This window comes from Rosa chinensis, chromosome 4 (genome assembly GCF_002994745.2).
Source record: "Rosa chinensis cultivar Old Blush chromosome 4, RchiOBHm-V2, whole genome shotgun sequence".
Lineage (NCBI taxonomy): Eukaryota > Viridiplantae > Streptophyta > Magnoliopsida > Rosales > Rosaceae > Rosa > Rosa chinensis.
Genome location: NC_037091.1, coordinates 35828341 through 35972519, shown reverse-complemented (window position 1 = coordinate 35972519; position 144179 = coordinate 35828341). Strand labels below are relative to the sequence as shown.

The following is a 144179-nucleotide window of genomic DNA, read 5'->3' as shown; positions in this document are numbered from 1 at the left end:
TACATATGGAGTAATGGTTAATGGTTACAGACTACTAACTGGAAACCTTGAAGCATGACATATTAATTTTACCAACCCCTGGTGAAATACGGTGGTTTCTTTCCCTACAGCACTTGAAAACCTACAAGGGTTAAACATACAAAGATGCTCCATGATTTCTAAGGTCATTGCTTCTGCTTGATATCAACTTCTGATTGCCAAATCCACTCTTTGATTTCCTGATTGATCTCTTACAATGTGCACTACTGTCCGTCTGGAACTGGATCAAATATACCACTACATCTCCACTTCCAAATGTACCAAAGAGCCACAGCAAGCAGTACCAAGGCACCTTGTATGCATGAAACATTTGACTTCAAACTAACCAACAACCAGTCACAAAGAGGGTGGGAGAATGTGGAAAAGAACTCACCACAAGTGGAGTTTTGACCACTCTCGAGGAGAAGCTGCACCCCTTGAAGATGTGATCTAAAGATTCCACAATGCGAGCAGCCAACTCTCTTTTCTAAAACTTTCTCAAATGTTGAGTCAACACAGTATTAGTTCAGAGTACCTCCGCAATTTGCGCGGAGCTGATCTTATATTGTGATGCTGAGTAGAGTAAAGTTTGAGCAAACGCTTAACTTACGCTGAAACTAAACTTTAATAATCTTTGCCGACTTTCAGGAGCAAAAATAAAAGTTCAAAACTAACTGTTTCTGCTCTGCCCCAGTTGTGTAATCCTCGTGCTAAGTACTCTATACTATACCAAAAAATGGATCAGCAATAAGCTGGCTACCTTAGCAGGAGTCTTAATGTTGCCCAATTCTATTCTGATAAACTGAAGTCCACCAATAGCTCCTCCTGCATTTTGTGCTCAATCACTAGTTCTTAGTGTTCCAGCAGGGTCTTAACCAAAGGAAACATTTGCTTGGTCAGATATCCTCACTCCTCTCCTTAAGGTTTTACACATCATTACCATTGCTGCCCTTCGCAGTTCCGAATTTTAAGAGCGATCATGACTAGTAGACCTCTCATAGTGACGGGACTGGTGCCGCTTGTGAGAACGCTCATCCCTATCCCTAGAGCTCCTTTTGTGTGAACGCTCTTCCATGTCCACAGATCTCCTGCTGCGATGGAATTCTTCGGTCTCAACAGAGCTCCTTTTGAATGAACGGCCCTCCTGGTCCATAGATCTTTTACGAAACGACTCTTCCTTGTCGACAGGACTGCTTTTGGGTATGCTTGCTTCCCTATCAGTAGACCTTCTGTGAGTACCTTCTTCTCTATCTCTAGAGCTCCTACTGCGATGGCGTTGAGCTGACTCATCAGAGCTCCTTCTGGATGAATGGTAGTCCCCATCCATAGATCTTTTGTGAAACCTGTCATCGTTATCTGCAGGATTGCTTTTGTGTATGTTCGCTTCCCTATCCATTGACCTTCTGTGAGTACCTTCTTCCCTATCTACTGAGCTTCTTTTTCTTCTAGGTGGGGATGGGTCCTACAAACATATATGAAGAAACAACGAAACGATCATGTGTGATAGAAGTTTCTGGATTAAAGGTCTAGTAATTCGCTCAAGCTAAAGATCTACATTGCTTTGAACAAATGCTATTGTAGGCGGCAGAAGAGGAAACATGTAAAGATAATGAGATTAAAACGTGCATCTGTAAATTATAGGTTACTTAATATTTTGGTTGAGCTCAGGTTATGGAGGTTAAGCAACTTAGCATGCACCTCATTTTCAAGGAGAGGTAGATGGGTAATAAGGTAAACAAGGAATACCTGATAGCGGGACATGTATCGCCCTTCTGGTGGAGGTGGGATTCCAAGTTTCTCCAGGTCATCATATGGGATACGACTGGTTAAAAAGAAACAGATAAGTGCATATAATCCTTCCACACCTAACACTCTAACGCGCACACACACACACCCCCACACACACAGAGAAAATAATCATATATTAGGAAACCTTGCCACAGAAACAGGCTCAAAGCACGAATTGGTAACTTTTAAAGAGACTTCCTCTTGACAACCTCCACAGTTCAATCATGGTAGAAGAGCAATCATTCCCATAAATCATCTTACTTGTTAATATAAGAGCCAGATACAAGGTATAAACTCATAGAAGTTCATTTGTGCAGAAATTTAAGTTACCCTTTATAGATTGCAGTCTTAATAAAGATCAACTTAGTAATCGAATCCTAAGCTAAAGGACAAGATACCTAGCCAGGAAAAACTGGAGAATTCTCTTCAATGTTGTTCACATCTTACAATTTATGCAAAAGGAGATACCCATTGAATGTACTCAATGTAGCTACAAACAACAGCTATGCCAATAAAAGCATTTCTATACAGGACAAAAGTGTACAATATGAAGATTACTGTAAAGAATCCACCTCAATGATATTCAAATGAGATGGGAAAGGTAATATGAATACATGGTAGGTATGAGTATGACTATATGATTTCACAATGATATTCTGTAACTTAGTGATTAGTAATAACAAATCTACCCACAAACAACAACCTTTCCTATAGACTTTTGACCAATCACAACTTTGATATTTCCAGTTGATCTTTGTTCCATGAACTATTGGAATTGAAGTCCTTTTGTGATATTTCTTAAAACAGTTAAATATGAATTAATCTCAGTGGCTATATCCCTAAAACTGTTTTAGTATAATAGCAATGAATAGTGTTGAACTTCTTTTAAACACACACACACACATCAAATTATCAAGGGAAATGGTGCAGAACAATGGCCATGACCTTTCATGCATTTAGACCATTTTACATAAATAAGGGAGTCAGACATCATACATGGGAGCTCGAAATGGTCTTTCTCGTCCTCCAAATCGAAGTTGTCCAGATTCCTTCTTACCACCGAAACCCCCTCCTGAAGAAACAGAAAAATTAACATGAATTTGATCCATGTATATGGTAAATGGTGAGTAAAATGAGAATGTTAATTGACCTAATCGTCTTGGAATCCATCCTGGCATCAACTGCTGTCTGTTGTAATCCACGATAATTTCATAATCATCAACAAGGGAATGGTGAGCTTCCTGCAAACAAACAGATTGCTAATTTGTTAATATTGATCAAATAAATTGCATTGTTTCGTCAGTTTATTCATCAAATGATATACATGGCTCCGATATAAGCAATCCAAAACTCATATTGGAAAATCATGACAGGTGCTGACACAATTAGAGCTTTCAGCAAGGTAGACTACTACCAAATCATTAAAAGGTTACAAGATTCTGTAGTCTTATTCTCCCCTATTTGTTAACTAAACTCCTTTCAAGACCTGACTTTCAGTCAAACTTCCCCAACTTTGTTCCACACTTGACCAAAAAGACCATTCTAGAAAGTGATACCTGCTTTAGCAAGGCACCACCATCAATATTCCAGAAGTTACACACATTTTATCTTTACCTAGAAAATCAAGCAGCTATGAGTTGTCAGTAAAATTATTGTTCAATAGATAACTACAGACTGTTCGTTTAGTTTGATGTGGTGGGAATGATGATCAAGTTGGTATATTCTGTAATGGTTTTATCACAAAACAAGTAAGCACACCCAATTCAATTTAACATTGTTGGAGAAGGACAAGTATATGATAAAAAATACTCCACCAAACATGAAACCGAGTGTCAAAGTAGAATCCCCCAAAACATACACCCATATGAACAGACTCCCCATCCTATCGAGAGTGGTTAAAACAAGTTGGTGACTTGATGTACCTTGTATGCACGCCGCATCTCCCTTTCGGTTTCATACTCAACGAAAGCATAGCCACGCGAGGCACCGGTTACTGAATGAAAGGTTTCAAACAAGTTAATAACATACACCCTCAATCTCTCATTGTCTTAAATCATTCAAAAACGAATGAAATTTCAAAAACCATATCCCTAGTGTGTATTACAAAATGAAGTTCTTCATAAAGGTGCAATGCCCTTCTAACAAAAATAATAATAATTATAGTAAACTAGGTGCAATAAAATGAAAGCAAAGCTTACCAATATGCCTGACCAAACGCAAGTTCTTAACCCGACCATACTTGCTCATAGCCTGAAACCACAAAACTCAAAAGTCATGCCTAGAGCAACAAATTTCAGTGACACAAACTCTAAAGAATTGAAGAATTGGAGAAGGAAGGGACCTGACGAAGAGTGTTTTCGGTGCTGAGGGGAGAGAGGCGGGCGACGAAGAGAGTGAAATAGGGGTCGCCGATGAGCTTGGGATCGCCGGAGGGGTCATCTGCAAAATTGACAACCAGTAACAGATAAGAAAAGAGAAAGGACAAAAAGAGAGGCAGAGAGGTTCGAAAGTTACAGAGGGCGGCGGAGGAGCAAAGCCAGGCGCGATAGACGGCGCTGTCGTGGGGGAGAGTGTCCGTGCCGTCGATGCTTCCGGCTTGGATCGGATGGTAGGTATCCGCGTAGAACACTGCCTCTGTCTTCCTCATTCTCCTCCTCCTTCCTACTCTCCCACCGTTCACTGCGGGTTTTATGTTCCAGATTTATATTTATAGCACGTGTTGTGCACGTGACCGACCCAAATCTAAGGGTTTATGATTTTTCGAGATAATTATCAAAAATTTAAGTGTCATCACAAAATTGTTGATCACCTAGTGAACGTGTGATCGTCGGGTTTGTCTATGGTATATTAATGTACTGATATATTAAATAGATTAATTAGTTTGATTAAAAAATAGACTGACTTCATTCATTGGTAGAATAATTTGGGACGTACTACTTTACCTCTGCATCAAATTAGTCTACCTGTATATATAGAAACTAGTCTACTTCTATATCAAACTAATCTACTTGATGTATCGGTATATTAATGTACCGTAGAATTTCACGTGATCATCACTGTTTCAAAACACATTTGAAATTGGTTTTTGTGTACAAATATTGGTCAATACTGTATACGACCAACATTAAAGTTTTGTTAAATCTCATATAATGAAGTTTTCATCAGAATCAAAATTGTAGATCTTGGTGGTAGTTATAATAGATTGAGCTCAAATCATACCTAGCATGACAAGGATAAGAAGCTAAAATAACAATTTATGAATAATTTTGGTTGGGTCACAAAACTCTGATGTACGCTCACTTACAGGTTCGAGGTGCAATGTCAAGGATAACTTCCATCAAGCACAAGAGTCAGTGAACTTTTACCTCCCTAGCTAGATCATTTCTCCCCGTTATTGTATTAGTAGTTATTTTGAATTGCAATAAGATTGAACATTACATGCATAGTGATCTTAGACAGCGATTACCAGTTACCAGCACGATCTTAATTTTTTCGAAATCCAAGTGAATATGGAGTTCTCCCTTTTAAGCTTGATGAGTGGTCCAACTTCGAAGGACAAAGGTTCACTGATCATAATTGCACTGGTCTAACAAAACACCTCGGTTCCTCAACTTTGTAAACATACACCTCGGTTTCTTGTACTTTTATGCAAAGAAAGAAGTGTTATTTCTGTCTCTTATCTCTAAGTCTTGAGATTTAGGGTTTCTTCTATCTTCCTTGGAGGTAGATTGGTGTCCTGTGTGACGTTGAAGTTGGTGACCGGATGTTCTGGTGCGTTACCAGATTATTCAAAGGTTGGTGCTTGTTGTCTCAATCCTTGTGTGCGATGGAGGAGGTTGTGAAGAATTTTGCGCGGATATTGGCATTGGCTGAGACGAAGGTGGAGGTTATCATGCCTCCAACTACATTGGAGGAGGAGCATAGACGATGGTTCTTGATCGGCATATTACTTATGGCAAAACCTTATATGGTGGGGTCTTTGATTAGCATGATAAGGAGTCTCTGGATTCCGAAGTCAGAAGCGCCCGGATCTACTACGGATCACAGCGTGTCAATTGAGTGGAAGTAATAGGATATTCTTTTCCTTTAAGAAGGAGTCCTATTCGAAGTGGGCAGTGAAGGGTGTCCGTGGTCTTTCGAAAAAGCATTGCTGGCGATGGCTGTCACAAATGATAGGGAGGATCCAAAGCAAGTTTCACTGGACACACTGTTCTTTTAGATCCATGTTAGAGGCTTGCCTCCTCTATACATGGAAGAGAAAATGGTGGATAACATTGGGAAGTGTATCGATCAAGCCATAGGGGTATTTGTTAGGGCGGTGAAAGGCTGTGGAGTCAGCAGCCTATGAGAGTTTTTTTAGGTTTAGAATTGAGGTGAATGTGGTGTCTCTTCTGAAGAAGTGGATCTGGTTCAAGTCTGCGAGGTGGCTGGAGAGCAGAAGATCCGAACTGGAATATGAGCGTCGATCTTCCCCAGTTTTGCTTCTTTTGTGGGTTACTGTCATATATTGAGGCAAAATGTCCAAGACAAGCAGTGCGAGAACTTACATAGCTGGCCTATGATGCTCTTCTAAATGCTCAAAGAAATGAGGAATGGCTTCTGGCTGTTAAAGAGTATAGGGTCAAGTCAACAATATAAAGTTAGTATAAATAGGGAGTTAAGCTTTACTGTATGTAAGCAAGTCATTTTTGTAAAGATTTACTTAGAGAAAAACCATTATCAGTTTTCCTCTGTTCTCTCTCATTGTTCTTCATCTTCTCCATCTTCAATTTAGGATTTGTTCTTAGTTTTCCTTCAGATTTTTACAGAGTTTCTATATTCACCATGAATTTTAACACTGGCAACCTACAGCAACTGTCGCAGCCCGATCTTGGCAGCGAAGGAAGTAGGTTCGGTTCGTTTAACAAAAAGAAGAGTGGGTGGATAATGAAGGACCCGGATCCCCCGACGCCCGGCTTTTATCAGATCGAGGGAGAATCTTGAGAAGGGGCTGAGGGCGGTGAGGGGGTAGCTATAGAAGTGGATCCCGTGGGGGACAGAGAAGAGGGGGAAGAGGTACAGAGGATTAAACGACGGAAATTGGTGCCGGAAGGTGGCTGCACGGCTGAATCTGAATTGGACTTGATCGGAGGGAGTAACTTACTGGAAGTTTCGATTTTGGTTGGGTCGGATTTAGGATCTACGTTGATGGTGCAATTAATGAGTGAGCAGGATCAAGGCAAAACTTCATGGACAAATTTAAATTGGGATTTGGTGGGAGGATCAGATCCTAAAATTCTGTAGTTGATTGCTGCGTCCAGTAATGTGGAGGAGGAGAGTTCGACTTCTAGGATTCGAGAAAAGGCTAGGGTTGACTGGGTGATCCCATTTATGTCAAGTGGGCCAAGGAAAAGAGGTGTCTGGGCCCTCTGATGGAAAAGGTGGAGCTGGGCCTAAGTAATCTATTGGGGATGGTAACTCTGTACTAAGCACCGGGCCGGAGAGAGTAAGCCCATCGAAGGACCTTTCAGCTGGGCTTGAACAGATGAGTAAGGGGGTGTTTGTTTCACCGGACTATCACTCCCGACCTTAATTTCTACAAGAGTCCTGAACTCTTTTAACTTGGGTTATGCTATAGTAAGCCATGAATCTTGTTTGGCATTGTCCAGGACTAAGAAGCAGCAAGAAAGAACACAGAAGCAACTAATGAATCATATGCACAATCATCCATGAATCACAACAAAATTGGGTCTGTCTCAACAATAGAAGCAAGCCATGAATCATATGCACAATCCTCACAATTCACAGAACAATTCTAAATCTCATAAATGAAGCAAAAGCAAGCAAATGAAACACAAATTGCAAAACCCTTTCCCTTACCTGGAATTGAATTGGTTCTATCTCCAACTCTTCAATTCTTGCAGCCAACAACCAAATATCAACTGGGTCTTTCCCACACCTCCCAAAACTCAACGATTCATGGCAAATAAATTTCTGCAAAATCCTCCTTCACTCATCACTTTGGGTTTAATGGGTACCCGTCATCTCTGAATCTCTGGGTTTTGGCTGGCAGAAAACTGAGGGGATTGGAGGGGAGAGTGAAAAATTGAACATGCAGAAGAGATGGAAGGAGACCCTAGCGAACAGTAGCTGAGAAAACCATGAAGCTGAAGTGAAGAGTCGAAGAGCAAGATTTTGGCTTCCACAGTCTGATGGTTTTTGACATCGCTGTGGAAGAAGGTGAAAGCAGGTTTTTGGGGACTCTGGAATCTCATTAATTGAGTCCCAGTTGTTGCCAAACACGGGATGATGTCTGTTGGACTAGATAAGTCAGTCCAGTCCCGTCCAATCCCACGAAACAAACACCACCTAAGGGTGTACTGAAAAGAAGTGGTTCTCTGAGGAAGAAACATGGTGAGGTGGTTAAGGCTTAGTTTGAGATTGCTGTGCTGTGGGAGGAAGCACTTTCGAACTTGCTGTGAGAGGAAGCACTTCCGAACTTGCTGTGAGAAGAAGCAGCTGAGGTGTTTGGTAAACTGTTTTGAAAAGTGCTGTGAGAATGAAAAGCAATTTTTAAGTGTTTGGTAAGTTGCAAGGCAAAAGTGCTTTAGCAGTGTATAATTACCAAAATGGGCATACATAGTAAGATATGCTACTAAAATACATAATTTTGTTTTTTGATTATGTAACCATACCAAATGAAAAAATTTCTCATGTATTATTCTTCTATCCTTGGTTGGACCGAATAAATTAAACCCTTCAATATGTATATTATGTTTTACTATTACAAAAAATAAATATAGAATATTTAGATTAATTTCTCGACCATAGTTCAACGGGAACCATTACACAAAATAAATTAAAGTCACTTGAAATTTGCAACTAAATGGAACTAGTAGATGCATTCATTAGACTTTGTGCAATTGCATTTCTTAACACCTCCATTTCTTGTCTTCCTGGACCACTACTAGAATTATGCCCTCAGACATCGGCCAAAAATCGATGAGAAAAAGAATCCCGACCGATGGTTATTACAAAACCATATGGAACCATCAGCTTCAATTCCTATATACTTTCAATGTAAGATGGTTATTACAAAACCATGAATTAGAATGTACCTTCAATTTTCTATGCAGCATTGCAACTAAACCATTGAGACCTAAAAGAGCTCAATGAATTGTACTCTGAGGTATCAAAATTCATGGTCTATGTAGTTACAGGATTCCCTCATGGTATCGTAAAACATAACTAAAAAAAGCAAACGGACTGGAAATACAGTTTTGCTTATTTATTGATATAGATGTTGAAACAAACTGTAAAGGAACAATGTTACACAGTTTGCTTAGGCTATCATATTCCATCTTTCATGATAGTTTTAAAATTGAAGATGCTAATCTAAATTTTGGATTGCGTTTTACATGTAAAGTGGCTACTGCATTTCATGATCTGGGCAGATTAGTAGTTGACTCTGGCTTTTTCTTCATTTGCTTTGAAGGACGGCTGCATAGAACCATGCATCTTCAGGCACAAATCTGGTTATTTTAGCTCTGCAAAATACCAGCTTGTCCTACAACATTTTCTGTTGTGAAGATCAGGTATTAAGAATCATTGCATTGCAGACTACTTTGAGATGCTAGGAGAAGGAATGAAGAAGGATACATATTTGCTGCTCGACTGGGGAACTCCCTTTCAGACCATACCACTACCAGATGCTGTAAAGTGTCTAAGAAATTGCGGGTATTATGACCTTTAGCAAGTGAATTTGAATCTGGTGCGCATTCAAGAACGGAAAATTGAAGGATCCATCGAATGCAACAAACAGGAAATACTTTCTAGACTAAAAACTTGTCAGTAAACATGGACTTGATAAAGTGGAAGCTGAGTATCAAAAAATTGGAAGAGCAGAAAACTGATCAAGTGAAATCAAACAATAATAAAAACAATGTGTTCTTCCATAAGAATCTCTCACACACAGACACAACTTTGCAGAACCTATCATTTGCAAAGTTGTTTGTGTTTGTTTGTGTGTGTGTGTGTGTGAGAGAGAGAGAGAGAGAGCAATTCACTAACCTCGCTGATATTTGGCATTTGAAAAACCCGGAAGAAATAATAGCCAAAGAACCCAGAAAGCTTCAATATCACCCACTTGTTCAGTTGCAAGCTGATGTAAAAGTTGCTCAGACATTCTTTCCACAGCATATGAACCTTTGATTGCTTGAATAAGATTAAACCAAAATATGGAACCCAGCTCTGATTCCAGAACATCTTAACCTAGTGAGTCCATATTTGGCGATGACAAACACCAGACATTCTAAGAATCCTTGGGATTATTTCACTTAAAAGAACATCTGTGTTTAAAGAGCATTAAAAACTTTCGTCACATAAAAGCATCCTACACGAGTAATCTATAAATCAGTTTAATGCTGAACTAGCAAGAGAACAGAACTGGTTCCTCTTTTGTTAAATGGAAACACGTACTATTGGAAGGAAGAATGATTTCAAAAGGAGAAAGCACATAAATGAGAATCAGTTCTTCTTGCATTAAAACTATATTTCTAGTTGTAGTGCTTAAAATTATGACAGTTTTACCTACAGATCCAAGTCGAGATATACAAGAAAATGTTTCCCCAACAAACAGTAAGGTCCCCTGCATGTCACTTTTACGGAAGGCTCCTTCATCTAACATCTCCATATTCTCTTCTTCTGCTAGAGAAAGAAGCTGAATGGTAACTTGCTTGAAAATCAAACTATAGTACTTTGTCAATAATAAACAATATGAAGATAGTAATAAAAATGTTTGATCTGAATTAAATAGGTATATGACATTTCTACCTCCATTTTTGAAGTCAGATTTCCAGAACATTTAAGTATGTCTATCATCTAGCATACGCTTTGCAGAAGCATACACAAATTCATGAATTCAATTATCAGCAGAAAAGATTAAAGGATGCTGTGACGAAAGTGAAGTTGGGCTCTCAATTGTGCTTTGTAAGGTATAGATGCAACAATCTGTGCCACTCTAGATACAGTTGACTTGAGATTTTCATTTGTATAATCTTCAAACTGGAAAGAGCCGCCAATTCTCTAGCCATCTGGAGCACCCCATAATTTTCAGGCAAGCAAAGTACAGGTAACCTGTGGTAATGGTAAAAATGTCAACGAATTGAAAATCAGCCACCAATGAATTCTGGACGCTACAAAGTAAAAACCAGATGGCAGAGACTATAATAATTGGACCTCAATTCTCAATCCATCCCTTTTCATATTGGAGTGAACAACATTGACATCAAGGTCACCACTTCTACTTTGCTGTAGATAATTGACCAAAATCTGAACAACCTCGGTGGCAAGTCCATTAACAAAGAAAACAACATACACATGTTTTCGTGCTGAAAATGGGAAACAAGCAAGCCAATTGGAAGCGACATCTGCACGCAACAAGAGAGCATAACATATGAGATATATGCAGAAGCTCACCACTTCTGCCAAAACCTCCATTTGAATCGATACAATTCTCTACACACAGTGCAATCTGTTCACAATACATTACCTAAAAATTCGCAATATTCACAGCCAGATACACACAATGTCCTAATCTCTATTCTCTGCTAGGCCAAGTTTATTGGAAACAATTGAAAACTTTTAAGAGTTCTGATATTTCGAAAACCCAAAAATTAGAGGAAAGAGAAGTATCAGTCAACAAAACCCGAGCAAATGATCTGAATGCAGCTCCTCGGTAAAAAGCCTTCCACAACTCACTTCTCTCCTCTCATCAGCTGAAGGAGCTTCAACACTAAGAACCTACACACCACAAAAATCGCAAAAGCATCAACTTTCAAGCTAGCTCCTCCCGAAACTTCCATGAATTAAACGACGCGTCGTACCTTCTCCCTGCACCGCTCGCCGATAGCACCTGCAAATTCCACATTCCACTTCAATCACTACGCAAAAATCAATTCTTTAAATCCAAGCAATCGGTCGTAATCTGAAAAGTCAAAAGTTTCGAGACTTGAAACAAAGATGAGAGTTTGGAAGTGAGGGACGGGGACCTGAGAAGAGAGAAGGATCGAGAGGGAAGAGAAGAAAAGCGATGGAGTGAAGCACGCAAATGGCTTGGTATGCGTGCTTGGACTTGTTTAATTCAGAGATCACTTCTCCGACCTTGTCAAGAACTTCGATTTCTCCTTCGCTTCGTCTTTTGGAGCCATTCTCCATAGCTTCATTGCTTTGCAACAATCTCAGAAGGACTACTCTCTGTTCGGTTTTCGCCGGAGAAGAACGAGTTACGGAGAAGAAAACATCCTAGACTTCTGGGGACTTAAGAAGAAGGTGATCTGAGAGAAAAGGATGGAGAACCAGGCATCGAAGAAGAGGAAGGAGGAGACTTGAATGATAATGATAATGACGGCAAAGAGAGATGAGGAGGACAGAATCGGCAGGAAGTCCAATTTCATTAAACAACAGTGGGAGGGTTCCTTCGTGTTTTCCCAAAGCAGCTTTTAAAAGCTACAAATTGTAGCTTCCCAACTTTGGCTTTACGGAGAAGCAATTCCACCCAAAAGCACCTTTCAAAGATTTTACCAAACACCATGCTCTTGGCCCAAAAGCAGAAGCAGTCCCAAAAGCACTCCAGGAATCAATCCCAAACTAAGCCTAAGACTAGTTATGTGGTTCGCAAGATCGCAATTGGTAATGATTCTCTGAAGAGTTATGAGCGTACTCCCGAACCTCCCTCTGTGATGGGTCCAACTATGACCCATCACGAGCCATGAATATATTGAGTTGGAACTACCAAGGGATTGAGAACCCTTGGACAATTAATGGTCTTAAAGAACAGGAGGCTCTCAATTTTCCCGATGTAATTTTCCTTTGTGAAACAAAATGTAAGGCACCGAAGATGGAGAAAATAAAGTTTCAGATAAGTTATCAAAATATGTTGGAGATGGGAATCGATGGGGTTTTACTGGGATTTATGGTCAACCAAAAGTGGGGCTATGTCATCTCACATGGGAATCAATCAGCAGGCTAGGGCATAACCATAGAGGTCTGTGGATTATTAGGGGAGACATGAATGAGATTTTACTTGCTAACGAGAACGAAGGAGGGCCTCCCAGGTGCCCAAGGCAGATAGAGGGGTTTCGAAAATGTGTGGAGGAGTGTGGACTGTTTGACCTAAATTTTGTAGGTCCATGTTTTACGTGGAAAGGGATACGTGTAGGTGAAGCTATTAAAGTTAGGTCAGATAGATTCCTGGCAAACAAAGATTGGTTCGACTTATTCCAATATCCAGAGTGTTCCTTCTCAATCCTTCAAAATTAGACCATCTCCCTATTCTATTAAAAGTTTGAGTTAATCGACCAAGGAAGAAGAAAAAGAAGAAAAAAAAATTTATGCTTTGAAGATTTCTGGTTGCAAGATGAAGAGTGTTTTGAGGTAGTGAAGCGTGGCTGGGAAGGCTCATTGCGGTGAACCCTTTTCAGGCAGTTTGTAACAAGATTGACCAAACAAGGAAAGCTCTATGGGATTGGAGTAAGCTTAAGTTCGGGAACCTTACGGCGGAGATTGAAAAAACCCAATCTCAGTTGGAGGTGTTTTATGATAGTTCCATATATCCACCTCTTGAGGCAGAGAGAATGATGTTGGAAACAAGGTTGAACAAATTGCTGCATCAAGAACATACCTATTGGCAGTAGAGATCTAGGGTGACGTGGCTGACAGAGGCTGATCCAAACACCAAGTAGTTCCATCAAAGAGCCTGTAATCGAAAAAAAAAAATGCATCAAGGGTTTATTCAATAGTGAAAGAGTTTGATGTGTGGAGGACTCTAAAATAGAAGCAACAGTTTTGGATTATTTCAGGAAGTCGTTTTATACTAATCAACCTAGAAACTTGGAGCTTTTTACTAACTTATTCTCACAGGTTGTTACACAGGACATGAATGATGATCTGATCAGAGAGTTTCATGAGGATGAGGTGCTCGTAGCGCTTAAGCAAATGCACCCTATGAAAGCACCAGGGCCAGATGAATTTTCCTCAAGATTCTATCAACACTTCTGGCTAATGGTGGGAAGAGATGTCACTAATGCGATTAGGTGTTTTATGCATTTAGAAGACCTTATGCGGCAAGTTAATGGCACCTATGTAACTCTAATTCCTAAAGTGAAGGAGCTGTAGCACATGAATCAGTTACGTCCAACTAGCTTGTGTAACGTGATATATAAACTCGGGTTGAAAGTTTTGGCCAACAGATTGAAGGGCCTGCTTCATAATATCATTGCTTCCAATCAGAGTGCATTAATTTGTTCTCGGAAGGCAGATATAGGATAATTCATTGCTTGTATTTGAGATTTCACATTTTCTAAAGAGACGTATTGGGAGTTCTCAGGGTTATGGGGCCTTAAAGCTCGATATGAGCAAGGCATATGATAGGGTGGTATGGAGGTTTCTAGAGACTGTAATGGTGAGTATGGGTTTTCATTCAGTTTGGGTCAAATGGACCATGAGTTTTTCTGAAAGTTTCCTTCACGAAATCGATACAAGTTCGTGGACATGTGGCACACTCAAATCGGTGTTCGTATGAGAAAGTTATGGTCAACGGAAGTTATTTCCATTTTCGAAAATTTTTGAATAAATTGGGAAATTTCCAGAAATAGTTCATACTTTCTGAAAATTTCCTTCTTGGTACTGTTTCCAGAAAATTCCAGAAACCCTTTCTCTCTTAAGCTTCCTATCGACCCGACCTGTACCCGGATTTCCGACCTGGATGGCGTTTCATTTTCAAGGGACCCCAGGCGGTGAAACCAACCCATATCGCTTCCTCTTCTTCGTCCGATCCTCCCCACGGTGCTCTCTAGGGACGATTCTCTCCCACAGCAGCGCATCGAAGCGGCAAAGTCAAGCGACGTCGGACCTGATCGGTTCTCCGATCTCCAGCGACGACTGGGTTTGAAACCAACAGTCTTGTTTAGCTAGTGGAAGCCTCCTTTTTTGATCCTTGGTAGTGGGTTTGATTGATTTTCGGTGTGGAGCTGCAACTGTGAGGGATGATGCTGAGTTTTTTAAGGCAGCTAGGTCCAGATTCTGGCTGCACTTATGCTCAGCATTTCATGGTGAAGTGGAAGCTTGCAGGGCGGGTCTCTTGTTGGCCATTCATCAAGGATGGAAACAGATTGAGCTGGAAATGGATTCATCTCTCTTGGTGGCAGCACTTAACCATCTAGTAGAAGATAGTTCTGAGGTTAGTCCAATTTTAGATGATTGTAAAGATTATATGCAAGCTTTTGATTTTGTTAAGATTCGACACGTGGGCCGTGAAACAAATAGTTTAGCAGATAATAAAATTGCTCACTTTGCTAGTTTAGATCATATTATTGATCTTACTTAGGATGAGGCTCTTGGCTTCTTGCAGAATGTCCTTTTCAAAGATATTTGTAATGCTACAAAGCACGCTCGAGGTACATGTATTACGTGTCACCCTCGATGCGGCAAAGTGGCAAACAATAATAAATAACAATATAGGTGTGGGACTAAGCCTCTCAGCATGACCTTGTTCCAAACCCCATTATTCAAAAAAAAAAATAAGTAAATAAAAAAGAAGAATCTGTTTAAGGATATCTTTATTTGTGTTTAATCCAAACTCTAGGTTACTTGACCTAGTGGTAATAGGGTTCAATTAGAAGAATCTAGAGATTCTCTTTCCTTGTATGATTCTATCTCTATGCATTGTAACCCTCTATATAAAGAGGCCCCTATTATCAATGAGAATACACAGCGATTATCTCTCAATTTCTGATTCCCTATAACACGTTATCAGCACGAATCCCTAACCCTGAAGCCCTAAATTCGTAGCCTTCAAATCCCAGAAACCACCACCACCCACCTTGAAGGTTTCGACCCCAGGAGTCCAGACTCGGCGGAACCACCCCAAGAACCGGCCGGAAAAATACCGAACCGACCCTCAGAAGGACCATAAACCCCTCTGCCCGGTTTAAGGCTTTTCCTCCGCCTCTGACATCCGTACTCCATCACCTTCAGCGCCTCAAACCCAGATTGCCGAAACCGGAAAAATAACCACCGGAACCGGCCTAGAAACATTCGAACCGGCCACCAGAAAAGACTGCAACCGAACCGGCAGAAAAGGAAAAAAAAAAAAAAAGAGGCAGAAGCAGAGCCCAGCCCAAGCAACAGAGCAGCCTAAGCCCAGAAGCAAAGGACCAGCCCACGGCCCAGAAGGAAGGAACCGGCGCGAAGCCCAACCAGTCAGCCCTGCCACGTCAGCACCGATCTGCCACGTCAGCATCGCACTGCCACGTTAGCTCCGATCTGCCACATCAGCACCTCCGGTCAACGGTCAGTCAACGCCGGTAAACCATTTTCCGGCCATTTTTCCGGCGACATTTTTCTGGCCAACTTTCCGGTGACTTTTCGGGCCAACTTTTCCGGTCAAGATTTCCGGCAACTTTTCAAGGTAAACTTTTCTAAAAGTTCCCGTTTTTGAAGTTTTTCAATTTCTTCTTCTTTTCTCGGGGACTTCCATCATCCCTTCTCCTACCCCCCTTTCTTCTTCATAAGGGAGACCAAAGGCCAAACTATGGGGGTTTGTGCTCACTCCAAGCTTGGAGCTTGTAGAGTCCTCCAAACTTAGAGTTTGTTGAGAAGAAAACGATCGACCACATACATCGTTGTTTCGATTTAATCCAAAATCCCTCTTGGAATCAGATTTTCTTGGAAGCGACTACGCTCAGAAAATCCCTAATTTCTTGGAAGCGACTACGCTCAGAAATTTAATAGTTTTTCGTGGTAGCCTTTTTCGCTCCTAAACTAACCCTAATCTTGTGTTGTTTTTCAGGATGAGTAACCTGAACAAGTTGAACTTCGTTCCACTAAAGACAACTGGCGCAGGATACCATAGGTGGGTCCGAGATGTGCGCCAACATCTTAAGGCTGATGGACTTCTGGGAGCCATCCAAGAGCCTGGTCAGAACGTGCTCTCCATTGAGTAAGCTACTGCTTTCGAAGCAAAACAAGCTAAAGCCATAATTCTCATGACAAGGCACATGAATGACGCGCTCCAAAATGAATACCTCATAAGGAAGACCCAAGAAAGCTATGGGTAGAACTTGAGCAGCGATTTGGCAACGTTCGTGACTCCCTGCTTCCTGATTTAGAAGTGCGATGGCATCGCCTCCACTTTTGTGATTTCAAGTCTGTGCTTGATTATAACTCGGAAGCCCTTCGTATCAGTCGCTGATGGAGTTTTGTGGCCAAGCCATAACTGATACGATGTTGATCGAGAAGCCTCTCTCTACCTTCCCCGTCTCTGCACTGATGATTTCAAAGAATTTCGGATTGTTGTAAATGCAGGACGTATCACAAGGTTTCATGAGCTCATTGGCGCCATGAACGTAGCTGAAAAGCACGACAATATTCTTATGAAGAACTATAATGCTAGACCCGTGGGAACTAAGTCTATTCCGGAGTCTAACTATAGTCGCGCCCCCAATGGAGGACGCAAGGAGCGAAACCCTAAGAGTAGGGACAATTCTGGACATTCTGGTCCATATGTTCGGCCTAAAGAGGAAGGAAATAGCCAAGAGAGGCGTACACGGAACCCTAGAGGTCAACGTGTGAAGAGAGAGAGAGGAGGAGCCTCCGACCATGGTGGTAATGCCACCAAGAGCATTGGTCATCCAAATCGCGCCCCAATGGCGCCTCGATCAAGGGAGCCTGACCATAATGATGTTTGTTTTCGATGTGGATCAACTGAACATTGGGCCAAAGCATGTACAGCACCCAGAATGTTGCAAACACATACAAGACGTATCATGAAGCAAGGAAAGCAAATTACATGGAACAAGAAGATCAAGATGGCGATCTCAATCTAAGGGTGGAAGACTATAAGGATCAAGCCCCAGAAACTGGCGATTTTGATTAAGTCTTTTCATTTTTCCAAGAGATGTAGGCGATTGCCATATTACTTTTGTAGTAGATGCCAATGATATTAGTCCTTCTTCAAAGTAGGCGAACTCAATGTAAGTGTGATGTCTAGGAAGGTTTTGAGATAAATGGTACTTAAGCGAGCTTTGCTCCACCGACATCTCTCTACTCACCTGGTCACATTTACATTGGAAATACCGAAAGGAGTTAGACGACTACCACTGTTTTGCATTAACTAGTTTATTGGATTAGATTTTCTTTGATCAAAGAAACAATGATGTACTTCATTGGCTTATGAATAAAATTTCGAGTTCTTTTCATTATGACTAAATTTTGATTCTGAGCATATTACTTTGTGACTATGATGGGTGGGCCATCAATATTAATTCAAGGACATGGAATAGCCCAAATTCCACTTGCCAAATGGCACCTTAATTACTGTTACAGAAACTCTCTACGCTCTTAGGGCAAATTGCCCTATGAATAGCCAATGGATTCCATGCGAAAACGCATGTAGAGAACGAAGATGAGTTCCTTTGCAAATACCTCTAACGATTGGGAACCAAGGCGCATCTTAGAGAAGTTTATGTGTCTCTCTAGTGGACTCTATGTCACTATTCGAGCTATTAAATCCAATAAAGTTATGAGAGAAGATCTCTTGGATTTAGACACATATTGGTTTTGTCACGACAGGATAGATCATCCTAGTCATGATATGATGATCCGTCTACAAAGATTTCACACGGACATCTTTTCTCTCGAGCGAAATGAAGCATGAATCAAAAGTTGATTCCTAGACTAAGTGTGACCGACGATGTTGCCTAGGGCACCGCCTCCGTCCACCATCAGCCTAGGGCTGGCGTAGTTCCTATCCATGATGCCATGGATGGCGTCCATCATGGTGATGGCGCCCTAGGTGATGCTGCAATCACCAACTTGCTTCAAATAGCGTTTTAGACGCTCAGGCCTGATAGGAGCATAATTATGCGATATTAATAATGTTAATCTCTATACTTTCTTTGTTAGTTTAGTATATTTTCTAGTTATTTACGTTGTTTACTTGTTTTATAGGTATTTTGAGCAAAGAAGGAGAAAAGAAGTAAAAGAGGGATTGAAAGGCAAAATCGGCAAATCTGCCTGTGCAGATCAGTGAACTTCGACAGATCACTGAGACCAGCTCACAATGAACCAGATGTTTATCTTTATATTGATGGAAAGCTTCGGATGTCTAGTTTCCAGATCTTTTTACAGCTTGTCAATATCATTTTTCTAGAAGAAGTTATGGCCGATTTAGTACAAGAAGGTCAGGCTGCGCGTGAATCTGAGGTTGGACGGGAATTTATGTTTCGAAGCCCAAATCACACTAAGAAGCCCAAGGACGATTTTGTGCTTCATATTCCGACTTATGATGGACAATTGGCATGATGTGAATGGTTGGAATAAGTCATCAAGTTCAAGAGCCAATAGGAAAACTCCACTTAAGCACATGGACCCTAATTCTTTTAGGTTTTGGATTTCCTACACAATAGAAAGATGAAGGCAACCTCTAAGGATATAAAAGGAGATCAATCTGCAGCAGCTCTTGTCTTCTCTCTTCTCCTCTCTCTTGCTCCCCTTCTTTGTTTTGTTTTCTTCTATGTTGAACTAACTATTTAGTTAGGGGTTGTTGAAGCCCCAAATCATGATTGTAAACTTATTATGACTTTCAATTAGTTTTGTTTATCTATTGGATGAGAATCTAATTTCTATCTTCACATTGATGATTCCTTTGCATGTTTTCTTTGGTGCGCAACTTAGATTGCATGTTTAGGATTCTATTGCTAAGAATGATCATTGCCTGTGCCTTGTTTTGAGAGTTCCGTTGAGAGTTCTAGAGTAGTAAATCGTCTATAAGGTGAGTGATTAGGTTCCTAGGTTAATTGAGACGCGTCGTACTCAAGATGCCTTGTGATGTCTCGTTTTTCTATTGCATAATGATTTCTTTGTGTTAAATCTAGAGTTGCGTCAACCTAGGTTGCATTTTAGAAAATAGGTTAGGTGTAGAGCGTCTCTCACCTAGCATACAAGTAAGGAAGAACAATAGGTTAATTCAGGCGTTGGGTTAACTTGAGCATCTTCATCCATAAATAAATGAAATTAGGTTGAACATGATTCGTTTACTTGATTGATTGGTGGTGGATGCAATTCCTCTAACTTGTTTTATCTTTGATTTTCAAAACCCTGAATCAAGTCTTTTTATTTTCGGAGTCGTTCAGTGTTTCGTTTTTATTTAATTAGTTCGTCAACCAAAACACCTTCAAAAATTATCAAACTTTGTCAGTAGTTAGTTTATCATGTCTAGAGTCTGTCTGTAAATTTTCGTGACATTTAGAATAGTTTAGAGTCGTCTGCCAGTCAGATCTTTATAACTGGACAGTTTAGGTTTATTTTGTTTTGAGTCTTTAGATTAGTGATTAGACCACAATCTCTTGCGGGAACGATCCCTACTTACCTATACTATTTTCGACATTCTTGTAGGGTTAAATTATAGACATTTTTGTGCATCTATTTAGGTGTATAGAAATAGCCTATCAAGGCCCAACCAAAATCCCCATTGGTTGCTTCTAAAGCCTCTCGCTCGTTTTACAAAGCCCGTTCCTTAGGAAAATTAGGACTGAGACCGTCCTATGCAAAGGATATGACAATACTCATTATGTTCTTACATAGAATCCATGGGGATTCTGTGTATTGATTCAACCAACTTGCGGACGCTTAAATATTTCATGATGTTGGTTAACACGCAAACACGCTGGTCACGTGTTGTGCCATTGTCCACCTATAAATGCTGCTTATGCTACACTCCTAGCACATATCATATGACAACGGCTCACTCCCCAGATCATCCTATTTAGTCAATTGGATATGACTATGCTCGAGAGTTTACATCGAAGACTTTCGATGGTTATTGCAATGGGACTGATGTTGGACATCATATTCCCTCGTACACACCCAAATGGTCTCGTGGAAACGACTACGATGGTAGTCCGAACATTGGTAATGCGCACCAATCTCCTTATATCCACTTGGGGTAATGCAATATCGCATGCAGCTATGCTACTTCGTCTACGACCCACCGCCACTCAATGTACCTCTGCGTTACAGCTAGTGACTGGGTATAGGTATCGTACTTACGCATATTTAAGTGAGCCATTTATGTGCTCATTGCGCCGCCACATCGCTCTGTGATGGGTCCTTCCAAGCGAATGGGTAACTACGTTGGATTTGAGACTCCGACAATCGTCTGCCACTTAATGCCCTTGCAAGGCGATCTCATTACCACTAGATTTGAGGGTTGTCACTTTGATGAGACAGTCTTCCCATCGTTAGGGGGAGATAAGAACACATATGTTCAGCAGGAACGACAGGGATTGTCGTGGACTGTCCCCACTATGTCTCATCTCGATCCCTGTTAAAGTGACGAGATCACATGAATATGCTGCAAACAAGCCTGCAAGGAAGGACGTCCCTACGAGAGGACGTAACGCCACCCTACATGGAGGTAGGCATGGCACCAACGCCAAAGAGAGTGGCACTCTGGCGTTACAGGCCATGGCCCCAACTAGGATGCGTGGGAGGCCCGTGAGTTCGAAGGATACTTTGGCACATTTCAATCCTTTGATCATCAAGACTCAAAATCCGTCTTATGAGAATCTTCCGGGTTATGGTTATCGTTGGGGGACGCCTCAACGTCAAAACCTATTCCTGAGAATATAGAGCTCTATGAAACTAACACTAGTGTACATAAGATGTGGGATAGAAACTCCATCATAATTGATGATGTAGTCACGCACTTCGTTGCACATGAGTTTGTTGAGTCAGATGATATCGAACCACACTCCGTTGATGAATGAATGCCAACGTAGAGAGATTTGGCCTAAATAGAAAGATGCGATCTAGGTTAAGATGGATTCTCTAACGAAGAGGAAGGTTTTCGAGCTAGTGATGCCAACATCTCCTAACATAAAACCTATTGACTAATGGGTCTTCGTTAGAAAGCGTGATGAGAAAAAGAGATGGGAATCTCGCCTTATGGCGCAAGGCTTCTCACAAAACGCCCTGGAATCGACTACGATGAGACATATTCTCTCGTAATGGATGTCATTGCACTCTACTACCTTGTCAGTTTGGTAGTTTCTGAATAACTGAACATGCAGCTTACAAATGTGGTCACTACGTATCTCTATGAGGATCTAGATACGGAGTATACATGAAGGTTCATGGTGAACTTCATCTACCCAAGTCAAGTGGCTCTAGACCACGAAGCACGTTTACAATAAGATTGAAACACTCACTAAAGTGACTACTTGATTGGGAAGGGATATGCCCACGCGTTTTCATAACAAGTTTCAGATTTTATCGCGGTTCATGTTGGACATGATCTTTATTAGAAGCCCTTAAAGAGTTAAGAGAAACCGCTGAACACCTGAAATCCTAGTTTGAGATGAAGGATTTTGGGAGAACACGATTATGTCTCTGTTTGGAACTTGAGCATCGTGTTGATAGATGCTTAGGCATTTTGACAAGGTCAAACCTTCAAGCACCCTCATGATCGTTCGTAGTCTTGATCTTGAAAAGGATCCTCTTCATTTGAAGGATGATAATGAAGATGTTTTAGAGGCAGGAGTGCCTTACTTGAGTACAATAGGCGCATTATTGTACTTAGCTAAATGCACAAGACCGGACATCTCGTTTACAATGAACTTGTTAGCTAGATATAGCTCTGCGCCAACGCAACGCCATTGGATTGGTGTAAAAGATATCTTTCAGTACTTGAGATGTACGATTGATATGGGCTTGTTCTATCCCTACAGAGAGATGATGGATTCGGATCCATCACACACCAGAAATCCCGCCAACGCTGGCCTGCGTTCTCTATCCCCATTCCAAAATGATATAAGTGTTTTGGAAGGTTTTGCTGATGCTGTGTACCTCTCTAACCCACATAACGGTCACTCCCAAACTGGTTAAGTGTTCACCATGGGAAAAGACCATGATATCTTGGAGGTCTACAGAACAGACCGTCGCTATATCTTCGAACCATGCAGAGATTATTGCTCTTCACGAAGTGGTTCATGAATGTTTATGGATTGGATCCATAATCATGCATGTTCGAATAATTGTGGTTTGAAGTCTACCACAAGATGAGTCTACGAGCATTTAGGATAATGCTGTTCGTTTTGAACAAATGAAGCTAGGCTACATCAAAAGCGACAACACCAAGCATAATCAGCAACAACAGACTTTCCTCAAGATCGAAGTGAATTAGGTTCAATCTGAGGAAAATATGGCAGACTTGTTTACTAAGTCATGGCCCAAATCCACGTTCGAGAAACATGTGGTAAGAATTGGCTTGCGGAAATTATCTGAACCCCCATGATCGTAGTCATCAGGGAGAGACACAGACATCAGGGGGAGATGTCTATATGTTCACCTCGAAACGTGAAGGGTGTGTTGTGCTCTTTTTCCCCTTCGACCGAGGTTATTTTTGTCCCATTGGGTTTTTGTTACTCGACAAGGTTTTTAACAAGGCAACGAGAGAAGCACCGCGTTTGGACAACACAAGGGGGAGTGTTTAAGGATATCTATATTTGTGTTTAATCCAAACTCTAGGTTACTTGATCTAGTGATAATAGGGTTCAATTAGAAGAATCTAGAGATTCTCTTTCCTTGTATGATTCTATCTCTATGCATTGTAATCCTCTATATAAAGAGGCCCATATTATCAATGAGAATACACAGGGATTATCTCTTAATTTCTGATTCCCTATAACAGAATCTTAGTTTTCTACTATATAAAGGATTTAGTTTCCTACTCTATATAGGATATCTTACAAAGATTCTATATATAGTTTCCTACTATATATATAGAATCTTGATGGCCCTACTGTAGTAGTCACAGAGAAATGTGTGGACAACATCTCCAAGAATAGTTGCCTATGGAGGAGAATTGTGTGTGTACTCGCACTGTCCGCAAGACAATAAAGTTCTCCAGAGTCCATTCATAAAATAAAAGTTCAGAATTTAAATGGAGTCAATCGATGTGAAAAGAACTCTAAAATTTTATTCATAAACCAGCAGTTATATTAAAGTTTCTAACCACAAAGAAATCTAATCCAAACTAGCTATAATGCAAACAATGATAACCACTGTTCCGTCACCACATAACAAGAATAGGAAGCCAGTGATTCCCCCAAGCCAGTTTGGTGCCTGTTGTACTCCCCCACCGTAAATATTTAGTTATAAGTTGGTAGCTTTTCACTTGCAATTCGTGCTGCATATCAGTTTGATGTTTATATGCTCATATTTGTCTAAAGAAAGGGAAAAAAAAAAGTGATCGATTGTTTGCGCTTCTTCATCATGGACGGGTCATGTGTCGTTTAATACTTTTTTCGGGGCTTGAATTGTTGGTGTATCATGACTCTCACCAACGTCTTTCATTCTATAGATATTGAAAATACAGCATTGCTATATCATCTTGTAGGATTGTTACATAATCTAGTATATGGAATTTTTCCTCGAAGTAGGATGAGCTAGGGATATAACTCAATACCAAACAGAGACATTGACTTTAAAATATACTAACAAAAATCAGTGGTAATGACATTGAGATCATGCTAATCGATGAGCTGAGCTTTTGGAAAAGAAATTACAAGCTAGCATTAATGGTTTTAGGGATAACACAACACAATCACAAGTCTTTACAGATACATACATGAGCGTGCAATATATATATATAATCACTTGGTTCCATGAACAAATTGAGGCAAAATACAAGCTATGAATCATTAGATAATGGAAAGAAGACAATCCTTCTCCAATAACAAAGCAGCTCTAATATTGACAAACCAATTTAAGTTACAAATCAACTACAACAATGCATATATGAATCTCATGACCACACTTATTGAAAGTAATTATTTTTAACAAGCACTTTGTTTCAATCACTCAACCAAACTTGATTTGACCCAACATGCACACCTGTACATATAAATTACATTCACTCTCAAGGAAATCTGATCGAGCTTCTTCATTTATTTTAAACTCCAGTGGTGATCAGTCACCTCAATCTAAGGCTTAGGGTTTAGAGGTGATGCTTAAGCAATAGAGATGACAGATGACACCGTTTGAATGAAAGTGAGTACAAGGAGAATACCAGCTGCAACGACAGATAGGGTTGTCCAAGGTGTGTTGAAATAATTTTGTCTCAAATTTGCCATCGTTTTGTTCCACCTCGAGCTGCAGTGGTCGTTCAGGTTTTGACAAACGGTAGAATAATAAAAGTAATCAGCGTCTACCATAAGCCCACTTCCAAGGCTGTTAATCAAACGAGAAACGTTTTTGCTGTCACCTATATTATTTTCAACAATACCATAGTGAACAAGTAACTCCACATCCATTGCAGTATTCACTAAACAATCGAGGATGGCAACATAATGACACACGTACTGTACGTCCGAAGGAAATTCGCATTGTTCAAAGGCAGTGATATTTCTTATAGTAACCTCTGTTTGATACAACAAGGTTAATTTTGGAACTTCCAAAATCCCATCAGTGAATTGTATGGCCAGTAAGCCTCTGCCGGCTCCCACTTTAAAACTAATTCCTGCTTGTTGTAGCTCTGTCACGGTAGATGAAGTTCCAAAAGTACCTAGATGCTGTCCATCTTGTGATTTCAACACTATTGGTAGTATTAATAACGTTCTCAAAAGATCAAGAAGATGCTTTACTTCTACTTGATGAGAACGTATTTTCTCCTCATTTTCTTCCTTCGTTCCTTCTATAGGCATTACGAAACAGTCATTAAAGAAGTTGTGAGAAAGAAAAACCATTGAAGTCCTCTTACAGTTCTCAATGAGCTCCAAGTAGAGGCTAAGCTCCTCGAGAATGAAGAATGGCAATTGATTTTCAAGCAACAAAAGGTCAGGCCATATATCACAAATCAAGATTGGTTTACCAAATACGCAGTCATTTTCATCTATCAAATCCTTGTGATAGCACCTTAGTAAGACTTCAATGATGAATGCGGCATCCACTAAAATGATTCTCGCCAGGTCATCACTTCCAAACTTAATTGTCTCCATGTAACAACTGCGCAATCTTTCTTCTTGGGCCTTTATTTTTAGTATATAATTGTTCAAGCTTAACCTGCTCCGACCTAAAAAATCTTGGAGGTACCTCTTTTTGTGTTCTTCCATGGGCAATAAGTCTTCTTTGCCGTGATGGAGTGGGCCAATAGAGACTAACTTGGGTGTGTAAGCCTCTTCACGTGCATGTCGTAGTCGTTGAGGAGCTCTGTAGATGCAACGCAAAGGAGACACACGAGACACCTGATATAGCTCCTGTCCCCTGGAATCTTCTAATGAAGAGTTCTGGTTTTCTATGTCATTCGGAGTAGCTTGATTGTTTCCTTGAGTTCTTCTTCTTTGTCCAAACATCGTAGTTGTACCTATGCGCACAAAAAAAAGAAGATCAAACAAACAAAGATCTTAAAATTCTATCTTAAATTGAATGAAAAGTATGAATTGTTTTTTTTTTTTATATAATTTTTTTTTATAAAGAATGTGGGTGTCAATCCATTAATACAACCATATAGATAACATCACAAAGAATTAGCTCACCCAAAACCTGGGCTCTGACCGGACCAGGAGATCTTTCAGCAGATGCAGCTTGCGAGTTCAATTGTGTGCGTTACCAGATACGGTGGCCAAATGTGTGTTTGTTTATGTAAATAACAAATTGATCAAGCAAACAACCAAACAACTTGTAAGTGAAAACAAAGTAAGGTATAGCTTCTTTATGTGAGTGAAAACAAAGAAAGGTATAGTGAAACTATGAGTCGAAGTCCAAACACGTGGTGGGAGTTATTAGATTTTTAATTTTTTTTTTATTATATAATAACTGTGGATATACAATAACTACTCGTTTATGAATTAAACTAAGGATCTATCGCAAATAAATAAAAAATTAATGTCACTAGACAAAATGATATTGGACTTCATTTGAGAATTAAATGTCCTCTTTTATCTCAGATTTATTAGCATGTCATCAAGAAAAATTAATGATACTAGAGCAAATGAGGTTGAGCTTCATTTGAAAATTAAATGTCCTTTTTTCTTTTTTTGTCATATTACATTCTTACATGTTTTTTTTATCCCAGATTTATTAGCATTTCTCAAATAATAATTTTCCTTTATTATATTAGAGGGGAATCTAACCCGATTCCCAAGCTTTCTCACCACTCCTGGACTAATCCAAAAACATTAAATAATATCTATTTCAAATTTAAAAAAAAAAAAAAAGTTATGTTTAAGGAAAACTAAAATTGGGAGAGAATTGAGTCGTGCTTTTATTGATAATAGGGGCCTCTTTATATAGAGGATTACAAGGCATATAATCAGAGTTGTACAAGGAAAAATAATGGTACAATTAATCGGATATCTATGAAGATATCCGAGAACATCACTAATTCAAAACCTTATTACAACTAGGTCAAGTAACCTAGAGCTTGGGCCAGACACGTATTCTGGATTTACTTGAACACTCCCCCTTGTGCCGCCCAAACGTGGTGCTCATCTCGTTGCCTCATTAAAAACCTTGTCGAGTAACAAAAACCCTGTGGGACAAAAATAACCTCGGTCTAATGGGAAAAAGAGCACAACACACCCTTCATGTTTTGAGACCATACATGTAGACATCTCCCCCTGATGTCTGCATCTCCCCCTGATGACTATAGTCATCGGAGTTCAAATAACTTCCGCAAACGATGCTACCAACATGTTCCTCGAAAGTGGAATTTAGGCAATGACTTAGTGAGCAAGTCTGCCACACTGTCCTCAGATTGAACCTAGTTCACTTTGATCTTGAGGAGAGTCTGTTGTTGCTGATTATCCTTGGTCTTGTCACTTTTGATGTAGCCTTGCTTCATTTGTTTAAAACAAGCAGCATTATCTAATACGCTCGTAGGCTTATCTGTGGTAGACTTCAAACGACAATTATTCGAACATGCGTAACTATGGATCCAATCCATATACATCCACGAACCACTTCGTGAAGAGCAATAATCTCTGCATTGTTCGAAGATATAGTGACTAAGGCCTATTCAGTAGACCTCCAAGATATCACAGTCTTTACCCATGGTGAACACTTAACGAGTTTGGGAATGATTTTTGTATGGGTCAGAGAGATACCTAATATCAGCAAACATTCCAAAACATATGTCATTTTGGGACGGGGATAGTGGACGCAGGCCATTGTTGGCGGCTTTCCTGGTGTGTGAAGGGTCCAAATCCATCATCTCTCTGTAGGGATAGAACAAGCCCATATCAATCGTACATCTCAAGTACCGAAAGATATCTTTTACATCAATCTAATGGCATCGCGTTAGCGTAAAGCTATATCTAGCTAACAAGTTCACAGCATATGAGATGTCCGGTCTTGTGCATTAAGCTAAGTACAATAATGCGCCTATTGTACTCAAGAAAGGCAATTCTGCCTCTAGCACATTTTCGTCATCATCCTTCAGACGAAGAGGATCCTTTTAAGGATCACGACTACATACGATCATGGGGGTGCTTGAAGGTTTGATCTTGTCAAAATGCCTAAGCATCTATCAACATAATGCTCAAGTTCCAAACCAAGAATCGTGCTCCCAAAATCGTTCATCTCAAACTCGGATTTCAAGTGTTCAGCGGTTTCCCTTAACTCTTCAAGGGCTTCCAATGAAGATCATGTCCAACATGAACCGCTATAGAATCCAAAACTTTTTCTGAAAACGCACTGGCATATCCCTTCCTAATCAAGTAGTCACTTTAGTGAGCGTTTCAACCTTATTGTAAACGCGCTCCATGGTCTAGAGCTACTTGACTTGGGTAAATGAAGTTCACCATGAATCTTCATGTGTATTCCGTATCTTGATCCCTATATAGATACGTAGTGACCACATTTGTAAGCTGCATGTTCAGTTATTTGGAAACTACCAAACTGACAGGGTAGTGGAGTGCAATGACATCCATTACGAGAGAATATGTCTCATTGTAGTCGATTCCATGGCGTTTTGTGAGAAGTCTTGCGCCATAAGGCGAGATTGCCATCTCTTTTTCTCATCACGCTTTCTAGCGAAGACCTATTAGTCAATAGGTTTTATGTTAGGAGGTGTTGGCATCACTGGCTCAAAAACCTTCCTCTTCGTTAGAGAATCCATCTTAAACTGGATCACATCTTTTCATTTAGACCAAATTTCTCTACGTTGGCATTCATTCATCAATAGAGTGTGGTTCGATGTCATCGGACTCAACAAACTCATGTGCAACGAAATGCGCAACTACATCATCAATTATGATGGAGTTTCTATCTCACATCTCATGTACACTAGTGTAATTTTCAAAGTGCTCTATATTCTCAGGAATAGGTTCTGATGTTGAGGCATCCCCAAAAGATAACCATAATCTGGAAAATTCTCATGAGACGGATTTTGAGTCTTAATGATCAAAGGATTGGAATGTGCCAAAGTATCGTTCGAACCTATAGGCCTCCCACGCATCCTAGCTGGGGCCATAGCCTATAACGCCAGAGTGCCATTCTCTTTGGCGTTAGCGCCATGCCTACCTCCGTGTAGGGTGGCGCTACATCCTCTCGTAGGGACATCCATCCTTGCAGGCATGTGTGCAGCATATTTGTGTGATCTCATCACTTTAACGAGGATCGAGATGAGACATAGTGGGGACAGACCACAACAATTCCTGTTGTTCATGCTGAACATTCGTGTTCTTATCTCCCCCTATCGACGGGAAGACTGTCTCATCAAATTGACAATCCGCAAGACATGCAGTAAAGAGATCTCCTATCAAGGGCATTAAGTGGCGGACAATTGTTGGAATCTCAAGTCCAACGTAGTTGCCCATTCGTCTGTGAGGACCCATCAAAGTGCGTTGTGACAGCTCAATTGGCACATAAATGGCACACTCAAATATGCCTAAGTACGATACTTGTACCCAGTCACTAGCTGTAACGTAGAGGTAGATTGAGTGGCAATGGGTCGTAGACGAATTACCATAGCTGCATGCGATATTACATCCGGATAAGACTACTAAGGCCTAAACTCCTTTGATTTTATCAATTCCCACTGGATAAGTGCGAAACTAACTACCTAAGAACAAGTTACATTACTGGATAAGTATCAATTCCTTGCTCCTAGATGCATAAAGGTTTGAGTTTAGATAATCAAGTCAGCAAACCAATCCTAGGTCTAGGTGATTTTAACTCACTACCCTCACATACACACCTAGTGTGCTATCATGCTATTAATGTTCAAAGCTACCTACTCTCTAAACATTGTTCATGTAATGACAAATGCAAAGTATTTAAATTAGCTAGATTCAAATACAAGCATTCACTTCTTGAATTAGCATGTGAAGATGATAATAGAAATTGCATCAAATAAGAGTCAAACATCAATTCATTACAAGTTTGGCTAGGGCTTTCAACCCTAGCCCCAATAATAGACTACTCACACATATCTACATAAACTAGCATAAACATAATGGAAAACATTAAGCTATCAAAAGATAGAGTTTAGAAATGACTAGGGATGATCACAAGTGAAGGATGATGAAGTGGTTGATCATGGAAACTTTGTCATGAAGATGATGTAGTGGCTCCTCTTATGCTCTAGCTTCTTCCTTGAAAACCTTCTTCAAGACTTGAGATGATAATGATGCTTGGTATATGTGATATGTTATGAGTATGGATGTAGTTGGGAAATGAAGTGGTGGAGATGGAGGTTTTGTGGAGGAGATGGTAGTGGATTGTGTAGAAAAAAGAGAGAGAAAATGATGTAGTGACTAAGTGTGGGTGATGACCCCTTCCTTGAGAGAATGGGTGCTTAAATAGATGGAGAGAAAGGTGTGAAATGGTGTTGTGAAGCAAAAGGGAGCAGCTCACAACTTGCAAGAAGTATGGAGGTAGAGTAGAAAAGTGGTAATAGATCCCAAAATTAAGGGAGTGATAGTGTAGGTTAGAGTAGGAAATGATGAGTGAGGGATGGTGATTAAGGCTAAAACATGATAGATATTTGAGTGTTGATGATGATGGACTCTTGGGTAATAGAGAGTGTTTGGTTGAATTGGAACCAAAAGGGTTGGAATTTGGTTGAGAAAGAATGATGGTGAACGGATGTAATGGAATAGATGTTATGGTACTCATCCTCCTTGCTCCTCCATGAATGTGGCCGGAAAATATATGGCACCACCTTGAGTGATGGTGCGCCACCTCTTGTGCCACTAAAAGTGGTGGTACATGGAAAATTTGCCGAAATTTCACTCCTCTTGTCAAGATTTTCTACAAAACATGGAATTGGATTGGTCAACATTAAATTGGACTTTAGAACAAGTAATTTTCATGTTTTAGGGCACAAATATGTATATGAAATATGATCCAACAACTACCATCATAGTCGTTTCCGCGAGACCATTTGGGTGTGTTCATGGGAATATGATGTCCAACATCAGTCTCATTGCAATAATCATTGAAAGTCTTCGATGTAAACTATCTAGCATGGTCAAATCCAATTGACTGAATAGGATGATTCAGGGAGTGAGCTCGTTGTCATATGATATGTGCTAGGAGCGTAGCATAAGCAGCATTACAAGTGGATAATGGCACAACACGTGGCCAGCGTGTTTGCGTGTCAACCAACATCATGAGATATTTAAACATTCGCAAGTTGGTTGAATCAGTCCATAGAATCCCCATGGATTCTATGTAAGAACAGAATGAGTATTGTCGCATCCTTTGCATAGGAAGGTCTCAGTCCTAATTTTTCTAAGGAACAGGCTTTGTAAAACGAGCAAGAGGCTTTAGAAGTAACCAATGAGGATTTTGGTTGGGCCTGAGCATCTGAAACACTATTTGAAGAAACTTGGTGATTGCAGCATCACCTGGGGCGCCATCACCATGATAGATGTCATCCATGGCGTCATGGATAGGGACTCTGCGAGCCCTAGGCTGGTGGTGAACAGCGGCGGTCATACTTAGTCCAGGAATCAACCTTATTTGATTCATGCTTCATTTCACTCGACAAATGGATGTCCGTGTGAAGACTTTAGTAGACGGATCATCATATCATGACTAGGATGACCGATCCTATTGTGACAAAGCCAATATGTGTCTAAATCCAAGAGATCTTCTTTCATAACTTTATTGGATTTAATAACTCGAATAGTGACATAGAGTCCACTAGAGAGACACATAAACTTCTCTAAGATGGGTCTTTGTTCGCAATCGTTAGAGGCATTGTAAATGAACTCATTTCCGTTCTCTACATGCGTTTTTGCATGGAATCCGTTGGCTATTCATATGTGAGATTTTCCCTAGGAGCGTAGAGAGTTTCTGTGACAGTAATCAAGGTGCCATTTGGCTGGGGGAACTTGGGCTATTCCATGTCCTTGAATTAATACTGATGACCCAGTCATCGTAGTCACAAAGTAATATGCTCAGAATCAAAATAGAATCATAATGAAAAGAACTCAAAATTTTATTCATAAGCCAACGGAGTTGCATCATTGTCTCTTTAACCAAAGAAAATCTAATCCAAAATGTCAGCTAATGTAAAACAATGGTAGTCGTCTAACTTCTTTCGGTAACTCTAAAATAAATACGACCAGGTGAGTAGAGAGATGTCGATGGAGCAAGGCTCGCTTAAGTATCACTAATCTCAGAACCTTTCTAGACATCACACTTACTTTGGGTGAGCCTCTGGCATCTACTACAAAAATATATGGCAATTGTCTATTGCATCTCTTGGAAAATAAAAAGACATAATCAAAATCGCTAATCTCTGGATCTTGGCCTTTGAAGTTTCAACCCTTAGAGCGAGATCGTCATCTTGATCTTCTTGCTCCATGTAATTTGCTTCCCTTGCTTCACGATACGTCTTGTACGCGTAGCAACATTCTGGGGTGCATTACATGCTTTAGCCTAATATCCGGACGCTCCACACCGAAGACAAGCATCATCATGGTCAGGCTCCCTTGATAGAGGCGCGCTTAGAGCGCGTTGGGGACGGCTATGATCCTTGGTGGCCCCACCACCATAGTCGGAGGCTCTGCCTCTCTCTCTTCACAAGTTGACCTCTACGGTTCCTGCACGCCTATCTTGGTGGTTTTCTTCCTCTTTTGGGCGAAAATATGGACCAGAACATCCAGAATAATCTCTTTCCTTAGGGTTTCGCTCCTAGAGCCCTCCTTTAGGGGCGCAACTATAATTAGACTCCGGAATTGGCTTTTCTCCCACAGGTCTAGAGTTATAGTTTTTCACAAGTATGTTGTTGTTCTTTTTAGCTATGTTTATGGCTCCAATTAGCTCATGAAATCTTGTGATGCATCCGGCATTGACATCAATTCGATAGTTCTTGGCTATCATCAATGCAGAGATGGAGAAGGTAGAAAGAGTTTTCCCAATCAACATCGTATCAGTGATTTTCTGCCCACAGAATTTCATCAAAGACTTGATACGAAGTGCTTCCAAATTGTAGTCAAGTACAGACTTGAAATCACAGAAGCGGAGACTATGCCATCTCACTTCTAAATCAGGAAGCAGGGAGTCACGAACGCTGCCAAAGCGCTGCTCGAGTTCTACCCATAGTTTTCTTGGGTCTTCCTCAATAAGGTACTCATTTTGGAGCGCGTCATTCATGTGCCTTGTCATGAGAATTACGGCTTTACCTTCATTGGCCTCTCTCGTAGCTTTATTCGCTTCAAAAGCGGCAGCTTGTTGAGGAGTAAGCACGTTCTGACTTGGCTCTTAGATCGTACTTAGGATCCCATTAGCCTTAAGATGCTGGAACACATCACAGACCCACTTATGGTATCCTACACCTGTTGTCTCTACTAGTGGAGCGAATCTCAACTTGTTCAGGTTACTCATCCTGAAAAACAACAAAAGATTAGGGTTAGTTTCGAAGCGGAAAGGCTACCACGAAAATAATAGAATTTTTTAGTGCAGTCGGTTCCAAGAAATTAAGAATTTCTGAGCGTAGTCACTTCCAAGAAATTCGATTCCAAGAGAGGTTGGATTAGATCAAAACAATGATGTTTATAGTCGATCGTTTCTTCTCAACAAACTCTAAGTTTAGAGGACTCTACAAGCTCCAAGCTTGGAGTGAGCACAAACCCCCACAGTTCGGCTTAATTAGGTCTCCCCTATGATGAAGAAAGAGAGGTAGAAGAAGGGAGTTTGCAAGTCACCGAGAAAAAGAAGAGAAAATAAATAAAAACTTCAAAAACGAGAACTTTTAGTAAAAATTGCATTGAAATAGGTCGCCGGAAAATTTGGCCGGAAAAAGTCGACTTGAAAAGTGGTCGGAAAAGTCACCGGAAAATGGCTGGAAAGTCGCCGACGGTGACCTATTGCCGGAGCTGACGTGGCACCGGTTTGCTGACGTGGCGTGATGACGCTGACGTGGCAGACTGACGTGGCAGTGGCTTGGGCTGCTGCTGCGGCTTGGGCTTCTGGGCTGTGGCTTGGGCCTGTTGTAGTGGGCTTCTCCTTCCTCCTTTTTTTTTTTTTTTCCTCTTTCTATCGGACTATCAGTCGCCGGTTCAGAAAGTTTTTGGACGGTTTTTGGAATTTTTCTTCGGGTTCCTGGATGCTAGGATCGAAGAGCTGCTACTGGAAAAAATTGGTAAAAATAAGAGGTCCGAAACGTGGTGAACCAACAATTCAAGCAGAGATTAAGAACTCATCTGAAAAGTCAGTTTTTAGGATTGCAAAGCACCTTCAATCCTTTTCCTATCTTTTTCCTTCTTTTTCTCATCCTTGCTCTTCATAGCTATAAACATGCTAAACTAAGTAAATGAACCACTACCTATGGTATTAGCTCAATGGTTAGAGTACCCACTACCTATGTACGAAGTCATAGGTTCGAGTCACCATGGAGGCAGGAGTGAAACCATTTGATCCTCTTTTATAAGAAGAGAAAAAACAAAATCAGTGCAGCATTCTTGGAATATTACACAAACTGAGACAATGAAATAAGAAATTGATGTTTCAAATTCCATAGCATTGTTCTAGAATGTTACTAATTGCTCAGCTGGCAACTACAACTCTTGCTCCTTTCTGTGCAGCACCTGTTTGGCTCCAAAACCAGTGGGCGTGCAAACTGTCTCTTTTGAGCGTGTGCGCAGGCGTGCCAGCACCGTGGGGTGCAGTCATCGGGGGAGTCCCTTGACTTGACTTCTTCTTCAAGCGTTGTGGATGAGGAGAGCACCAACCTCGCCACAAGGTTCTTCTCTAGCCTTCCGAGAAAGGACTTTTTGCCTTACGGATAAGGGCTTTGGATGTGATCTCTTCGCGTCACCGAATCGATACTCAACGTTGTAGGTTGAGCAGAGCAATCACTGGGAAGTTTGGAGAAAGCACGCGTTTTGCTAAAGCGTGACTTTAGCCTCGCTGGGTTGCGAAGGCGTTACCCTTGCTTCGCTGGTAGTGTCGGTAGCAGTAGCACTGACAATCGGCTCTCGGAGAGACTAGGACTGGAAGTACGGTCGCCGGGTTTCAACAAGGTTGAAGGTTTGCTCCGGGGAGGCTTTGTAATCGCTGGGATTGATTGATTCGAGAGAGGTCCTTCGTTTGTCCTTTAAACCTGGTATTTATACACCTAGGGTTTCGACTGTTCCTTGCTATAGAAGGATTATTGATTGAAGTTTCCTATTCAATCTCTACTACTTGATTCCAATAAGCTTTCGTTTTCCTGATGGATCACGGAATGGGCGAAGCTATACCCCAAACCCAAGTAGGCTTATTTTTTAGGCCGCAGGTATCGGCCCGTTGGGCTAAATCCACTAAAGGATCTTGCCAAAAATACTTTTGGGCTCAAACATTGCCCCCAGGCCCCGAAATCTGGCCCGTGAAGATGTAACTGATTGAAGGGGACTAAAACAACGCCCCGATTGCTTGAAACGATATCATTAATGAGGGTCACGTCCTTTCGCTTGCGAAAACGCCTTTCTGTCGTATCGTTTCCCTCACAAAATTTCTTATTTTAAACCCGCTGCCACTTCAGACATGTCACATCAGAAACTCTTTTAGTCTCCTAAACCCAGAAACCCTCTTACTTCCAACATCTTCCTCACAGAAACCCATAAATGGCTCCCCCAAAGTAGATAGTCATTGATCAAGAAGAAGAACTGAACAAACAGGTTGCCCATTCTTGGGGAACCAGCATCGGTGCCCGCATTCGTCTTCACACCACTATCCATAGACCCCTACTCCTCCAGTTCCCAAACCATCATGTCGGACTGGGCCCAACGCCGCGAGACTCTATTCCGGCCGACGCCATCGCTTTCTACGGCCTGCCCGCTCGTCGGCCCATTCCAGTCCTCCGAAGGACTCCTGGGGACTTCAATAGTTGGGGTACCCAGAATCATCGAGCAAAAATAAGGCACTGACCATCCTCTATCAGCGCGACGGAGCTTTCCTGGTATCGCGAAGCACGAACGAGAGATCTGGCTAGCTGGAACGCGGCAGGTATCACTCATACTATCGATCTCTGTTTTCGTCTTCCGCGCGGTGGCAATCGCTCGCTGCCTTTCTCTGTTTTTGAAACACTGCCACAAACACCTTTGATTTTCGATTTGGCCAAATGAGTATCACTTTGCTTGATATCCTCACCATCACTGGCCTACCCAATTATGGCGAGCCTTATCTGCATGGGCAATTCGACTCTGTCACTTTCACTTCGACCATGGCCCAACATGGTCGCAGCGCTCACAGCGGCTTCTATCCACGGTGGCTGTCTTATTATAGCCGGGAGCACAATGCGACTGGCGGAATTGCTTTCTTAGAGTACTGGCTCTGTAAATTCATCTTCTGTACTTCCTCCTGTAAGCCCACTGGTGCTTGGACTCTTCTAGCAACGGCCCTCTACAACGGCCGCAGTGTCGGGCTCGGGCAACCTGTGTTGGGCACCCTCTATCGTACTCTGTACCAGGCCACTATGCATCCTTTCGAGACTAGCATCTCTGTCCCTTTTTGGATCCTTGACTTCTAGATTCAAACTTATTTTCTATATTTTCGTCGCGATGACATCCCGCTGCTTCCATCGGCTGACCAACTCTTGGGTCAATGGTTCAGCCGCGAGGAAAGGTACTCATCTCCCCCCTACTCTGAGTGCTTCACATATCTGTACCTTCTACATGAGATGCCCTACTGTGACTTAGTACTGGGCAGAAGATTCCCAGCTCCGCTCGAAAATAGATTCCTCCCTGGCGCTCCTCGCTACAGCGATCGCGCGAGCTTGGCTTTTCGCCGCTCGATCTCCTGTTCAGATATTAGGATTGTTGCCGAAGAACTTAGTTATGAGCTTTACGCTCCTAACCATTTCGCTCGCCAATTCGGCCTCGTCCAGTTAGTGCCATTCCCGCTGTATGATGCCTGGAATTACAACACCTCTCGGCGTAGATTTGGGCCCCCTTCTGGGCCTTTGCCGGTACAAAGCATGCTTACACTGGTTGCTCTTTCCGATTGGGCTAAGGACATCGACGCCGTGGATGGGACTGAGGAAGGATACGAGGAATGGTGGGCAGAAGTTTCCGTCAATTGCTGGAGCCAGCGGGATGACGAACTCTTCGCGACCATCTTTGGGGAACTGAGACATCCTTATGCTGCTGACATTGAACTACTTGCTCGCTTTCCTGAAGATGCTGCACGATCTTCGCCTCCTCTTGAGCCGGCAACGCAACCAGTGAGAGCCCCGCGCCCAGGCTGGTATCGTAATTCGCGAGCCCACTCAAGAGGTAAGTATCTTGGTTAATATTTTATTCCCTCCTTCACTCTTCCCTTTTACTCAACCTTTGCTGCACCAGGGAAATGTGCCACCTTCTGGCAGTCGCGCAGTTAATGCTTTCCCAGCCTCTGGCCAGTTCGGGAAGCAGAAAACGGTAATAACGGAGCCTGAAGTTGAAGATTCCTCTTCCGACGATGATAACCCGCAAACTGTAAGAACTTTCTTGTTAAAAAAAAAAACAATGCTTTCTTCCCAAGTCAAGTCTAATCCTTTGACCCTGGCATATTGCAGCTATCTTGGCTCGCAAGCGCAGTCGTTCTGACCCTCGAACTGATCCATGGGAGAAAGATGAACCAATCGCTAATCGACTGGTAAGAAACTAAAAGTGCATATTGAAATCTACTTCTCATTTCGTGCAACCATATAATAATCCTCGCTTGCAGGTTTGTCATAGGTCCTCAAAACAAACTGGGGAAGGCCCCTCAGCTGCTGGAGAAGGCACATCTGCTTCACAGGCCCAAGCACCCATTGGTTCCGATAATCCTCCACCTCCTGCCAGCGTTGCGAGCAATATGCAATTGGCCCCGATTCCAGTGCAGGTCATAGATGATAGCTCACCTGAAATGGAAGAGAGAATGCCTCATGAGGATGCGCCTCATGAGGAACCAAACGCCACACCTGTCCTGCCAAAGATAGCGCCTGACCTGATTCCTGGCTAGGCGGTTCAAGAACCCGCAAAGATAGCTATCCTTCGCGAGCCTCCGGCCGCTGAAGTATGTTTCTCTTTAACAAGCATGATGTCCTGATTCTTGTCTTACTCTTTGGGCACTCTAATGATTCCTCCTTAAAACCAGAATCTTGGTCCTGTCGAGGAAATAGTTGTTGCTGCGGAAGTACTTGGCGCCAATCCTGCTGACCCAGCTGGTGAAGATGTGGTTAACCAAGAGCCTGCCCCCTATGCTCCTAAAGCAGGAGAAGGGGTGAACGTCGAACCGGTGTTGGAAGTGGTTCCTGTTGTGGAGCCTCTTGAAGCTCCTGCCGCTGCTGCCCCAAATCCACTGCCTGTGCCTCCTTCCAGACTGGAAAGGCTAGCTCAGGTACTTAAGGTGACTCCTCCTAGAGTTATAGATGAAGCCAGGGACGGACTTCACCTTCTTTTAAGTCCAGATATCTTGCTGCCTGGTGCGTCTGTCAGGGCTTTGGAGTACTTGAGAGTTCTTCGTTGCGAGCGAGCCATCACTGAGAACGAGTTCATTGAGATAGACGAACTGTTACAGAATCTCCCCCGGTGGATTAATGAAAAAGCCGCCGCGATTGCGCAAGCCAGACAAGCCCAGGCCCACTATCGGGGCCTCGCTCAACAAATGGACTCCTCTCGTGACTTTCTAGGAGATAGGGCTACCCTTGTTAGAGACTTGCGGATCACGCAAAATCATCTACGGTCCCAATCCAAGATCTTCAGGCCCAATTGACTGCTGTGACGACCCGGCTTGAGCGTGAGGAACCCTTGCTGGAGCAACCCCTAGCGGCCTCCGAAATATTATTTCAGAACCTGGCTCAAGCTCGCGAGGCTGTCCGACAGGCGGAGCAAGTCGCTGCCGATGCCAGCTTTCGCTTGGATTAACATTTACTTCGTTTAACTCATGCAGGCCAAAAACTTTAGGCCTCTAGTGTTAGGCCCATTTTGTATGAACAATATCATTATTAATAAGTTAAATATTTAGCCCACTTTGCTTGGCCCAAATATTACTTCAAATTTCAAGCAGTTCAGCGTTTTAATTTGCCTTTATTGCTACTAAGACTGTTTGGAAAGATAATCTTTAAATGTGGCAGTTACCTCCTTGAAGACTGCCCCGCTTCCCATGCTTTTTCAACTTCCTTCATTTCCGAGATCACAGCATTCAATTCCATTGATACTCTTATTGATGGCGTTGAAAATACTTCAACTGCCCATCGCATGGTTGAGGCTACTACGATTGAAGCTATAAATACCTGTACTTTGGAGAAGTGATAAACACAAGCAAATATGGCTTCTTTAGAGATAGTTTCGCACTCCTTACTTCTCTTCCTTCAGTTTCTAAAATCTTCTCCTCACGATCTCACCCTTAGCCTCAAATTCCTAGGCTTCATGGCTTAATCTCAGAACCTGGGTAGGCTTCATGGCCTAATCTCAGGTCCAGTCGCATGTCTTTGGTCTCTGGAAGTCCGGATAGGATTCACCGGTTTCAGTTAGACTGAAGAACACGCGGCGCTCCTAACTAGGCGGAACGAGATTCTGAGGGATCCCTCTCCTCAAATTGTCCGCGTGGAGCAGGAGGGAGAAAGGAGGAAGGCCACTTTGAAGCCGACCATTCTTCTTCCGCGGCCTACCTCCGGGGTCTGACTATCAGGCTTCCGTTTTTCCCCTGGAGGTAGATGTGGTTGTGAGTCGCGCTCTCTCTGAAGACCATCTTCATCCCGGAGGATAACCACCTGGAAGGGTTGTGATGGATTATTTCCTTCCCTCTTCCTCCGGTACAGATGATAGCAGTTGCGACTAGATCAGAGGAGGGATGTGGGTGAAGAGAGGAAGAGCACGAGTGGTCATACCACAGCCCCCTTGTCGCCACAAGATCCAGAAACTCTTAGAAGATCTGCAATCCTTATGATTTTTTAAGCCACATTTGGCCTTATAATTGCGCATGTAACTGTTTCGATTTGTACTTTGTATTGCCTTTGGCCGCAAAGCCACTTTATGAATGAATGTTTCTTCGAGCACAATGCCAAAATTGTTATAAAATAAGGCCTCATGTGTAGGCCATCATGTATATTCTTAACACACATTGTCTAGGACGAATAAAAAATTGCAACAAAACAAAAGTTCAAATTGCTATAAAGTTAAAATTGTTATAAAATAAGGCCTCAACTAAGGCCTGGATGTATAGAGTGTTGCCCCCCTAGTGTTCGGAGGTGAAGCAAATACATGAGACTAAAGCCATAGGAAAAGGCCTGAATATAGATAGATGATGTGAGCCGATGAAGACTATGGTTGCCTCCCCCCTGTCTGGGAAGAAGGTTGATCCGGTGGATTCTCTAACTCCTAAACACTAGGGTAATATTTCTTCAGGAACCGCCCGTTGATGGGGTTGCGATGGATGTCGCCATCCAAGTCTTTGAGGTGAAAAGCCCCGCACTCCATGATACGGTGGACAACAAAGGGTCATTCCCATCGTAGAGTCCACTTACCGCGACCGGTCAATTTCTCGCCAAAAGGCAAAACATCTTTCCAAACAAGGTCCCCTCTTTGTAACTACGGCCATGCGTCCTCTTATCATAGGCGCGGGCGATACGCTGTTTTTCCATCACTAAATTATCCAAAGCCGCTAAGCGCTGCTCGCTCAAATCCTCGTGTTCTTGCCACATTGCCTGAACATAATCCTCACCGATCAAGTGATGCTAATCTTGTACGCGTAAGGAGTGAACGTTGATTTCCAAAGGTAAAACTGCATCATGGCCAAACATTAGTGCATAGAGTGTTGTAGCAGTGGCATTCCTCTTGGAGGTGCGGTAAGCCCATAGTGTCTCATACAACGTGTCGTGCCACTGGCGAGGGTTTTCAACCAGCATCTTCTTTAGCAGGGTAATAATAATCTTGTTACTGGCCTCCGCTTGGTTGTTGGACTGAGCATAATACGGAGTGTTGTGGATGAACTGAATGCCTAAGTCATTTACGAGTTGCTCGACAGCACCTCCCATGAATGCTGCCCCCCCCCCCTGTCAGAAACGAGCACTTCAGGGATACCAAACCTGCAGATGATGTTATGAAAAATGAATTGGCGAATGGTGGCACCTGAAGCCTCTTTCAAAGGATCAGCTTCGACCCACTTGGCGAAGAGATCAGTAGCCACAATGATGAACTTATGTTGGAGAGAGGAGTGGGGGTGAATCATCCCAATCAGGTCCAATGCCCAGCCTCGTGCAGGCCAAGACTTAATAATAGGTTACATGGGAATATTAGGGATATGCTGGACTGGACCATGTGCTTGACAGTCTTGGCATCCTTTGGTGAATGTAATACAGTCCTTCAAAATGCTGGGCTAGTAATAACCATGTCTTCTGATGAGCCAACGCATCTTAGGTCCCGCTTGATGGGCTCCGCAGACTCTTGTGTGTGCTTCACTCATTAATCGCTTTGCTTCGTGGCCATAGACACACTGGAAGTCTATGCCATCTTCCCCACGTCATCGCAGCTCATCACCCTTGAGGAATTAATTTAAGGTAAGAAAACGAATCTTCCTGTCTGCGGTAGGATCTGGTCATTTGAGGTAATCGATCAACAGAATGCGCCAATCGACCTCAATAGGCTCTAGGACCGCGACGACCAGATCATCCGACGGGTCAGGCCGCGCAAGTCATGACGGCAGTGTGCGGTGCTCGACTTTCAGAATGCGCTCGCGAACCCCATACTTCAATGTAATGCCTGTAGCCAGTTGAGCGAGTTCATTGGCAGCGAAATTGCGCTTGCGAGGGATGTACTCCAAATCTGCGTCAGCAAATTGGTCCAGAAGCTCAATGGCGCGATTCAAATATGGTACGAGCAACCAGCTTACACATCTGTATTTCTCTTGAAGTTGATTTATCACGAGCAGAGAGTCGCCGCAGATCTGAACGTCTCTCACTCCCAATTCCAGTAAGACTTCTAGGTCAATAATAAGGGCCTCATACTCTGCTTGGTTGTTCGTACACTTAAACTCCAATTGGAAAGAGTAAGAGAAACGATCGCCCGCTGGGTTCTCCAGAACAATCCCTACCCCTGCTAACGTTTCAGTTCTTGAGCCATCAAAAAATAATACCCAGGGCTGCAAGGAAACCATGGCTTGGTACCATATGGTGTATTCTGGAATGCGCGCCAAATCCGGTCGTCTTGTAGTTGCGGTCGCTATCTCTAACTCCTTCACTGTGGGGATATCCAACATGGAGTGATGTGCCAGAAAGTCTGCGATAGCCTGTCCCTTTACTGCTTTCTAGGGAACGTATTGCATGGAAAATTCCGACAGGGCCAGTACCCACTTGCCAATGCGACCTCTCAGAATAGGCCGCGACAACATGTACTTGACCACGTCGGTTTGAGCGATGATGCAAGTAGTAAAGGATAACGTGTAGTGTCGCAACTTGCATGCTGAGAAGTATAATGTAAGACACAGCTTTTCCATAGGAGTATACCTTGTCTCGCAATCTGTCAGTGTCCGATTGAGGTAGAAAATGGCGTGCTCGATGCCTTCGTCATCATCCTGGGCGAGTAGACTGCTAATGGAAGCCTCAGCCGCTGAAATATATAGCTTCAATGGAAACCCAACTCTCGGGGGAACAAGCATTGGCGGGCTCTCTAGGTAGGCCTTGATTCTGTCGAAAGCCTCTTGATGTTTAGGCTCCCATACAAACTCGTTCTGACCCTGCAGCTTCAGCAATGGAGAGAAAGGCTGGATTTTACCTGCAGAGTTATAGATGAAACGTCTCAAAAAGTTAATCTTACCCAGCAAACGCTGCAATTCCTTTTTCGTCCGCGGAGGGGATGCATTGATGACTGCATTCGCCTTGTCCTCAGGGACCTCAATTCCTCTCTGATGGACAATGAATCCCAGAAAATCTCCTGCTTGAACTCTAAAAACGCATTTAGCGGGATTCATCTTGAGCTTGTGTTGCCACATGCGCTCGAATACCTTCCTGAGGTCTGTGCATGGTCTCCTCTCTTCTGAGACTTCACAACTACGTCATCGATGTAAACGTCTAAAATCTTCCCCAGGATGTCATGGAAGATTAGGTTCATGGCTCTCTGATACGTTGCTCCGACATTCTTCAGTCTGAAAGGCATAACCACATATTCAAAAACGCCCGCGAACCCAGGGCACCGAAACGCGGTTTTATGTCTGTCTTCCTCTGCGACCGGAATCTGGTGATACCTTGCGGTGCCGTCCATGAAGGACAACAATTCATGTCCTGCTACGGAGTCTACTAACATATCCGCGACCGGCATGGGGTAGACATCTTTAGGTGTAGTGAGATTAAGGTCTCTGTAGTCTACACAGACCCTCATCTTGCCATTCTTCTTGCGAACATGCACTATATTAGATAGCCACTGATTGTATTTGGCTACCTTGACAATGCCTGATTTATGCATTTTTTCGACTTCCACCTTGACGAAGACTTGGGTTTCTGAATTCATTCTTCACGGCTCTTGTTTCACATGCCTCTTGTCAGGGAGTGTTGGCAGCTGATGGCAAACCAAGTCCGGTGACAGGCCGGGCATGTCTTCATACTTCTCCGCGAAACGGTCTTTGAACTCTAGTAACAAGTCAATGAGCCTTTATTTCTCGCTTGGCTCTAAGTAAGCACTGATAGCCACTTCCATAGGCTCATCTGCTGTTCCAAGATTGACCTTCTCGGTAGGGTCTCTGACTTTAGGAGGTGTATCGTCCAGCGCTGCCGGGGCGAGCTGAATATCCACCTCATCTTCTTGTTCCCGATCAGAGAGCTCTTCATTGACGGCCTCTAAGGTCGCGACTTGATCGTAGGCCTCTTTTTCCACTAAGTACGATGACAGTCTTTCGTACAGCGAGTGGAAGGCATCTATCCCTTCCTCTGGGAGGTCGTAATCCATTAATCGTTTGAGGGTTTGGGCACAGCGTGGCCAGGCCGTTCCAAGCCTTCTTTTGCGAGCGTAAGCCCCCACTGTGCCAGAGGCCGTCACCCCTGTGGGGCGGCCTTTGTCATCGATGCCACTGACCTGCAATGGAGTGATAGGCTCCAAATAGTACCTGGCATCTATATAATTTGCGGAAACTGGGAATGGATGAGGATCCGCTTTGATCACCTCAGCTTTATCTATCTCCCTGTTCCACATAATTAGCTCCTGATGGAGAGTTGACGGCACACAGTAACTCCGGTGGATCCAGTCTCTGCCCAGAATAGCACTGTAGGCCGTATAACAATCTGTCACAAAGAAAGCATAAACTCCCTCGGCAGGGCCAACCTTGATGCGTAGAAAAGTAATCCCAGGGTCTTTGTTACAGTCCTCGCGAAGTTCTTGACCGTGAGGGACGTAGACTGGATTTTCTCTTTCTTGATCCCGAGCAAGTGCATGGTCCTGGCAGTGACGACATTAACAGCAGCTCCGGTATCAACCATGATCTTGCTAACTTTGGTACCGCCAACTTCTGCTGTGATATATAGAGGTCTCATGTGTTGGACCATAGCAGGCGTTGGCCTGGTGAAGCTCATGAAGGATTCTTTGCTGTGAGGACCCTCCGTTTTAAGAAAGATAGCCTCTTCCACAGGTGTCGTGACTGCCGATGTGATCTGCAAAGGCTGTGCATTACTTTCCTCAGCTTCCACGCAGTCCTGAGAGGCAACCGGTAGTGCATACCTCGCGGGGAGCACGTAAACCATGTTGCAAGACGTGTCAGTCATATCTATTTCTTCCATGTCATCTTCCAGGTTGAGTTTGGGTTCGTTGACAGGGGTGTCAGCGTTGAATTGCTTAGCCAAATGATCCACCAACGACTCTTCTGTAAGGCCTTTTACCTCACACTGCTTGTGTTCCTGTATCACGGGAGCCTGCTTGGGGGAGTTTGATTTTGGTTCCCTTGCCATGCTTTCCTCTAGGGGAGCGACTACTATAGTCTGGACCTTTTTTGGTCTCCACTGTAAGGTATCGGTAGTCTTGTCTTTGCCCCCCAATCTCTCAAAGACCGAAGATTTAGCTTCTGGTTCTTCGCGAAACAACCTGCGCCTAACATGTGGTCGCCGAGTCGGCGAGCTCTCCTTTCGAGCTAGCGGAGGTGTTCTCTCCTCAGTGATCCTGCAAAAACCACTAGGCTTAGGTGCCCCTATTAGTGAGCTCGCTTGTTTTTTAAGGCTGCGAGGAGCCATTAACGGCTTAGCAGCTAGTGCCTCCATCTCCTTCTGATACTGCTCAAGTGACTTGACCAATTGCGAAGGCTTGATCAGACCCTGGTCCAGAGCCTCTAGCGCGCGCTTGGCTTCCCCAAACCTGCGCTGCAGTTTCCTCTTCTTGGAAGCGCTTATTTCCACTGCCTTCCCCTTTTCCCTGGTGTACCACTTTCCTTCCTTGATGGTGGCTGCCGGCGCAGAGGGGATGTAGGGCTTGGTCAGCACGTCTTTGAGCTTGTTCGTAGCCTTCTCTTCTTGATTCTGATCAACCGCGGCCGCTCTCAGCTTCTTGAACAAATTGGAGTCCTTTGGGAATGATGGTGACTCCATTTTCTCTTTTTCTCTTGGGCTAGAAGGTTGATAGGTTCGCGATGGCGAGGCCCACTTGATGGGCGGGAAAGAGCCAAAATGAACTGTCTGCTCGACCTCTTCATGTGACACCTGGATGCCACACTCCTCTTTGCATCGTGAGCATAGGACTACGGGTGAGGCTTGACCAACTGGTTTAGCTTTCTTCCTCGTAGGAGTCTCATCCTCGGCGGACTTTCCTTCTCGCCCCTGGGTACTCAAATCCAAAGTTGGTTTCCTCTGGTTCTGCTTGGTCCATTTTACATCGACCATATTGATCCCAGTGTCAGGAAAAGGGTTCAGGTCCACAAGCGCTGCCACCATTACTGGAGCTTCCACCTGCAAACTGTCATTATTAAGCCATACCTGAATCTGGTCTTTGAGCTTCACACAGTCCACGGTGTTGTGATTCCATAAGTTATGGAATTTGCAGTACTTGTTCCCTTTCAGCTAGTCTGGTCGAGGAAAAGGTCCAAAGTCGGTCTTCACCATCTTCGCGGCTATCATCTCATCCAGGCTCTCATGTGCCTTATTGGCATCATACGTATATGTCGCGAATTCAGGTTTGGTGAAGGCCATCGATTTGAGCTTGACAGGTTCCTTGGAAATTTTCAGTTGCTTCAGGGCTGGATTCTTTCTCCCAGTTAGTTCATAAGCAGCGATATCGTTCTGCTCCTCTTCATCGTCATCCTGAACCACTTCTTCACTGTGATAATGGTAGTAAGGGTCATAAGTAGCCGGCTGATAGCTCAGGGCTGCTACGGTGCGATGTTTTCCTGGTACGTATGTCCCTTTAAGCGCATTCTTCCTTGCGTCTGTTTCTCTAAGGAGATGTTCAAAGCTGCCCACTTCTGTGATGAGTTCTCCCATTGACTGGATCATGTTGCCATGTTGCTTCTTTCGCTGACGAGGTTCCAAACCCTTGACCGCCAGCTTGACTAACTCTTTCTCAGGCAGGATGACGTTCAGCTTGGCTTTCTGAATTTGGAAGCGCTGAAGATAAGCCACAGAGGACTCTGTAGGCTGCTGGGCCATCTGAGTGAGAGAAGCCAAGTCCACCTCAGGCTCAATGGCTCCGAAGGTTTCTCGGAAAAGCATCCATCGCGGGCCAATCCGCCACTGTTCCTGGTCAAAGCTTGGAAAACCATCTAAAGGCAGCTCCTGAAAGAGAAGTACCAAAGATCCTACATTTGAGGATATCATCATTCTGGTACTAGCCACATTGCACCCTAAACCTGGCCAAATGGGTAGCCGCATCCTCAGTGTCTTCCCCTGAAAAAGTAGAAAATATGATATTTTTATAACCCTGGGAAAGGGCGCGAGCATGATATGCGGCGGGAAAGGTCCCTCATAGACCCCATTCAGTTGGGCCCTAGGATTAGCCAACCTAATCATCTCCTCTACCTCTTCACGCCTTACATATTCTGGGCCCGGAGGAGGAGGTGGTGTCGCCACAGTCTGGTGAGCAGCCTGCAAGGGCATTGCTTGGTTTGCAATCGATGTCCCCTCTCCTACACTTATAACGCGGGTTGTAGCTGGTTGCTGAAGAGTCACTGCTGGCATAGGCGTCTCTTTGGCCAAGGCTGTTATCTTGATCGGGTTACCCGTCTGGTGAATCCCGTAATAACTTCCTGGCAGTTCTTGGTATATGTTTTCTGCCCCATCGTTATCGTATTGAACGAATGTAGCAGAGTTGGACGAGGTTCCACCAACTTTTGAGGCCTGATGCTTCTGTCTGGTGGTCTGTCCGCATGGCGAGGTGGCATTTTCTTTGCAGCCGCCGATAACCAAAGCTTGCTCTTTATTTTTCAGTGGTGTAGTAGCAACGGTTGCGGAAGGGGTAGCGGTATTGCTGCTAACCTTCTCTCGCTGATTCGGCGGCACGTACTTGCTCGAACCAGACGGCTGGCCAAGCGAGCCAAGGATAGCGTTATGATCCCCTAAAGCTTTGTTCAACACTTCTCTTGCCTGGTTCCATTCGTCTCTCTGCATGGCCATCTCGGTTGCGAGGTTGGCACCATCCTTGCGAAGACCTGCCATGTCTGACGCAGTCTGCTTGGTTTGGTTCGCGATAGCCTCCATGATCTCTTTGTGGCACTAATTCTGCTCACTAGCGATACCCGTGGCATGAGCCTTTACTGCATTCTCTGATTGTGCAATTTGTTACTTAGTGTCCTCTGCATGTTGGGTAATGCGCTGGTCTAGTTCGCGTATGAGCTGGTCTGTTTTCGCAGTTTCCCTTTCAAAATCAGCGGCTATCTTCTTGCGATGATTTTCAATATTCTCCACGATGATCGTGAACCTTACCTCTAAGGTTGCTCCCTCTGGAATAGGCTTCACAATGAAAGCCTCTCTTTCTCCACTCGCCACTGTATTGGAGACAGCGGTAGTGATGACAGGCTCACTGGCCTGAGTAGTAGTGACACTCTAACCCTCAGTAGCGATCGGGTGATTCTCTTCCCGTTCAGTTGACATATCGGGTGACTGGGAATGACGAGAAAATCTTTGAGTCACTTGTTCTTCAGAAAGACCACGACAGTCCGCGCGTGAATGCGGCCTGTAACTAGAGGTTTTATGCTTTGAGCAGTTAGCGTAAACCTTTTGGTAAGGGTTTTCGCTTGACTTCCCAATGCCTACGTTCACGAAGAGACACTATTGAGGTCCCACTGGGTGTGCCAAAATGTTTGGCTCCAAAACGAGTTGGCGTGCAAATTGTCTCTTTTGAGAGTGTGTGCAGGTGTGCCAGCACCGTGGGTTGTAGTCATCGGGGGAGTCTCTTGACCTGACTTCTTTTTCAAGCGTTGTGGATGAGGAGAGCACCAACCTCGCCACAAGGTTCTTCTCTAGCCTTCCGAGAAAGGACTTTTTGCCTTACGGATAAGGGCTTTGGATGTGATCTCTTCGCATCACCGAATCGATACTCAACGTTGTAGGTTGAGCAGAGCAATCACTGGGAAGTTTGGAGAAAGCACGTGTTTTGCTAAAGCGTGACTTTAGCCTCGCTAGGTTGCGGAGCGTTACCCTTGCTTCGCTGGTAGTGTCGGTGGCAGTAACACTGGCAGTCGGCTCTCGGAGAGACTAGAACTGGAAGTACGGTCGCTGGGTTTCAACAAGGTTGAAGGTTTGCTCCGGGGAGGCTTTGTAATCGCTGGGATTGATTGATTCGAGAGAGGTCCTTCGTTTGTCCTTTAAACCTGGTATTTATACACCTAGGACTGTTCCTTGCTATAGAAGGATTATTGATTAAGTTTCCTATTCAATCTCTGCTACTTGATTCCAATAAGGTTTCGTTTTCCTTATGGATCACGGAATGGGCGAAGCTATATCCCAAACCCAAGTAGGCTTATTTTTTGGGCCGCATGTATCGGCCCGCTGGGCTAAATCCACTAAAAGATCTTGCCAAAAATACTTTTGGGCTCAAACAGCACCATAAACAAGTGACTTTCCGGCACCACCGGCTCCCAAGGCCACAAACAACTCTCAAGCCAAGAATTTACCGCCAGGAATTGTGCCATTCAAAAATGTAAAATTAAGAATTGTTAATCTGATATTATATGAAGAGCAAAATATACAAGCATGAAAAGTTCTTCCGCAATGCAACTCCAATGTAGTCAGTGTTGAAAGCAACTAACCTCCCACTAAATTTCCTGACAATATTGTTAAGAGCTCCAATTTTCTGCGAGAAATAAAGAAATAATGCAAATCAAGTAAGCCAATATCTAAACAAGTTCTGCAAGGATAAAATTAAACAAACACCTTGGCAATGGAATCAGTCTCATTCAATATCTATGCAATATCAGATCAAGAATCATAGAGTTTCTCTACTTCCACCAAAACCAACAAGTGAAACCAGACACTGCAACCCCACCGCTGCTTGGCAGTCGTAAATTAAGAATTCAAGTTGATCTTATGTAATTCCAAGGGAGGCACAAGGAGTGAACCATACTACTAAGAAACTGAATAGCACCCCAGATAGCCCGAGCTTTAAATAAATGCTCATAAAATTTTACTAATTCAGAAAACACAGGTGGGATTAGGAGCCACGACACATTTACAAGAGTCTATCCATGCAAAGAAGCCATAGAAAGTGCTTGATGTTAGGTGGAAGAGCTAGTTTCCAAGTGTAGTATCCATCCCCAATCAGGTTTAAGTAAATTCTCATCATCAGCAACTAAATAAGCCACAATAAACTGTACATTTGGAGATCAATTCCAAATGCACTTGTAATTGTGTTCAAAAATAAATAAATAAATGCACTTGTTATCACTTATCACCTGCAGACACAGCATTATCAGTGAAAGTTGCAGAAACATGATCCTCAAGTGTATAAACTTCAACCATGTGTCTGATCAAAAAGCCAAAGTACTACGAGCTCTCACCATCCAATTAATAAAATTTGACCTCCATGGAGAACACCTTTCCAGGGAAGAGGAGGAAACAAACAGGGGAGTTCAATCACAATCTGAATTTGCTTTATAACAATCTCAATATTATTTTCCATTCTCTCTCTTCAACATACAAACAACAAACAAACAAGAAAACTCAAGAATATAAAATACAAGCATTGGGATGGTGCTGACGGCATTGGACTTGACTTTGAAAAGTTTGAGAACAATGGACGATTTAAAACTGAAAGAGGTACTGGGTGATAGACAGCAGAAAAAATGAAGCTATAGGAAGGGTACAGAATATGTCAAACTATTATTATATAGTTAGCAATCTCTTTTATGAGTGCCCCTTGATCATGTAGAAATTTAGGATATGCAGGAATGAATGACTGATCTTGGATCGAAAGTGACGCACATTTGATTGCTGAAGGATATTTGGAGTAGTCTACTTGGCCTGGTTGATGGTGACTAGCACGAACCCAGCTCCTTATTTTTGTCAATCCATTTCGGAATGCTAGTGCAGTAGTGCAAATGTGACGAAAATGTGCGGCAGTGGGAATAGCACAACACGACACTAGCACACTTGCACACTCGTCATTATTTTAATTGCTTCATAAAGACTCTGCCTTTCATGTTTCCTCCTGACCTATCAATTCTGATGTAATAAATCAGCTGAAGGCCAAGGTGTACCATGATTCGTGAAGAATAGAATTTCATCAGACTGACTGAAAAATCGTCCCAAGTTTCATAGAATAACATACCATACATGTCTCTTCAGTATGGTGTGGTCAAGTTTGGAATACAAGAGAACTTGCATCTCAAAGCAAAAACCAGTGCTGGTTTTAAATTTTCCCACTTGACTAGCAAGTATAGTGATGGGTCTGAGAAAATCAAAGAATCAGCAAACATTATTGCTCATCTTCCACTCACCACATTGGGATGGACTTCAGTACCTTTCATTTAACAGGATATAAAGTTTCCCCAGTTGCATTCTCCGAAAACATTTTCCTTTGATATGATTAAGCAGGAGGCAAGGTGTCACATCTTCCGACTGCCATTTACTTCAATTTGGCGTTCTAATTCTACAATCATTGCTTCACAAATAAGAGGAGGAATTACCTGGTTGGTAAAGACGATGGACATATACCGCTAGCATAAAACTCCTTGGCTTGTTTCCCCTTACTGTTAAAAGGATTTGAATCGGTTCACCTTGTTTGACTATAAATTGCCGTTTGGTAAGCATTAATTGCAAGCAATTGACAAAATCGATTGTAATTTCAAATCTTCAAGAGTTTGACCAGCATGGCCCTGATAGCAGATTTCTGTTTCAGAGTCCGATATGCATCTATTCCACGACTAATATGCAATTCAATTTGTGGTCATTGATTAACAAAATATAACTACAGGATTCAAATACAAATCTCGTCTTTCAGATCCCAATTTTTCTTATTGGTATGATTACTGGTGACAGACTGTCTAGGAGTAGGGCAGACAAACCATGAATGTTTGAAATAAACAAGATAACCATTAACTCATAAAAATAGTGACTCTGAAAACTCCAATTGACCATAATACTTCTACATTGTTTAAGGAAGTTTGGAGTGACAGGAAGAAGTCCGAACAGACTTCTATTAAAATCCAAACTCTACACTAAATTGAGCAATAAATTACTATGACTAGATGTCTAGCACAATAACATATAAATAACAAAGGACCCAGCTAGCGATAGGTTTCACAAAATGGTCAAAAAGATAAAGCCTGGTGAATGAACTGCTTAGGCAGTGGCGGCAGCACCCTTCCCCTTCTTCCTCTGGAGCTTCTTCATGTAGAACTCAAGCTCCTTACCTTCCAAGATGTACCTGACAAAAATATGCAGGAAAAGAATTAAGATGATGCAAAAACAAATCCACACAGAACATACTAAGCTCATATTATTAGACTCACCCATCAGCTCTTCCACATTGTCCAGGACGGGAAGATATGCAGGCCAACAATCTACCACCCCCAAACTGCTCTTCAATGTGGGAGTCCAGTGTACGAACTTGCACACGCTTCTCAATCTTTCTGGTTAGATGATTACTCTTCTTTGCCTCCTCCACAGGAGCTGCTTCTGCCTCCTGCTTATACAAATGCAATGAATATTGTTAGTTTCATGAACTCCAAATATGCACTAGACAGCATACAAACACAATGATAACACATGATCATTTTATCACAAATTATGGGCAAGGAAATGTGGTCCTGTCCATGGATACATGTGTACACTTGAAAGTAAGTTTGGGCTTGCTTTGTTTCTCCTATCAATGTTTTTCTCATAACCACAAAGTTTTAGTCCTTTCTTTTCAAATATAGGATCCGCAACCAACAATAGCATTCAGATATTCTAAAACAAAACAACCTGAGATATTGCTTAAAATAAAACTACTCTACTAAGCAGGAGAATGTATAGGAAAGACAATGAGTGCAACAAAAGCAAATATAAAAATAGCCTAACCTAATATGTCAGACAAGTAAACGGACAGCAAATCTACTTCCAAAATGACACACGACTCATATACCCATCTACCAGGAAGGGATACGCTAGGGATCATAGTATGAGAACGTCTTGTCCCTGATATACACTAGGTAGGGGGTACCGGTTTGCTGCTTGGATTTTTGGTTCTTGAGCCACTTTTGAAAGTGCATTCATATATGTACACATATAGGCAGAAAGAGGAGCTAACAAAGTTTGCCTATGTCGACAGCTTTTGAAGTTATAACTTAAAATCCTTTTATCCTTTTTATTCCCAATATATATAATGGTGCATGGAGGCCTATGCATACCCACAAACATTTGAAGTAGAATATAAAGATGTATTTTCTGGTAATTTAGATATTTTAATTTCAGTAAGAAAATATTCATATTTCTAAAGCCAGAAACTAAAAAAAAAAAATGTTCTTCTCAAATTATGACAGGTAGGAACTTTGCATCATCAAATTGTTTATCTTCAAATCACCTTAACATTTAACTTATTGCAGATAAAGGAATCTACTTCAGAAAGGTTTTACATTACCTCTGAAGTATCCTTCTTAGCAGCAGCAATCTTTTTCTTTTTCCCAACCTCAACATTGTAGTGCTGAAGGTACCATTGCCTAAAAGGGGCTGCATCAACTTGGACAATTGCACCTTTGACGAGGGTTTGTGTTCTAACAAGTTCATTGTTTGAGGCATTGTAAACCACATCCAGAAGACGTGTTTTACGAGTAACAGCTTCACTACCCCATGAAAAGTTTCCGGTGTCCAACCTGAGAGCCCTCCACTTCACATTACCTCCTCGGACACGGATTCGCCTCACAGTCTTGTTGCTTGAAAGCTTAGTGTTTGCAGGCTGACGACCGAGCTCATACCTTCATATGGCAAACATGTGAAACACATGAGAAATTTGGCTAAATATCACTCTGGGATACTCAAAGCAAAAGAAAGAAATGGCATTGACCTCTGAAATTGCAAATGAATAAAAACAACATGTGCACTGGGACAGATTGTTTCAAAATGGATTCACAATCAAAACTGATATTTTCTATTACTTTCCTCACTATGATGCAAACCAAGGACAAGCTTTTAAAGGTGTCTATTGATACTGCGCCATAAGAAATTATCTAAAGCCTATGTGCAATTCACATGTCTTTGATTGACATCACTGACTCCCACTTAAAATTTGATTGCTTAAATACCAAAAAAAAAAACACACACACAAAAAATAGTTAAAAATATGACAAAACCAATGAAACTAAGCTTATATCAATAGACCGATTCCGATATAAAGCAGAAAAAACTGTAAGAAACTACATCCTAACTACATAATCTATTTAGCTTTATCATACTCATCATGTCAATCACTCCAAGTCCAGCCGCAGCATAATGTAGAATTAGTAAAACAAAGTTTATATAGGCTAAGCTGAGACCAGAAGAAAGCAACAAAAGCAGAGACCAACACACTCATAGCAGCTCTGACCGCGTTATAAACCGCACAAAAAACACAAGCTCTGATAGATCTATAATCCAATCAAATCAAATCAAAAAAATAGAACCACAAACAAGTTCACCAATCTCAGAGAATAAGGAAAAAGACTAAAACCCAGGCATATGGAAGTATGAGAAGAGAGAGAAAATGAAAGAGGAGGTAGGAAGGAATTACTTTCTCTTCTTCCTCCAAGCCTTCTTCTTGCCTCCAGTGGCACGCCTCTTGTGCATCGAGTCACGTGAGATACCTGCAAGTCGAAGCCACTATTAGCCATAATACTGAGACTGAGATTGAGACGACCAGAGAGCGAGAGAGAGAGAGAGGTACCCATGGTTGCTGAGAGAGAGAGAGAGAGCGACGGCGAGACCAGGAAACGAAAGCTCTCCGCTTCTCTTCGGCTAAAGACTAAACCTTGACGCCCGCCTCTGCTTAAAAGAGGGTGGCTCAGAAACCCTAGAGAACTATTATACCAGGATTCAGGACATTTTCGTCATTTCGTAAAACGAGACGTTTCAGAAAGAAAGCAAAAAAAACAATGCCATATTCAATATTTCAGTTTCACCCGAGAATAAAAAGACTAACGATTTACCTTGGACCAAAAAATCCAGACGTTTTTCTTTCAGAAATTTTTACTTTTCTCTTTCCAAAACTCTTTTTTTTCTTTGTTCATGCTCCGTTCGTAAGTCTACACTGCTATGGTTTCTTTTTACACCAAGTTAATAGATCTCCTAGAATATTACAATTGAGTGCATTGACGAATGAAGATTCTATGTACGTAGTTTTCTTAGTGTAAACTGAGATTTGTAGTTGTGTAGGCTCTTAAATATTTGAGCGACAATGTACTAGTGGATGGTACGTATTCACTTACCTGCTTGACCATTGAGTTAGGGTACAAGCATATGGGGTTTATTTGTATGTGTCGTTCTGGATTTGGGATTAAATGAAATCTCTATCAAAAAAAAAAAAACCTGACTAAAAAAAATGATGATCAATCACCCTCACATGTAATGGTAGAAAAATTAACCCAATGGGATTGGTCTAATGGAAGCATGCTAGGCTGCAAGTGGAGCGGACGCTGCATGACTTCTCCTGATAATAGGAGGTCCCTGGTTCGAACCCCAGCTTGTGAAAAAATCCCTTGGGGAGGGGTCATACCCAAGTTGGTCCCGGTCCCGGAGTGATAACTCACTCAGCCACCATTTTGTTCACCCAAAAAAAAATGATAGAAAAATTATTTTTAAATTTGAGTTATTTTGTTTTTTTATCCTTAGATTGCATTTAAAGATGATTCAATATAGGTTGTGTTTTTTTGATGAGGTAAAAGAGAGGCTTGATAAGGTGACTCAATATATATATGGTCTTTTTAGTGAGGAATCCTTTTATTTGATCATTTTAAGGGACCGCTTGTAAGACCCACTTTTCGATCGCATATCGACATCTTGACCTTTGAGTTTTTTAAGTCTCCATTAGTAGATCTCACTTATACAAATTTTCAGAACCATTCATGTTCACAATGATAAATCACGATTATAAATATTTTAACCATTATTAATTTGACTGAAAATTTATATAAGTGATTTGCTCACGGATACTTAATAATCTAATGGTCAATTTATTAATATATGATCGAAAAATGGGTCCCACAAGCCACACGCAATCTCTTAAAATGGCAAAAAAAAAAGATACTTTTAGCGGAAGGGCCATGTGTGTGTGTCTATATTCTAGTGAGAGACCCCTGTTTTTGGCCATTTTAAGGAATTGTCCAGTAGACCAACTTTTTTTATCACATATATATTGGACTCTCGACTATTTAGTTTTTAGTTCTCAATGAGTATATCACTTCTGCAAATTTTCAGCTAAATTGACAATCTTTAAGGCATTTATAACTGTGATTTACAATTACAAGCATGAATGGTTCATATTGGACATGTTTGGTTCGTCCATTGATTTAATCTAGTTCAATACCTTAATGGTTATTAATTTGGCTGAAAATTTACAAAAGTGATCTACTCATATAGATCGAAGAATTGAATGGTCGAGATCCTAATATGTGATCGAAAAGTTGGTTTATTAAGCGATTCCTTAAAATAACAAAAAAAATCTCTCACTAGAAGACCCTATATATAGTGCCCTTCCACTAAAGGATCCTTTTTTTTTTTACATTTTAAGGGATACCTTGTGGGACCTATTTTTCTATGGCATTCCAGCATCTCGACAATTCAATTTTTAGGTCCTAGTATATAAATCATTTCTGCAAATTTTCAGCCAAATTGATGATCGTTAAGGTATTGAACTAGATTAATCAATGGACGAACATAATTTGTCCAGCCTAAACTGTTCATGTTTATAATTGTAAATCGCAGTTATGAATGCCTTAACGATTATCAACTTGGCTGAAAATTTGCAGAGGTGATATACTTATATAGACCTAAAAAGTGAACTGTTGAGATGTGAAATTGTGATTGAAAAGTAGTCTAATAAGCGATTCCTTAAAATGACAACAAAAAATATCCTTCACTTGAAGGGCCTGTATATACACACACACACACACTTTAATTTCAAACTTCTTATTGTAAAGTGCAGTTTATTAGAAGACAAAAAATTTATATACACCATAATATTGATTAGTTTTTAACATTTATTTATTTATTTTGCTAATAATAAAAAAGAGCATGTAGCCTAAATCAAGGGTCCCGAGAAACTTGTGACACCATAATTCCATTTGTGAATGGGTAGGAAGAGTTTCATCACAGAACAATCAACCACACTGCTTAATCTATGACCACATCAGAGGTCGTGATACATGTGATGTGATGTTAGAGCCTCAATTAAGCTCAAACAAGCAAACCAATCATAACAATGCTTGATCCGAATTATTTACTTTTCTCGTAGGGCAAAGATTGATGTTAGAACCATCAATTGAGCGACCAGTAAACCAAGTACATTGTACACCAACTACCGCCGGTAAACCCCAAATCTAGGTATTGTACACCAACTACCATTGGTAAACCCAAATCCAGGTATTTAAGGAGGAAACAGTTCAAGAAGTTATTTCAATATGGCCACGTTCTACGTGATGCCATAAGAAGAAGAAAAACAAGAGTTATGGATCTTTTGATTCCAATGAGCCATAGTTATGAGATTTTATTACTAGATGATGTATATGTGCCCCCTGACTGAACACATTTACTACGTAGTATTAGACCATCTCTAACGGATTGGTCAGTTGCCACCTGAAAGCCCAACGATTACTTTTAATGGTCCAAACTGTTCTCCAACCGATATGCCTTTTCCACGTGGATTAGACATAAGCCTCTGCTCTGTAAAATTTGACAGCTTCTTCTCTTTCTATCTTTTATTTTTTTATTGTTTCTCAGTGCATCTTTCTCTTTCCTTCTCGCATCTTTCTTCCTTCATCTCACCTAGAACTTCAAAATTTCAGAGAAAGAAACACTTTTCCTCTCTTCAAATTTCTTCTCTCTTCTGGAATATCAAGAACATGGATTAAAAAAAATCAGATTCATCTTCAGATGCTGCAAATGAGAAATTTTGGAATATTGCCAATTCATCATTAGACAATGAATTGATGAATTTGCAGATTATTGCTCTACAAGAGAATGGAAGAAGAAGGCGTCGGGGCTCAGTTTCTGGTCGCATATATAAAGATAGACAACGATTGCAAGGCCACCAAACACTCTACAACGATTATTTAGCTGAAAATGTTGTTCATGAAGAAGAAGTATTTTAGAGGAGGTTTCGGATGCATCGACATCTTTTTGTTCGAATTCTATCTGCGATAGAAGCTCATGACTCCTATTTTGTTCAAAAAAGAGATTCAGCAGGCCGTCTTGGGTTATCGTCTCTACAAAAAGTTACTGCTGCAATGAGGATGCTTGCCTATGGAATTGGGGCAAATGTTGTGGATGACTATCTTAGAATCAGTGAAACCACTACAATTGAAGCTATGAGAAGGTTTGTACAAGCCGTTATTGATGTATTTGGCGCTGAATACTTAAGAAGACCAACTTCTAATGATATTTCCAGATTGCTATTGATTGGTGAGAGTCATGGGTTTCCTGGAATGCTTGATAGTTTGATTGTATGCATTGGAAGTGGAAGAATTGTCCGGTTGCTTAGAAATGTATGTTTTCCTGTGGAGATTAGCATGAACCTTCATTGATTCTTGAAGCTGTTCTTAAAAGGATATTTGGATATGGTATTCGTTTTTTGGATTACCAGGCTCTCACAATGATATTAATGTCTTGGAGCATTCACCTTTATTTGTCGACCTCTGTGAAGGCCTAGCCCCTCCGGTCACTTATAAGATCAATGATCATGAATATACAATGGGATATTATCTAGCCCATGGCATATAGAGAAACTGAGTTGCTTTTATTTCCAATAGCTTGTTGTGAGAAATTGAGTTGTTTATAGGGGTCAATTCAATGGAGCATATGTAATCTGATATTTATTTTCATTGGTTTATGAAATGAGTTTTATAGGGCAGCTTCTCTTCCCAGAGATTACTGCAGGAATTGTGTTGTGCAGACTGTTATAAATGTAGATGAGTTAAATGCCTAGTAGGTATTTGATCAAATGCCTCACTCAACTCTTTTGATTTTTTAGATTTTGTTTTGTGGTTCTGTTGTACAGACTGTGATAAATGCAGATGAGTTAAAGCATGTTTCTATTGTTGTCATGTTTCTATTACCTAACATAAAGGAAAAGAAATTGATGAGTTAAAGCATGTTTCTATTGCTGTCATGTTTCATTTAAGTATTATATCTCTCTTGTTGTCAATCTCAAAGATAATATTTTCTCTCCTTTTGTTATTGTGATTGAACCATCTATCATAGTGCTTTCTCTGTCAGCAAAACCAAATCTTCTTCATGTATGATGTGCATTCATCTGTAACATTGTTCATCATCAAGTATAAATCATTATCTATCATGTGACTAATACTCTGATAGTCCACATATCTATTTCTTATAACAATAGTAATTGACAATACACAGAGTAGAACTCTGACAACAGTAATTTATCTTCAGAGTGACGACCTGTGCTTGTAGCAAGTATCTTTAATTGTAGAAATGGTAGTCCTTGGCTTGAAGTATTATATGCCTTAGGTGGTTCTGTTGTGCAGGTTGTGCAAGTCGAAGGTAAATTGAATGGACTTTTACCTAAAGACTATATGCTTTAGCTAATTGAGTTTCTAGTAAACGTGTAGAATAGACAAACAGCTTTATTATCTGCAATGCCTACAAGGTTTGTGCATTATTGATTATATTTGATAACTCTTTCAATAACACATGAGTACCTGCTCATCAGCTACCTCTTTCATATCATATCTTTCTCTTGATTTGAGTTGGTGTGCATTAAATAGGATTGATGTGCATTGAATTAGCAGTAGAGTTGGTGTGCTTTAACATTACTGAGAAACCAACACGTTAAGGAATTATAAATTATATTCCTTAAAACACTCAACTTCCTTAAAATCTGCATACTCCTTAAAACCCTCAACTTCATTCACTCCTACAATAACTCATCCCAGTTTCACTCATACAGTAACTCTATATATCCAAAATTTAAATTATTTTTTTGCTTGTTCCCCAACTAATCTCAGTACACAAGCACTATATAATTCAACATTCTTTTCTCAGTATGTATTTTCATGTTCTTTTATGGATTCTCAATATTCACAGGTTTGCAGTTTTTTCACACAAGAGTCAGACTATGCAAATACTGATGAGGTCTCTCAAATGGTTACCAAAAGGCCTCCAAGAGGTCCCAGCTTTAATGTAGAGGAGGATCGACTTCTTATCAGTGCTTGGTTGAATACTAGTATGGATTCAATACAAGGCAATGATCAAAAGCTTCACACTTTTTGGGGGTAAATTACAGAGTACTATCATCAGTACAAGTCCTTTGATAGTGATCGTTCACAATCGATGCTGACACAGCGGTAGGGAAAAATACAAAAGGTGGTGAACAAATTTTCAGTATGTTTTGCAGCTATAAATGAAAGACATGAAAGTGGGAAGACTGAACAGGACAAGGTAAACTCTATTTGATTGGCTACTTAATACAATGTCTTCAAAGTAATGCCTCTAAGCACCATGATATAATTTTTTTTTTACTCTCTTCAAATTGCAGATGCAAAGAACATGTTTGAAGCACAAGAAAAGTTTCGGTTCAATCTTGATCATGCTTGGATTTTGTTGAGGCACCAACCAAAGTGGATACAATTAATGCAAGAGCTGTACAGCAAGAAAAGTAAGAAAATGTCTAAATCTTGTATAACTAATATCTCATCATCTTCAACTACAGGCACTAACATAGATATTGAAGAAGACACGAACACTTGCTTTCCAGTGTCTAGACAATCGGGTAAGAAGGCTGAGAAAAGAAAGCTGAAAGAAACCACTTATCAATTGGTGCAAATTCAAAAATTACATCAAGAGAAAAAAGAAAGAGATGAAAAAAAACTAGAAATTATGAAGGAGAAAATCGAGTTAGAAAACTTGAGGTTGAGAATAGGAAAATTGAGGCTGAGATTAGAATTATGTCTACGGATACATCTACTATGAATCCTGAGCAGAGAGCACATTATTCCAAACTTCAGATAAAAATTTGAAAGGTGATATATGAAGTTTCTGAAGTTTATTCCTCCAATGGTTTTTGAAGACTAGTTGCTCATATAATGTGCAACATAAGTCTGTATGGGGGTCAAGAGAGCCTTCTAGTTTTTTTAGTTTGTATCAGTTCGTGTATGTTTATGTTTTCATCTGTTTAGGTTTAGTGCTATGTATTCCCATATCTCAAGTTCTCATAATCTCAATTGCATCTCTTGGTGGAAGCATTCATTGTCTGATCTTTGATTTACAAGATAAAAAAAAAGAGGGGGAAAACAACATAAATAGAATTATATATATTAAAATAATATTCAAATTTGACATCTCCATTGGAGCTAAAATTAGTCAAAATGTTAACATGCCAATTTTACCATGTCATATGTCAAATTTAAATTTGACCAAAGCCAAAAGACAAAGCCATTGGAGATGCTCTAAGACCATCTCCAATAAAAGAGCTAAATGGAGACCTCTAGCCCTTTTTGCTAAAATATGGACTTCAACAAGAGAATGTCCAAAGGGCTAAAGGTGAAGAGGGGGGTGGAGAGGGCTAAAATAGCCCTATGGCTGGCCATTTAGTTCTTGTGGGACCCACTACAAATCAGCCTTAATTAATTGATTCTGATGCAATGCTAGGGATGACAATGGGGAGGGTAGGGTACGGGGATTAAATTACCGTCCCCATACTTGACTTCATTCCACATCCCCGTACCTGCCTCAATCCCCGTGATAAGATACTGGGGATTAATCCCCGTCCCCATCCCCATTGGGGATTATGTCCTCATACCCGCCCCAATCTCCATTAACAATATTACTAATTTATTATATAAAAATTCATACAAATAATTATGGATTGTAAAAGATGAAGTTAAAATCAAATATTAAAATAAAATAAATTCCTTCTTCAATCCAACAAAAACAAATACAAGTCTAGCTTAAAAATGAATAATAAAAGTATGCATTCGACAAAAGAAATTCCACAATCAACCGCTTAACCTAACAACTTGCTTATTCACAAAAAAAAAAAAAAAAAAAAAAAAAAAACCTTGCTTATTCACTCCAACAAGGTGATGTTCTCTTGTACATGCAGTATATTTACTTTATATGCCAGAATTTAAAAGATGACATGTTGATAAAGATTTTTTATTAAAAGAATCTTCCTTTTTTGGAAAATATTTATTAATAGAATTTAAATATTGACAAAAAAATGAAGTTTACATAAATATTTATTTATAAATAATATCAAAAATATATATAATAAATAATATATATATTTCATATAATTCTTATTGGGTGGGTATGAGGATGAGGATCAAAATATCATCCCCACCCTGTGCTCGATTTCAAAATTCAAATACTGGGGATCCCCATCCCCGTTACCCAATTTCCCCCGAATTTCTCCCCGTTAGGATTGAATACCCAATGGGTACCCTACCCAATGGGGATTTTTGTCATCCCTATGCAATGCATGGTTTGCATTCATTTCAAAGAAAAATTCAATGGCCCATAATAGAGAACCGTTGTAATCCAATGGTATGTAATTAAGGACTATAATTAGGTGTGCAAGCGGCTAATAATAGAGAGCCAATGGCCCATAATAGAGAGCCGTTGTAGTCCAACGGTATGTAAAATATTATTTAAATAAAATAAAATCGTAAAAATTGAAAAACATAATGTAAAATCATAAAATACTTGAAATGGCTAAAATTTAGCTCTGTCTTACTGGAGATGGTTTACTTGTTCGTGAATAAAGAATAATATTTCTGAGGGCTAAATTATAAGCCCTGACTCCAATATAGCTCCCTCTTACTCAAGGTTTCAAATTTCTTCGAAACTACCAAAATTTCAATCAAAATTTCCGTAATTTGAAAATAGCGAAACGAAATTCATATACTATATTATTTCCATCAGAAGTTTCCTAATTTTTTTTGAATTTTTTTGAAATTTTTTGTATATTTCCGCGAAATTCTTAATTTCTGAAATATCTACACATACAAAATATATTTAAAAATTCACACCGAAATTTTGTCAGAAATTTCTCCAAAATTTCTGTCAAATTTGTATGCCACTGACAACGAAGTTTTGTACTCATATTTTCATAGAGAAAATATGAATTTTTGATTTTTTTTCCAATCAAGTTGAATACAACAAAAAACCTTTTTGTTTTTATCTACTACCAAAATCATTTTCAAAATTCATGTACTTGGAAGCAGTATTGTATGATACTAAATAGAAACAGTTCAACCATGTGGATCGAACCACATCGTAGTAGCTCTTATTATTAATACTTTATATTGCTTTAGTTATACTTGTTCATTTTCATTCACGAGATTTCGGTATTACGTCACCCCCCCTAGCGGTTGTATTTTTCTAATTATTAGTGAAAAATGTGTGATGGCTAAGCCTCCCACTGGGTTCCAGCTATTAAAAAAAAAAAAGTAAATCACATTCACATTATCAATATACAGCACAATTATAGTTACATATAGATAAAAACAATAGTTTAGCAACATACTACAATATTGATTAATTACTCGTCCATATTAAATATCACAATTCTATTATAAATGTATAATTTTAGAGAGGCTACATTGTAAATAGGCTTATTATAGGTTAGTTTAGTCTATGTAAAAGTTTCGTTCAAAAATATCATTTTATAGATGCAATTAATGTGATTTCTTTATTTTTAAGGTTCTTGAGCCATAGCACCAAAATGAGATAAAATTGGCCCACTTACACCACTAAGAGATTTTTATTCCCACTAACCCCATTTAACAGCTAAATGACGATTTTGAACTTCAAAAGATTAAAAATTACAAACTGCCACACAGTCTCTCTCATCATCAATCTCTCTCTCTCTCTCTCTCTCTCTCTCTCTCTCTCTCTCTCTCTCTCTCTCTCTCTCTCTCTCTCTCTCTCTCTCTCCTACCTCTCTCTTTGTCGGCGACTTCTTCTTCTCTCTCTCTCTTCGCCGGCAGCCGACTTGTTCTCCTCTCTCTCTCTCTCTCTCTTGGAATGACCGGTTTCTCTTCAAGGTCTCCTCTGAATTCCTCAGCCTTTCTCATCATCGATCTCTCCTTCCTTCTCTCCTACCTCTCTCTCTGTAGGCTACTTCTTCTTCTTCTTCTCCTCTCTCTCTCTCTCTCTCTCTCTCTCTCTCTCTCTCTCTCTCTCTCTCTCTCTCTCTCTCTCTCTCAGAACGACCCATTCCTCTTCAAGGTCTCCTCTGAATTCCTCGCCAGGGAGACGTTGGGGATCACGATTGGGATCCGCGACCATCTCGTCGTCACCATCCGGTTGATCCTCAGCAACTTTCTTGAACTGGAATCCAAGATCCTGTCGGAGCATCCACTCCTGAAGATGACGAAGCAGCTCCAGTAAGAGCTACCTTGCCGGAGTCCAACACCTGGTAGACTATCTTGGAGTCGAAGCTCCGAAGCACCGAAGCACAGGCGAGAATGGCGACTAGCTATTGACGAAGCAACTCATAATTTTTTTTTTAAGTAATGGGACAGAAGGAAAAGGAAAAAAAAATAATTTTGAATGTCTATTGGGGGGCAATAGACATTTTTAAATGATATAATCTCTTCCGCTTTTTCTTTAAACAAAGTTTTGTTGTCTAAATTTTGGGAGATTAGTTCATATTCTGGCAACCGAAAGTTCTATTGGAGGATAATAGACGTCTATTGGAGAGCAATAGACCTCTATTGCCCCTCTATTGGGGCAGAGGTCTATTGCCTCTCTATTGGGGCAGTAAACCTTTCCGGTGAGGTTTTCTGAAAAGTCCGGTGGGCGGTGGCCAGTGACCGGAATCCAGAGGCAGGTGATCGGAATCTGGCGAAAGTTGGTCGGAATCTGATGGCCGGGCTCCGGCGAAGTCTCCAATGGTTTTTCTCTCTTCCATTCTCTCTCTCTCTCAGTAACAAAGGGGTGAGGGTAAAATGATATTAAAATAAAATAAAATAAAAAAACAAAAATCTTAATGAGGTATTAGGGAAGACCTCCTTAGAAAACAAAGAGGAAATTAAAAAAACTTAATGGGGTAAGTGGGAAAAGAATATCTAGAAATGGGGTGAATGGACAAAAACCCTTATTTTTAACAGAAATCGAAACTTTCTCCGAAATTTCCTTAAATTTGAAGTACTGAAATCGAAACTGAAACTGAAACCGAAATTTGAAACCTTGCTCTTAGAGCAAGTCCACCAGTGGGTCACCATGTCACCTAATATTCACTACTTTTTATGTGTATTTTCACTTTTTGGGTTACGGGCACAGTGTATTTCTTACCCTGGGTCATTTTCTGAGGAGAAAATTTCAGCCCACGTTCCCAAACTATGCTGCCAAGGCCAATTTGATACCTGAACTCTCAAAAGTATCAATGTGATACCCAAAAACCTATATTCGGCATCAACATGATATTTCCGTCAAAAATATTTAACGGCGCCATCTATTTGCTGACGTGGCAAACATGTGGGCCCCCCAAAAAAGTAAAATGACCAATTTACCCTTTTTTTTGTTAATTCATTTTTTTTTCCATTTCTTTTTCTTTTTTTTTTCTTCTTGCTCTTTTGGGATTTTGTTCTAGCCAAACCGCCACAAGCTCCGCTCCTTCTCCTCCGCCCAAGAAATCAAAGAAAAATGGCTTTTGCTTCTTCTTCAACCTCAGTCTTCTTCTCCTTCTTCTCTCTCTCCTCTCCTTCTCTTCTGCCCAAACCATTACCAATACTGCCATCATCCTCTCCAATTCGGCATTATCCTCTCACTGACTCCGACAGGTATTGCTCAGCTAAATCAAAATCTAAAACACACACACATTCGCATTCTCATTTCTTTAACAATCAAAGCTTAAACACTAGATAGTTTCCCAGACGTATACCTTACAACTTAGAGAGGTCTGGGTCTTCTGCCGCAAAGCCCACAAACAAGGGAACGTACGCAATCTAGTCCGACATCGTCGTCACCAGCAATGAAATTATTAAGAACAATCAGAACCCAATTTCTCTTAAAACTAAAATCCAAAATAGATGGGTTCTTGGGTTTTCACCTCACAATCAGGGGCCGAGGCAGGAAGGTATATAAATGGGGGCAAAAAAATTTCCGGGTTTTCGATTTCTGGCAGTAGCAGCAAGGCTGCAAATAGTACCATTCTGCAATCTGCAGTAGCAGCAAGGCTACTATTTGGATATTGATCCTTAGCCATATGAAACAAGAGGAAACCTCCAAAAAAGGGGCCTAAACCTCTCTCTTGGGAATTAAGTCGAACAGGTGGTGTGCATTATCATCCTTAGCCATATTCCACGCCAAAACCAAGCTTGCGAAACCCAAGGTTAATAGAATAGTAAGAGAAGCAACAAATACATCAACATTAAACATGATAGTAACCCACCCAACAATTTTCCATTGGGTAGAGTGATTGAAAACTGTGAAAGAACCACCCAACCAAGTCTCAAAGCTTGGGTTTCCGATTAACCAAGATGGAGGACCGTCTAGAGACAGCTTAAGCTTTGAGCTTTTAGAGGGAATTAGTGTAATACCCCGAAAAATCCAAATTAAATTCTGTGGATTTTTATAATTGATTTCTTGGTATTAGGAGCAAGTACGAAGCTGGGAGAAGTTGTGGAAGTAGTTCGAACGATTTTATTTTCGAAATCGAACGTTATTTAGGGGAATCTCAAAAAGTGACTTTTTATACATATGGAATTTGGGAAAACTTCCTTCATGAAAGTTGTAGAGCTCGTCGATAAGATCGCGTGCATATGTAGAACGCAATATTCGGAGTTCGTATGAATAAGTTATGAATATTTGAAAATTGAGATTTTTCTATAAATAGCAGAAAAATCCGGATTTATTCATTAAGGACGAAAAAATCAGATTTTTGCATTTTGGTCCCCGGTTCTCTCCGTTCTCTCTCTTCAGAACCCTCGGGTTTTCGCCGACCCAACCCGGATCCAGCAGCGCCGTCGCTGCACCTCCGGCCACGACCCGGACCTCTCCGTGATCGCCGCTCCAAGCCCAGTCTTCCTCTGGTGTCGCCTTGCTCCGCCGTTTCCCCGAAAGCCGGATCGAAGAAGCTCAGTCGTGCGATCGGACCCGGCCGGAAAACTACTTTTCCGGCTATTCATGGGCCGATCCTTCCCATTTTCGTGATCTTCTCCTCCCCATGATCATCCTCATATCCTTCTTGCTCGACGATTTTGAGTGTGGAGTGAAAGATCACAAGTTGAAGTTTGGACGTCCCTGATTCAATCTGGAAACGTGATCGACGGACGAGATTAATCCAAACTTCAAAGCTTGATCTAGGGCGATCTAGACCGAATCTCGCTTAGCTCCAGGTATGAAAGTTGATCACCCTTTTATTTTGAAGAAGTTTGTAGTTGACGACTTTTGCATCGGAGGTGGTTGACCCGGCGTTGACCGCCGGTTTGACCGCCGTTTGTGGCGGCGCGTGGCGGCGCGTCCGGCCATATTTTTGTGTTCTGTTTTCAGTTTATTCATCTATGCATCCATACGAGCGTTTTGATATATTACAAGGTTATTTTTAGAAAAAGTTGATAAATAGTGGATTTACGTTTTGACGTTACTAGTTAACGTTTTTACGTTTTATCTCCGGTTTACGATCTGTGAAGATCAGACCATCGGTTTTACTTCAAATTTTAATATGATGATCGTATGACTGTCCCGATGACTTTGTGAGGTCACGGGCGAAGATCCGACCGTTGGATCTTCGTATAATTGTGAAATAGTGATTCGGAAGGCGATTCGTGAGAATCCGACCGTCGGATTTTCATGAAATTTTGTGGAGATGTTTATAAGGACGATTCAGGAAGATCCGACCGTTGGATCTTCGTGATAATTTTGGAGGATGATCCTAAGGGCGATCCGTGAGGATCCGACCGTTGGATCATCATATAATTTCGATCCGACCGTTGGATCATCTTTATTTTTGAATCCGACCGTTGGATCGTCTTTATTTTAGAATCCGACCGTTGGATCGTCGTTTAAGGTTATTTCGTGTTTCGTTTATTAAGCAAAGACCATACTTGATTAGGTACTTGACGGTTTGAGTTGACGAGCGTTCGGAATATTGATATATTCGACTTTTTAGAAGACGCAGCTGGATTAGAGGTGAGTAAACCTCACATGGTTCATATTACGAATCAAATAAATTTAATTACTTTATTTTTGTAGCAATTGTGTGAAAATATTTATGGAATAAATATTTGTTTTAAATCATATGGACTTGATCAACTACGGTCCATAGGTAAGTAAAATGATTTTATTATACAAATGAATTTCACGGTTTTTATACTTGAATTATAGTTGATATTAGTGGTCATTCCTGAGCGGATGATTACGTATATATATATTTACGTGAAATATATATGTTGATTGGTGTGTGATTGGTATGATGAAATGATTGAGAATTGATTGGATATTATTCAAGCTATTAATCTCCCATTTAATTGTTGAATAATGAAATGTTGATCATGTGATGTGAAAGCTATTTTATATGGCCAATTGTGAATATGTGGAAATTATTTTAAGAAGTAAAGATTTGTCTTGAAATAATGTCTCTTTATATGGGTGTACATATACATTTATACAATCTAAAACTTATAAAGATTGTATGTTGTGAATTTGATTATGTCTGAAAAATATAATTATGAAGCCGGGTGATTACAACAACCCCGTGCTTAAGTGAATTACTGGTAAATGTGCTTCGTGGTGGTGCTTCGTGGTTATGCTTCGTGGTTGTGCTTCGTGGTTATGCTTCGTGGTTGTTAAGCTGTGGGCTCTAGTCCCTTCAGATAGTGCACTATTATACTCTTAGGAATGGTGCTTACTTTGAGTATACATACTTTGGAGAGTGGCCTTGGTATGCTGCGGCTTACCCGTGCTTTGGGATTATGGCCCTAGCACGTGGATTTATGATTTGATACCAGTCAACCTGGTTTTCCCGTGTTTTGGTATTATGGACCCTAACACGTGGATCTGTGATCTGTTACCAGTTAATCTGAAAATTCACTAAAAAGACTTATGTTATGTTGATCAAATATCTATCTATGATATATTTTGAATATGTGAAGGTGTTAGTGAAATTGATCAAATATCTATCTATGATATATTTTGAATATGTGAAGGTGTTTGTGAAAAGTAAATCAAGCATGTGTTACTTTAATGTTATTTCACATATTAATGTTGCAATATTTGTTGATTGTTTACTTGAGTTATAAGAATTGTAATTTAATCAATCAACAGTTCTTTCTTGTTTACTCACAAGCTGTCAAAAGCTTACCGGGTTTTGTGTTGTTGCAATTCCCGGTACACTATTCAAATTGTGTAGCGGGTAATCTCACAGGTCAGGAGAATCAGGCAGTGATCGTGCAGTTTAGAGTACTAGTATTAGATTTACAGCAATTGTTTTGTGAGGAGAATTATACTCATTTGAGTTTTACAATTTGATTTGGTGAGAGTGTGCTGTAATAAGTAGCTCGAGGATTTGGTTTATGTAATATTAAGAGGTGTAAACTAGTGGTTGTTTCTGAGAGAAAAATTCAGAACGTTATTTGTATTGTTATTAGTCATGTTCCGGATTTGAATCCTTATTTCAAAATTCGGGGTGTGACAATTAGATCGGAGGAAGGAGGAGGAAGAAGAAGAACAGGTATTTGGGTATTGATTGTGGGGGCAAAACGGAGACCGGCTCAACAAAAATCTAAAGTCACTGAGGTCGCGGTCGATGGCGTCGTTTCGGGGAGCGAAGATGGTGATGTTGTGGCGGCCGACGGCCTCTTCGAGAGTCCGCAAGAGCAAGGCCTTCTCAACGAGCTCGGCCAAATCAGAGTAATGCGAGTCGAGAAGGGCCACCAGGACAGAGTTGGAGTTGATCTAAGCGGTGGACGCAGAGGAGGATGAGGAGGAGGGCTTCTGAGGATATTCGGGCAATGCGAAGCAGGTTTCGGCGAAGAAGAGGAGGAGGAGGAGAGATGAGAGAGGAGAGAGGAGAGAGGCGAGAGCCAATGCGGTGGATTCAGAGAGAGAAAGGGAAGAAGAAGGAGAAGGAGGAGGAAGAGAGAGAGATATATGTTTTTATTATTATTATTTTTATTTATTTTTATAAAATTAATTAGTAGAGAAAGACAATTTTACCCTTGATAAAAATATAACATGGGACCCACTTGCTTGCCACGTCAGTGAACAGACGACACCGTCAGAGATTTTTGACAGAAGTATCACGTTGATGTCAAAATACGTCTTTGGGTAGCACATTGATACTTTTGAGAGTTCGGGTATCAAATTGGCTTTGGCAGCATAGTTTAGGGACGGTAGCTGAATTTTTCTCTTTCTGAGTCACCCTGGTGACCCATGTCTTATTGGAAAATGTGTTCGTGACCTAAAGAGTGAAAATTAACACTAAAATCTAATGAATAGTATGTGACCCAGTAACCTAACGGATAAACTTGATTTTATTGGGGACACGCAGCCCAAACGGCGTCTTGTCCAATGTCAGAGTATCTTTCTTCCATAAATACTCATTCATCATTACACCTTTCTTCTCTTATTTTCTATTCCATTACTTTCTCCGAGGGCCTCAAAGCTTTCACATATCTCACTGAAGCAGACCTCCAAACTCCAAAAACATTAGAAATTCTTACTAAGCAGGTAATGCATCTTCTCTTTCCTGAAGTCTGAGACTTTATGAGTACCCATTCACACAAGTTTCTAATTTTTCTCATCTGGGTTTGTAAATTTTAGTGTTTCTGCATGTTGACGGAGAAGCCATGGGAAATCCCAGCATTGAAGCCATGCAACACATAGAAGAGATCAGGACAAACAAGTTCTCAATAGGGAAGAAAGAACCAAACCCCTTAACTCTTGATCTTCACCATGCTGTCACCAGTCTATCTGCAGAGCTGTATCAGAAAGACATCCATTTCCTGATGGAGCTCATACAGGTGTTTTGTTTGTACAAAAAAGAGTATCTTTTACTTCCAGATCAAAATGGTAGTGACCCTTTTTTTTTATTTGTGAAATTTGTCTTTGGGTTTGTAGAATGCTGAAGACAATGAGTACAAAGAAGGTGTAGAACCGACTCTGGAGTTTGTGCTGACCGAGAAAGACATAACTGGGACTGGAGCACCGGCTACTCTTTTGGTTTTCAATAATGAGGTTGGCTTTTCCAGGGAGAATATAGACTCCATTTGCAGCATTGGCCGTTCTACCAAGAAAGGGAAGAGACGTCAGGGCTTTATTGGAGAGAAAGGTAATTTCTTGACAAAGAATATTTCATTTGGGAACGTTTGTCGAAATTTTTTTGTTAAGAGTTTGAAACAGAGGACTCTGGAAGTCTTTCCTAATCATCCAATTTTTATTAGGAATTTCATGACCTAATGTCTACTGCGGAATTAATTAGAAGGTTTTCAGCTTTGTAATGTTTTCCTCGATGTGAAACTAGGATATTCGTTTTGATTGATGGTGTTTTCTGCAAAACTTCTATTTTCTTATGCTCTGCATTTCTGTTACTTTTTGTGATAAAAGCTCTTTGTTAAAGGTTTAGTCTTTTTCTATAGTTCTAGGCTACTTTGATTGAAGTCAAAGTTTTGGTCCATTGTTTGTGCCTTGGTCATTTTCAAACGTGATAGTTGGGTCTCGAAAACATTGTGTTCTAACTTCTAAGTGCTTTTATTTGGGACAGAGGACTGTGGAAATCTTTATTTGGGATAGAAAGGCCATTGGGATGTCAAACAAGGAATAAACTAATTTTTTTTCTTGGTAAAATCGATCAAGGGTTGACATTTGAGCTTTGTAATTTTTTTAATTGGACATGAAAATATGATCTGTGCTCTTTTTGCTTGACAGTGTTTTCTGCAACACCTACCTGTTGTGATTTTATGTTTGTGTTCCTTTCTGTGATGCAAGCTATTTTATAAATTCTGGTAAAGACTTTTTCTGTATTTCTTAGGCTAATTTGGTCCATGGTTTGGATGCCTTCCTCATTTTCAGACTTTATTGTTGGGTTTCAACTGACTCTTTGGATTTTTTCTGTTAATTTGTACTTTCCTAATTGTTGGATTTAGACTTTTCTGTGTTTCTTAGACTATTTTGGTTCTCGATTTTATGACTTCCTCATTTTTAGACTTGATGGTTTAGCTTCTTTATGAAACTGACTCTTTGATTCTTCTCTTTTCAAGGAATCAAGAAATTATTTGGTTTCTAGACTTCACTTTCTTCTATATCGTCTTCAGATGCACTTTTTGTGTTGATTGAACAATAATAGGTCCAGATGTATTCAATATTTCTTTTAGTTGCATGCATTTTATTTGTGAATTTACTTTATGAAATTTCGCCAATGATAAGATTATAAAATGATTTTTATAAATTATTGATTATCATGTTCAACTCATAAGATCAATGGTGCTTGCAGGAATTGGATTCAAAAGTGTGTTTCTTGTGAGTTCACAACCTCACATATTTAGCAATGGATATCATGTCAAATTCAGGGAAGAACCAAACCAGGTCTGTGGTATTGGTTATATAGTTCCTGAATGGTTTAGGGCTGCAGATTTGTCAGTATTAATGGTTCAGGCTGTGTATGGGCACGGCAAGGACTTGCCAACAACTACGTTCGTACTTCCTCTAAAGCGAGACAAGGTGGAAGCAGTGAGAGCACAACTGTTGGAGCTGCACCCGGAGATTCTCTTGTTCTTATCCAAAATAAAGCGGCTATATGTACGTGGGTGTGATCCTCAAAAAGCTGATGATGTCTCAACATTATCTATATTTAGTGAGACTGAACATACAGAGTTAAGGAGTAAAACAGCCAATTCTCGTGTCGTGCAACTTTCTGTTAAGGAAAAAATGTGTGATACTGAGCAGTTGTGCAAGTATTACTTGTGGAGAGAGGAGTTTCCAGTGAAACCTGGGAATAGAGTTGAAATAAGGATGGATGTGGAGAAATGGGTGATTACTCTTGCTTTCCCATTTGGAAAAAGGCTGAGAAGAGGAACGTCTCCTGTTGGTATATTTGCTTTCCTGCCAACAACAATGGTCACAAACTTCCCCTTTGTAGTTCAAGCTGACTTCATCCTTGCTTCTTCGCGCGAATCCATAATTTTGGACAATTCATGGAACATGGGAATTCTTCAATGTGTCCCATCAGCCTTTGTGAATGCATTTCAACATTGCGTGGGACAACTGAACCTCTTTTCTTCTGTAAGTCAGCCATTTGAGTTTTTACCTGCTCAAAACTCGCCAACACCAGAGTTTAATACAGTACAAGAGTCCATTAGGACTAGGCTGCAAGGTCTAAACATAGTGCCCTGTAAAAGATTTTTTGGTGATAGTCTTTCCTCCAAGCTGCCTCGACGTGTAGTACGGATCAAGCCAAAATTTAGGGACCTGGTTGTTAAAATTAAAGCGGAAGGTGCTGTTTTTGGCAGTTCATCTTCATCTTCATTGAAGAGGGTCTTGGATTCATCTCTGGATGTTGAAAAATACAGGGACATTATGAACTTTCTAGGTGTGGCATATGCTGATGATGATTGGTACACAGCCTGCATCAACTCTTGTAATCTTTTGTTGTTATCAGATGAAGTCTACATTGAACTACTTGGTTTTTTGGCTGATAATGATGCAGGGTTTGACTCAGATAGCATTGAGACCATACCTCTTCTTAAGTATACTGATCGGAAAGGGAGTCTGGCCTTGTGTACAATTAAAACTACAGAAGTGGAACTCAAGATTCGATATGCTATGGGCCTGGAGCTTCACACATGGCTCAGCAAGTGCAATATGGAGTTTGGCTGTCCTGATAATGTGTATTTCTTACCAAATAAGACACTGGAAGCTGTTTTGAATCACCAGAAAAGTCATCCCCCAAAGCGACGTTATAGAAAGAAAAATTACATGGAGAGCTCATCTGTCTGCAATTGGCTGAATAGAAGTGCTGGAGTGAAATCTCTTTCAGCATATGATTATGCTTTCTTACTTTTGAATCATGTATCAAAGAAGGAATCCAATGTTGCAGTCAGATTATCCAATTTCCTTTATCTTGCCCACAAGGAAGGCTTCCTCACTGAATATCAAATATCTGATCTTTGTGGTAGGATTCCAATTGTTGATGGGTCTGATAAAGTAAGAGTGCAAAGAACCGTAACTTTGGTCCCTTCATCAGGGAGCAAATGGGCCAAATTGTTTGGACTTCAAAATCCATTTGCTGAACAACATTATGTTGATATAGGGGATGTTTATGCTAAAAGCAGTTTGTTTCTTGGGAAATATTCTACCCCTGAGAAAGAGCTTCTGTATTTTGTTGGCGAGTATAGCAAAGCTACGGACTTACCCGACTTGTGTCCTCCTGATGTGGTGTTACAGATCGCATCTCATGAACTCTCGAGTGAGCAGGCCTTTTTACTCCTTGATTGGATCAGGTTACTGCGCACCAAGAATTCATCCATACCCAAAAACTTCATTGAAAGCATTGAAAATGGAAAGTGGATGAAGACATTCTCAGGTTATAAATCTCCACAAGAGGTCATTTTTCCAGATGAAACAGGAAAAGTTATTTTTGATTTGATGAAGCATGTTCTGGAGGATGTTGCTATTTTGGACCAAGAATTTTATATGAATAAAATCAAACTTTACCAAGATGAACTGAAATTTCTTGGTGTGCGGCTTGGATCTGAGAATATAGGGAAGCTGGTCACCACTCGCTTTTTGTCTCTCGCATCTTCTGGAATGAGCAAAGAATCCACATATTCTTTGCTAACTTTCATTAGCTTCTCTAGAGGGAGGAGCATGGTTGATAATGGTTGGTTGGCTGTTATGAAGGAGAAGAAGTGGCTGAAGACGCTCCGAGGTTACAATCCTCCCAACGGATCTATTCTTTTGCTGCAATCTGAGATAGAAGTTGAAAACTGTTCAAAGGTTACAAATCTTCCGATTGTTGATGAAGCATTCTATGGAAGCAGATTAGGTTCATTCTTATCTGAGTTGAGGCTACTTGGAGTGACATATGATGCGGATGTGCTCCAAAGATTGGTTGCAGAGAACGTAAATCTAACTTCAAATCTGTCTTCTATGACTGGTGGTTGTGGTTTGCTGATTCTTAAATGTGTTAGATGGTTGGGATCTGGAGCTGCAGGCTTGATTAACAGGATAAAATGCCATCCTTGGGTAAAGACAACTCTAGGTTTCAAAAGCCCTTCGGAAACTGTTCTTCCTGATCCTAAGTGGGTTTCTTTGCTCAGTACTCTTCAAGTCCCTGCCATAGATGAATTGTATTATGACAATGCAATTAGGCAATTTGTTGATGAATTGAATGCATTGGGAGTGGTAGTTGATAACACTGGAACAACTGTGATGATAGCTGCTCGTTTTAAATCCCTATTGTCTTCCTCTAGCTTAGATCCTGCCACTGTTATGGCGCTGTTACGTTGCATCAGAGAAATGAATCTAACTATGTCTTTACAACACTCTGAACTGCAGTGGCTGCTGTCTGAAAAATGGTTAAAAACTCGGCATGGATTCAAGACTCCTGATGAATCAATTATTTTCAGCTCTAAATGGGGACAATTGATGTTGTTTGTTGATCTTCCTCTAATTGATGACGTGTACTATGGTACTGGCATATATAAGTTTAGGGATGAGCTAGAGAAGTTGGGTGCCATCACCGATTTTGAACGAGGAGCTCTATTTGTAGCTAAAGGTCTACACAGTCCTATTGAAGCTGAGCTACTTGATGCAGATGGTATTAGATCATTGCTAGAGTGCATAAAGTCTCTGATGTCCCGATCGCTTGATGATCCCTTAGTGGGAGATTTTCTGAAGAACATTGCAAACAGCAGGTGTTTGAAGACCACAAACGGTTATAAAGTGCCAGAAGACTGCATTCTATTTGATTCATCCTGGGAATGCATTCTGAACAGGTTGGATGCACCAAGCATTGATGAAGCATTTTACAGAACTGACATTTCTGCTTACAAGAATCAATTGAGAGATGTTGGTGTGAAGGTAGATCCTCAGGATGTTTGTTCTCTTCTTTCTGGTCATCTTTTGTCACTGACAGACACAGCTTCAATAACAAGGATATATAGCTTCCTCAACAAGTTCCAGTGGAGTCCTAAAGTTCTAAATAAGTGCAACTCTCAGGTGTGGATTCCTGAACCAAAGAGTAAGGCAGGGGCATGGGCAAAATCTCAATGTTGTGTACTTCATGATAAGAAAAATCTGTTTGGCTCTTGTTTGTTCAGTCTGGACAAATCTTACAGTAAAGAGCTTCTCCCCATTTTTTCTACAGCCTTTGGAGTTCCTGAAAATCCATCTATCAAGGATTACTTGCTGCTATGGGACATTTGGGCCTCAATGAACAACTCTAAAGTGACAGTTGAAAAATGCAGCTCGTTTTGGAAATGTATTGTTGACAACTGGAATCCACACATTGAAGAGACCCTAAAACAGAACTTAACAAAAGTACCTGCCACAATGTCCATGTCGGGGCAAATATATCTGATCAGAAAAGAGGAAGCATTCATTGCTGATGATTTGCAACTGAAAACAATTTTTTCGAGCTTTGATAAGGCACCTCTGTTTGTCTGGTTTCCTAATAGCTCGTCTTCTGTTCCTCATAGAAGACTTCTTGAAATTTATGAATCTCTTGGAGTTAGAAAGATCTCTGCATCTGTTAAGTGCACTGTGAAGGGCATGCTATCATCAGAGCATTGGGAAAAGGTCGAACAAAATAATGGATTGATTGGCAGGAGTTTGACCAAAATTGTTCTGGCTTTTCTTGCTGGTCCTGAGCTGAATATGCCGTTCAAAGAGAGACTTGAGGCTGCAAAATCGATGAGTGTGCTGACAGCGTATAAGACTGACAAACCAATTAAAGTCTGTTATCGGCTAATGCCATGCGCAAGTACAACAGTGGAAGTGGAAAAACTGAAGCTGGTTCTTTGGGAGAAGGATTCTAAGCGGCTGTTCATTGATAAATCAGGTTATGATGGAGGAAAATGTGATTTAGAATTCGTTACTTCTTTTGCCAATGAACTGGCACAAGAACTACTAGCACAGGCAAGACCCGCAGCTGCACATGCATTAAGCAGAATTATCCAAATGGCATACATATATGGTTTTAATGAGAATGAAGTGGAGTTTTTGCTGATGACTGAAAACTTAGAGTTATTTGTGGAAGATAAGAAGTTTCTTGATGATGCATATCCTGTTAGCCAAAAGCGCACAAGTAAGAAGCTAGAGCAATTAGGTCCCTCAACACCAATGCCTACCTGCAAGAAGCAGCGTAAGTGATAATGTGTTATTGGTGACAATGAAGTTATGTTTTGATGTATTTTGGTAATATTTCTTATGTATATGGGTCTGATGTTGACATGGGAATGTTTAACCTATCTATTTGTGCAGTTTGGCACACTATCTTGTATGTCCCTTTTGAAGAAGCAATGTTGCGTGAATTTACCGTTTTGAATGTCTACAAGTTAGTGGATGAGCCTCTTAACGGAGTTTTAACTAGTGATTTTTTCATTGTGATCTCATAGTTACTTACGAATTCGTCTCCTCTTGTTAGCAACTTAGCAATCAACAGAGCTTGTGACGACGTTGTTTACTAAATTACTAGACAGCTTTACATTACGCTTACCTGAATTACTTTTTGTGTCAAGACTTGGACGGAACTGCTGTTGCTTTTTGTTGCTCATGTGAGCAGATTGATTATGTATCGGGATAGAATGTGCTACTGAATGTAGGATCATCCAGTTTTGTTTTTTTATTCTGTATGTCATACTCATACAAGATAGCTGATTTCTAACTTATGACTTGAGATACTAGTACTCACCGGTGAATTTATTGTTTATTTTTAACCCGAGGTACTGATTTTTTTGTTCGAAATGATTCTGAGGTCAAGGAAACTTTAAAATGGACATCCTGAAGGTAGAACCTAATGTGAATACCATCTTTAGTTTGTTGTTCTTTACTAGATTAAAATGAGTTTCAGTTAACTTACTGGATCAAATCCTTTGTTACCCAAAATGCTGGACGGATGTTCTTTCCACACATAGTTGCATTTACTGATCTAACTTATTTTGATATCAAGTTACAGATATAATGCATGCATGGTCTCTAAGTCCTTTTGGATCTTATCTCCATAGTCTCCGGTTGTTATTTACGTACCACTGGATCATGCATGCAGCTTCATATCTGAATGTTTAGACTTGATTTAAATTCTTCAATCTGTGAGTGTGTGTGTGTGTCATGTTCATTTAATGATGGCAATGAATAGAAAAATTTTCCTTTGTAACCGAAGAAAATATTTGAACATTACCTTCCATCGCTGGAAGAAAATTTAACTGATCTGTATTATGTGACAGTGTACGTTAAGTAGTGTTCAGTTATTCAGGCAGGAGGTATAAATAGCTGGTCTTTGTTCCCAACTAGGAAGAGGGGTAAAGTATGTAGCTTTGTCTATTGTTTTCTCTATGAAGATCTGGAAACTTTTATTATATGAGTAAACTTTTCATATCTTAATGACCTCTGGGAGTGTCTCCACCTTGGTTATCTTTGAAGTCTGGGAATATATTACCAATATATACTGATTCAGTCCCATTTAATCTGCTCATTTTACAATTCAGACGTGTTCTTTTATGTTGATTAATTTTTTGATTCAATTCTGAGCTTATATTGCCATGCTTAGTTCTTTTTTTTTATGAAGGGAGTTCCTTGATTTTGATATGAATCTATTGTTGCCATTACTCCAATGACGTCTTTTGTTAGTGAAAGCACAAAAAAAAAAAAAAAAAAAAAAAAAAAAAAAAAGGTCTAGATTTTTTGAAAGTCAAGTAGTGCCGAGTCAATCCATGTTTTCTTGATCAAGATCAATAGAAAAATATCCATGTATGTTGTACGACTGTCTTGGTGAATATTTCTTTTGTTGCCAGAAAAAATTGATAATTGATGACAGAACTACAGTAGCACTATCCATTTTGGGAGCTTTAGGACAGAGTCTAACCTGATTATAATAATTTACAAGTTGATTTACATGAGTCCACAATGGTGCCCTGCTACCCAAAGGGTCTTACATGTGATACAAGAGAAGTAGTTTTCTACTTCTTTTTGTTGTTGCGAGTGTTTTGTCTTTGAGGTTCCCTTGCTAGGTAGTTACCCATTGGGAGCAATTTTGTCAAGCTGAACTGATCTCAGCATATTGGTGCGAGTCATGTGATTTCACCTTTTTACTCACTAGATCTAACTGGAAAGGTGGTCCGCGCTATGCCACGGGATTTGTTGCTTGTTAACTACTTTCTATCGCATGTTACAGAACATTGTTTGTGGAAAAGGAAGTTTACAATGCATCTTTGATTACAGTATAATGTTCAAGATGATTGGCTTAACCTAGGGGGAATGATATTTGATCAGGTGAAGTTCATTCAAAAAATGGTTAGCCTAACTAAACTTGTTGCTAGAGTCGGGTCAAAAAATGGTTTAACATAAATTATATCCTTTTGTGTCATAGATTTAAGCATTAATATCGTTCCCAGCTATACATTCATTAACTTCAAATTAAGTTAACGAAACAGTATTTAGCCTCTATTCTATCTCGAACAGTTCTAACAGTTTGACTACTTGCACTTCATTTTCTCTTTCGTTGCTTTCCTGATTTTCGTTTTCCTCTTTTACCGAACGAGCTTTGTGGGATTCTGTTGTGTCGAAAACTCTCTGACCGCTGATGTTGAATATAAGGATCAGCCCAGCCTTTTCCCCTCTCAAAGTTGAGAATGATTTGGGCATGCTTGCCAAGAGCAGCATATCTGTTTCAGGGTTAACAAAAAAAGTTTTCTCCTTTTCAGACTGCAGAAAGTCCAGGCCGAGTTATGTTAGTATGGGGAACTTGAATTTAACACAATCATTTTCCATTGAAGAAAGGACGTCTATACCTGATCATCTCCCTCCCTGACAGACCATTTGCCTTCCAAAATACGGAGAGGACTTTGCCACAAAGCAGCTTAGTTGCCATAAACTATTGGGACTGCAGAAGTCATGGCAATTAAATGATCACAAAACTATTTTTTAGAATTTCAGTTGCATCTTAAACAGCATCTTAAGAATTTCACACACACAAAGGGAGAAGTACCTGCTCTCTTATTTTACTGGCGATCATTCTAAGATTTAGTCTCCCCACATAGCTCTCACGTGAGTCACGTCCAATATAACCACTCATGGCATCATCATATGAATCATTCCTGTATTTAATTTGTCTCTGAACATTGTAGGCATTGTCATCCTTCCAACCAAATTTCCCATGTGAAAATGGTGTTCAAGAGAATCATAATGAAACCATTACATAAAGGTGAATTCCCTTAGCGAGACTTACCTGAATAGGAGGTGACACATCATTTATTTCAAATACGAAACCATCAGGAGGATCATAGTGCCTGGTGACAATGGTGAGACCAGGTTCAGGCTCCTCAAGAGTAAGTCTCACCTGCAAAACCAAACAAATCAAACTCAATCCACCAATCACACCACCAACCAACACTTGAAAAACCATACAACCTTACGTTTGACTGAATCCCATCAGGCCAACTCCCAAATCTTCAATTCTCCAATTCAACAGGAACCAATACTTCAAAACTGGAATTCAACTATTTCCCAGATCTGATTCCACAAAACCAAAGTCAGATGCCAAACCAAACCCAGATGAGATAACAATATCAAAGGATGTTCAGTATGTACCATATTAGTCCCGGGCATCCTCTTCCTCCTCATCTATCCTCATATTCCTTTTCCAGTTTCTGATTTTGCACTTGAGCACTTTCCAAAGCCGAAACAGGTATTCAAAGATTATGAATTTACAGCAGAAGGATCCAATTCAGATCGAATTGATGCTTGGTTGGTTTCAAAGAAGATCACATGCATCCACAAAATGCAGAAAAGCAAAGAAAAAAAATAATTAAAAAAAAAATCAAAAATTGGACCTTGAAACACGCAGATATGGGGACAATCTCTGTTTCGAAAGCGTATACACTTGGTGCCACAGTTGCAATTCCGTAAAACATAGAAAGGCAAAAATGACTGGCCACTATTCATAAGGAAAACCTTCCCTTTAGTATAGTTACTAGCAAAGGAAGCCGCGCGTTGCCGCGAGACTTGAAATTTAGCAGAAACAGAGGTGTAATGAGAAATGAGAGGAATCTCAGAAGTATATGAACCTACAAAGTATAGCGACTATAGCCATAGGTAGAGTAATACAAAATAATTTGCACACAAAAGTCTCAAGTTCAAGTCTTTTACTACTCTCAATCTTCATGTGATCAGGACATAAGGTTAAGGAGTTTTGCGATCATGATGATTACAATTGCCTTCACACTTATAATCTTAAAACAAAAGAAAATTATTTTAACTTTTTCTTCAATTTGGCTTATGGTACTATCAGAATTGGTCTACAACTCATTTGTAAATATTCTTCTGATATTTGCTGTTCTATGCACTGCTTTGCATAGAACCTACACAACCAAAACAAAACAATTATTTAAAAAAAAAACAAAAAACATTCTATTTTTTCAATGTAAAACAACAAAAGATAGTCTTACAACTGTAATAACATTCTTTTCACCTTCTCATATTCACAATCACACTAAATAAATACACTAATAATTAATCAAAAAACAATGGAACTAACTTTTCTAACTGTAACGTCATCTTCTTTTCACATCTCTACTGACCTTCTATTAGCTTTTTACATGATTATACGTCTTTGGTGTATCATGAAAAGAGGAGATTTTACATATATTACAATGTTGAAGCACAACCATCAAAACAAATTATCAGATGAAATCTGATTCGATTATTATCACTGAAACACACATATGCGTAACCCCAGTAGAAAGAAAACTAAGAAAAAAAAGAACATAACATCAACAACACACAATTCGAAACCTCCAATCCTTACTCCCCCAAGGAAACCCAGATCTACAACAATCATTTGTTATCTGAATTACTTGCACAGTTAAACCTCCATACTTACACAATACCCACCCATGCACTAATCACCTAAATGCCTAAATCTATGATAGCAAAACTCATAAGACCCATGTACATATGAAAATAGCTCTGTCGCTTGGCTTCTCTGTCATCTTCAACTTACTTGAGAAAAAATACAAAAAAATTCCTTCCCCAAACTTCTACTCTTTCTTTGAATTCGACTCTGCTATTTATTTACTTCAGTATTTATTGAAAATAGAAGAAGTAGACAGACAATACTGAATACAGAATAAAAACTCTTCACAATTTACCAAAAAAAAAAAAAAGAGCCTCTCACCTTCAATCTCCTCCTATCAATCACTGAAATCCCAAACTGAAGCACAAACAATACCCCTACAAAAATGAAAACTGAAGTGAATTGAAAACCAACCAGAGCAAAATCGAACAATACCCCTACAAAATCGAAACCCAATTCAATTAAAAACCAAAGACAGGAAAAAACAAACCAATCAAAACCATAAACCAAAACGACAGACCTATCCAAGACGCAGATCTTCTTCCTCCTCACAGCAAAACGGAATCACCACTCTCTCTGGATCTCTTTCGCTCTCTCTCTCTCTCTGTTTCGACTATGCTTTCTCTAGAAACCACGAATGAAATCTACACACATCTGACCTGACTATACGATGGATGGCACCCCGTAAATCAGAGAAAACGAAGGGCAAAACAGCCACTTCACTTCCAGCCTATGAACAGTATGTTATGAACACCAACCCGTCCTTAGATGTATGTATAATAAATTAGCTAAAAAGTAAGAAGTAGTTTATTGTCTGGTACATCAACCTTATACATTATAAGAAAATTAATTGTCCCATTTCAGAAGGAAAATGTACGCAGAAAACTAACACAAAAGCAGACCAAATAAATGGCAGAATGGCCTTGCCACCATGAAGTTTATGAGAACCAGGAAGCGACTCCCAAGGACTTCAGGTGCTGGTCATATCCGATCAGCAAGGTACTTCGTCAAAGCATTGATTGGCTTCTTAGAGTCAATATTACCCACTTCACGGCGCTTGATCTTGATCCGAGCAAGGTAGTCAGCTGCAATCCAGGCAAAGCTTAACATCACTACATCTCCTGGGCCATCTGGCCTTTGAAAATCGAGTGACCTTTTCACCCAATCAGGGTGGTAAGTCACCTGGTACCAAGCTGAGGCTTTCTGCTCATACAAGCTATTTTTCTGATCATCAGTCAGTGACTCAAAACCCGTATCCATCTTCTCGAAAAATTGCCTGAACTCTTTCTTCAGAGCACTGTAAGAATGCCTCAACCGCTCCTGCAGCTCCCCTTGCTTCCTGCTGGTATACTTGGGCATTGACCAAACATGCCCTGTGACAATCTCCTCTTCCCTCATAACTTTATACTGTGCCATTAGACCCTGTAGCTGATCATCATAAGAGCACTTTCTCTCCCAAGCATCAGCTATGAAATCTGCAGCTTTTGAAACCTCCAGATCCATATCATATTTGATGTCACTGGGATTGTGATTTTGCTCAGAAGAGGTTGCCACATCTTCATCATAAGCATCGCAAATCTTGCGATAGAGTCTCCCTAAAATTTTAGTAGACTTGTACGACTGGTAGTCCTCTTTTCCCATGAAATCTGGGTATAGCTTTGGCTTTAGGGGTGGTGGCATGTTAACAATCTTCCCAGTTTTGGGAAAATCAACTGCTATGGCTGCTAATTCTGCTAGTTTTAGGCACTTCTCATCGAAAGCTCCATATTCACTGCGGTCAGAATGAACCACATGTGCATTGCATATCGCTCCCAGGTTCTCATTCACCATGTTTCTCACAAAAAACTCGATTAAATCCTGTGGAACACAGAGACAGTTAGAATACTTCTGTGGCAAACTTGGGATTTCAAAATGGCATAAACCCAAGGAAAATGGAACTGCATTAGAATGTAAACTGTACTAAATCAAGAACAAGTCACCAAATCATATTGTTTCTTACTTGAGACAATTGTTAAGAACTTTGTCACATTTTAAGAATAAGATTTTCTTGTGGAAGTTTACTAACTCAATAAACACATCCACGACAATTCATATTTTAGAATATAAATAACTCTGACATCCCTCTTAATAGTCTAAGGTTTTTAGGAACAGCGGTAAATAAACAAATCTAAAATGGTATCAGAGTAGAAGATGTTGAGTTTGTGTCCTTGAAAGTTGAAACTGTAGCTTCCAATATAAATTGAATTCTACATGTGAACAGAAACATTAGCATATAGATAAATGGCATTCTACCTCTAAACAATTTAAACTTTCAGAAATAATGGTAGACCAACAACCGTGTTTAAAGCTACCCTAACAGTATGGTGTCATCAATTGTGTTTCCTGAAATCAGATTCAGAACTATCTCATATAAAGAATATCTTTAAATGCAAAAGCTAGACATCACTTCTTAATGTTAACAGACAGTTTACTAACATTACCTTATATATTATAGGTTACTCACGACATAGCAGATTAACATGACTAGTACAAAATAACAAATATTGCAGTGGTATCTTAGTAATGTTTGTTGTAGTTTTCTAGTTGACGGGAGGGAGATATACTTTAACAAAATGAGATTAATGATGTCTAAAAAATTCACAGAAATTCCAGGGACAACCATAATAAGTGGCAAGTAATCACCTGGTTCGTGACAGGACGCCCTGAAACTTTGGCTTCTGCAGCTTCATACTGCATAGGTTCCCAGCTCTTCTTACGTGGGGGAATAAGATTTTCATCCCATGTGACAAAGTAGAGGTCCCCATCTAGGTCACTACCAGAAGCTTCATCTGTGTGAGGCCTATGACCTTTCTGAGGGAAAACAAGGCAATCATGCAAGTGGTGTAACCCAGGTGCATCAACTGCTTCAAGAATCCTTATATCTCCTGGATGAAGGCAAGGATTCTTTGCTACCACTACGAACCCTTTTATTACTTGTAGATTTTTATCTATCTGATCAAACCTAGAGCCATGCTTTGCAAAACAGTTTTCCAGCGATGGGGTAGACACTTGGACAAAGCACTGGCCTTGCTCAAGTACCCCTAACTCATCCAGACAGCCCATAAGCCATCTCCCAGAAGGAACAAAAATCCTGGCCTTTTCCCTAAGTCCCCAGAGCTGTGCGGCTTGTATACAGGTCAACATGCCTCTCAGATGTGGTTCTGTCTGGGGCTTGAAACCTGCACTTAACATTATAGCTGCAGCATTTCCTTGCTCAGCACAGGATGCAGTGAGAACATCAAACGCCACATCTGTGTCCACCAGCATCTGCTTTAATTTGGAAACCATTGTCTCCTGCATTGTCCAGAATATTTCATCTGGAACACCAAGTGCTGAAAGCAATGTTATAATCTGCCTGTTTAAGAAACCTGGCTGGAACCTAGTCCATGAACATATTTCCAATATAGTATGGTCCGACTCAAACTTGTTCATACTAGGCCTCAAAGAAAGCCGGAAGCCATCACCTGTCGGTGGCCAACAAGCAATAACCCCTTTACAGCCTCCGTATCTAATTTGATATGCACAAGGTGGATCTCTGTCCAATTTCAGTCTTTCTGCAACTTCCATTGCAAGGTCTGGGGTGATCCTACCAATACCATCAGAAAAGATATAGTCATTTCTCTCAATATCTGGAAGTTTAGGATTAACCTGGGCTGATGGAACTTCTACCGTTGCATATGTAGACGAAAAACACTGACCCATCCTAGCAGCACATTTTGCAACGTTTCTGTTGTGGAACTTCCCCATCCAATTTTTGATTCCTTGTATACTAATCTTCTTGTCTTCAGCGAAAAACCAGGCAGAACGGTCCCTCAGTTGATTGGATGAGAAGGCCAAGAACGAGTACTTACGACCACATAATTGAAATCCCTTCATCAGAATGGCCCGAACCCTTGCATACACTTTTGTTTTCTGAGGGATGGTGTTTTCTGTGATTTCCTTCACAATAGGAGCAACATAAGAATTCATAACATTGGAATTTATTGTCTGCATTCCTTCATCCATAAAGGTAACCCTTAAAAACCTATCAGCAACTTCTTTATATTTTCTAAGAACCCTGTTGGATAGTTCAACCTCTGGTGGAAGACAATAGGCTTTAGTTGGGGTAATCACCAACCTCCTAACTTCAGCAATATCATCCAAATGTTTGGGATTCTTGATAAGCTTGGGGTTTCTCAGCAACCATTCTTGGACAAGTTTCAGCCTTTTAGAGGCATCAAAAACCGGGTGTTTGTATGAACATAAGTGCTTCAATGCAGCCACATTGATCTCCTTTGGTTGGTTTCTCAGTAAATCAAAAAAGCCGTCTGACAACTGGTGCTGATTTAAAATGCCCCTGTGCATTACAGCATTGACCAAGAACAATATCTCAAAGGAAATATTTTCCTTGTAATGAATAGAGAAGAAAGGATCTGACATGGGCATTTCAAAATCAGGTTCATTCTGAATCCTAGGTGGCTTTTTGATCGAAACCTCTTGCACCCTGCGTTCTTTAAGATAACTCATGGCCTTCTTCAGCTTAGCACCATGCCGCGGTGGGATTGAAACTCTGTAAGAATTACAACGCCCGATTGCCCCACTAGGAGTAAAATCTGTGGTTCTAATCCAAGGATCATCGTCATCCAACAAATCAAATGGAACTGATTGATCAATATCATCATCGGCAGTTCGATATGAAACCCAAGGTGATGAAGCCAGCCTCAACAGAATTACAAGATATGAAGGCTCTGTATAGTGTTTAAATTCACTGATTTCTCTTACCAGGAACTCCACCTTAAAATCGCATTTTATCACAGCATACTTATTGATCCCTTTAAATGAAAAGGCAGTATCTCTTCTAAAACAAAATTTGCATGTCCCATCAAAAGGATCCACAACAAAATCAACCCCATAAGATGGCCCCCTCCAAGCAACAAAGAACTCATCTAGGCGAACTAAACTTCCAATCTCAAGACGCACATCAGCTAACTTGAATGGAATTTTAGTCCTCCTCCTCTTGTTCATGTTGTATGAATTCTCAGGGCCCAAACTTACTTTCAGTGCTTGGTTCTTGAGAAAGAGTTGACAGCGCCCAACAGCATCCATAGCAGCAGTCACTGACTCGGGCGAAGCAAAATGCACAAATGCATGTGGCTCAACCTTTTTATATTCATCTGTTGTTTCAATATCTGCAGTATCAACGAGCTCAAAGCTCGGAAGAGACTCTGGAGGGGTCCAAGAAGTTTTCAACCGACACCTATATACAAGCCCAATTTCATCTTCCAAGTAGTCTACAAGATCTTTTGCTTTAACATGACTTCCAAATCCACCAAAGCTGACTTGAGTTACCACTGTGTCATTTTCCCTTCCTTCTAATTCCATCTTCCCCTGTTAAAGGAAAGAGAAGAAGTTAGCAATACGATTAAGACACACTATTCCACCACAAAACTTATAATTTCCATATCAGCTGAAGGAAAATTTCTTTAATCAACAGGATCAGTGTGGGAATATCAAAAGCCAGATTGCATAAACCTACAACTTATCACCTAGCAAATTCACTCAATCAATAATGCCAGAAACCAACGCAGGTACTATCAGCCAACCAAAACCACCAAGTTGTCAAATGCAGTAACTGGGTAACATTACATGACAAAGAAAAATTACAGCCAAAACATTTATCAAGAGAAGAAAAAAGATGCTTGCTTGCAGTTGAGGTTCAAATTGGAGAAGCAAAGCCATAAAGCAAAGATGCAAGAAACAGGCATTAATGCATAGCAAGTGGATCCAGAATCGAAGAACATGAAGCATACTGCAAAATCCAATGAAAACAAACAAGCACCCAGAAAAGCCATCCAATTGAAATTGTAAGATTCAAGTCCATCTACATATAATCATCCTTGATTGCAATTAAGCTCTCTCTCACTGGTTCTGGTTCTAATAAAACCCAAACAGCCTCAGAAATCAAATAACACTGTTCACGCGCTCTCTCTCTCTCTTGATCAGTTCTACCAAAGCAGCCTCAGAAATCAAAAACAGCAAAAGGGTTAGAATTTCAGTGACGACCAAGATTAAACCTTTACCTTTTATGGATCGATGGATAGATCCAACAAAGAGAGCTCTGATGATCGAATACTGCAAGTGTCTCCGATGAATGGCAGAGCGACGTTGTTTAATTTACACACTAGAATTTACACTCTAGGAGGTGAATGGCAAAGCATGCAATAATCAACAACGGGAAGGGCAAAGTTGTCCTTTCAATTAAGCACAAACTCTTCGTGATCATGTCACAAGCCTTGCTCGAGAAGGGACCGATCAAATCATGTAACGAGTCTTGCTCGAGAAGGGACCGATCAATCTTGCAATACCCGATGTCGGAGCGGTGAACTATTTTTGGACCCTTGTTATGGCAATTAACTCGGTCATTATTTTGACAGTAAATATCGGTCATGAAGACGGTGATTATTACCGTAATAAACATTTAATGATTACGATTATAAGTGCGCAAATGAATGACAGTTACTAATTGTCATCATAAGTGTATAAATAAATGCAGTCATAAAAGCAGAAATAATGGCGGTTTATCCTCCAAGTAAGTCATCGCCTATATAAAGGCGGCCCGACGTCAAGGTAAATCATCTCATTCCAACCTTTTTTACTCCTCTCGACTAAGAAATGTACCAACTTAGGCATCAGAGGGTTTTCTACAGGTGAACCTCCCCCTTCTCCTCGAGCCGGCGGTTAAACTTCGATTAACGCTCAAAATAAGCTTCTCGATTGTTCATGGTCAGCTCCTGCTCCAGTCCGCATTCATTGGTGAGTCAAAATCCTCTACAGAATTTTTCGTTACCAACAACGGATGAGTTAATTAAAATAAAAATAGTACAAATTTAAGAATTTGTGGTTAATCAAGTCAATTAAGCACAAATTTGTTTCTCAACAGTGTTCATATTGGAATAAAATTAAGGGGTGTATTCAATTCAGATTTTAAAAGATTTTGTTTGAGTTTTTATAATTCATGGATTGTCTTAATCTACGGATTGTTTAAATTCTATATGGACTCTGATTGATTATAATGGATTGATTTACTAGTATTTGTTTAGATTTTACAAGTCGTTATGATATTTTGGTAGGTTAATTTTTTCTTTTCTTCTTTAAAAGTAATGGATGTATGGATCTAACTATAATGCTATACCAGTGACAAATATATATATATATATATATATATTTATATATCTACCATTATTTATGTTGTGTATAATGATATATGAATAATAAGAAAAAACTAATCAACCAAAATGTTACACAAAAAATAAAGTAGTAAACTAATAACATAATTTATTTCATATCTAATTTACAAAAGAAACATGTGGTTAGGCGGCGAGTTCCTTACTTTGTCAAATGGTCGCAACCTTCCAGTGGCAGGATGAAACTAAGTGTGATCGGACTTGTTTTCCGGTGGCAACATAGTGGGAAAGCTGATAGTAATAGTAAATTATGGCTCCGCGTAAGCGATATCTTTCCGGTATGTCACCACCTTTGTAAAGCGAATAGAGTAGCCAATGATGCACTATTCGCTAATTGGTGCATGATTGAATACATATTCTTAGTTGAGACTCTCGTTATTATCTCGGGATGTTCTCTTTATGCTTATTGTAATTTGGGGTTCAGGTATCATGTCCCCCCCCCCCATGTATTCTGAGATTTCATTAATGATCAAGGCTTGAGGGCAGCTGTACTGGCCATATTTCAAAAAAAAAAAAAACATGTGTGTATGTATCATCTTAACAATATCATTGAAAATGAGCTTAATTAGCTAGAAGGATTAAGGCTTCCAGAGCTATAGTGATAAAAATAAAAATAAAAATAAATTATTAGATGAGAGCAGAGGCAGAGGCAAAGGAGGATAGTGGGAAGATAGGTCTAAGACAAAATGAATGAGTGTCACCTATTGAGAGTTGCTTCTTCTTCTTCTTTTCTTTTTTGGGTTTTTATCCATTTACCCCATTTTTAGAGATTTTTTTCCCACTTACCCCATTAAGTTTTTTCAATTCCCTCTTACCCAAAACACTCTAAGGAGATTTTCCCTAATACCCCATTAAGATTGGCACTTTCTTCTTAAAAACACAACGATTGTAGACAAACTTCTTTTGGTTTAGAACACGCCTCAAGCGCCTGGTGTCTGTGAGAGAGAGTGATGCTCCGTCTTGCGGCTGGGGTTTCTGTCTTAGGCGCGGCTCGGGAAAGGTGGATGAGAGGTGGAGGGTGGGTTGGGCGGATCTGTTCTGGTCTGACTTTCTCCGGTCATAAGCTATCACAGGGGGTTGAGCGGCATGGGCGTGTTGTTGGTCGATGGCGAGATCAGGGGTCATTGTCTCCTGCGGTGATCGGGTTAATGCCTGAGGTAATTGGGGTGGGCAGATCGAGGCTTCGATCTCCGGGCGGAGGCGATCCCGAAAGGGATCTTTCACGCCTTGAGGTTCGTCCTCTGATGTTGGCCGAGATCAATGGGCGGCGGCGTGCTTATGCAGGGTTGCTGGTGCCGGTTCGTTGGCGGAGGAATTGGTGGCGGGGTTGGACGCCTGGAGCTCGTTGGAGGCAGAGTTGGTGGCCGGATTGGGTGACTGCTGCCCTGGCATCCTTTGGGGAGATTGGAGGTTGGGCCAAGCCCAGGGTTTTGGGCCAGTGCTGGTGGGCTGCTGGTGCTAGTTGTTTAATTAATAGTTGTATTTTGATAGTATGTTTGTTGTTTCTAATAAGTTTCTGCCGTAGTTTGGTAGGAAGGAATGGGCTTTGTGCTGGTTTATGCACTCTATGTGCCTTGTCTGCTCTAGGTAGGCTGCGAGTTCCTTGCATTTGCAAATGATCGCAACCTCTTAGTGGCAGTAACATGTCTGCTCTAGGTAGGCGGCGAGTTCCTTACTTGGTCAAATGGTCGCTGCCTCCTAGTGGCAGAGTGAAACTTAGTGTCACTGGATGTATTTTTCAGTGGCAACATGATGGGAAAGCTGTGCGTATGGAAATTATGCTATGCTGTAATCGAGTTGCAGATCGAGTTATCTTTCCATTGTGTCACCGCTGTGTGACTTATGTCAAAGCAAATAGAGTCACCAGTAGAGCGCTCTTTGCTAGTTGGTGCTTAGTTGAATACAGTTGTTTAGTAGAGACTCATGATAGTATTTCAGGATGTTCTCTAAGTGCATATTGTAATCAGGGTTTAGGCTCCATGTCCCCCCTTGTATTCAACAGTTTCATTAATCAAGGCTTGAGGGCAGCCGCACCACCCTTTATTCAAAAAAAAAAAAAAAAAAACTCTAAGGAGGTTTTCCCTAATACCCCATTAAGATTTTTTTTTGTTTGTTAATTTTTTTAATACCTTTTTTTTTGGTACAATGGGGGTCCAAGACCCAGAACAGGAAAAAAAAACTAACAGCTAATAAGCCTCAACTGATCTGAACACTCTAGGCCCAGCAAAGCCATCAATGTCATCAAGCATGGCTTGACAAATAAAGGAAGGAGCTGAAGGACACTTGCATAATCCAAGCTCTTGATCAGTACTTCTTTTAGCTAATCCATCAGCTACCATATTTCGCTCCCGATGAATGTGTTGTATGGAATGAAATTAAAAGGAATTGAGCATAGTTTGACAGTTGGATAATAAGGTTCCCAAAGGATGAAGATCAATATCACAATGCATCATGAGCTGCATAAGAACAGCTGAGTCAGTTTCAACTTCAATATGTGTAATACCCAACTCCTTGGCAATGGATAAACCAGTCATTAAACCCCATGCCTCAGCTTTAAGCACTTCACCATTGCCCAGATTTCTCATAAAGCCATAGGTCCAGTTTCCATCATAGTCTCTTATAACTCCTCCAACACCAATCAACCCACTATGGGTTCTAGAACCATCAACATTCAATTTGAAATGACCAGGAGAGGGTTTCAGCCAGCTTAGCATTTCAGTTCTCATAATAGAGCTGCCTCTGGGTTTCATGTTACCATTAGCCCATTCACTAATGTAATGGATTATTACAGTAGCAGCGTTGTGAGGTTTCTGAAAATTAGTATCAAAGATGCTTTTATTGCGCCATTTCCAAATATACCAGCAAATATAAATGAAGAGCTGAGACAATGGAAAACCAAGGAATGTGCAATTCTTCTGCAACAAATTTGCTGCAATCCAATCATCCCAGTCCAGTCTAAAGGCTCTAGCCATAGTGACAAGCATACCAATCTCATTCCATATAGTAGAAGCTTTAGGACAGATTTTAAATAAGTGAAGAAGAGTCTCAGACTCACCAGGGCAGTGAATACAACTTGGGTCATTAGTGAGATGTCTATGAGCACGATGCGCATTGGTAAGCAACCTTTTCTTGACCAGTAACCAAGCAAAAATCTTCAATTTTGGACGTATATTTAAGCTCCAGATACACTTCCATATACCATCACCAGGTTGATAATGATCACCAATGCTGCTAAAAGCACTCTTCACAGTAAATTTTCCATCAGATGTGTGCTTCCATATTATTTTATCGGGCTTACCACCAAAGTTATCAATGGGAATCGATATGATTTTAGCAGCAATTTCAGGAGGCAAGCAAGCGAAAAGCATGGTAATATCATTTTACCCTCACCCCTTTATTACTTAGAGAGAGAGAGAGAGAGAAAATGGAAGAGAGAGAAACCATAGGAGACTTCGCCTAAGCCCAATCACCGGTCGCCAGAGTCCCATCATCGGAGCCGAAATTCATCCAACTTTCGCCGGATTTCGGTCACCGGTCACCGCCCACCGGAATTTGCTGAAAATCTCACCGGAAACTTTTTTTTTGCCCCCAATAGAAGTCTGTTGCCTCCTAATAGAACTTTCGGTAGGTTGGAATGGGAATTGATCTCTATAAAATTAGACAAATAAAACTTTAATTAAGGAAAAAAAGAGGAGAGTATATCAATTCAAAACATTTATTGCCTCCCAATATACGTCTATTGCCTCCTAATAAGACTGTTCTTTTTTCCTTTTTCCTCTCCTTAGGGACCTTCTACCCCTCAATAATTTTTTTACTTTGTTTATTGTATAATCAAACATATGCAATATTTGACCAAATGAGCTCCAATTAAACCAGATTGATAGAGCTAGGGTTAGGGATTCACACCGTACAACCTAGGGATGGCAATGGGGCGGGTTGGGGATGGGGATCACAATACCATCCCCATCTCCGGGGTCATTCTCTACCCCCATCCCCGCCCCAATCCCCAATAAAATTATATTGGGGATTCCCCATCCCCATCCCCACTGGGGACTAAACCTCCAAACCCGCCCCAAATCCCCAATAAGAATTTAATAAATAAAATATTTTTTTCTCATATTGCCTTTTTAAAAATCAAAATCTACAAAAAATAAATTTAAAACATGATTAAATTCATAAATCATAATTCATTGAGTGCAAAAGTCAAAATACCATTAAAGTAAAAGTGTAGCCATTAAAGTAAAGTAGTAAATGTATATATTTATTATTTATATTATAAAAAATAAATTAAAATATATATAGTTAAATATATGTATATATTATTGGGGCGGGTTTGGGGATGGAGATCACAATACCATCCCCGCCCCATCCCCAATCTTAGATAGCGGGGATTGGGGATCTCCATCCCCATTCCCCATTTGTCCCCGAATTCTCCCCCCATCAGGGGCGGGTATCCAATGGAGCTCCGCCCCGCTGGGGATTTTTGCCATCCCTAGTACAACCACCCAAAATCCAACACAAATATCATATGAATAGAAAGGTTACAATAATCAAGAAGAATAGATTGTTCAAATTGAAAGAGAAATGAATATTATAGCATATCTGGAAGAAGTGGTCCCATGAAATAGAAAAAGGAAAGTTCCATACCTTGACTTCAGCAGGGCTTCTCTTCACTGGTCATGCTGATATTTCGTAATCAATTAATCATGGGTTGCACTCCATGGGACTGCTTGGGTAAATTGGATTGTCAAAGTCGATGAAGAACACGACGCGATGTTGTTCATCTTTTTGGAAATGAAGGTAAAAGACGTCATCATAGCCTCTTGGAACTACAATTCTTCTGGGTATTTGGCATCTGATATCATCATTAGATGGATGCAAATCTCGTCTTCATGATCAGTGGCGGATCTAGGATTTAAAAATAGGGAGGGCTACATATTTATGTGTCCCTTTGGGTGAAGCCCAAAATTTTTTTTTAGTACAATAATGCACAGGTGTGCGAATGCAAGAGTGGGGAGATGAGAACTTGAGAGTTCAAGTGTTCAAAGATTGAATTTAGTACGTAATTTAGGCCTTTTTGCGAAGAAGAAGAATGAGAATTTGTGATGGACGGAGAGAATGGAAGAGCCAGAGAGGAGTTTAACTTCGATAATTTGAGAGTTCGGGTGGCTTCGTTAAACAAACAAACATATAAACAAAAAATATACATCATATATATAGTTTTTTTTTTCAACCCAAAAGTTTGTTCTGAATATAAAACCATGGATAGGACGAAATAGTTAGCAAATAAACCCAAGCCCAATCTGCAAAGTTAACTCTATAAACTTGAATTGATTACTTGACATTCGAATGAGGCCAAGCTCCTGGCCGAGATATTGAGATAGCACAACAATTGATAAAATGATAAGTATTGAAATCAATTAAACCCACAACAATTGCAAAGAAGACCCATTGATGATTGATCGACCTTGATAAGTTTTGAAATCAATTAAACCCACTTACCCACGTCAATTAAACATTTAAACCCACATCAATTAAAATATACATCTAATTTGTTTTTTAAGCCTAAAAGTGAGCCCGTCCAAGCTACTACTTGGATCCGCCCATGTTCATGATCATCCCAATCATGATGAATCAGTGATGACAAGGAGGTATCATCCAGATCAAGAAGAAGAGGAAATGCTGAGAATAGATCAGAGGTATCAGCCCATGGAGTACTAGATCGGAGCTGTCCTTCTTCGCGCCAGTCGCCGTCGTCTTCGGGAGGCCACCGTCTAGCACAGAGATCAAAAAGAGCGACGTCGTTTGTCCGAGTCCGACGAGGAGAGAGAGAGAGAGAGAGAGAGAGAGAGAGAGAGAGAGAGAGAGAGAGAGAGAGAGAGAGAGAGAGAGAGAGAGAGAGAGAGAGAGAGAGAGAGAGAGAGAGAGAGAGAGAGAGAGAGAGAGAGAGAGTTTCAGAACAGATGGATGAAAGAGAGAGATCGATGGCATGAGGTAGTTTATTAATTTAGTTGAGGGCAAAATTATCATTTTACTTTTAATTTGTGTAAGTGGGAATAAAAAACAGTTGATGGTGTAAGTGGGAATATCTTGGCTCAATTTTGGGCTTTGCGTTAAGAACCCTTTTTTTTTTTTGGTGAAGAGCTTCTTCATTTTTTGAGTGAGAAAGAATCCATCAAAATATCTTGGAAAGTGGTTGGATGTTTTTGAGTTTTGATATGTATAAAAAGCACTATAAAATCTTCTAAAATCCAGCATTTAATGAAATCCTTAAAAATCCGTATACTTTTGAATATATACAGATTTGAATGGATAATTTTAAATCTTAATTGAATACATTAAGATTTTAAATGATTGTTTAAAATCTCAATTGAATACTCATAAACTTTCAAAATTCAAAAAAATCTTGTGGACTCTTAAATGAATACACCCCCTAAGTGTCAGTGCTGTAGTAGAAGCCAATTGACGCACATGCTGTCTACTTTGACAAAAACCTCGAACTTGGTGCCCTTCGTTTCTCTCTTATAAAATCACATCTAGCTTCAACTTTTCTCCTGTGCCGAACCAGTCTCTCTCTAAAACCCTAGAAATCCAAGAGCCTCCTCCAAAAACGTGAGACTACATTCCCGATCGAAGAAGTTGTGAAGAGAATTCTCCTGAAGCTGCCGGTCAAATCGTTAATGAAATGCACAACAGTGTGCAAGTCGTGAAGATCTCTCATCAAAAACTCCACCTTCGTCACCGCCCACCTTCACTTCAACACTGAAAACGAGGACGCTCATCGTCTCCTCTTCATAACCGGCGCTCGGCTGATAAAAGTACATGTAACCAGCTGCCCATAATTTGTTCCTTTTTACTACTTGTACCAAGACACCCCTGAATTCTATGAGTACACAAATCTCATAACTCCTCCTATTGACGGTTGAAAGAATTTATTTGTCTCCTATGATGGGAACTTGTAACGGGGTTGTGTGCCTGCCTATTTATTCTGGCTTTCCTTCCAGTCGCATACTACTTTGGAACCCTTCAACCAGAAGGTATGTATGTTCACCTAGTCCTACTTGACCAAACACTGCAGTGGATGAAGAAAGCTTTGGTTTTGGCTATGATTCGGTTAACAATGACTATAAGGTTTTGAGGCTTGCAATTAAAGGGTTAGTTGGATCAACAGAAAAGGTCTGTAGGGCTGGGCATAAACCGAGCCGGAAGTACAAAACCGGCCAAACCGCCCCAGAAAACCAGCTCGAGGACCGAACCGGACGGAATACGGTGAAAAATGTCAGTTTTCCGAACCGAACCAGCCTTTTCCGGTTAGGGATCGAGTTCAGTGGCTGAACTGACCGGATTAAAACCGAACCGGCCGATAATTAAATATTTAATTTTTATTTAAATTAACATTAGTTTTTATTTAAATTAGTTGTCGAATTCTCATTGGATGCAATCAGGTTGCACATAAACTCTATTGTACCTGATTCCTCTCAAGAAAACCCTAATCTCTCTCGGGGGTTCTCATCTCTCTCGGGTCTAGACTCAAACGACCCTCTCACAGCCGCTGACCAACGAGACCAACGCCACCGACCAAGCCGCCTAACAACGACGCTGACCTGCACAACGTCGAGCCCAACCTTCGACTTCGATCTGCATTTCTGCGCAAAGCCTTCGATCTGCACAATGTTGAGCCCAACCTTCAGCTTTCGACCTTCGATCTGCACAACGCCGACCTTCAACCCGCCTTCGATCTGCAGTTCTGCACAGCGCCACCGTCGCCAACAAACCCCGAAACCACACCAAGCGGAACTGAAAATTCGGGTAACCCGAACACGTCGGCCCAGGACAGTTGTCGGTGCAAATTTTAGCCCAACCAATCAATGCGGGTCGAACTCGAGTTGGGCCCAAAACCGAGCCGGCCCGACCCGCGCCCACCCCTAGTACGTGAGGCTGAGGTTTGGTCTTTAGCCAAGAGCTTGGAAAAGCCTTATTTCTGAATCTTCTGAGAAAGTACTTCAACCACTCTTTAATGGTTTCAAGGAGGGAAATGCTTATGTCAATAGTGCATTGCATTGGTTTCAGTATGATACAGACTCCGCTTCCATAGCAACATACTCCGCTTCCATAGCAACATTCAACTTGGTTAATGAATCATTTGGCACAGTTGACATGCCCGAAAATCTTAGGGGTATGCCCGAAAATCTCAGGGCCAGTAGAACCTTACCGAGACTTGATATTTCGAGATATGGGGCTTCTCTTGCATTGTTCGAGATTCAATCATTACAGGACCCTAGAGGAGGGGACTATTTTGACTTGTGGGCGATGAAAGAAAATGGTGTGGCAGAATCTTGGACTAAATTATGTACTGTAGACCTCATAACGCTTTGTATTTTTCAGCCATTTGGTTTTATGAGGAATGGTGAACTAGTGCTCCAAGTAGATCACATAGAGGGCTGGTATAAGCAGAAAATGCTGAAATTAGTGGACCCAAAGAGCAAACAAGTTAAAGATCTTGGAACCGTTGGATACAAGTACCTCTTCGTGGATTCATTTACTGAGAGTCTTGTCTTACTTGAACAAGCCAATCTATTTCTTACTAAGGGGCGGTAAATGCAGCAGCAAAATCATTTTGAATTGAAACTGTGAGCACTTAAATTTAATAAATTTTAATTATATGAATACTTTGAGTAGACATGCTTTTGTCAACTACTCAGCAGAAACAAGTTATGTGTGTGACGAGACTATTGCTAGTGAAGTTTGTGGGTTCAAAAATTTATATTATTGGCTAGTTTTTGGTTGTGCTACCATTGCTGAAGACTGATAGACATGGATTGAGAATTTAGTCTTTTGGGATTGCATTCTGAGCTTAACATGAGTTTGACTTTGTATGCACTTGATAGAATCTATTATTTATAGGTAAAGCTGGTTCAAATTTCATTAATGTTGTGCCTGAAAATATAGGTTTCAGCAGTTGTTGATCTTGCTGACTTATTTTCTTTATATATTTTTTATTGAAGCTAAAATACACAATGCATGCATATCCCCCTTATTAACCTAGCTGCCTCACATATTTTTTTTGTCTGATGGAATCACCATCTATAAATTCTATATACATGGGCTTGTTATAACTTTGCTAAATGTTTTTGTGTGAAAATAATCAAAATATTTGAATTGACTGGCGCTAATTTTGTGGATCAACATTTTTGGGTTTATAACTTCATATCGATGTTTTATTAACCAAAATGATCGAGTTTCAGTTAACTTACTGAATCAAATTCTTTGTTACCCAAAATGCTGGACAGAATTTCTTTCCATACATGGTTGAATTTACTGATCTACTTATTTTGATATCAAGTTACAGATATAATGCATGCATAGTCTCGAAGTCCTTTCAGATCTTATCTCCATAGTCTCAGTTGTTATTTACATACCACTGGATCATGCATGCAGCTTCATGTCTGAATGTTTAGACTTGATGAATCTTCAATGTGTGTGTGTTTGTGTGATGTTCATTTAATGATGGCAATGAATAGAAAGTCTTCCTTCGTAACCGAAGAAAATAATTGAACATTGCCTTCCATCACTGGAAGAAAATTTAGCTGATTCGTATTATGTGACAGCGTACGTTAAGTAGTATTCAATTATACAGGCAAGGGGTTATAGAGCTAGCTTTTGTTTCAAACTAGGAAGAGGGGAAGGTATGTATCTTTGTCTATCGTTTTATTATATGTTTAAGCTTATCGTTTTATTATATGTTTAAGCTTATCGTTTTATTATATGTTTAAGACATTGCTCAACAGCTTTTATGCGTTCCTTCTGCTTTTATTTACAATCAGTGAGCTTTAAAATTGGTCTTTCTATTTTGGACGAGTGCAAGACGAAATTGTTTGCTTTAGTTTTATGGTCTGTCCCCGAAGGAAATGCTTTGCTTTAGCTATAGCTTTGCACTGTTTTTTTGTTTCTTTGTCAGGTTAAATTGGCCTTTTCTTTTCGTTTCATACTAGTTCCTTTTTCCATTGATAAATATCGACACCTCTTATCAAGCTGAAGTTGCCGACTAAAATTCGACTCTCTCCCTAAACCGGAAATGGGAAAAACTTCTCCCTTTCACAGAATTGACTTCAAGGTGAAGCTTAACACTCAGTCCTTAAGAGTTTCAAAATGAGCTTCTTTACAATAATCTTGTGATAGCATGCGTGGATAAAAGAGGTACAAGGCTTCCAGTTGGGTGCATGAAGATAATCAGGGAATTGTGTCATCCCATTTCGCACTTGGTATTTAATCGACTCATTATTCTGCATTCAATCCATAAGGCATAAAAAAATGATACCGAAGGTCCTCACTCAGATGTAAAGTGGCTACACATGCTTAATGTGATGAAAATGGAATCCAAAGAGCAGAATATTGAAGGACTGATGAAGGTATACCCAGATATGAAGTGAGCAGAAGTTCAGGCAGACCAATGAAGACCATTTGATCTTGAAATTTGAATGGTTTTCAACCAAGAGAATTGGAAAGATGTTCAGTGTGTCAGCTTTCCCTTGAAACTCAAAAAATACAGATACCCATATGTTGGTAATGGATATAATTAGCCCATTAAACTTGGCTGACTGGACATGGCGTCACATCCACATACAGTCACACAATCATCAGCTACCATCAAACATATACACATGCACAAAGACATTGCTCAACAAGAAACATTTGATGATTCATATCCCCATTATCAACATTCAGTAGTTTAGCTGAAGAACCAAGTCATTCTTAAAAAAAAAAAAAATGAAGACGCTGAAAACCTACTACTTGTGGAGAGATCCTGTGGCAAGATTTCTGAGGAATAATGCAGCACCTGCAATGGTACCTGCAACCATTGCATCCACCAGAATTTTGTCCTTGTTGTTTTTGTTCACTGCAGACATCACAGCCCCTGTCATTGCACCCGCAATCATGGTATTCTTCTGCAATATTGAGGAAACAAAAGACTTGCTGATTGATGATTAACATGGACATCAGAAAGTAAAGACTTGACTGATTGAATTTGCATGCCATCAGAAAGAACTCCATAATAGTTTCAACCTCACGTCTCAATGATTAAATCTAGTCTTGGGATGAATTAGGAGTTGAAATAGGTAAGCACATAGGATTGAAACAAAAGGAAATAGAATACTCATAATACTTCGGTCCTTTCACTAGTAATACTACATATGGTCTCCCAAGTGTAATTTCAGTAGCTACACAATGCAATCCTAAAATGAACAACTACGAAAATTATGACTAGTTGAGGATCCATGGTACATGGGTAGAACCTTTAAAAAGTAACTGGAGATTCGGGAAGCAATCGCCTAAATTATAAATTCAGAATCAGCATGTACGAACTGATATGAGCATTATGACCGATTGAGGTATTTGAGGAACATAGGAGCTTCAAGCTGTACAGCAAAAACTATATATTTACTGTTAAATGGTTCATATATAGTACAACGAACAATCGACAGCAGACATACCCAGTCTCTTCTGCCACGAACACTCTCCAGACCATACTCCGTCGTCACAAAAACTCCAGCAACAGTTCCTGTCAGTGTAATCAAAGTAATTGTTCATTTTGCAAAAGGAAGGAAGCTGAAGCATGAAGCATGACTTGCATAACTTCATCCATACATAAAAAAGTTTTCTTACAATGAAACAACCCGACTTACCATAATATGCACCTTCTTTACACATATTCTTCAACTACAGAAACAGTATTCTCGATTAGCAATACCGAAAACATATATTGTATAAAACCAATTGAGATACTGAAACCATAATTTAAAGTAGCCACTAGACACTAGCTTCAATAAAATCATAAAATTCGAAAAACATCTGAATCAAACAATGAAATGCTGAAATTCTGTTCTGGGTTTACTCACAGTGTACTCAAAGTCCTGACTTGAAACGCTCCCTGCAAGAGTATCATTTGGCATTTGGTAACATTTTCAACAGTTTTCAGTGTCAAATTTTTTCTGGGTATTTCTATAATCAAAAGGAAAGTAATGAGAATACCCCTTTTGACGGCATAGTAAGTATCCTCTGCAGCAGCTTTGGTAACACCGATCTGGAACAAACAACACAAATGAATACCCAGAAAAACAAAAAGCGACATTTACATTGGGTGGAAAAGAAGAAAGAGAAAACATACGGTTGCGCTCTTCAAGAAAGCATCGGCGATGTCATTGAGCAATGGACTACCCAGGTCTATTGCCCGGTCATTCTTGGGGCGACTCATCTTCTTCGGCTTACTCTCTCGGGTTTTGGGGTACGAGTTTCATTGATCTGACTAGGTATATGGCTTCTCTGAGTTTTTTACACAATTGGCAGATTTACCTAAATGCCATCGTGGTTGTATTGAGTCGGTAGCCTTTTTTTTTTATTTTTTTCCTCAACATGAAACCTTCATTCACTAATGCGCATCAAATCATTGTACACTGATATCAGTAATCAGCGAAAATGTTCACCTGGTCAGTTATTGACCAAGAAAATAATGTTCAACCACCCTTGGATGTAAATCCAATGACAGAGAGAATTATTATTAAGTTGAGGTGTTTTGTTTTCCACCCTTTGATGTAAATCTAAGGGTTATTGAGCATAAATTCTTTGGTCAGCAACTGACCAGGTGAACACCACTGCAGTAATCAGTATGTTCATTGTAGACTGTGTGATGCTCATTTCACACCTACGTCTGTATCAAATTGTATTAGTTATGAAAGTGTAGTTGTATAATTTTTATAAGGAAAAAAAAATCATGTTTAAATAATGAAATATTTTATTCAATAGAAATTCATGTGGGTCCAATTCTACTGATTTTATACGTTTATCAGGGTGTAATAGTTTTTCAAACCAATATCTGTGACTGTGGAATAATCTGTGTGACTAAAATTGTGTAAGTTGCCCATTTTACTAGTAGTGTGCCAAAGGCAATAATAGCAGTGCCCCGATTATTCCATATTGTATTCCTTAACAAGTTCATGTAGCCAAGGAGGGCTGACTTCACAGCAAAACATACTCCCAATCGATAGCATTTGTTGTTGTATTTTTTATTTTTTTTTTTTACAAATTGAAACCTCTAATACAACCGAACCTAAAATTATCAAAATTAAAAGCAGAGAGAGCTTAAAGGGGGAGCTTGTTTGCCCACGTTATTGGAGAGTCTAAGCTGTGACCAATGTTAGGAATGGCATCGGCAAGAAAGTTCGCTTCTCGAGGGACGGGATAAAAGAGATCTCTTCGAAATTGTCAGCTAGGCTAAGGATATCCTTGATCGATCAGGGTTTGCAAACGCCAAGGGGGAGTGCACTTCTTGTTAATGGCATAAATGATCAGCTTGGAATCACCTTCCACAATGATTTTCTGGTAATTGAGGATGAAAGCATGATACAGGCCATCTCTAACTGCACTACCCTCAACAATGGAGATCGAGAAGTTACCAATGGCTCTAGAACTAGCAAAAATGGGGGAAGCATCGTGGTCTCTTGGAACAAAACCGGCAACAACATGCTTACTGTTGATGACAGATCCGTCAAAGTTGAGCTTGATAAAACCGGGAGGAGGAGGGGACCAACGAATGATGTTGGTATGCGAAATTGAAGGTCTATCTTTTGTAGGATTGTTAATTCTATAATCGGACTCAGATGTAGTAGCTGAATGAATAACCATAGAGGGAATGGTTATTTTTTGTCTGAAGATGAAGTTGTTCCTGGCTTCCCAGATCTTCCAACAAATGATAATAAATTTTCAGTAACCTGTTTCTGGTAGCCAAACCTGAACCAGGAGAGGAACCAATCATCAAAATAAGAGTAATTCTGCAAATTAATACTAGCAGCTTGCCAAACTCTTGTAGCAAAGGGGATGGAGAAGAAGAGGTGGTTTAAGTCCTCATCCCTTTGGCTACAACGAGGGTAGCTAACATCATGATTTAAAGCAAAACGGGCAATTCTTGCTCTAGTTTTCAGTCTTCCCCCAGTCAAAAGCCAAGCAAAAATCTTAGCTTTTGGAGGGATGTTTAATTTCCAGATTTCATTCAAAAAATTTCCCCTTGAATGAGGATTATTAGAATCAGATTGGAGCCAAATAGCAGACTTAATAGAGAAAATTCCATTTGGGGAAGGACCCCAAACAAACTCATTAAAAGAGCTTAAAGCAGGTACAGGAATACTCAAGATTGAATTAGCATTACTAGGATCAAGAAAACTAGAAAGTTTGGGTTTATCCCAGTAAAACATTAGAAATGTAAACACTAACATTTTCATCTAGATCAATATTGCCTCTTCTATTAGTAGGCAGAAGATTGATGATAGGAAAATGATAAGCCTAATTGAAAGCCCAGAAATTAATATCTTCTCCATTACCCACAATTCATCTCATACCTTGCAAAAGAAGGTCCGTACTTTCCAGGATTCCCTTCCAGGCCATGGAATGGTTGGTCTTAGCTTTCAAGTAAAAAAAAGAGTGTTTCCTCATATACTTTCTCCAAATAATATCTACCAACCAATTATTCTTGTCAGTGATTATCTTCCAACCTAACTTAGCTAGAATAACTAAGTTGAAATAAGTACGTAGCAGGTCTGATGCCTAATCCATCCATGGACTTGGGGAGACAAATCTGGTTCCAAGCTACAGGGGGAATGGCAGCTTTTCCCCCAAAAGAAATTTCTCGACACTCGATCAAAAACTTTATTAACTTTAGTAGGACACATGAAACAAGATAAAACATGATTTGGCATTCCAGATAAACTAGACTTAATAAGAGTTAGTTTCCCAGCTCTAGAAAGAGTAGATCTTTCCCAACCATTCAGCTTGTTTGAAATCTTTAAAAGCAGTTATTTGGCATTTAAAAGATCTTTGCAGAAATCAATGTTGTGAATTCCTAAGTACTTACCAATAATCTTTTTTATGCTGAATTCCTAACCTAGTAGCTATATCAGTTTTGCATCTATATATTTGAGATTTCAGAAGAGAATAAACAGAGGATTTCACGCTTCAAGTTGAAACTCAGCACAAATCATTATATACAAGGAAGAAATCATCTTCTATGTCCTATAGAAAAAAAATCATCACCTCCACCACTCATCCTATAATGACAAAAAATCAACAAATAGAATCTTGAGTATTGCTCTGCAACAAGTTCTTCATGATAGACTAAATGTGGAAGCTCATTTAAAATTTTTGATGTACGGTGATCACATAGTTAGATTTTTTTTTTTTTTTTTATAGAAAATAGAACATACCAATAGTATGCCCCGGTTCATAGATCAAGAATAGTATAGAAGACTACTCCAATAAAAAATTTATGCTCAGAGTAGTCTATGCCGCATAAAAATACCTCGCTTTATAGGCAATATATTTTACCTAACTTAAGACGCCGAGCACGCAATTATGGTATGGTAAAGCTAAGTAATTCCACAAGATTCATGGAGCTATTCTTACAAGCATAGACAATTGATGCTAGGATAACTAATTAAGCAACTATTGGTTCCTTACCCTTGGACGGGTTGGAACCATTGACAACCTCGACTATGGTAAATTTCGGGAAGCCATTTACCAACTTCTCCTCTTTTCTTGGAGTCTTAATCTTCTTTGATGGAGACTTTTTCATAGGGGAAGCTTGAACAACCTTGAGCTCCTTGGTCTTGTTTTTGGCACCTTTCGGCCTACCCCTCTTCTTATACACCTCCTTGACCGGTTTCACATTGCATAAACCTATTGTCATGGCATCCAAATTTGTTCTGCCAACTGCCAAACTCAGTCTCATCTTCTTTGGAGAGATCCCATCCTCCTCCACACGCTTTCTACACATTCCACAACTATGAGAAGTCACTGCATTGCTTGGTATATGCTCTGCCGAGCTATCAATCCCAACTGCACCTTGATCAGAGCCACCAGACCCTGGCACACTACCACACTCCAACACATCAGTATTGGATTCTATCTGCACACCTGAGCTGCCCTCTCCACTACCAGTAGAAGACTGCCGGCGTATTTCCTTCCTCACCTTAGGTTTAGCAGTCGGCAGAAATATCTCCAAACCGGCTTGGAGAGTTTGTGCCCCAAAGACCAACACCAGTCCAACATGAGGTGTCACATCCACTCGATTCAAAGTATGCTCCAGATTTCGATGTGTTGGAAAAGAGTCAGTTCGTACCTCCTTTGGCAGTGGAGTTCCAGAGCAGGGTAAGCCTACATGAGTGACAAGTCCGCAATCCCTACACCCACCATAGAGATTCTCGGAAAAGAAGTCCAAATCCACATCAATACCATTGTCCACCGTAAAACTACGCCGGAAAATGATAGGTTGCATCAGATCAAGTTCAACTCGGATCTGGATTCTCCCTGCATCGAACTCCGTTGTGTCCTTTTGAACATAACGACCCATTGCACTGCCAATCCTTCGGAGACAGCGATTAGTATGGAAATCTAGCGGCAATCCCCGCACCTTGATCCAGAAAGCTAGGATGGTAAGTGGGACATCTTTGATTGCTCCAACACCATCATATGGTGCCAGCACCACTGGAGCTCTATCAAAACCCCATGGACCACCTCGGAGAATCCGGTTATGATCATTTGGGTCTGACAAGGTAAAGAGAAATCGGTCATCATGCTACTCAATGGTGTAGCGGCCATTTAACTGCCATGCTCGCCGGAACATCCCCATAAACGACCGCTTATTGAAAGCTCTTGCTGTCAACAATTTTCCAACAAGATACGTTTGAGAGCGACGCAGTCCTTCTCCATGAGTAGGATGCAAGTCCACCGGCCGACGTACATCTGCCAGTGCCAGGGATACAGCCAGACGAACAACATTTCATCAACATCCTCCATGCAGTCCGCGATAGGTTTTGTGAGCTAGGGATTTTTCCTCTCTCTCACGTTTATGTGGCTAGGTTCTTTATTCAAAACTGTGACCACATAGTTAGATTGAAGTATAGGGATTAGTTTTTATTTTTATTTTATTTCCTACATATTATGTTAAATTCTACTACAAATGTAACATCGTGTGTGAGATTATTTTTACAAATGAAGATCTCTTTATATTATTATCACATTATCAACAAAATTGGCATTTTTATCAAAAAAAAAAAAACATATGCCAAAACGAGAAAATTTTTAGGTTATACAACCAGGGGCGGAAGGAAGTAGAAGGCTATATGGGCTCAAGCGTAGACAATATTTTGGGCAAAAAACCCTTAAGTGTGTGTGTGTGTGTCTACCTTCAATTAATTTTGAAATTCCATCAGAACCAGCCAACGTGGAATTTTAATCTAGGAGAGTGGAGGTGGTGGGTTTCCGTTTTTGATTCTTTGGGTTTTTGTGGTGGGTGTTATGCGATGAACGCCCAAAAGTTCTAAATCTTCGACTATGTTCCTGCCTAGCTAGTCTCTCTCTAACCATGGCAAAGCGCGTCTACCAAGTCTGGGAAGGAAGTAATGTAAGCCTCTGTTTTTTTTTTCTTAGGGCTCAAATTTGGATCTTATACTAGAATTTCATTTGGATTTGTTGGGTTTCGGAGAATATTAGTGGGGTTTTGTGGATTTAAGTGGTTTTTGTTTAGGGTACAATGGGGAATTGGGTGAAATTAGGTTTTTGTCTTTTTGAAGTTTCTGTCAAGTTTTTGCTTGATTGCATATTGTGGATTACAAGAAAGTTTTGAACTTTAGGCAGTGGCGAATTTTAATTACAGGACTTGACCATTTTGTGTTCTGGGTCTTCGTTATTCTTGTTGCTTTATACATTTTCATATCTGAGTTTCAACTTTCAAGGTTAGCACAACTTTTTAAATTATTCTGTTTAGATTTATATCTTTCATGATATATCGCATTGGCTTGAAGCTGTGAGTATATACCCATACACTTCTATACATTCAATTTTGTACAGAAAACTGTGAGCTGTCATCATTGTACCAAAAACAAAATTTATAGAAAAATTAGTCTAATTTCTCTGATTGTCTAATTAACCTAAACAGATTTTGAATCTGGATCCGCCACGGTATACAACTTTCTAAAGGTCGTCTAGGTTTATTCATTTTTTTATTTATTTTTTATTTGTAAGATGCATGAGAACAAGTCCACTATGCCAATTATTATTTTCATTTTTATTAATAGTTTCTGCTCTCGTCATTCCTTTTTTCCTTTTATTTTACTTCTACCCAAACAGAATTCTAATGCACGACATCAGAAACCCTTGTGAAGATCTCCAACTTTTAACTCGAGCAATGTATCACATCCTCAATTCAGTGATCTCTAATTTGTTTGAACTTCAAATCACGGCCAAACATTTTACTAGCACATGCCAACTTTCCAGCAGTAACAAACTTGGTTAGAACAAGAAAAATAAGTTAGCAGAGATCGAGGAGCTATTCATTTATTCATTCCAACAAGAACTGCGTTATAGATCCAGATAGAATATCACACAGTACCCGCAGAACCATCAGATGCAACTAGATTAGTAAAGAACACCACCTAGGCACCTATTATCATTAACAGTGTTAATTTAACACACAGAAATTAATTAGAGTAGATCACACCCCTTAGTTCGAAAACTTGATTAATTAATTGTGAGGCGCAAAGTTGAGCAATCGCTTGGAGCGGAGCCACGGCTTGACGACAACCTGAGAATCAAACAACAAAGGAGGTCCTCCATTCCTGACGGTGGAGACCTTGAGATAGTACTTGATCCCCGAAACCACCTGAGTCTCCGCCTCCACCACCTCCCTGAACTGAAGCTCTCCGCCGCCGTTGCTCCGTAAGCTCTTCCTCTGCATGCGATTGTACTCCGCCACCGAGAACCTCCCCAGCTCCTGCACCTCCTTGTTCGTCTTCACGTCCTCGACCGGCCTCCTTCCGCCGACTATGCCACCGTAGCCGTGCGACACCGCAAAGAGGAGCGAGATCAGGACCGTCACTGCTGCGAGCCTCGCCGCCGGTGATTTTATCAAAGCCATTGATTGTTTGAGAGGATGAAGAGAATGAAACTGAAAGTTGTTGGTGATGAGGATGAAAGGGGAAGCTGTTAGGGTTATATAGGACTGAGTGAGTGAGGGGGTTTATGTTGGAAATGGGAGGGTGTTTGGACACGCAAATTAAGAAGGTCGGGTTTGGTGGGGCCCGGCCCCTTCAACGCAAACGGTGTGCCGCGTCGTTGCCAATATTCTCATTAGCTGGGGAAAACGATGCGTCAGACTGTCAGAGACTCTACGTGTACGGCCAAAGGGCCGGACTGAATTGTGGACGATTTTATTACGAGACACGTACGTCACATCATTTTATTTAAATAAAGAGAGTTAAAAGGACAGACATGTTAACTACTAAATTTTTTGCATGTAATTTGGAAATTAACTTTTCTAAACAATGAGGTAAACATTTCGGTACTTTTTTGCTAAACATGTGTAATTTCGTTAAAATCAGAGATAGGGACAATGGTACTTTGATTTCAGTTGTACCAAACATGAATAGTTAATCTGTTTTCAAAGGGTTGTGAGTGATTGGTCGGCCGTAACAGTAGGGAACAATAAACCAGTACCATTTGTAGAGGAGTTTGTTGTGAGTTTTCTTTCGTGTTTTTATAAACTTAATTGAAATCTATTTCACATGATTCTCTCTTTCTACTTAGGAGTATAGTATTTGATGGATAACGATTTCTGCCCAATAACAACAATTACATGAATTTCAGAAAATTTTGATTATAAGACGAGCCATGAAATTAAAATTTTAGGAATTTTGTCTACTTTGGAACTCGATCATCACCGATGTTCTTATCGGCTTGGATTTTGGGCGCCGGAGTGGGTATGGAGTTATGGAGTGATGACAATGGACTGTGGTGGTGGCAGTCATTTTGTTTTCATGTGTATGAATGAGAGTGTGAGAGAGCGACACGAGACCTGAACTTAATTGGGAGTGTTGCCACGTTGGAGGTTGCATGTTTGCAACTTGGTCAAGCCTGTTCTGCTGTTTGTTGTGCTAATTTGACAAAAACAAACCAAAGAGAGAACCAAAAACCATGCGATCCGTTTCAGTCAGTTACCTAAGAGCTTAATACATTTTCATTACTGAACTGATTTCATCTGGTCTAGTCTTTTAGGCCCCGTTTGGTAGGTAGAAATGTCAAAATAAGAAAATGATTTATTTTCCTTTCCAAACTGATATGGAGTGGAATAGGTTTAGGTATTTTCATATAGGTATTTGAAACATTACTGAAAATTAAATTATGAAATTTATTTTTCATTCCTATGGAGTGCTTAGTAAGTTATAAGAATGAAATATAAAATTATAATTTTCAATAACACCCTTTTACTAATTAAAGTACAAATATGACTTTAACTTATAAAGAATGTTGGTGAGAGAATATAAACTTTTTAGAGGGATAATTTATGTAATTTTGCCTTTGATGGTGGCAAATGGAATTGGAATACCACCCCTTACTAGGTAATTCAATTCAAGCTTTATGAGAGAGTCAATTTCCAATCAAATCTCATTTTTTATTTCCTTTCCAATCTCTAATTACAACCAAACGGTACCTCTACATGGAATTCTCATTTCATACCATGATTTCCTGCTATCCAAATGGGGCCTTAGTGTTCTACATAGCATGCTGCCAAGCAACTCAAAATTGAGGCAAAAACTTGCTAGGTATATGATTAAAATGGTAATAGCCCATCACATAATTTTTTCATTTTTTTTAGGGTGGTGTTATTCGCACACTCATTTTCCCTATTCACATACCCCCTCTATTTATCTATTATTTTAATTTATTTATTTTTACCTATTACCCTAACTACCCTTCCTTGAAATTTTTTTTTTTAATTTTATTTTTTCTATTTGGCAAATCAATCATCTCCAAATTCTAAACCCTTATTTTTCCACAGACACAGAGAACTTCAAAACTCTTTGCGATTTTCTCTTTTATTTTCCATCAAAAAATTCTCTAGTATAGTCATTCTATCTTTTTTTATTTTTTATTTTTTTTCTTTTTTTTAAGAAGCGGGAAGAGGACTAGCTCAACGTCCCCTCCCGAAGTATTATTGATAAGGAGAAGAAAAAATTACATACAGGCCGGAGGACGTAACCAAAGCCATGCCCAGAACAAAAACCATAATGCAAACCATGCTATAGAGCCTTCTAGAAAGTTCTTGACCCATACAAACAATACAATAGCAACAAAAACCAAGATATGAAACATGAAGCAAAAAGCTCATCTGAACCTATAAGCCACTCTACCAGAGAAGTCACGACCAAATGAAGGCACAAGGAATGAAGGGAGAGAGTCCCAGATATGAGTTCCCGCATTAGATGCACCATAGTTAGCCAAGACGTCGTACGTGTCCGTGCTAACCCATTTAGCCACCTTGTTCGCAACCTCCAAGGAATAAGATTAGGAGACTTGAAAAACCGTATCACTGCCATGGAATCAGACTCAACCCATAAGTCGATCCAGTTTCGTTGCTTTGCAACATGAATTGCTTCAAGAAAAGCTAAAATCTCCGCATCGAGAGCACTAAACACTCTGACCTTCGAAGCGAAAGCTAGCACAAACAAACTGTCATGGTTCCGCACTATTCCACCAAACCCAGCCAAGTCAGAGCTCCTAAAGGAGCCATCAATATTAATCTTTAGGCAAGGGTGCAACGGTGGAGTCCATTGCACACTGATGAAGCGAGGGGCAGTAGCTCTGAGTTGCGACAATTGTTGGTATGTGAATAGTGGCAAGGAGGAGGGGCGGTGGGAAGAAGAAAAAGCAAGCCCAGCAGAATCTTTAAGAGAGCCTATAAAGAAGTGCTAGAAGCATGCAGAAGAAAACAAACCCCCATTATGCCTACGTTTGTTTCTTTCACTCCAAATACACCACAATAAATTGCAACATGTAATACGCCAAAGCAACTTTGTGGCTTTAGAGAATGAAGAAATAAAATTAGTAGAGAGAAGGTCATATAGTGACACCTATGGGGGATGCCTAATGTTGAACATATGAAAACACCAAGTCCAAAGCTCGAAGACAGCTTCGCACTCCCAGAACAAATGCCTCCAAGTCTAGACCCCTCCGCTGCAGAGAGAACACCGAGAACAAAAAGACACACCCCGGCGTTGTAAAGCCTCATCTGTAAGAATCTTTCGATGGAGAATTTTCCAGGAGCAAATACTTTTGCGAGGTTGAATAGCTGGGTGCCATATAAGGGTTCCCCAGTCCAAAGCGGAAGCAGTCTGCAATAGAGAACTATAAGCATCTTTTGACGTTAGCAACCCGGAAGACGATTCTGCCCTAACTACTTGATCACTTCTTGGTTCATCTGGAAGCACATATGAGGTGAGGGATGCAGCTATGCCCGGAAAAACTTGAACAAAAATATCATGTAAGTCCCACTTGCCCAGGACTATGAAATCACTAATTTTAGTATCCAAGTGCTCCAAAGAGCTAGTATCAATATTAAAAACTTCACCCAGAATTTCTCCCATCCAATTATCCTTCCAAAGTCTAATTGTCTTGCCATCCCCAATGACCCAACGGAGCTTAGAAAGAAGTAAGCCAAACTTGTTTCAACCCAAGCCAAATTGATGATTTCTTATAATAGGTACATGGCTTCAAACCCACTTGCAGGAACCTATCATGAAGGAAGCAGTCCGAGGGGGAGGCTCTTGACACCACGTCCCAACCCCTTTTGAGCAACAGAGCTTGATTTAGAATGAAAAGATTCTTCAAATTTAGACCACCACTTTCTTTTGGCATATAAACATGATCCCGGGCTACCAAAGCTGCACCCCCCTTCAACGGGTCTCCATTTCAGAAAAAGTTTCTAATCCAACTCTGTAATAGTCATTCTATCTCTCTAATATGATGCTTTGAAATTTATCTGGTGCAGATTCGGAGTGCCATTACATAGCAACAGTCTTTTGCTTGAAGTGCTATTGTATTTTTTTTTTTATGCCAGTTCTGTTCTAAGCGCTCATGTGTTTTATCATGTAGTTTTGTTTTGCTATTGTAAATTTAACTTTTGGAGCTAGATGATTTTTCCTTATTCTTTTGAGATTAGAAACAGAGGTTCCAAAGTCTTCTCTCTTGAGATTCCTCAGGATATTAGAAACCAGATTAACTATAGTGTTGTAGTATAAAGTACTGGTGGTATCATGAAATTTTGCTGAGGTAATCATTCTACATAATTTAGAAGATGCTGACTAACATTGTTGACAATTGTATGTTCAATCATATTATGATTATTCTGGCCTCACACAATACATTCTTATTATTGTTTTTTGTTTTTACTACGTACACTAGACATAGATTAAAGGGTTGAAAAAATTAGTCATATCATCACTTTACAGAATGCTTTATGACACTGGGAATGATATCTTGAATCAATATTGCTTAATTAGATGTAAGGTTTTAGATCTCCTTTAGTTTAGGTGATAAGCTTATTCCTTTCTTCAGTTTTGTATAGCAGTCATGACATACCTAAATCTCCATCAGTTACATCATGATTCTTCATCTGAACCCTAAACTTTTTGCAGCACTAATTGCAAAATTTTTGACATATTGCACTTCGTCCTACCCATCATTTTTTTTCCTAATCAGCAATGACAGTCACAATAAAAATTGAATTATTGTATAATGATATTTAATTCATGATTGACTTGCCAAATAGAAAAAAGAAAAAAAAAATAAACATACTTTTAAGGGAGAATAGTTTTTTTTTTTTGAAATAAAATGTCAAATATATTAATCAATGAAGAAGATTACAATCAGCTACTAAAGCATCTTGAATAAATAAGGGAGGAATAGTATCCCAACACAGCTGTTGCCCTGAATGCAAGGCAAACTTAGCTAAAGAATGTGCAACAGCATTCCCATCTCTAGAAATATGCCCAAGCATGGCTCCTGGTATAGATGATAGCCCTTCACTAATATCCTCATAAAGTCTTCCATAAGTAGAAGTAATTGAACCTAAGCTTTGGTTTACAAAACAAGCTAAGTTCAAAGAATCCGTCTCAAAGGATATAGGTGCTAGGTTTTTTGATTGTACCATACGCACAGCTATCCTCCCTGCTACTGCCTCTATCTGTTCCGGGAGTAAACATTTTCAATATACTGAAACATGCCCCCCATATAAGAGCCTTCTGAGTCTCTAATAATAACTCCAACACCACCCATATGAGTTTGTTTTGAGAATGCACCATCAAAATTGACTTTGAGCCAACCTGCAGATGGAGGCTTCCACGTTGCTTTCCTAGACACTTGTTCTGGCCCTTTTTTGACCTAATGGAATTGAAAATCATGAAGCCATGCATTGGCTTGAAAGCAGACATCACCAACTGTAGAAAACTTCTCTCTCCAAGTCCTATTATTTCTCTCTTTCCAAACAGCCCACACTAGGAATAGAAGCTTATGGAAAGAAGGTTTAGATAAAGAAGCAACACAAACTTGCAACCAACCTTTAAAAGAAGAAAAATTGTCACAACACAATCGAGCAAATTAAAGTGATCAAGTCATCATTCTATTACAATCGAGCTGAGCAAACTAAATTGATCGAGTCATCAAACTATTACAATCGATCAAATTAGAAAATGGAAAACTCTAATCAAAATCATTCCTTGGTGCGGTAACAGCCAAATTGAACAATACAGTAATTGTTGCAGTCCGATCTTCTCAGGCTTCTTCATCAGAAGTGGGTGTGCGGTGGGTGAAGAAGTGCAAGCTGCTGGTCATTCTCCTGTGGTTGGAGCTCCACCTCCTGCCCATCTGGCTGATGCTACGCAGGTCCTCTGATTTTGGCTCTAACAAATTCAAAAGCCGTTCTGCCCTCTTTGAAGACGGAATTTACTATAGCACCTGCAGCGCCTCTTCCAAATACAAGCACCACTGCCACTAAAGCAAAAGACTTAGCCATGAGGAATGTTCCGTGTGAACTCGTGCTTACCGTGTGGCTCTGATGATGGTGCCGGTAGTAATCGACACACCACGACGGGGACTGAGGCTACCAACAAAACTCAGAAGCGCAACCATAGTGCCACCACCGCCAGTGATCACTGCAAGTAATGCCTTTTAAACACTTCTCACCCTTCCCGCACCTCCGATGGTAGCACCACCACCACCACCACCACCACCACCCGAAAACGATGAAAAATCCAAAACATGCAAGAAATCAAAATGTATTCAGATACCGTTTATACAGTGCAACCATAATACATACAAGTATTATCATTGGCATACTGTATTTAAACAAATATTCTATGATTGGGTACCAAGGGTACCAGAGCTTGGTGCTGCACTTTCCGAAATCGAGAATTCGTGGCTAAGAAGAAGATGAAGGAATTGCTATGACAGATGTGTCCTCCGATTGTTGCGGCGTCGCTCTAGTTGCCGGATTATTACAGCAGCAGTGGGGATGGAGGCGATAGCAGGTCGGTGACGCGTGAGACGGCATCGTTTTCTATACTTTAGGAATGAAGATATAAGGCGATAGTTGATTTATTCATCATGTGCGATTTATTAATGGATTTTTTTATGGGTAGGGTTTTTGTCCATTTACCCCATTTCTAAGGATTTTTTTCCTACTTACTCCATTAAGTTTTTTTAATTCCCCTTACCCAAAACACTCTAAGGAAGTCTTCCCTAATACCCCATTCAGTTTGTTTTTTTTTTTTTAAAGACTATTTTACCTTCACTCCTTTGTTACTTAAAAAGAGAGAGAAGCCATAGGAGACTTCATCGGAGCCCCGTCACCTGCCGCGAGAATTCGGTCAACTTTCGCAGGAATCTGGTCACCGATAGCCAGATTCCGGTCACCTGCCGCCACCCATCGGACTTCTCTGAAAACCTCACTGGAAGTCCCCGAAGAGGTCATCGGAGATTTCATAGGTCGCCAGAAAGGTTTATTGCCCCTAATAGATGTCTATTGCCTCTGTTGTCCCCCAATAGACATCTATTGCCCCTCAATAGAATTTTCGGTCATCGGAATGAGAACTAATCTTCCTAAAATTAGACATTCAAAAACTGTTTTTTTTTTCTTTCTTTCTGTCCCATTACTTAAAAAAAGAAAAGAAAAAGAAGTTGTGGGCACCCATGTCTTTCTTCGCTGGTGCACGTCTTCTTCATTGGTTGCAGACCTTGATTGTGAGAGTTTAGCGGCTGTATAATGGGAGGATGGAGAAGTCATGGACGTTGTACGACCGCCTAAATGCATGAGTCATGATCCAGAACTCGACGTAGGGCAGCCTTGCGACCTTGGATTTGTGGCCGAGAATGCTCCAATCAGAGTTCTTGACCGAGCATCGAAGCCGGACGAGCCTCTGGTTGGGCAACGCTCGACTCCGATAAGGGGTGAGAGAGAGAGAGAGAGTCTTGACGGAGCATCGAAGCTGGAAATGTCCGTCGAATCGAGTGAGGAGAAGCTCCGTGGGCGTTGAAGTCGCCTGTGATGATCCGGATATGATTTCGTTCGGTTTGAGACCCGAGTCGGAGAAGTACACAGTCCGTTACTGTTGCAGGAGCTAATAGGGACTGCGAGAGAGAGAAGAAGAAGTTATTTTGCAGAAAGATAGGGGGAGAGAGAGAGAGAGATCGATGTTGAGTGGCAATGTTGTAGTTTAATAATTAGGTTTAGGGCAAAATGGTTATTTGATGTCAAATTCTGTATGTGGGAACAAAAATCTGTTGCTGCTGTAAGTGAGATAATTTTTGCTTATTTTGGGGCTTTGGGTCAAGGACCCTTTTTTTGGATTAATTTCAGTTTACCCCCTTGAGGTTTGGGGGTGTCATCATTTCACCCCCTCTACTTTCAATTTTGAATTTTTACCCCCTAAACTTTTCAATTTCAATCAGTCTTGTCCAATTTTTACTGTTCCGTCCAAATTGGACGTTAAGTTTGACTTTTGAGGGCTAAAATGGTCATTTCAACATAAAAAATTAAAAAAAAATTAAAAATACTTTTTTTTTTCTTTCTGTTTTTTTTTTTTTTTTTTTTTTTGTCTTCAACCTATACACCACAAATTATAATAGGTTTATAAAAACAAAAAAATATTCTAGGTGGTTGAAAGCCGCTAACTGGTCTACGATATTTGTAATATATCTCCGATAAAGTGAAAAATTTTAGAATTTATCCCCAATAAAGTGAAGAAATATCTGTAAAAAATAATTTTACACTTTATCTGTAAATAAATATCTGTATATCCCCAATAAAATGAAGAAATATCTGTGTAAAATCATTTTTGGTCTGCGATATTTGGGATATATATCCAATATTTATCTGTAAATAAATATCTGTAAAAAATGATTTTACACAAATATTTCTTCACTTTATTGGGGATATATCCTAAAATTCTTCAATTTATTGGATATATATCACAAATATCGTAGACCAAAAATGATTTTACACAGATATTTCTTCACTTTATTGGGGATATACAGATATTTATTTACAGATAAAGTGTAAAATTATTTTTTACAAATATTTCTTCACTTTATTTGGGATATATCCTAAATTCTTCACTTTATCGGAGATATGTCACAAATATCGTAGACCAGCGAGCGGCTTTCAACTACCTAGAGTATTTTTTTGTTTTTATAAACCTATTATAACTTGTGGTGTATAGGTTGGAGACAAAATAAAAAAAAAAAAAAAAAAAATGAAGAAACAGAACCAAAAAAAAAAAAAAAACAGAAAAAAAAAAAAAAACGAAGAAACATAAAGAAAAAATAAAAAGCAGAAAAAAAAATAAAAAAACAGAATTTTTTTAATATTTTTTTATTTTTTATGTTGAAATGACCATTTTAACCCTCAAAAGTCAAACTTAACGTCCAATTTGGACGGAACAGTAAAAATTGGACACGGCTGATTGAAATTGAAAAGTTTAGGGGGTAAAAATTCAAAATTGAAAGTAGAGGGGGTGAAATTTCACCCCCAAACCTCAGGGGGGTAAATTGAAATTAATCTTTTTTTTTTTATTATGCAGTAGTTCTTTACCAAAGCAGTTAAATAGTTGAGCAATATCAACAAAGATTGAGTGTTTCTCGATCGAGAAACTGATGAATATATTTTTGGACTCGTGCATTTATCAACCCTTCACAAAATATCTCCCATGTTCTGAATAGAATCTACTATCCTTGTAAAGAGTGTAAAAATTTGTGGAGACAAACTGTGAAAGATGTGGATGACCATATGCATTGTGTAGGCAAGTGGAATGAATATGTAAACATTCATTGGACCTCACACTGTGAGCAATTACCCCTAATAAATGAGGAGGATACAACAGGTCCCTCCTCCCCACAACAAGTTATGCTAGACCATAACATGAGTAATATGCTGCAGGATGCATTTGAGTTTCATGATGATATGATAATGCTTCAATCTTCTTGAGAGCCAGTTGGAGATCAAGACTCTGGTCCAATCCCAGATGGCAAAAAATTCTATAAGCTACTTAATGATGGGATACTGATCTTTTTCCTGGAGCACAAATAAAGTAGCTTGAATTTTTATTGAGGTATAGGATTAAGTGTTTGCACTCAAATAGTGATCTATCTTTTTCTAAAACTCTAGATCTATTGAGAGTCACATTTTTAGCAAGTAAAAGTATCCCAAAGAGTTTCTACAAGACAAAAGAAAATGATCAAGGATCCAACAAAAAGATTCATGCATGTTCGAATGATTGTATGTTGTATTGGGAAGAAAGTGAAAATGATACTCAAATCAAAAGAAGCTAAGATTTTATGTTATTTTCATAAGGTCCTAAATTGCAACTTTTATATATGTCTCGCATACTGCAAATTTGATGTCTTGGCATCTAAAACTAAGGACTAAAGATGGGGTACTCCAACATCTTGTTGATTCTCCATCTTAGAAAAAGTTGGATGAAAAATATCCGAATTTTGGTAACGAATGCAATAATGTTCGTTTTGGGTTGGCTAGTGACGAATTTAGCTCTTTTGAAATAATGAGCTCTTCATATAATACATGGCTTGTTGTGATGTCTGTTTATGATATGCATGAAACAATGATACTTGTTGTTGTCATTGCTCATGGCAGGCCCAAAGGGACCCATAATAATATTGATGTGTATTTACAACCATTTGCGGAAGAGCTAAAGATCGATGCTGTGGAATAAAGGGATTGAGACATATAATTAATGCATTCAAGAAAGAGACATTTACCATGCGAGTTGCTGTGTTGTGGACTATTAATAATTTTCTTACATATGCCCTGTTATCTGATTATAGCAGAAAATGTTATAAAGCTTGTCCAGTGTGCTAAAGATATAAAGTTTGTTAGGCTGGTGAATTGTCAAAAAAAAAAAAAAAAAATTCATAGGACATCGTTGGTGGTTGAATGATGATCATCGCTATCGTGGATGGAATTTTTTTTTTAATGGTACTACTAAACGAATGCCTCACCCAAAGCCTATGACGCGGTCGAGATGTCTACGTGCAGCGCATGGTTCAATAATTCAATTTTGGAGTAGGAAAAAGCAAAAAAAAAAAATCCTCAAATACGTAAGCGAATATCTCAAGGACCACACGAGCAGGAGTTTGATAATTGGAAAAGGAGAAGTATATTTTTTGCACTGCCTTCTGAGAGTATCTTTTATTGCGCCATAATCTAGATGTCAGACATATCGAGAAGAATGTCATTGATAGTGTCATTGACACCTTACTTAGAGTAAAAGGAAAAAACAAGGACAGTAAAAATGCTCAAAACTACATAAACGTTCATTTTTCCATGACCATTTCTAGAGAAAATTATGGGTTTCTTAAGCTTATATATGATGTGAAAAGCATTTGAGCATAGGCTAATCATTTCTCATGGCGTGGACAAATAACTTTTTTCTGTTGTGTCATTGGATTTGGTCAGTAGATGATTTCTAAGCCAATAAGAGATGATGAGAGATTGTATATATTGCTTTCTTATACCGGAACTTCAGATTTTAAGTTTTGTCTTTAACTTTGAAGATGCTTGAATCGTTCTTATTTGAGCTTTTAGAGTTCTTGTGAGGATGTCACATGTGTACGTATGGGTTTTATGTGAAGCCTGCTTGACATGAGTGTGAGCATGAGCCTTCTTATAAGTTATAACCTACATGGTATGGGCATGAGTCATAATGATGATCTCTTGCGCTCATAACGTCTTTTACTATGCATTCGCATTTCTCTGGACATGCTGACTAAGAAATTTAGAATCAAATCAGTTTGAGTACTCCTGAACACATTTGGGCTCAAACTAATAGCTATCCACAATTTTGATTAAATATATAAATAAAGATGACTAATAGAATACTTAAGGGTATCCTTATTTTTTTAATTTTTAATTTTAAAAATACAACTAATGTTCTAAAAATCGCTAACTGCTAGTCGAGAAATGATCAAGGGCCTAGCACTGATGCTGAGAGGCCTAGGCAGTTTTTTTTTTTATCTTGTTTTTATAGTGCATATATATATATATATATATATATATAAAGTAATATAATTGACTAAAAATACTCAAAATATGGAGAAAAATATAAAGCATACAATGAAACAATGAGTATTTGAAAAGAGACGATTGGGGATTGAATAGAGAAAGAGATAAATGGAGATCAAATATAAAAAGAGATAAATTAGAAACCTTTAAAAAAAAAAAATTTTATCATCCCACACAAAACCTCCTGATTATTGTGCTAATTTGAGATTACTCGAGGCAGACTACCACCGTCTAGGGCAAGTCTTGGAACACTGAATACAACAACGAGTAGACAACTATGGGAGCTTGGCTGGAGACCTCTCACTTAACAATAAGACAGTATAAAGCGATGGGTGATACTCCTACAGTTTTATTTAATTTTTTTTTTTTAAACCTATCATTTAAAAGAAATAATTGTTTTACTCAAAAAAAAAAAAAATGATGCATGAACCCATTTTCAAAGCCATACCAAAAACATCGCTTTATAGGCGAGACGTATGCTTTTCGGATAGACAACCTCTCTTATCAGTGACTTGTGTGATTTTCACTTGTAAGTGTGCCCAAAATGTCTATTTAATTTTTTTTGGACAAAAATTAATCCACTAAACCGAAAAATTTCTTGAAATTATAAATTGGAGGGATAGTGGTAAAGTTGGCCCTCTGATGTCCCTTTTTTTTGGCGATCACCCATTAAAGCCAAGCGTTTGGCCCTATGACCATCACTGCTTCTCGCCAAATCGAATTCGACTCAACTAGCATGGTGAGCTCGGTGTCTTGGTCTCTACTCCCGATGGCAAGATTTTTGAGATTTGATGTTTGTGGCCCAAACAGGAACGACTAAAGGCGTAGAGGTGGCATGATTTGTTGATGGAGAGAGTGAGAGATATATTGATCACTAAGGCAGCATATCATAAAGCAGTGGTGTTGCAGCCATGGCCGTGGATTTTGATATCGATTCGGTTTGTAGTGACTGAAGGTCGCGTAAGGCAGGGGCAAACCGTGTTGGGCTCAAAGTCATTATTTCTCCACCTCTTTATTGCAGCTGTTTTGTTGAGGTATGACAAGGTCTTCTAGTAGGGAAGGAGGCGGCTATTTGTGTGATCGGGCTAAGTCTTGTGTTGTTGTGTGAGGAGCCCAAATTAGTGTAGAGGCCCAAAGTAAATTGGGCACTCGCAGTAAATTGAGAGCCAATAACAAACTGGGGTGCTTTTGGGTTTTCAACTCAATTTGGTTTGTTGACCCAATCTCGTATTTCAGACTAGGCCTGGGCGTCAGGACCCGAAGGACTGAGAACCCGACCTGGACCGACCCAAAATTCCCGAATCAGTTCGGTTTTAATAAGAAATATTTCGGTTCGGTGCAAAGCCAGACCCGATCACAAACTCTCGGTTCAGTCTCGGTCTTAGGATTTCCCGCGTTCGGTCCACCGAACTGACCCGATTTTTAAGTTACATGAGACATGATATGCTACATGTCAGTACCTTATTATATAATATATTAAAGAATGGGCTTATTTCCCACTAGGCTTATTATAGTATTGGCTTAAAGAAGAGGCTTCATTTCACGATCAAACCATCTCAGATTCTCAGGTTCTTAGCCTCTCTCTCTAAACCATTTCAGGCCCTAGTTCTTCTCCAAATCCCAGATTATTCAATTTGAAAACCTAAAACTCAGTTCATTTCATCCTAAATTTAATGGCATCAACACAAATTTCTTCCCAAAGATCAAGTTCTATATCCATTCATTCCAATTCGAGGATGAGACCCAATATGAGGAAGACAAAGAGGATGAAGAAGATGAAGTCATCATGAACCCACTGAAAAACCCACCACATTTGACGCGCTTGGCGCCGTTGCGAGCTATTGATGATGATGAGTGTTTGGGCTTGCTTTCTCTTTAAGACTCGACCTTTCTGAGATTGCAATTGCCGAAACCAGTCGAAAGTCGTCGGAGAAGCTCCGACTGTTGTAGTTGACGGATCTGGATCTGGAGACCTTTCGCTCGAACGAAGAAGCTGAAGCAGTGGCTTGGCTGTTGGGACTGCTGTTGCCTCCAACCTCACCCACCGCAGTTTCGGACCGAAAAGCCGACACTAAACATAACGGGTCGGGCTTCTGTCGGTTCTCACATCTTAAATATACCGAATCGACCCGAACCAATTACTTCGGGCTCGGTCTCAGTTCTGGCAAAATCCGGGCTCGGCTCGACCAGAGCCCAGGCCTATTTCGGACCCTTGAGGAGTGATCCAAGACATTTTGCTTTTGTTTGGAGGCGGTTATGCTAGCAAACTACGGGCTAGTGTTAAAATCAAGAAGACCGATGTGTTGCTGTTGAAGATGTTTTAAGTTTTCTTGATAAAGCTTACATACTATGCCGTGTTTTTACACTGAATTGATGGGCTTTCTGGAGTACCACACAATTGAGTGCATTGACGAAAAAGATCTCATTTAATTTTGATTTTGTGTGAAAATACTAATCCTAATAATGTGGGCTTTCTGAAATAAGTAAGCTTGAATGTAATAGTGGATGATACTAGGCTTTCCTATGATGCGTGACTGATTTTAAACATATAATTTCATTGTAACTATTGTTCTAACTTTCATGATAATTTCTATTTTCACTCAAAAAATTTAAAAAAATAATTTTTTGAAAAGAAAATAAATAAAAAAAATGAATGGAAACTAGAATTGAATCCGAAGCGGTCACATCCGCATATCCAGATCCAACAGGCCCGGGCAGAGATCCAACACAAGCTTAATTTTTCAAATTTTTCGTCGTCGAGGGAAGAGAATCAATCAAAATAAATCAATAGAAAAAAGACCCTACACATGTGCTTTTCCCCCAAATCGCCCAAATTCAAATTCCTCCTCATCTGTCACTCGCTCTCCTCCTCCAACGGCTACATCTCTCTCTCTCTTCCTTCTCCCCCTTCTCTCTCGCTCCCTTGTCCTTCCAAACCCTACTCTCTCTCTCTCCCCCTCACTTTCTCTCTCTAAAACCCGCTCCCTCCCTCTCTAGAATTGACCAACATGAAGTCTATGCAGCCGCGCCACAACTTCTTACGGGAGACGACGGAGCCTCCCCAGTCGCCAAACCCTAGCTCCGGCAAGCCTAGGGTCCCGCGGAAGCATAAAGCCTCGAAGGAGAACGCGCCTCCGTCTTCAGATCTCAACTATACGGCCTTCGATTCGAAGCCTTCGCCCGCGGCCAAGTTGAAGAGTCCGCTGCCGCCGCGGCCGCCGCCGTCAAATCCTCTCAAACGGAAGCTCGAGATGCTCCCTGAGAACTCCGTCCATGGAGCCTCTGATTCTGGCGTCCAGGTACTGCGACCGCTTCCGCTTTTCTTTAATCCTGAGATTGCTAATTTGGGAAATCGGTTTGTTTTGTGTGAAATCTTGTGGTTTTTGCTTGTGATTTGGACTTTTGTTGATGTTGATTTGGTGTTATTGATCCTGTAAATTGATTCTGCTTGCACATCAGTTTCTTGATTCTTGACTTGCTTTTGTTTGGCTGCTGTGAAGGATCAAATAGAAAGAAATAAAGAAAATCAGTGTTTTTATTTCAATTAAGGAGTTTTTCATCTATATTAACCAGGTTTGTTACTAGTTCACCAATTAGCTGTATCGTTTGCTAATTTGTTCAATTGAGGAAGTATGTTCTCTTCTGAGAATCTTGTGGTTTGTGCTGAAATTTTTGATTGGGTATCATTTTCCCGTGGATTTTGTTGCCTGCAGCTTTTGATCCTGGACTTGCTTTTGTTTTGCTGCTGATAAGTAACTAAAAAAAAATGTTTTTCCCTCTACTATCTTTTCTTGTTTTGAAAGACTTGTTACTTCCATCTTTTAACTCGCTAAATTTAGGAATTCCTTTTGTCTTATGAAAACTCTTCTATTTTTCTTTTTCGAAAGCAAACTGTTGTAATTGTGATTTGATATTGCTTTCACCTCTACTTTTGTATTGTCTAGTTTTCACTCCCATTGAGCTTGTGATTGTTGACTCGCTACATGTCTGTCTCGCTGCTGTGGAAGGTTAAAATATGAGAATTAAGAATGACAGAAGGAATTAAAGAAATGATGTATTTACCACAACTAAGGAGCCCATTACATTTTTCTTTACCATCCTTCTTCTATTGTGATGGTTGTTTCATATCTTTAGCTGTATCAAAATCTTTGTCTTTTACTATTGTTTATTTTCTTAAAATTGATAGGTAATCGTGAGAATGCGGCCGCCACGAAAGGACAGGGATGAAGGAGAGATGATGGTGCAGAAAACTGCTGGTGATTCTTTGTCGATAAATGGACAAACCTTCACATTTGACTCGGTGGCCGACACAGATGCATCACAGGCATGACCGACCTCCTTCAATATTGTATTCTTGAACAGCTGATTTTAGATTAAATGCTTATCTTTTCTTCTGTGTATCATTGCAGCTGGATATTTTCCAGCTTGTAGGAGTACCACTGGTTGAAAATTGTATGGCTGGGTTCAACAGTTCTGTGTTTGCATACGGACAGGTATTCTTCCACTCGTCCTTTTTCTTGTATGCCTATGTTATGTTACTATGTCGTGCTATATCATGTTCTATATGTCTGATAATTGATTTTATTAGACTGGAAGTGGAAAGACATACACTATGTGGGGTCCTGCAAATGCGTTGTTGGATGAAAATTTATCAAGTGATCAACAAGGCTTAACTCCCCGTGTTCTCGAGCGTCTTTTTGCTCGCATAAATGAGGTGAATTTTAATTTCATTTGTTAGTATTGCACAATTTAATGTCATGCAGACAAACAAATGAAGTATTATTGTTTGTGAGTTAATAGTTTTATTTCCATATGTTAGTGTTCACTCTATTTTGCTATTCATCTTTACAGGAGCAAATCAAGCATGCTGACAAACAACTCAAGTATCAGTGCCAATGTTCTTTTCTAGAGGTAGATTCTAAATGCTGACAAACTCATTTAGATATTGTTAGTATCTATCCATTTCTTTTATAAATTGGTCTATTAATTTCAATTTCAATTGATTGTTTATCAATTTTTTTTTCCCGCAGATTTACAACGAACAAATCACAGATCTGTTGGATCCAAATCCAAAAAGTCTTCAGGTAAATAGAACATATTGCTTTTGTCGCTACCAATCTGGTGTACCATGTATTATTTGGTATGCTTAGGTCTTCTATCATTATTTCTTTTGCAGATAAGAGAAGATGTTAAATCAGGTGTCTATGTGGAAAATCTCACAGAGGAATGTGTACGCACAATCAAAGATGTGACTCAGCTTTTGATAAAGGTTTGCTTATTTTTTTCTTGTTGTACCTTAAGCAGTGTATTGGTACATATTCTATTAAAAGGAGACATTTCAGATTATTTCTCAGCAAATCTCACCCTTTTGTTGAATATGAATGGTTTGCTGTTTCAGCAACCACTCTTTCAAAACGTGGAAGTTTAATTCTATTTGTATTTTTTATTTGAGAATTATGCATCCTTATTATTACTGCAGTGAGGTTGTATTGTTGACAGTTTCTTCAACTATGTGGAATGTATTCAAGATTTCAAGGTCTTGACCATATATATATATATATGTATGAACTTTTTTGATGATATAATATATCAGTTGTTTTAATTCCAGTAGTCATTTTCTTTTAATGAATGATATACTTACAATGCATGCAAGTAAAAAACAATGAATAGATTCTTAAGATTGACCGAAGATTGAACAATGACCTAAAATATGTTTAATTGATGATATGATATATCTATTGTTTTAATTCCAGTGATCATTGTGTTAATTCCAGTGCTCGTTTCCTTTGATGATATGATATACTTACAGTGCACAAAAGTAAAAAACAAAAAGTAGATTCTTAAGATTGAAGAGTGCGATTGTTTTTCTATAAATATAGCCTTGATTGTGACTCCAGTACTTTTAACTCCATTTAACTTTTTATTAGAAGTGGAAAACTACAAAATGGTTTTAAAAGGAACCAAACTCTTTTTACTTTTGTTTCATAAAACTCTTGGGATGGTAAAAATACTAGTTCTGTTATCTCCCATGTCTCAAGACTTTTACCAAGCACATAATGTAAAAATACATGAGTTTCATGAACCAACTATTGGGAACTGTTGAAATGGAAAGGATTTGTTTATCTTCAGAACTACACTAGGGAAAGGTTCTTAGCAAAGAGCAAGCTTCTGAGGACATAGATGTTAGTATAGAATAAGAGATATAGGAACAAGAATTACCAATCATTATTGATTGTGCATCTAACACCCAAGATATTCCCAGTATTAAGGCATTGAATTTACATAATTTTATGGAAGCATTTGTCATGGGGAATGGGAATTCCTTTTTGCCACTGTTTAAAACTAATAACATTTTTTAAACTGAAAAGTCAGAACACTGGGTAACAGTCTAACATGTACATTGTTGCAGGGGTTGTCAAACAGGAGGACTGGTTCAACTAGTATCAATGCGGACAGTTCTCGCTCACATACTGTTTTTACCTGTGTTGTTGAATCTCGATACAAGGTAATAGTTTGACTTGAGAACCGTTGCATTGAACCCAGTGAACTTGTTCATAATAATTTTACTTTACAAAAAAACTATGCTCAATGATATTTTACATTTCTATCTTGTTTGCACACTCATATCATAGAGTGATTAAAGTAAACTGTCACTTTTGTAGAGTGTGGCAGATGGTACAAGCGGCTTTAAAAGGAGTAGAATAAATCTTGTTGATCTAGCTGGATCAGAGCGCCAAAAGTTAACTGGTGCAGCTGGGGAGCGCTTGAAGGAAGCGGGCAATATCAATCGATCACTCTCACAACTTGGGTATGGTTTATCTATTTGCTGTCATATATGGTCCTCGATTAAAATTATTTTCAAGCTGGTGCATTTTTTTCTTCATGCTATTTAGCTTTATCTAATTGCGTGATTGGAATCCACTTGTTACTTAACTGATAACAGTGACTTATGGGACAGCAGTATCAGTTACTATGACCAAATGGCTAAATTGACAATTGAGTATGACCATGATCAAACCAAATTTGGAGCTGACAGGGCTGAGAATATGAGCCTAAGCTAGACATTTAGTTGAGTTTGAGCTGAAGTCAAGCTACACTTAGTGTGCCATGCTCTAATTCATGCTCCAGTTTGAGTTTAATATTCAATATTTATTGAAATTATAATTATAACTTGAAATTATTATTATTATTAAATTAGAAAATAGTCACTCAGTAAAACAAGGTTCTTCATGAGTTCTGTTAGCGATCTATCTCATGAGCTGTTGGTGAGCCTGTCAAGCTAAGCTAGCTCTTGATCAAGCTTGGTTTGTTTCTTCTTTTAATTTAACAAGCGTATATAAAATAATATTTTAAGTTTGTAGGTCATGGCCCATTATAGTGCTTTTAGGAAACTAAGGAGGTAGGTCATTCCCTGTGCAGTTAGAATGGCAATGGTCCTGGTAACTATTATTAATTTTCTTATAGCAACACCAGTGACACTTTTTTCTGCTTTCAACTTGAAATTCAACCTGATCCCGTGATTGCCACATGCAGATAGGAGAAGGTAAAAGTGATCCCAAGTGAGAAAAAGTTTAGCAAGATAAAATGAAAATTTCATGTGTAGTACAGAGTTCTATTGTACCAGGCAATACCAGAAAAGGAATGTATTAATGGTTGTCTTGCATATGATTTTTTTTGTAAATCTACTGGTTGAGTCTTTCTTTCTCTCTCTCTCTCTCTCTCTCTATATATATATATATATATATATCTGTGTTTAATGTTTTTGTTATGCTAGTTTGAATCCTCTAGCCATGTATTAATTGCAGCTAATAATCTGAGTGCAGGAATTTGATAAACATCCTTGCTGAAATTTCTCAGACAGGAAAGCAAAGGCATATCCCCTATAGAGATTCCAGGTTGACATTCTTACTTCAGGAGTCTCTTGGGGGGAATGCAAAGTTAGCAATGGTTTGTGCTGTTTCTCCAACACAGAGGTAATTCTGCAAATCCTTCCTCAAAGTAGCGCTTAACATTTCCTTGTAACCTTTTTGTCAAGGGAAACTTATATAATTCTACATTACAGCTGTAAGAGTGAGACTTTCAGTACATTGAGATTTGCTCAGCGTGCCAAGGCTATCAAGAATAAGGCAGTTGTTAATGAAGTAATGCAGGATGATGTGAATCACTTGCGTGAAGTGATACGACAATTAAGGGTATATTCTCTTTCATTATACTCTGTTACATTGTGCTGCATTAATCTCCAATCAACATGTGGATATGACCTCTGAGCATTTAAACAGGATGAACTACAGCGAATCAAAGCAAATGGGAAGAATGCAGTTGATGCAACGGGAGGTCATTCGGCGGCGTGGTTTCGTCAAAGCTTGAATATACTAAAGGCTAGTCTTAACCGTCCAATGATGTCATCTCATATTGATGATGACGGTGATGAGGAGATGGAAATTGATGAGGAAGCTGTTGAGAGGCTATGTGATGAAGTGGCTAACCAATCAGTTGGCTGTTATGCAAGAAACCTATCTAATGTGACCAATGTAGATACAAGTAAATCTCATTCCGAACTTATGGGTGTTCAAATTGGAAGCTCTGATGTTCCTCAGACCCGCACATCTGGAAGTGGTTTTGTCACAGAACAAGGTTCAGATGATACAGATGTTAAGATGGAAGAAGAAATATCTGATGTTCCTCAGAAGCACACATTTGGAAGTGCTTGTATCACAGAACAAGGTCCTGATGATACAAATGTCAAAATGGAAGAAGCAATTTCTGAACAAGAAGAGTCCATGATTGTTGATTCTGTTGCTGACACCCCAGATATTACAAGTTCCTCCATCTGCAATTTGCTAACTGAAGAGTCAGCCAGTAAAAAAGTACACGATGACTCCTCGTGTGAAGCATCTGAACAGGCTAGTGTAGTATCTGAATACCTTTCAGTTGCAGATGAGCCCAATAAATCACAAAATGTTTCAGTAAATTGTGTTTCTCCGAGCCTCATGATAGTTCCATGTGATGTAACCCCAATCCTAAAATCCCCTACTCCCAGTGTTTCACCTAGGGTGAACACCAGCAGGAAAAGTTTGAGGACCTCATCAATGATGACAGCTTCTCAGAAGGATCTTTTTGATGGCAGTCAATTAAGCCCAAAGGCTGTGGAGAAACCTGAAAAAATACGCTCCTCTATTGATCCATCAACTCAGACATGTAAGAATTTTTCAGCACCAGCTGAACAGTTGGCAGCAAGCATTCGCCATGGCCTTGAAATTATTGGTAGTCAGCGCCATAGTTCAGCTTTGAGGAGATCAGCATTCAGGTTTTCACTGAAACCTTCAGAGTCGAGGCAGATTTTGCCAGTTCCCAAAGTTGATGCTGGTGTGCAAACTGTTGATGAGTTACCACAAGAAGATTCAGTGGACTATATTTGTAATAATTGCAAGAACAGAATGGAGCTAGAGGGTAAAGAGGCTAATGAACTTTCTAAAATGGAATTAGTACCTGTGGATGCATCAGAGCCTGCTGACAAATCCAGGATGCAGGTTCCAAAAGTAAGTTTGAGGGAGAGTTTCTGGACTTTAAAATTATTGCTTCTGTCGTATTATGTTCATTCGTAAGAGTTTCTTGACTTATGCCCCCTTTTACACACAGGCTGTAGAAAAGGTGTTAGCCGGAGCCATCCGCAGAGAAATGGCATTAGAAGACATATGTGCCAAGAAAACTTCTGAGATAATGCAGCTTAACCGTTTGGTAGGTTGCTTCAAGTTTCTTTAACTGCCTTAAACATCTACTGTTTTCATCTATCGTTGGTCTGACATTCTTCAGTTGTCATTTACAGGTGCAGCAGTACAAGCATGAGAGGGAATGCAATGCTATTATATCCCAGACAAGGGAGGATAAGATTCTTCGCCTTGAGAGCCTTATGGATGGTGTTTTACCCACTGAGGAGTTCATGGAGGAAGAACTAGTGTCCCTCACACATGATTACAAGGTATAAATTTGTTTTTGAAATTTACTTTTGTGGTCCTTATGCATATATAGCTTACTAGGTGTGTACAGCTTTTCAAGGAGAAATACGAGAATCATCCAGAGCTTTTGAGGACAAAGATCGAGTTAAAAAGAGTTCAAGATGAGCTGGAAAATTTACGTAACTTTAATGATATGGGTGAAAGAGAGGTGTTGTTGGAAGAGATTCAAGATTTAAGAAGCCAGCTACAGTATTATGTGGACTCCTCATCCACATCATCCCGCACACGAAACTCTGTGCTGCAGTTGACCTATTCCTGTGAGCCAAAGTTGGCCCCTCTTAGTACAATTCAAGAGTCAAATGAGGAAAGCGTTGAGCAGAAATTTGAACAGGAGAGGAAACAGTGGACTGAGGTTGAGAGTACGTGGATTTCTCTTTCTGAGGAATTAAGAACTGAACTTGAGGCTAGCAGATCACTGGTTGAAAAGACAAAGCAGGAATTAGAAACAGAGAAGAAATGTGCCGAAGAGCTCAAGGAAGCAATGCAACGGGCAATGGAGGGGCAGTCGCGAATGTTGGAACAGTATGCAGATTTGGAAGAGAAACATATGGAACTTCTTATAAGGCATAGGAAGATCCGGGATGGAGTGGAAGATGTAAAGAAAGCAGCTGCTAAGGCTGGAGTTAGGGGTGCTGAGTCCAAGTTTATAAATTCTCTCGCTGCAGAAATTACAACACTGAGATTAGAAAGAGAAAGAGAAAGGAGATATCTGAGGGATGAAAATAAGGGGCTTCAGGCTCAATTACAGGATACTGCTGAAGCTGTACAGGCTGCGGGTGAATTGCTGATACGACTCAAAGAAGCAGATGAGGCTGTTGCTATTGCTCAGGTGCGTTGAGAATAAGTCTTGTTTTGATGGGACTTTATTTAGTTGTGATTCTTTCTTGTAGTGTTCTGGTAACTTTCTTTTGTCTTTTTAAATCTTTGTTCTCAAGTCATTTAAATTCTTTGTGTTTGTCCACCATATGTTTTTTGATGACAAAATCCTGCGAAGCAGCAATGTACTGTTCTTTACATTGCTAATTCTTTTTGTTGTCCTCTTTTATAGCATCCTGCTCATCAACTCCCTTTTCATTCTTTTGTGCAAAGAACCTTTTCGACAAAACTCAGTGATAAATCTACAGAACCAACTAGAGATGCTTTTTCGTAAGCTGCAGCCAACCTCACGACCATTTTATTGTTCGATCTGCACAAAACAACTTTTATATTTTGTCACAGATTTTATATGTTTTAAGCTGTGACACTTTTAGTACCCACAATAGGAGGGCTAACCTAAATGGTATGGAAACTGTTTCCAAAGGATGGCCTGTGAACATGTTGGGCTCATATACTTTTGTTCATCTTTTGGCCTGTGTGACATTTTTTGGCCATTTTGAAGGGAAGTTGGTCTAGCCCATTCGATCTTTTGTTCATTTTTACAAATTTCTGTCATGTTGAACATAGGATTGATTTGATTGTTAAACTCTTACTATCTGCTCCTTTGTATCCATCTATACTTATTTTCATACGAACATAGGATTGATTTGATAGTTAAACTGTTACTATGCTCCTTTGTATCCATCTATACTTATTTCATATGAACATAGGATTTATTTGATAGTTAAACTCTTACCATCTGCTCCTTTGTATCTCTCTATACTATTTTCATATGAACATAGGATTGATTTGATAATTAAACTCTATATCTACAGAGACAAGCTACAGAGGCCCAGCAAGAAACAAACAAGGCTTACATCAAGATTGAAAAATTGAAGAAAAAACATGAAAAGGAGATGAGCAGTCTTAATGAGCTCCTTGCTCAGTCTCAGTTACCCAAAGAAGCAATCCGACCGGCTTATGATGAAGATTCTCATATCGCAAAATATGACGCAGGTGAACCCCATAGTTTGAGTGATCAGCGGTGGAAAGAGGAATTCGAGCCATTCTACAATGGGGAAGATGGCGAGTTACGAAAACTTGCTGAACCCTCATCATGGTTCTCTGGTTACGACCGATGCAACATATAGGAAGTAGATTGCTTGGTTGATGATTATCAGGTCATCTGAATACATAGTGTATGTGTTAAATTGTATTTAGAATCAGAGTTTTCGATAAGAAAGTGAATGATTTGTTGTATTCTTTTATTCCTGGAAACGTTAGGCGATGCGAATGCATACGTGTGACGCAAACAAACTCGAAATATATGTGCTCTGTGGAATCTGTTATTCCTATCCGTTGTATGCATAATAATAACTGTCATATTCTTACTGATGAAAGTTGAGGAAGACCATGTTGTTACGTAGCATAGAAATGGGTCTCTCTGAAGGTATGGATATGCTGGATACGGTGGGACCTAGTCGCGGAGACAGTGTACCCGGTACATGAATACAAACAAGTTATATTGTATAATGTATGTGAACAGAATTCAAAATTTATGGTGTGGAAGAATTGGATCATTAATATTGTTTGGTGGGTGTGTGGTGTGTGCCAAGAGGATAGGGGGCAATCTTCAAGTAGATTTAAGATTGAAGAGGACTAATGTGGGAGGGGTAGGCGTAATGTGGGAGAGTCTACTACCATGTCCTGGAGACCACAAGAGAACAAGCATTCAAGTCTGTTGCCATGTCTTTCTCTGACATGAATTTGTATCACCCTACCGGTGGACCATTACAATTCCAGTTTCAAGGCTGTTCATGGAGGCTTAGGGATACAAAGGAGAACATGTAGGCCTTCAACCCCAACCATTCCTCACTCAACTCCAAATCCCAAAGTATATCTTCGTGTTGTTTCCTTCTTTTAATTATTTTGGTAGATATGTTTTTGGTTTGATCGAAAAGGATTTATTTATTTTTGTTGTTGTTGTTGGTTGAGAACTGAAAGCCATCACCGCATTTTGATATATAGTAACCAACAAAAAGCCATTCCAATGTAACAAGGCAAATGGGTATGAACGTCGCATCAAAAGTAATTCTAATCGGTAAAATGATCATATGTTTGGGATAATGGAAAAGAAGGTGGGTTATGAAAAATGGGGAATTCTTATGCCACTTCAAAGAGCCGGAGGGTAGGTAGAGAGTCATCTCTAAGGGACCGTGGTCGACGATGTTCCTTGTTGATTATGTTCCACTTCCTCCCGATTTGGGTCCAGATCCATGGAATCCCACCGGTACTCACCACCTTGCGAATTGCGATGGGCTCATTATATAGGCTCTTCCGTGGGCGACCTCTTGCATGCATGTCGACTGGAGAGGAACGAGGTTCTCATCGTCAAGGATACCGATGCCTTTGTGCATGTACCAATTTTCTGATTTGTTTTTTGGTGAAATAAATTTTAAGTATTTTAATATGAAAGGCCTTTGTGGTATCTGTAGGTGTCTTTGGCATGCAGTTAAGGGCATGACTACCTCGCCTTTTGGACAACGAAGCCACCGCGCCGCCTTCACTTCGATTGGGTTTATTCCATGGACAACCATCACCGGATATTAGGGACCTTTAACCCGTCGATGCGGCCACGAGGGCTTGCCGCCCGAGGGTTCGCTAGTTTTTTTCTTTTGGCTCTCTAGAGTTCACTTTGTTTATGTAAAGTGATTTTTGAGTTTAGTTAGCTAAAATTTAACTAAAAATTGACTAGTATTACTAAAAATACTCTAATGTCACTAAACTAAATTCTACATTTTCTTTGAAATAATGTATATTGGTTAATTTATTTTACAAAAAAAAAAATCATTTATAATTCATTAATTCTAACGATCCGTAGAGGGAAAAATCAATCTCTCTCCATGCATGTCTTGAAATCAACGTTCTGTCGTGGCCCACAGATGGGAAACAACTCAAACAAGTGTGGTTTGGTGTAAAATCCAAGTCCAAGTCCTGCATAATTTGCTCCTGTGATTTGAAATTTTTGTTTGTTATGATCTACTGCTAGGCTGGAATTGCATTCCCCTGTCCATTCAATTAATTACTTTTGAATTTTGAAAAAGAGAAAGTTCATGGAGCTAACATAAACTAATTCCTTGACTTCTAAGCAACCATTTCTTGAATTGAATCATTATAGATTAAGCGCCCACAATCAACTCATTACCTTCTTCTTCTTCTTCTAATTGGTCACTGTTGAGTAACCCAAGCTGATAACTGATAAGGTGGTACTACAGATGGCATGCATATAAAGTGTGATTGGATCGGAATTGATAGCCTTGATGCTCATATGGGTGGTTTGGTGATGTGAACTGATAGCTTCCAACTGGCTACTGCCACTGTTATCCTCCCACCCGGCCACCCCCACCCTCACCCCACATCAAAGGTCATATATACCCATCAAAGTTAAAGCTCAATGCTGATCTGCTTGAGATGAAAGAAAGAGACATAAAGGGGATTGATCTGTACTGAAAATAAAAGTCTGATTACTATATTTCCCGGCCATATAGCTCTAGTAAAAGAAAATGAAAGAAAAAAAAAATGTGTTAACGTCTTGTCACTAACTACTAACAATTAAATGATATTGGTGTGAGAAAAAAAAAATCGGCTCAACGGTGATTTCACTTTAGGGAACCCTTTGCGGATTACCTCAAGTGTGAGTAAGGATGAGAAATTATATTAGAGTATCAAGTCAGCGTTTTTGTTTAGTGAGATTTTTCAAAATTATAGAAATATCGGAATAGCGAGATTGAAAGGAACAATTAGAAGAAAATCAAAGTGTAAGGCTCAGTTATTGAAGCTAACTTAATACTAAATTTTGAGTGAGGATCGGAAATTGTGTTAGGGTAGATCCTAATTAAGTTAGTATTATTGTTTAGAGGATCCAAAATGTTGTTAGGATAGGTCCCAATCAAGTCAGTATTATTGTTTAGTAATAATTGTTCGAAATTGTAGGTGATTTCACTTAAGGGACCTTTTGTGGTTCCACCTAAAGCGCGAGTGAGGATGAGAAACTATGTTAGATCTTAATCAAGCCAACATTATTGTTTAGTGAGATTTTTCAAAAGTATAGCAATATCAGAATAGCGAGATAGAAAGGAACCATTAGAAGAAAATCAAAGTGTAATGCTCAGTTATTGAAGCTAACTTAATACTAAAGTTCGAGTGAGGATCGGAAATTGTGTTAGGGTAGATCCCAATCAAGTTAGTATTATTGCTTAGAGGATCTGAAATATTGTTAGGATAGATCTCAATCAAATTAGTATTATTGTTTAATAAAATTGCACGAAATTATAGCAATTTCGGAATAGCGAGATAAAAATGAACAATTAGAAGAAAATAAAAGTGTAATGCTCGGTTATTGGACCCTATTGTGGAGTATGTTCTAACATGCAATAAAACCCCAAAAGAGAACACACCCCATGAGTCTTTCCTAATCATACTCCCTACCCCACAAGGAGTTGGGACCAATTTATCACCATCATAGCAGAAGTTAGTAATAGTTCCTAATTTAGTTGATATTTGTGGACCTCTGGGAACTGATTTTTCTTATCTTACATGTAATCATATGCCATGTGTTCAAATCAACAACTAAGAATGAATGTGATCGTGTGTTTAACCCAAACTAATCTTTAAATTGTGATTTGGAAACAAAACAAGACAAGACATGAGTGAGTGAGTGTTTTGATAGGGATGTAATCGGTCACTAAATTGCAAGTGAGGTCAGACGTGCTTGTCTTGTCATTAACTCAATATCAAGTCCTTATCACCAAACCAGGCCATATAAGGAGGCAGATCCTTGTGTTAATTTTTTTGTTGTTGTCGTTATCATTTATTTAAGGGTAGTTCTATTCACACCTCCCAATTTACTTTTTGGGAAAATATCACAAATAGTCACTGAGTTATGACCAATTCGATACTTAACTCACTGTATTTTCAACAATATCACCTAACTCACTCACTTTTACATCTATCTTTCACTTAACTCACTGCCGTTAATTATAATGTTAGAAGCCGTTAAAATTGAGGATATATTTGTCAAAACACTTAAAAATGCATTTCCAACTTTAAAAATTGAGGGTATATATTTTTTTTCAAATTATATTTAAATTAAAATAGAATCCTTTTTTATTTGAAATTCCAAAATTTTTTAAAAATTGAAAAAAAAATCTGATAATTTTTTTTTAAAAAAGTTAAAAATGTATTTTTAAGTGTTTTGACAAATATACCCTCAATTTTAACGGCTTCTAACAGTAGAATTAACGGCAGTGAGTTAAGTGAAAGACAGATGTAAAAATGAGTGAGTTAAGTGATATTATTGAAAATACAGTGAGTTAAGTGTCGAATGAATCATAACTCAGTGACTATTTGTGATTTTTTGCCTTTACTTTTTATACTTCCTTCTTTATTTTTGTCCATCAAATTTCCTAATTTACCCTTATTTGTATTTTACATATTTGAATTCCATTTTATCAACCTCCTATTCCATCCATTTATATCTTCAGCTCAAGTTGGTTGTCGGGTACCAATTAAGGTTGACTGCAAAGCTTCTGCGATTTGATCGGCGGCACAAGCCCAAAAACAAATGAGCAAGAATTGGTTTGAGTTAATTTTTTGGTTGCAGAACAAAGCTTGCATGTTGATAATGATAATAGAAATTATAATTCTTTAATAAAGGATTGTAGAATACTGATTTTCGCTGCCTCTGTTGCTCATTAGATTTATTAACCCATTGGATTGCCTTTGTTATAGTTGCTGAATGAAAGATTAAATATAAATTAATTCATAATTCCTTAAGTTTGATAGAGAGAGACAACGGAGAAAACATATTGGATCTGCAAATAAATAGTGTAAACATATCGCATTGGAACTTCTCTGTTGGGATTGCACACACGGCTGCAATATTCACTTGTAATTTTTTTTTTTTGGATATATGAGGGCCAAAATCTTGTATTTTCTATAAGAGGGGCAAAATAGTGATTAAATTTTTATGAAAATTAGAGGAGGTCCAAATAGCAAATTAGGAGATCTAACTAGACTCACCCTTTATTTAATAAAGTAGATAATTTTTTTGTGTGACTATTAAGAAAGAAATTTAAAAGAGAACATTGTTATAAACTAGAGAATAAGAGAGAGAGAGAGAGAGAGAGAGAGAGAGAATTTACGCTAGGTAGAAGTGTGTATTATTCATTCTCATGGACCCCATTATATAGGAGTTGAGTTTACATCCTAAGGACATAAAAGATAAGAATTTACGTGGACAACCACATATTTACAACACTCCCTCTTGGATGTCCACCAATTTATGATATGGTATTGGACTCTATTAATGTTGCCTCATCAAAAACTTTGTTAGATAACAAAAACTCTGTGGTACAAAAATAACTTTGGCCGAAGGAGAAAAAGAGTACAATGCGCATATGTCCTAGGTATCATAATCTTGAATGCTCCCCCTGATGAGAATCTCCCCCTGATTGTTGCAAGCTTCAATCATATATGTAACAAAATACATGCACCATGTATATTGGATATGGTGTGTCGATCACATAGGTGAGACCATGTGTGTTTTGTATAAAAGGGAATCATCATGAATTTCAATTCCTGCAAGGGTTTGGGTAATGCCAATAAAACTATGATAATAAATCTTATCTCACATGATAAGAGTAGAACCAATTTCATGTGCTCAAATTATAGATAAAGATATTAGCAAAGAATAACAACATATAGGAACCACAATTGACACATTTACCTTTATACAATATTCTGAGCATTGAAATTTAGGTATGGCATACTTAGCCATAAATATCAATTTGTGTAATTGATAATTTCATATAGGCTCAATATGAGCTCTAGTTAGCTTCATAACTTCATGAAAATTAGAATATGTTGCAACATTGTTAGCATGATTCGAATTCAATTTTTTGGCCTTGTCATAGTACTCATTGAGGTAATAAGTCACTTAATTTGACGGTAAATGAATGAGTATATATGAACTTTAGACTTTTTGATTCCATGAGCGAGCTTGAAGCTCTTTCATTCATTCATGGACTTGCCTTTGGCAATATGAACCTATTAAGGATTTGGTTAAGCAATATGCTTATAATGACACATAGGATTTGGGGATTTGCTTTTAGCAATTTGCCTTTAAGATATTCATATTAACCAAGTCAACATACCATAAGCCTCTCATCAATATAACACCTATAAGTAACACTGTACTTATTGAAAAGTTGTCGCTTGGAGAAGAATGATAATCCAATGTCTCTATAAAGAGACTTGTGTCATAGTGATTTCAATTCACTCTAGAACACCCTTTTGTAATTTTTAGGGTTGATAAAGTCTAAGTATATCATCACGTTTACAATATTCAAATTCATTAGAATTGCCTCTTTCCAATTTGGCCAATATTATAGTTTGTTGACACAACGAAACGTGGTATAGTATACAACCTAGATGATTTTCAGTAGCGCTATTATAGCTGAGATATCATCAAATTTTGATCTAACACATTCATATATACATACATTAGCTATAATAAGCTTTATTGATATCAAGTACTCATTCCTTTTTTAGTGAATGTATTGTCTCTCCAAGACAAATTAATTAGAGAATATGGAGCTTTGTGTAACCTCATGAAGAGCGTTATAGGGGTTCTATAATATTCTCTCATAGGGAGCTTGAAACATTGGACTTGGTGGATACATTCCATATAAATTCACGCCGTTACAATAGTGTTTCCTCTCGCTAACGGTGGGAAGATTATCTAGTTTGATCATTTGTAAAATATGATTGCAAAAATATTGGATTCATCATATCCATTGGGGGATCGCGAGCCCAAACCAAACTTTAGGTCAAAAACTTGTAGTTAATGAGTGTCACTTTCTCAATTTCTTATCATTGATTGAGACTTTTTTTCTAAATAAGACATGGTGGATAAGTATCACAAACCAATTCATGTCATTTTTCATAAATGATATTTCTCCTCCTAATGATGAGAGAATTGTCTTATTAAATTGACAACTAGGAGATATGCTATATATAATTTCCTTGTTAGGAAGGTTTGCAATTATTGTTGTATTATACAACAATGTCAAGTATGTAAATGAGTCTACATGACATAGTAATGACACATTGGTCACGTCAAAATAATTTTATTTGAATCAATGAAATTTTTAGTTCATGATATAGTATACATTACTATACTCATAGTTGATTAATACAACTTAAAATAGGTAGAAATTTCATCACCAATATATGCAATGGTATTCCATATAGGTAACATAATATGAGCTCAGTTGGAGCCATCAATCAAGATCTGCAACTCTTGAAACAATTGTTACCTTAGCTTTATGAAGTATCAATTGTGAAAAATTATCAACATTTGCGATAGATCATGTCTATAATTGCATTATATGCAAGACAAATATGTTTGTCATTATGTTTATCATGAACATTCATAGTTCAAATTGTATTTATTGATGAACAAGTGGTTGATATTATTGTTTGACACTGAAAACAAATGACAAAATGATATACTTGAATTTTGAGTTTGGGACAGTGGTCTATATGGGTATAAGCGGATACTCCAATAAATAATAGATCTAGGGATCATAGCCCTCATACTCAAAACATTTGGTTTGAGTCTTCACAATTTATAGCATGTTCTAAAACTAAAGTGAACAGAGGTTCACACGTATTCATAAAGAGAAGGGACAAAGGTCTTGATATAAATGGAGATCAAGAAACAAGAGGTTTCAATCTATTTGATTGTATAATAATCAGTGGAGAAACTTTAAGTCCACATGTAATTGGATCAAGAAACATGTAGTTTTAATCTCATTATAAATTGACAATTTTATATCAAATTATCAGATAAGATAATAAGAGATCAAATTGAAGTCGTCGAACTCATGAAAATACATACCTCTATTATGTTGGAAACATAATTGATATTGTTGATACCAATTCGTGAGTACCATATGCCAAAATAGAGAGATATTCATTTAGAGTCAATAATTGATACATGCATTAATATAACATTATAAAAAAATAATCAAACATTTGTTGTAGTCCTGTGGTTAGGATATCTGGCTTTCACCCTAATAACCGGGGTTCAAGTCCCCGCAATAGAAAACTATTTTGTTATATTTTTTTCACAAGGAAAAACGAAATAATCATATAAGGTAGATATAAGTCATTAAATTCAATCAATGTACGTAATTAAATGTAATTATTATACGACATCAAATGTAATCAAGTAGTCAAAACGTAATCATATAAGGTAATCAATGTAATTAAACTAACAAAACAAAATTAAGGGAGACTGAAAAAAAAAGGCCAAAACATAGGAGAAATTTTTCCATGCTACCGTCACACCAAATAGATTGTGTGATGCTCCACTTAAAAGCTCCTACATGGATATTGGATCCAACTCAAATCCACGTTGAAAACTGATTATGTGGATCCAACTCATTGGCTGAAAATTTAATCGGTGCCAAGAACACTGTCGTTGATCATGTCGTCAACATGTTTCCCATTGTCCACAAAAAAAAAAAAATCAGAGACATTGAGCTTGCTATTTTCACTGACAGGTTCACATAATAAGAGAATAAGAGAGAGAGAACAGAAAAACAGAATTTAGGATGAGGTAGAAATGTGTATTATTCATTCTCATGGACCATTTTATGTAGGAGTTGAGTTTACATCCTAAGGACATAAAAGATAAGAATTTACGTGGATAGTCACATATTTATAATATTTACAACAAACATATATATATATATATATATTTCAAACTTTTTAGTTATCAAGCAATTCAATCTTTTTCATAATACAGTCACAGACATGAATCTTTTTTGTCAAGCCGTAAACAATTTTATGATCCATTAGTGTAATTTTTGTTACATTTTACATTGGGTGGTTCTAGTTGGACCTCTAAATTTGATATTTGAACCTCTATCTTTTTTAAGTTTTTAATAGAGTTTGTCAACTTTTTTTTTTTTTTTTTAAAATAAAGGGCTGGTGCGGCTGCCCTTAAGCCTTGATTAATGACACTGTCGAATACAGGGGGGACATTGAGCCTAAACTCTTGATTACAATAAGCATCTAGAGTGTTTTCTGAAATAATATCAGAAATCTCTATATAAGACATGTATTCTAACAAACACCAACTAGCAAAGAGTGCTCTACTGGCTACTCTATTTGCTTTAACATAGCGGTGACATAACTGAAAGATAACTCGATATGTAACCCGATTACAACGTAGCATAATTACTATAAGCACAGCTTTTCTACTATGTTGCCGTCAGAGTATAGATCCGACGACACTTAGTCTTACCCTTCCACTAGGCGGTAGCGACCATTTGACAAGAACTCGCCGCCTACCTAGAGCAGACAAGGCATTTAGAGTGCATACACAGGCACAAAGCCCGACTAGCCCTACACAACTACGGTAGGGATTTATTGCTCGCAAATAGCGCAGACAAACTAAATAACATAAATTTAAAACAACATTAAAGGAAATAGAAATTAAAGGACCTAGGGTGAAGCCCCAGGCCCAACTACCGTCAGGCTAAGACCAGGCCCATAACTGGGCCACTGACCCAATTGATTCCAAGGGCCATACCCAAGCCCAGAAAGCCAAGGAAGCCTCGCTAGCCCAAACCAGGAAGGCCACCGCACCAACCCACCACCACGCCCACCGCTCCACCACCAATGTCAGACCTCCTCCATCGTCGCGCTAGCACCGTCGTCAGGCCACAAGCAAGGGACAACATTCCGCTTTACAAACCCAAACCCACATAGCCTCACTTCAGATCTCCAAACAAAGTGATAGCTACCCCGTTCGCCGCTCATCTCCAACCTGTCCCTTACTTGTGGTGGCTCTGCCGCCTGTCCCACCGCGTCATCGTGGATCCACCCGACCTTGATCTCCCCTTGCACCCACATCCCAGATCTTGGTGCTGCAACCTCCTGCACCTAGACCTGACGGGAAGAACCGCCCCTCAACTGCAGCCTCGGGGACTCGGGCACTCCCAAATTGTCAGCCCGTCCGGCCGCACGCACTATGCACCAGCGAGGCCAATGGCCCGCGCTAGCGTCGAGGCGCAGCCAGACAAGCAGCTACAAAGCCCACGACGTTCTCTAAGTGTTTTCTCTCTCTAGGTTAGTTCTCTAGATTTGTGGGTGTATATATATCCATAGAGTTTCAATTTTAGGAAGTACTAGGATATGACTTTGGGAACTCTTATGAAAGGATAAATAGGACAAAGAGAGAAAACGAAAAAATAATTAAAAAATTTTCTTATATCACCTATATAATGTTATAATTTACCTAAAAATAATTAATTTCTATACATTGCCCCCTAATTTTTTTTTTTTTTTTTGAATCAATCCCTCAATGATTGTCATTAATTCTCAAGCCAGAATGATCATTACATGTCCCTCCACTGCCATTGGCTAAACAGTCAAGAGGTTGTGGGATACCACGGTGATACATAAGAATAGACCACCCATTAAATATCTAGCGCTCACTGAAGGAACCAAGTCTATAAGCTATGAAAATACATAGCAAATAGACAAGCAGCTACACTCATTAAGGAACTAACAAGCGCAGTTCCCTAAAATAGGGTTATTGAAAGTAATCTACTGACATTCTACAGGCCTAGGTTTAAAACCCGGCCCAAAATACAAAGTAAAAGGCCTAGGGCAATAACTAGCAGCCCATAAGCCCAACTGGAAAAAAAATCCAGCCTAAGACCCAACAGACAGGCCCAGATACCCTCAGTTGTCGCAGTCGCCACCACCAAAACTAGAAAACAGCTCCAACGCTTTCCCAGGACGCCACCATCCAAGAGGCCGAAACGAAATTGGGCAAACCGAAACATATCCGAAACCCAGAGGATTCGGACTTCTTAGTCCCCAAGCCATCACAACTCCCATTGATGTCGCTGCCGGAGTTTGGAAAGATTAGGCACTAGAAAAACCGCTCCTTGGATCAGTGCCTGCAACCTCCATAGCCACGAAACCTCAGATCTAGAACTCACGCTGACTTCTCTACTACAATCTCCAAGCCCGACACTCCCAGAAAGCTTTAGGCCTGCAATAGAGAGCAACACCAGTCTGGCAGCACAAATCGCACACCATTAGTGTGTCGCCGATGATGGGGTGCCACTGACAGACGAGAATAATCTTCGGAGGTTTTGGAAGCAAGTAGAGGCGGCTTCATTGCGAGCAACATTCGTCCTGTAGCATGAACCGCACACCAATATGCTTCTACTAGTCCCCCCCCCCCCCCCCATTTGATACAAAAGTAAATTCAAAACAATCTAATTTGAAATTTCCTTAAACTAAATTCATTGAATATTTAGGTTTAGTTATTACTAATTAAGATTCAAGATCAACTCTTTTATTTAGATTAATCGATACATATATTACTTACTTGGGAACCAAAGTCTTTTTAGGACCATCCATATTAAAAAAAAAAAAAAAACAAAAACAAAAACTATGATATGGATTAACACAAAAATAGGGTTTTTTGCACCAACAGTGTCTGGAGACTTGGGTGACTGACAATATGATACCCGAACTTACAAAGTTATCAAAGTAATACCAGACTCAATTTTTCGTATCAACGTCGTACCTGCAGTCATTTTCCGTCACGTCTCCGTTAATTTGACTACGTGCAACGCACGTGACTAGTTAAATGAGGCAGAAAAGACTGATTTGCCCTCAATTCATTAAATTTTCTCTCTTATTCTCATTATCCTCTTCTTTCACAACCTTGTCCCGGCTTTCTTTCGTTGTAACTTGTTCTATTTTTGGACTCAAAAGAGTCAAAACACACTCCGCCCAGAAAATTTTGGAGCCTGTTGATCCATTTCAGTCTATCCTTCAGGTTTGGTTATTCTGATCCCCACTCAACAACAATATTGCCCTTTCTTCTTCTGATTTGTGAATCTTCGGTATTCCATTGAATTGTGGATCTGCCTTTCCATATAGGCTCTGGGATCTTTAACTTTGTTCTTCTTGGTTGAAACCTTTGATTGGGTGATCTGGGGAGCCATCTGAGATTGTATTTTATCAACTAATTCTGAATATGGTGATCAAATTATAGCTTAATGCTGCAATGAGATATGGCATTTTGCGTTGGGAACTAGAGGATTATTTTTGCTAAAAACATATCAAATCCAAAACCCAGTTACACATTCATCATCCTCTCCGCCGCACATGCAGATCCCGCTGCCCCATAAAACTCCTTACTACTTTGGGCTCCTCACACAACAACACAACACCTAGTTTAATCCCACAAATCTCGGCCTCCTTCCTTGTCGGAACAGCAGCCGTTTGGAGGTGGAGACTTGAGCCTAACTCGAGCTGGATCGAGATCGATGTCCATGGCCATGGCTGGATCGAGATCGATGGAGATTCAGTTAAGGTGTTTGAGAAGATGAGTGAGAGGAACTTGGTGTCTTGGAATTCGATGGTTAGGTTGCCAATTCTGGAGGCCTTGTCCTTAGCCGAAGTGGGGTCGAGCTTCCGGTGCCGGCGGTAGAGTAAAAATGCAGCTGCGGAGGTGACGATAAGTGCAGCGGTGACGGAAACCGAGACGGCGATGGGGATGACGCGGCGGTGGGGGGAGGAGAGGAAGATGGTGATTGGGTTGGAGGGTTTGATTCAACTGGGAAGAAGGGCTGGGGGCAGAGGTGGCTAATCT

General features: G+C 39.7%; 8 protein-coding genes across 16 annotated transcripts in view; 2 read left to right on the top strand and 6 right to left on the bottom strand.

Moving 5' to 3' along the window:
• Positions 1-4475, bottom strand: part of LOC112197319 (U11/U12 small nuclear ribonucleoprotein 35 kDa protein) — a 4528-nt gene extending 53 nt beyond the window's left edge. Inside the window, exons 1-9 of one of the 3 annotated variants that reach the window (XR_005809443.1) lie at positions 4321-4475; positions 4148-4245; positions 4005-4056; positions 3729-3799; positions 2957-3047; positions 2803-2878; positions 1765-1891; positions 413-1480; positions 1-331 (exon numbers count right to left, since the gene is read on the bottom strand). The exon at positions 1-331 is cut by the window's left edge and continues 53 nt beyond it. Coding sequence is in view for 2 of the 3 variants with exons in the window: in XM_040517825.1 (XP_040373759.1) it covers positions 986-1480; positions 1765-1891; positions 2803-2878; positions 2957-3047; positions 3729-3799; positions 4005-4056; positions 4148-4245; positions 4321-4453 (1143 nt within the window). In the remaining variant the exon portion in view is untranslated. Of the gene's footprint in view, positions 1481-1764; positions 1892-2802; positions 2879-2956; positions 3048-3728; positions 3800-4004; positions 4057-4147; positions 4246-4320 lie in introns of all 3 variants that reach the window. The other 2 variants (XM_040517825.1, XM_024337943.2) reach the window with 2 other exon arrangements.
• Positions 4476-24526: 20051 nt separating this feature from the next.
• LOC112197318 (UPF0481 protein At3g47200) lies at positions 24527-26439 on the bottom strand. Its single transcript, XM_024337941.2, has 2 exons — positions 26379-26439; positions 24527-26206 (listed from the first exon to the last, which is right to left on the bottom strand). Exon 2 carries the CDS (start codon positions 26193-26195, stop codon positions 24855-24857), a length of 1341 nt encoding a protein of 446 aa, XP_024193709.1. The 5' UTR covers positions 26196-26206; positions 26379-26439; the 3' UTR covers positions 24527-24854.
• Positions 26440-51732: 25293 nt separating this feature from the next.
• On the bottom strand, positions 51733-54690 carry LOC112197320 (40S ribosomal protein S8). Its single transcript, XM_024337944.2, has 5 exons — positions 54537-54690; positions 54384-54456; positions 53259-53592; positions 52150-52322; positions 51733-52064 (listed from the first exon to the last, which is right to left on the bottom strand). Exons 1-5 carry the CDS (start codon positions 54538-54540, stop codon positions 51980-51982), a joined length of 669 nt encoding a protein of 222 aa, XP_024193712.1. The 5' UTR covers positions 54541-54690; the 3' UTR covers positions 51733-51979.
• A 14687-nt stretch (positions 54691-69377) lies between these two features.
• On the top strand, positions 69378-77486 carry LOC112200988. The gene is made up of 5 exons (XM_024341993.2): positions 69378-70501; positions 70595-70794; positions 70892-71102; positions 72264-77132; positions 77252-77486. Exons 2-5 carry the CDS (start codon positions 70621-70623, stop codon positions 77383-77385), a joined length of 5388 nt encoding a protein of 1795 aa, XP_024197761.1. The 5' UTR covers positions 69378-70501; positions 70595-70620; the 3' UTR covers positions 77386-77486.
• Positions 77487-79310: 1824 nt separating this feature from the next.
• Positions 79311-88070, bottom strand: LOC112197120 (RNA-dependent RNA polymerase 6). Of its 6 annotated transcripts, none has more exons than XM_040517730.1 (9): positions 87938-88070; positions 84522-87245; positions 82360-83696; positions 80576-82216; positions 80396-80497; positions 80214-80324; positions 79974-80123; positions 79777-79868; positions 79311-79690 (listed from the first exon to the last, which is right to left on the bottom strand). In XM_040517730.1, the coding sequence occupies exons 2-3, from the start codon at positions 87237-87239 to the stop codon at positions 82821-82823; spliced, it is 3594 nt and encodes a 1197-aa protein (XP_040373664.1). In that variant the 5' UTR covers positions 87240-87245; positions 87938-88070; the 3' UTR covers positions 79311-79690; positions 79777-79868; positions 79974-80123; positions 80214-80324; positions 80396-80497; positions 80576-82216; positions 82360-82820. The 6 variants fall into 6 exon arrangements, with proteins under 6 accessions (XP_040373664.1, XP_040373666.1, XP_040373663.1 ...); XM_040517732.1 differs by having other exon boundaries at positions 79974-80099; XM_040517729.1 differs by having other exon boundaries at positions 80401-80497.
• An 11705-nt stretch (positions 88071-99775) lies between these two features.
• LOC112198521 (outer envelope pore protein 16-1, chloroplastic) lies at positions 99776-101431 on the bottom strand. Of its 2 annotated transcripts, none has more exons than XM_024339664.2 (6): positions 101268-101428; positions 101132-101183; positions 100999-101030; positions 100786-100819; positions 100594-100661; positions 99776-100047 (listed from the first exon to the last, which is right to left on the bottom strand). In XM_024339664.2, exons 1-6 carry the CDS (start codon positions 101352-101354, stop codon positions 99889-99891), a joined length of 432 nt encoding a protein of 143 aa, XP_024195432.1. In that variant the 5' UTR covers positions 101355-101428; the 3' UTR covers positions 99776-99888. The 2 variants fall into 2 exon arrangements, with proteins under 2 accessions (XP_024195432.1, XP_024195433.1); XM_024339665.2 differs by lacking the exon at positions 99776-100047 and adding an exon at positions 100103-100532 and having other exon boundaries at positions 101268-101431.
• A 6010-nt stretch (positions 101432-107441) lies between these two features.
• LOC112200899 (cysteine proteinase inhibitor B) lies at positions 107442-108118 on the bottom strand. The gene has a single exon (XM_024341908.2). It carries the CDS (start codon positions 108060-108062, stop codon positions 107670-107672), a length of 393 nt encoding a protein of 130 aa, XP_024197676.1. The 5' UTR covers positions 108063-108118; the 3' UTR covers positions 107442-107669.
• Positions 108119-122320: 14202 nt separating this feature from the next.
• LOC112200782 (kinesin-like protein KIN-12B) lies at positions 122321-131750 on the top strand. Its single transcript, XM_024341799.2, has 16 exons — positions 122321-122854; positions 123742-123879; positions 123965-124048; positions 124144-124269; positions 124407-124466; positions 124586-124639; positions 124732-124824; positions 125965-126060; positions 126218-126363; positions 127379-127528; positions 127618-127747; positions 127835-129094; positions 129195-129293; positions 129382-129534; positions 129603-130400; positions 131263-131750. The coding sequence occupies exons 1-16, from the start codon at positions 122564-122566 to the stop codon at positions 131575-131577; spliced, it is 3993 nt and encodes a 1330-aa protein (XP_024197567.1). The 5' UTR covers positions 122321-122563; the 3' UTR covers positions 131578-131750.
• The last annotated feature ends 12429 nt before the right edge of the window (positions 131751-144179 follow it).

What these genes read in the sequence shown, in the direction of transcription:
- LOC112200782 (XM_024341799.2), top strand. Translation starts at nt 122,564, where the DNA reads ATGAAGTCTATGCAGCCGCGCCACAACTTCTTACGGGAGACGACGGAG. An exon ending in GCTGTTTCTCCAACACAGAG is followed by an intron (nt 127,529 to 127,617) that starts GTAATTCTGCAA and finishes TCTACATTACAG; the next exon opens with CTGTAAGAGTGAGACTTTCA. An exon ending in TAATGCAGCTTAACCGTTTG is followed by an intron (nt 129,294 to 129,381) that starts GTAGGTTGCTTC and finishes TGTCATTTACAG; the next exon opens with GTGCAGCAGTACAAGCATGA.
- LOC112200988 (XM_024341993.2), top strand. Translation starts at nt 70,621, where the DNA reads ATGGGAAATCCCAGCATTGAAGCCATGCAACACATAGAAGAGATCAGG. An exon ending in TCCTGATGGAGCTCATACAG is followed by an intron (nt 70,795 to 70,891) that starts GTGTTTTGTTTG and finishes TTGGGTTTGTAG; the next exon opens with AATGCTGAAGACAATGAGTA. An exon ending in GGGCTTTATTGGAGAGAAAG is followed by an intron (nt 71,103 to 72,263) that starts GTAATTTCTTGA and finishes TGGTGCTTGCAG; the next exon opens with GAATTGGATTCAAAAGTGTG.
- LOC112200899 (XM_024341908.2), bottom strand. Translation starts at nt 108,062, where the DNA reads ATGGCTTTGATAAAATCACCGGCGGCGAGGCTCGCAGCAGTGACGGTC.
- LOC112197120 (XM_040517730.1), bottom strand. Translation starts at nt 87,239, where the DNA reads ATGGAATTAGAAGGAAGGGAAAATGACACAGTGGTAACTCAAGTCAGC. An exon ending in GGCGTCCTGTCACGAACCAG is followed by an intron (nt 83,697 to 84,521) that starts GTGATTACTTGC and finishes TGTGTTCCACAG; the next exon opens with GATTTAATCGAGTTTTTTGT.
- LOC112198521 (XM_024339664.2), bottom strand. Translation starts at nt 101,354, where the DNA reads ATGAGTCGCCCCAAGAATGACCGGGCAATAGACCTGGGTAGTCCATTG. An exon ending in TTACTATGCCGTCAAAAGGG is followed by an intron (nt 101,031 to 101,131) that starts GTATTCTCATTA and finishes ATACTCTTGCAG; the next exon opens with GGAGCGTTTCAAGTCAGGAC. An exon ending in TAAAGAAGGTGCATATTATG is followed by an intron (nt 100,662 to 100,785) that starts GTAAGTCGGGTT and finishes TTACACTGACAG; the next exon opens with GAACTGTTGCTGGAGTTTTT.
- LOC112197320 (XM_024337944.2), bottom strand. An exon ending in GCTTGGAGGAAGAAGAGAAA is followed by an intron (nt 53,593 to 54,383) that starts GTAATTCCTTCC and finishes TGCCATATGAAG; the next exon opens with GTATGAGCTCGGTCGTCAGC. An exon ending in CAATGTGGAAGAGCTGATGG is followed by an intron (nt 52,065 to 52,149) that starts GTGAGTCTAATA and finishes TATTTTTGTCAG; the next exon opens with GTACATCTTGGAAGGTAAGG.
- LOC112197318 (XM_024337941.2), bottom strand. Translation starts at nt 26,195, where the DNA reads ATGTTTGGACAAAGAAGAAGAACTCAAGGAAACAATCAAGCTACTCCG.